At 39.3% G+C, this 144,179-nt stretch overlaps 5 protein-coding genes across 9 annotated transcripts; 2 read left to right on the plus strand and 3 right to left on the minus strand.

Annotated features, from left to right (window-relative positions):
• Nucleotides 1-573: 573 nt before the first annotated feature.
• nacc1b (nucleus accumbens associated 1, BEN and BTB (POZ) domain containing b) lies at nt 574-20,811 on the minus strand. The gene is made up of 8 exons (XM_047364662.1): nt 19,447-20,811; nt 9,507-9,657; nt 8,226-8,468; nt 7,249-7,467; nt 6,204-6,657; nt 3,965-4,262; nt 2,561-2,658; nt 574-2,457 (listed from the first exon to the last, which is right to left on the minus strand). Exons 2-8 carry the CDS (start codon nt 9,630-9,632, stop codon nt 2,150-2,152), a joined length of 1,746 nt encoding a protein of 581 aa, XP_047220618.1. The 5' UTR covers nt 9,633-9,657; nt 19,447-20,811; the 3' UTR covers nt 574-2,149.
• Nucleotides 20,812-35,692: 14,881 nt separating this feature from the next.
• On the plus strand, nt 35,693-51,212 carry trmt1 (tRNA methyltransferase 1). 3 transcript variants are annotated; one of them, XM_047365770.1, is made up of 16 exons: nt 35,693-35,875; nt 36,562-36,900; nt 37,103-37,292; nt 38,162-38,349; nt 38,621-38,736; nt 40,176-40,288; nt 42,069-42,217; nt 43,641-43,724; nt 44,288-44,357; nt 44,611-44,745; nt 44,860-44,945; nt 46,717-46,825; nt 46,937-47,013; nt 47,158-47,277; nt 49,728-49,842; nt 50,011-51,212. In XM_047365770.1, the coding sequence occupies exons 2-16, from the start codon at nt 36,587-36,589 to the stop codon at nt 50,083-50,085; spliced, it is 1,941 nt and encodes a 646-aa protein (XP_047221726.1). In that variant the 5' UTR covers nt 35,693-35,875; nt 36,562-36,586; the 3' UTR covers nt 50,086-51,212. The 3 variants fall into 3 exon arrangements, with proteins under 3 accessions (XP_047221726.1, XP_047221725.1, XP_047221727.1); XM_047365769.1 differs by having other exon boundaries at nt 36,577-36,900; XM_047365771.1 differs by having other exon boundaries at nt 36,660-36,900.
• Nucleotides 50,434-63,996, minus strand: man2b1 (mannosidase, alpha, class 2B, member 1). Its single transcript, XM_047365767.1, has 23 exons — nt 63,869-63,996; nt 63,506-63,608; nt 62,006-62,179; nt 61,733-61,926; nt 61,276-61,408; nt 61,046-61,191; nt 59,863-60,062; nt 59,634-59,754; nt 59,342-59,420; nt 57,515-57,624; nt 57,252-57,359; nt 56,947-57,063; nt 56,631-56,813; nt 56,379-56,476; nt 56,145-56,265; nt 55,817-55,935; nt 55,553-55,654; nt 55,374-55,461; nt 55,195-55,275; nt 54,155-54,379; nt 53,654-53,803; nt 53,350-53,452; nt 50,434-52,356 (listed from the first exon to the last, which is right to left on the minus strand). The coding sequence occupies exons 1-23, from the start codon at nt 63,974-63,976 to the stop codon at nt 52,253-52,255; spliced, it is 2,967 nt and encodes a 988-aa protein (XP_047221723.1). The 5' UTR covers nt 63,977-63,996; the 3' UTR covers nt 50,434-52,252.
• A 3,480-nt stretch (nt 63,997-67,476) lies between these two features.
• LOC124867898 (E3 ubiquitin/ISG15 ligase TRIM25-like) lies at nt 67,477-77,852 on the minus strand. Of its 2 annotated transcripts, none has more exons than XM_047364586.1 (9): nt 76,561-77,852; nt 75,294-75,389; nt 73,426-73,506; nt 71,973-72,125; nt 71,513-71,672; nt 71,279-71,317; nt 70,411-70,482; nt 70,225-70,302; nt 67,477-68,911 (listed from the first exon to the last, which is right to left on the minus strand). In XM_047364586.1, the coding sequence occupies exons 1-9, from the start codon at nt 77,140-77,142 to the stop codon at nt 68,358-68,360; spliced, it is 1,815 nt and encodes a 604-aa protein (XP_047220542.1). In that variant the 5' UTR covers nt 77,143-77,852; the 3' UTR covers nt 67,477-68,357. The 2 variants fall into 2 exon arrangements, with proteins under 2 accessions (XP_047220542.1, XP_047220541.1); XM_047364585.1 differs by having other exon boundaries at nt 71,964-72,125; nt 76,561-77,836.
• Nucleotides 77,853-82,883: 5,031 nt separating this feature from the next.
• On the plus strand, nt 82,884-105,581 carry mfng (MFNG O-fucosylpeptide 3-beta-N-acetylglucosaminyltransferase). Of its 2 annotated transcripts, XM_047366992.1 has the most exons (8): nt 82,884-83,605; nt 91,439-91,484; nt 93,187-93,289; nt 96,670-96,823; nt 101,120-101,205; nt 102,210-102,375; nt 102,459-102,544; nt 104,938-105,581. In XM_047366992.1, the coding sequence occupies exons 1-8, from the start codon at nt 83,222-83,224 to the stop codon at nt 104,996-104,998; spliced, it is 1,086 nt and encodes a 361-aa protein (XP_047222948.1). In that variant the 5' UTR covers nt 82,884-83,221; the 3' UTR covers nt 104,999-105,581. The 2 variants fall into 2 exon arrangements, with proteins under 2 accessions (XP_047222948.1, XP_047222949.1); XM_047366993.1 differs by lacking the exons at nt 82,884-83,605; nt 91,439-91,484 and adding an exon at nt 93,033-93,068 and having other exon boundaries at nt 93,162-93,289.
• The last annotated feature ends 38,598 nt before the right edge of the window (nt 105,582-144,179 follow it).

Raw genomic sequence — 144,179 nt, forward strand, 5'->3', positions numbered from 1 at the left:
AGACTGAGGTTATGGTTTTTGGAGGTACTGCGGGTCACTCCCCTATAAATCTAGGTTCCTTGACTTGAGTTGAAATGGATCCCGATCTCAAATTAGACAACCACATCAGGTCAGTTGTTAAAAGGAGTTTTTTATCATTTGAGGCAGATAGCCAAAATAAAATACTTTATTCCAAAAAGACATTTTGAGACAGTGATCCATGCCTTTATTACCACTCTGTTGGATTACTGTAATGCACTTTATCTGGGGGTTAGTGGATCCTCCATTGCCCAACTGCAAAGGGTCCAACATGCTGCAGCGAGGCTTTTAACTGGCACACGTAAATATGAGCACATTTCTCCCATCTTATCTTCATTTCACCAGCTGCCTGAACCTTTTAGGATCCATTTTAAAACACTTTTATTTGTTTTTAAATCTCTGAATGGCCTTGCCCCACTTTACCTGGTTGATCTGCTGCATCCCTATAATCCCTCCCGCTCCCTTAGATCAGCTGATCAACTGCTCCTGAGGGTCCCTAAGACCAGACTTAAACTAAAGGGAGATCGATCTTTTGCTGCAGCAGCTCCTAATCTTTGGAACGAGCTGCCCCATCCAACTCAGACAGTCCCCTTCACTGTCTGTTTTTAAAACGCGTCTTAAAACCTACTTGTTTTCTTTGGCTTTTGACACTGTGTAAGGTGTTGTGTTTTGTTTGAATTAGTTGTGTTTTTTGTTTGTATTATGAGCTATGTTGACTCTAGTTTCTGTACAGCACTTTGGTCTGCTGTGGTGCAAAAGTGCTTAATAAATAAAGTTGGATTGGATTGGATCATGGTGTGGGGGTGATTCTTTTCACAGGGACAGGACAGGAAAGCTTGGAAACTAAAGCCATTTTCTTTAGATTTAGAAAAATGTTGAAAGACATGTGTATCTTTTTCCTTTCATTTCACAATTATGCCCCTCCTTAGTCACATAAAACACTAATAAAATATCTGAAGTCTGTGGTTGTGATATGACAATGTGAAAAAGTTTAAGGGGTATATGTAATTTACAAAGCATGGCATGCATGCACACCAAAATGGCTTGGGAGCCCAACGGCTTGTTTACAGTATGTAAACATGCCTTTAAATGTTTTTTTAAAATCCGTGGTAAACGTAGATAAAAATCAAAAAATTGGATATTAGCGAAAACTTTTTTTTTTTTCTGGGGGGATTTTTAAAAATAAAAACATCCACCTTCTGCTTCAGATCTGTACAAAAACGTTGCTCGATTGTACTTATACCACACAAAATAACAGTGGATTATTCCCTGCAATGTCTTTGACTGTCATCTGTAACAAAATTCCTCTCCCTCAGGAGCCTTGGCAAAAATGTAAAAATCAACGTAAACATAGTTTTTCGGGGGGGGGGGTTTTAACATCTGACATGTCAACTCACACCAGCCGAAATAAATTGGCAGGTTTCAGAAAGCTGGGCCAGGAGATTGTAAACTATGCCAATATACAAATCAAAATTTACAACTTTCAACCTTTTCGACGCCGCACTCTGAGAATCTTGCATCTCGCTGTCCGGATGCAATAAAGCAAAACACTAAACAATCAAAGCAAAAAAGGGGCTCAGCGCAACCTTTCAGTCATCACTGCCTTACAACGCTGCAATTCGGATGCTTCGCCTCGCATACATTCAGTATAAAAACAACAGTGTTACCAGAGTTTGGGGGAGGAAATATCACTCTCTCCGTACAGGATTACCCTCACTGACAGCCCTCCCTGGGGAATGTCTGTGATTGATTGTGAAGGAAAAGGGCCTCAGTGATGATAAAAGCTCTTAAAATATAGAACTAAAATCTGAGAAAGGTTGCAGAGGAATGAAGAGGTGTGTAGGGGGAGTTTCACATTCTTTACTCTGCTACCTTTCTCCCCGTCTTTCTGTCCATCTCCACCAGATGAACAAGAAAGAACATTCTGAGCTGTGGAGAGAGACAAAAATATAGACAAGCAAAGGAAGGAAAGTACAAGAAACTGAACGAACCACGTGAGAAGGATCAGATTCCTAACCACATGGCAGCTGGGAGGGGTGTGACAACTGTCATCAAGACCACAGTGGCCAATGTTCTCGACTCGTTACCCCAGAGGAATGAGTCCGTCCAATCTACGTGTCCGATCACTCACTCAAAACAAAGAGCTGCCGTCTCCTCCTGCCCCCGGCATGGTCCCGCTTGACACTTCGCCGTTATTGGCAGCTGTTGCAACGGCTTCTAAGGAGGCGGGATCGAAGCCCTGCTCCACCCCCAGCGCGTCAGCTTCCATTTTCACGCTGTCAGCCAGGAAGGCCGAGTAGGCATCGCTATCGGCCATCAGCAGTTTGAGCTTGGGGATCCAGCTCTTTCGTACAACGCGTCGGGCGTTGGTGCACATGTCCGCTGCAATGGCGTTCATCTCGCTCTCCTTGAAGCTCGGTGCAAAGTTCTGGCAGTAGACTGGAGGAAAGCAGGAAAAAGGCTTCACTTCCAGTGCAAATGTTGTGCTTCACATAATAGCAGCTCCAAAACATCACTAAAAGATTATTTTGTCATGACTCACATTTAACAGCATGCAGCACTCGGTTGTCCAAAGGTTTCCGGCTGGGGTCATTGGTCGATGAGCGGATGCCGGTTCCACAGCTGTTAGCCAGTGTGCTCCTAAGCAGATTAGAAGAGCACAATACAGAAAATTCACGAACGTCTGAAACAAGTTGAAACAGATTGCTTACTAAGAAGATCCAAGTAACCCCTAACCCAGTTCGTTCGTTCCTTCTCTCTTTCTTTCTCTTTAGAACCTCCGCCCCCAGTCTCAAGTGTTTTTCAGCCTCTGCCAGGTTTTATTCCAAGATAACCCCGTATTTAACCCCATCCCATCAACTACAATGTATTTGCCCATGAAAAGCATCCCCCACAGCATGGTGCTGCCACTACTCTGTTTCGCTGTGGGGATGGTATTTTTAGCATGATAATCATTATTAGTTTTCCACCACACAGCGCTTTGCATATAGACCATAATGTTCTGTTTTTGTCACCTAACATGGCTTGTGACAAACTGAAACAGGACTTATGACTATCAATTTACGCAGACCGTAATATCTTGGTAGGTTTGCAGGGGTTGGATGGATTAAACAGTGCTCCATGTCATGTTCAAAGCTTGGGATATTGTTTTCTAACTTGAGGTGCTTTAAGCTTCTCAACAGATTTAACGCTGACCTGTCTGCTGTGGTCCTGGGTCTTCATGATGCTGTTTGTTCACTGATGATTACTAATAAACCTCTGAGACATTCACAGAACAGTTTTATTTATAGTGAGATTAAACTACACACAAGTTGACTATATTTACTATTAAAGTGACTTCTAAAAGCAGTTGTTTGCACTGGATTTTATTTAGCAATATCAAAATAGTGAGACTTAAAAATAAATCCATGCCACACTTTTCAGATTTTTATTTAGGAAAAGTAAATAAATAAAACCACTGACTTGTATCCTTTCACTTCAGAATTATGCACTACTTTCTGCCAATCCTAATAAAATACGCGGACGTTTGTGGCTGTAGCGTGACAAAAAATTCAGGCGTTAGGGATACTTATGCACAGCTCTGTAATGCTCCTAAAGCTGTGGATGTTTACAGAAACATTCTCATAGCTCTTCCCAGTCAAATTGCACCTTTCAATAAAGGGCAAAATGACGAGTAAATTTCCAAATACTTTGTTTTAACCTCAAAATAAATGTACCTTTTATCAGAAAAATAAATTAAAGAAAATACATCTTTCAAATCAGTTATCAAAACCTTTAATCTTTAAAGCTTTCCTCACTCTTTCTGCCATTTTGATGCTTCACTTGGTGCTTTTTATGCTACCCCTGACATGGTAAGCTTGATTTCATTTTTTCTTTTTTTCATCTAACAAAGTTGACAGCGATAAAGGCCTCGACAAGGCAGACAGGAATGACTGAAGGCACTGACCTGTCAAAGAACGCGGCCAGTAGCCGTCTGAGTAGTACTTTGTGGCGGGTGCCAGCACTGACGTGACAATTCATGAGCTGGGCGCGGGAGATGAAGACAAAGGTGCCGCTGACCAGCTCCAGCTTCTCTGCTGGGTCGCCTTCCTCGTACAGCTTTGGGTGGCAGCGGTTGCCGATCTGACTGATGAGCTCGGCGGGCAGCGATGCCAGGTCCGGCCGGGACCGTCCCCCTTTGCCTCCACGCCCGCCTCCAGAATCGGGCGCCAATTCTGGCAAAGCCTCCACCCGTTCTCCGACCACTGAAGACGGGGGAACATTTATTGTTGCCATCATTGGCATTTATCGCATAAGGGAATAGCCATGATTTGAAATGCAACTTAAATTCTGCAGGAGCGCAGATGTGAAAATATTTCTTCAAATGTTTCACCTTCAAAACAGTTCTATTTAACCTTTTTATTTCAAAATGGTTAAAATTGTGTAGAAAATATTTCAAATGGTACAAATAACTTTCATTGAACATTTCTTGCCAGCAGTAGTACAATAAAGGAAATATATATATTTCTCTTTTCCATTAGAATGGATTCTCTACCAATGAAAAGGAACTCTAAACCCAAAATATTTATTAAATTAAAATGAAATAAATTAAGACAGACTAACAGAATAAATAAATAAAAATAATTAAAAAAAACTATCAGACGAATAATAAATTATTACTTCTAAAACTTATAAAAAGAACAAAAAAATATGTCTCACCTTCAGTCTCCAATAACCTATCCCTTATTGAGTACAAATCATCCAACTACTGTATGCATTCTTTCTAGCTTTTCAAAAATGAGAATTTTCAATATTAAGTTAGAAAATGCATTCAGATCATCCAGAAACATCTGATATTAACTATTAGCAATCCCTAAAATTAAAGCAAGGATCTATCTAGTTTATTTGTTTTGAACACTTTGTTGCAGCTAACTACCTCCACTCCCGACACGTTTGCATAAACAAACATTAGACTGACACTTAGAAACACGCTCCAACAAAGAGTTGCGGAGATCGGAGCAGAAAACTTTATATTAGAGAGGCACTGACTAGGACTTTAAAGGAGATCTCCATTTTTCTGTATAGCTCTGATCTACTGATGAAAAGATGAGTCCAATATCTCTTTCAGAACTATAATACAAGAACAGCATGCCAAAGGTTTTTGTCTCTTCCTTCAAGAGAAGTCAATAATTGCCTATATTTGAAGCAGAGGTGGCATCAATTATTTCAAAACAAAGTCAGAATGATTTCTGCTAGCATCATACAAACAGCAGCGGTTACCGATCTGGCTGATGAGTTCGGCGGGCAGTGGTGACATGTCCGGTCCCAACCACCACTCATTTGCCTCCACGCCCGCCTCTAGAATCGGGGGCCAAGTCCAGATCCCTAACTAAGATTTTCAGAGAACTATATTATTAGCATATTTTCATGACAGAGAGCTTAAAAGCTCAAAACAGAGCAAATTTGTTTCATGTTTAGCCTTCTAAAACGCTCTTTTACAGCCTGAATGACCTGCATTGAATATACATTTGTGTTTGAATAGCTTTTGGCATCTTTGTACTTCCTCTGACTTCATAAACATCTTATTGATACTAAGGGTGTATTCACACCAGGAACGGTCTTTGTCTGCGTGCCCTGCCCCACAACATGCCGGTAGCAGCGTTGCTAAGCAACATACAGCTGATCAGGTATGATTTCAGCACAACGTAGACCTTTGCTACCGGCTACGGTGGCTTGTTAACTCCAAAGAGACGTTTTTTGTAGGTGGGTCATATCGGGGCCGGTTCGCATTCATACCATAAGCAAACTGCACCAGAGTCCGTTTGGAAGCAAACCAAGACCCCCTCAAAAAGTGGCTCTCGGTCCGGTTGTTTGGTCCGGATCAGGGTTCGCTTGAGTGTATTCACACCTGCACAAAAGGTCTGGACCAAGGGGGGAAGTGAACTCTGGTCGGTTTAATGTGGCCCAAAGTGTTAAACTGCCAACTTTTCTTCTGCTTCCTTCTGTAACAGGTTCCGCACAGAAGAGTGTTGTAGCTACTATGGACTACTTGAGCACAGATTTAGTACATTCACTGATTCAAAAAAAGTCTGTTGCTGCTCAGGGATGATCAAGCCTTAACTCGTGTCATTACAATTCTCCGTGCCTCTCTCCTTTATATTCACACAGAAACATTCCCACACTGATGAATCTATCTGCCGTCTCACCTGCTGCTCCAGCATTAAGCATGCTGTACATGGTGTACATGTTGCAGATCTGTCTGTACTGCTCTTCAGCGCTCTCATCGGCAATCTCGTCCTCCTCCTCGTCATCGTGGTAACTGATCGGCGAGTCGCTTGTGTACATGCTCAGCGTGCCTGGGCTCGTGCCTTCGGGGGTCCCGCCGTTGTTGTTGTTACTGTTGTGGTTACTGTTGAGTCCAGCTCCTCCCACTAAAGAGGCACCGCCCACCATCGCTGCACTAGCCGCCGGTCCACGTCCAGAGACATCCTGTGTTGCAGTGTTACAAGAGGAGGAAGAAGAGGAGGAGGAAGAGTAGCGTGCAGCCTTCCTCATTCCACCTCCCCCGCCTCCTCCAGACCCTCCTCCCCCGTCCCGGTTTGCCCCCTCCCACAGCCGCTTGGCCACAGGGGTGCAGACCACAGAGTAGGGTGAGCCCTCCTGCCGAGGAGGAAGGAGATGGAGCTGGTTAATTGTCATCACACTCCGATGCTTTAACAGCTCATCAAAAGCTGACAACTGCCAAGGAAACAGAACAAACAGTAACAGCACGCCGAAATTTGTTGTGTGGGGTATCAGGTAGTGAATGAAAGAGATTTAACGATTGATGTTATTAAGGTTTATTGTAGGATCTTCAAATAAAACAGGGCTTTAAATCTTCAACTGCACTCTTTAAGCTTTTTTCTAAATTATCTGTTTATACCAAAAAAATACTTCATAACCTGCTATTTAAGGTCTTTAATCTTTTTTTTCCTATATGATTTTCCATCTCAGTGAAAGCTGTTGCTTCCTCAGAACATTAACATTTAAACATTTCATTAGGAAGAGCTGAATGAAAAATAAAACAAAAATGAGAAGTGTGTTTTAAAAGTCTTATTATAGGAAACCTTTTGTAAATAAGTCACAGAAACAAGATTTCACCTTTCAAAGGCAAAATTTTATGCTGCAACATTAGATTGATGCAAAGTGTTTAGCATTATGTGTAGAGAATGCAACACGTTGCATGTTTTATGGTCTTCAGTCAGAGCGTACCTGCTGCTGAGGGGCATGCTGAGGTGTAGTGGCCGTCTGTTCCGTTTTTACCTTGGATACCAGGGGAAGCGGCGTCAGACAGCTAGCCGGCCTACCGACAGGAGCCGCAACAACGCCCAGTCCCACCCCTCCGACTGTCTGAGTGACTGGACTCTGGGGCTCAGAGGATGGGGTCTCCTCAGTGTGGAGACCCTGGGAGTCACAGCTTGGAGATGAAACCTGTGGGGGTTTAGAAGAGATGAATCGACAATTTTTGGAGAGATGGACAGAGAGCTGTAGGATGGATGGATGGATGGATGGACGGACGGATGGATGGATGGATAATTTCAATATATTTTTCCACACTTATCCAAACCTAGTCCAGACTTTTCGCAGACTTTTCTAGACTGTAAACATTTTTCAGACTGTACATCATTTTAAGATTAAATAGTCATATTAATTAATATTATAGTTCTTTAAGATAGAAATTGAACAGGAGGGGTCTCAGGATGGAACCTTGGGGAACCCTGCATGTGATTTTTGTCAGTTCTAATGTAAAGCTACCTATTGACACAAAGAAGTCCCTGTCCTTCAAGTAGGGCTCAAACCAGCCAAGTGCTGTACCAGAAAGACCAACCCAGTTCTGTAGTTTTGCATTATGCATTGAAGCATGATGCAAAGTTTGTCCCAGGAAGTTAGGAGACATGCTCTGATGAGAATAGGTTTTCCTTACCGATATGCAGATTTAGGCAGTGAGGTATTTTGAACCTAATTAGATCACTACTGCTGCAGTCGGTACATGTAGCAACACAATCATAATTGAAATATTTCTGAGTCCCAAGAGCATGCCAGCAAACACATATACCTGCATTATGTATTAATGTCGCAGTGGCATGAGGGTTGGTGACACAGAGTTTTCTTTGAGCGTGCTGAATAATACCCATTTACATAACTTTCTCATACATGACTCTTAGATCATTCCTTTACTCTGAGGTTACCTTGAGGAAAAACTCTGTGCCTTTCTCCATTATCTGTTGGATCTGGAGGAAGCCGGCGGTATACATGAGCAGAAACTGGTCTCCAACATTCATGCTGAGGCGTCCTGTGTAGCAGAAGGCCAGGATCTGCTGGAAGCTCTGCGGCTGCACAGCCGGAGGTAGCTCCACCACAGAGCTCTTCCCCCCGGCATTGAACAGATCCCGGAAGTAGGAGCTGCTGGCTGCCAAAACTGCACGATGAGCCTGAGGGGTAAACAGCCAGAGAGGGGAAGTCATCAAGGTTTAAACAACACAGGGATTCACCCTGAATATATAAACACCGGGACAAAAAAAATGTTGGATCCATCGCCATCTTCGATTATGACACATTGTATATAGGACTAATGGTGAGTATGTCATCTAACAATATGCACCTGCGCATCAATTAAGGCAATATCATTTCATGTTTAAAATGTATGTTTTTAAAACATACAATGCCTTGTAAAGCTATTAGCACCTCACTGAACTTTTTCACATTTTGCCACATTTAACACATTACATGGTGATTTTTTTTTTTTTTGTGATACACCAACGCAAGTGGTGGACAGGCAGGGTCAGGGTTAGGTTATGAAACAACACCCCATGCTTTGAACATCTCACAGAGAACATCTCTGGACGTGGAAAGCACTGCCAACCTACCAAAACATTACCATCAACCTAAGGACAAGCTAGGCAAGAAGAGCATTGATCATTGATAAATATTAGTTGTGCTTGCCAGAAATCTGGTAATTTTGCATGAGTGGAGTGTTGAAAGAAAGCTACTGTATATGAATACCCTGAAAGCACAATCACTACCTAAAACATGGTGGTGGTGGAATGCTTTTTCTCAGTAAAAACAGGGAATCTGGTCAGAATTGATAAGATGGGTTAAGCTAAATAGAGAATTTTGCTCATATTCACAGTGGTTTTTCTCATAAAACAAAGAAAGGTAATGAAGATGCAGGGATGAAAATGCCGACGATATATGGATGGAGAGAAACCTGCATATTTGATCTTCACAGCAATTATTAACGTTTTCATTTGATTTGGATTTATGGATCTTTTCACTTAAAATCCCATTAAAATATACAGAAAGGTTTGTGGCTATCATGGGACAAAAATGTGGAAAACTTTGAGAAGTATCAAGCTTTTTGAATGCTGAGCCAAATCTAATTGCAGATTTTTACCCTTTTGCCAGGCTATAAACACCACATATCAAATCCATATCATAGAATCCTGCATACTATTGTATTAGAATCTGACCTTAAAGGCGTGCCCCTTGACGACCACGGAGACATCACAATAGAGGCCCTGCAGCCGCTGTTCGTTCAGACACTCCAGGACGTTGTTGCCAAAGTTAGGGATCGCCATCTGCAGCGTCTGAGCCATAACGCTCTGCACCGGACCACAGGATCTGCAAATGTTACCACAGGAATAACAGCGTAAGGGACACATACAAACAAAAAGAGAAATATTTATGAGTAAATGGGAGGAGTAGGAAGTTAAAGGCATGTTGGGGATAGATTACTGAGGGGAGAGTTAGGAGTGGCTAAATGAGGAAGCATTCACAATATTGAGAAGATAAGGTGGCAAAAAAGACAAGGCAGTAAAACAAATTTTCAGGCATGAAAAGTACAGCAAAATAGGTCGCAAAGATGTGAAAAAGAAAGTGTGAAACAAAAAGAAGAGAGGAGGCAACTTCAGATAGAGGGTTGGTTAAGTGCGTCAAGATTAATGAATTAAAAATTTGGTAAACAGCTTTGATTCAAGTCTAACTTCTAAATAAAAGACAATTTGGGGCCAGCTGAGCCAGTTATATAAGCTTTTATCTTTATCCTAGCCCTGCGTCGTTACATGTAATTTACTTTATAAACTGTTTGGTGGTTTCTGCCCTGCTTTGACATTTATTTTGTCACTTCTTCTAAGTGAAGAACCAAAACTGCTTACATAACCTGTCTATTTCACTTCGCCACTAAACAAAGGGGTCTGCGATCAAAAAGGAGGAAACTGGAGATCTCACAACAAACAATCCCATCTAGCATTGAGATGGACTGTATTTTCTCCTTTTAAAAAGCACATACATACTGTAGCTCTCACGGCAACAGAAGTAAACAGCTGAGAACATAAAGGTGAGTCACAACGCCACCGAACAAATACATTATATGCAAGATTGTGGCCTCTGAGCAATGGATGCCGGCCACAGACACCGGCGATTATTTGGAACATAGCTTGTAGTGAGCCGACAATGATACATTCTGTCCGACCCTGCTACAAGCACAAACATCCCACTAATCTGTAACAATATTAATCTGATTAGCCTTTCTCCTCCACTGGGAGCAAAACTCACAAATAAAACCTAGCACCCTATACAGCAGGCTCCACGGTTGTATTCAGTTCTTCTTGTATTTGTGGCAAGTGGTCACGAAAAGGCATGTTAACTGAAATTCAGTTTTTAGAACCTAAAGAGAACCTTTAGGTTGTAAAAATCACATGTCTCCATTTCTCTTCTTTTTGGCTCCTTCCATGTTGCTGCAGGGTTTGTTTCAGTTTGCAAGGGAGATGGATGGGCTTCGATGATATATGAAGGATAGTAGAAGGCTTGTTGGCTCGGAGACAGAGGCAGGGGGACAGAAACCCTAGCCTAGCGTCTCAAATATACATGCAGCATGTACACCTGCAAGACAGAGTGTTGTGTTCTTGATTTTGACCATAGCAACATTTCTGAACCCAGCTGGATGTGGTAGCGGTGCGGGTAGCTAGCATTTTTCAGTCCTGATCACAAAACTTACAGGTCCTTCTCAAAATATTAGCATATTGTGATAAGGTTCATTATTTTCCATAATATCATGATGAAAATTTAACATTCATATATTTTAGATTCATTGCACATTAACTGAAATATTTCAGGTCTTTTATTGTCTTATTACGGATAATTTTGGCATACAGCTCATGAAAACCCAAAATTCCTATCTCACAAAATTAGCATATTTCATCCGACCAATAAAAGAAAAGTGTTTTTAATACAAAGACGTCGACCTTCAAATAATCATGTACAGTTATGCACTCAATACTTGGTCGGGAATCCTTTTGCAGAAATGACTGCTTCAATGCGGTGTGGCATGGAGGCACTGCTGAGGTCTTATGGAGGCCCAGGATGCTTCAATAGCGGTCTTTAGCTCATTCAGAATGTTGGGTCTTGAGTCTCTCAACGTTCTCTTCACTATATCCCACAGATTCTCTATGGGGTTCAGGTCAGGAGAGTTGGCAGGCCAATTGAGCACAGTGATACCATGGTCAGTAAACCATTTACCAGTGGTTTTGGCACTGTGAGCAGGTGCCAGGTCGTGCTGAAAAATGAAATCTTCATCTCCATAAAGCTTTTCAGCAGATGGAAGCATGAAGTGCTCCAAAATCTCTTGATAGCTAGCTGCATTGACCCTGCCCTTGATAAAACACAGTGGACCAACACCAGCAGCTGACACGGCACCCCAGACCATCACTGACTGTGGGTACTTGACACTGGACTTCTGGCATTTTGGCATTTCCTTCTCCCCAGTCTTCCTCCAGACTCTGGCACCTTGATTTCCGAATGACATGCAGAATTTGCTTTCATCCGAAAAAAGTACTTTGGACCACTGAGCAACAGTCCAGTACTGCTTCTCTGTAGCTCAGGTCAGGCGCTTCTGCCGCTGTTTCTGGTTCAAAAGTGGCTTGACCTGGGGAATGCGGCACCTGTAGCCCATTTCCTGCACACGCCTGTGCACGGTGGCTCTGGATGTTTCTACTCCAGACTCAGTCCACTGCTTCCGCAGGTCCCCCAAGGTCTGGAATCGGCCCTTCTCCACAATCTTCCTCAGGGTCCGGTCACCTCTTCTCGTTGTGCAGCGTTTTCTGCCACACTTTTTCCTTCCCGCTAACTTCCCACTGAGGTGCCTTGATACAGCACTCTGGGAACAGCCTATTCGTTCAGAAATTTCTTTCTGTGTCTTACCCTCTTGCTTGAAGGTGTCAATAGTGGCCTTCTGGACAGCAGTCAGGTCGGCAGTCTTACCCATGATTGGGGTTTTGAGTGATGAACCAGGTTGGGAGTTTTAAAGGCCTCAGGGATCTTTTGCAGGTGTTTGGAGTTAACTCGTTGATTCAGATGATTAGGTTCATAGCTCGTTTAGAGACCCTTTTAATGATATGCTAATTTTGTGAGATAGGAATTTTGGGTTTTCATGAGCTGTATGCCAAAATCATCCGTATTAAGACAATAAAAGACCTGAAATATTTCAGTTAGTGTGCAATGAATCTAAAATATATGAATGTTAAATTTTCATCATGACATTATGGAAAATAATGAACTTTATCACGATATGCTAATATTTTGAGAAGGACCTGTATATCCTGATGCATATCCAAGTTAAAAGCTGAAGAAGAGAAGGAAGTAGTGGAGACTGCCATCACAGATTAGCCAGTTTAACAGTTGGTTACCATGGAGACTAAACCCAGACTGGTGGACAGACATTCCTGACCAGTCTTGGTCCCCTAACTGCTTATGTGTCAAGAGATATTTAATCTCCTACACCTGAACCAATCAATCAATCAATAGATCAAACTTTATTTACTCAGCCCTTTTTATACAGCCGAGAATAACATAAAATGCTTTACAGAGGTTAAAATAGATGGAAGAAATAAAACCACTAGAGACAAACACATGAAAAAATTATCAAACCAGCAAACAGACAAGCAAAAAATTATAATACTAATAGAAGAACGAAGCAAAATTAACAGACAGAGAAATCAATCAATTATGCAAGATAAAGAACTGTGGAAGATACAGTATCTCTGCATGGATAACGCTTGGACAACTGAATCGCCTTCTTACAGATTTGTCGTGGTTTTGCTTTTTCGTCATGCTGAAATGTTTCAGATGACTAAACAAATCTGACTATCAGACAAAGGTCAACTGAGTAAATCTGAATGGTAGCCGAATGATGAATTAATTTATTACGGAAAAAAGGCTGTCCAAATCAACCCAACCCTTTGTAAAAAATATTATTTCCTCCTTTGTTAAATCACTAACTGTGATTCACCACATTTTTTGGTTTTAGTTCCACAAGCTATACCCAGCCCTGATTATTGTCCGACCTGCAGATTCAAGAAACCACTTAAATGCAACCCATCTGACATGAAGCCTAGTATTTGTTGCTCTACGTTACACATCAAACCATAGAATAATTTGTCACTTGTCACAGAATTACACTTTTTAAAAAATCTCATTAATTTGTTAAATAGTCAATGTGAACCATCCTGTAATGGGGTGGAATGATTCTACAACTATTTAAAGAAAAGGGAATTGGGTGCTCCGGTTTGGATTTATAGTGGATCAAAAAAGAACGCTGCAATAGCTGTGTTATGTTTAAAAAAAATACTGTAAACATAACTCAATCGATCTTCCTCCAGAAGACGTTTGGATACTCCATGTGAGTAGCTAAAATTCCTGCCAAGCTTAAAAGTGTCAATTTGGGAGCAAAGCGTTCTCTCTTGTTTGGCATGGATAAAGTTGGCAAACATACGGGTTTCTACAACGGCCCGGATCTTAACCCCGTTGAGATTTTATGTACTATGCTAAAAAAGAAGCTCCACGAATCCAAACAATTTAAATGAACTCTACCAATTTTGATAAGTGGTCAGGTTTAAAGCCTGAATTATCCAAAGATCGTGCTCATAGTCACAAAAGGTGTGGACATTCAACCAAACATCAGTGGGGGTATAACTCTGACTCTGTATAGAATAAAAATAAATCACTAACAGTAACTCTCATCCAACTGTAATTTTAAAAAATCAATAAAGTTGTTGTGTAATCACCCCACGTAATAAAACGTTATATTTTAAAGTCAAGAATTATTATGAGTCTGACAGAGGTGAGTGCGTAGAAACATTTCACAGGCACTGTATGTATACCTACTTAACAACAGTTATTTAAAATAATTAAAGTAATACACTTCAGATTTAATTTTTGGTATATTGCATGCTCAATGGTATATCTGTTTTATATAAATATGTTAATGAACAAACTGAAATACCTAAAGTATGCTACACCACATCTCAACCTGGCTCAACAAACTGGCAGTATACATCTACTGCACTGACATCCAGGTCTGACTGGATTTTGATACAGGATCACAGGAAAGCCAAAAGTAATGGCTCTTTCAGCAGCTACTGCTAAAATGTCACTTCTAAACGCAAAACAAGTTGGCAAAAATGTGGCGCAAAAAACACAAGACAGCAAATGCAGAAAATTTTCAAGATGCCCTGAAAACAAGAAAAAAATTAAATAAAAAATCTAAATAACACTGTATTCTGGACCGTGCAATTTTGTTTTCAGAAATGACAAACGCATAGAAATTTACTTGCATCAACTTTCCTGAAGGCGTTATGAAAACAGCTGAAGCTTAGAAGACATTTTAGAAGACAAGTTAGGCGTTGGAAGAAAACATAAACTTGTCAAAGCACAAAGGGATGCATAGAGCTATCATTTCGCAATAACACAGAGAGTAGAACGAGGCGGAGATTCAGATTCCTACACAGCCAAAATCCGCACGCCAGTATGCACCGCTCCAGTAAATGAAACTTTCGTTATCTAGTGGCTCACATTAAGCCTGAATAAATCTGAAAAATCCACGACAATGTCTCTGGTTGCAAATTCTTCCTCTCATCCAAACACAGAGGATCTCCTCTGACACTATATTAAGGCACATTTTCCCATATAAATACATAAAAGAATCACATAGAAAACCTCCTGGCTAGAATCGGGAAGGGTTTTCAATCCTTTAAAAGCTAACTCCTTCTAAACTCCTCCTTGGACACTAACACAAAACCAAGGCGGTTGTAATGGGAAGCTACCAGGTGTAAATGTGAGGCAGGATGCTGTAGCTTGCACACTCAGCAAACCTTCCCCAGATGAACAATAAACTCTGAAAAAAGATTAGACGAGAGTGGACCAACCAGCCATTATCTGCTGCTTTACGCCTACATAAGCACAGCACACAGAGTAGATGGTCATTAGCACATTAACAAATTAATTATCAGAAAATAATTTCTTTTAATCAATGAAATCATGAGGCACGGAACTCTGCAAGACATTAATTGTTTCGTCTTATAACCAGAAAGCAATTCCTTCATGTTTTCTTTTAATTTTAATATAATGCAAGATATTACATTATTGTGCTGAACTAATGGGGCACTCATGCATTGCACAAGAACAACTAAGATTACAGACTGTTCATCAAATTAGGAACAGTGAACTTACCGAGATGAGCATAATTAATAGTATCGTTTTCACCCCATTTATTTATCTAAAATAAGCTCAAAGCGACAAGGAGGTAGTAATTTTTTTGTGATCTGGTGTAATGCTTTGAAAATTTTAATTAATCTAAGGAATCTAATTACGCATTGTCAAAATAACTCCTCAATCCAAGTAGCTGAAAGTAATATTTTCTCTCAGTTCTGTTCTTATTAATTATATATATATTTGCTACATTCACCCTAGTGAGTAATTAATGTCTCACATATAGCATATCCTGTATATGAACCAACTGAACAGAAAGAATGAGAAACTAAAGAGTGTGTTTGTCTCCTGAACTTGTAAGGAAAGGAATTAGTTACTGGAAATCTTTGACGCCCTGACGGCTCTATGACATCTGCATTTCCCACGGCTTTCAGCAGACAGCTGAGCTGAAAAATGTCCTAGAGGAGCATCTCAGGGACCTACAGTAGATCTTTTCCAGTACCAGAACATTATTTACCCTGTTACAGATTTCCTCTTCTTTGCTATTTTGTCACACTTTCATATTTGAGATCATTAAACATATTTTAAATACGAGACAAAAATAACCTGTGAAATACTAATACAAAAAAAAAAAGTCATTGTCCCCTACACCTAATAACTGGGGAGTTGTTGCCCCATTGCGGCAAACAACTCCCTTCAAGACTTTACAATATCTGGTAAATCTTTAGGATTTTTTTGTTCGAGAGCAAAAATCATGCTAGCTGGCAAAGCTTCCAAGCCTTAAAGCAACAATGCGCCCCCAAACCATCACACTACAACCTTTATGTTTGACTGCTGGTATGATGTTCTTTTTCTGAAATGCTGCCAGTTTTACAGCCGACGTAACAGGACACACACCTTGCAAAAGGTTCCCCGTTTTTTTCTTCTCAGTCCATCGAATATTTTCCCAGAACTCGTAAAGATCATCAAGATGTTTTTGGCAAGCGTGAGACAGGCGTTTGTGATGCTTTTTGGTCAGCGATGGTTTTCACCTCCCATGGTGAAATGCGCGCTTGAAGTAACTTTTGCAGGCCAGCAACTGCTGCAAAGGATACCTTTTGTTCCTTGATCATAAAAGATAAGATGTTCCTTTTTTGATTCTCATGGGGAATATTCAGGTGTTACACCAGCTCAAATAGAAGTGAATTACAGATAAAGTAGTAAAATAGCATAAAGAAGACCTAGAACAGCTCTACAAGCATTCATAGGACAAAAATAGCTATATAATAGAGAGGATGCAACAATAAAGTAATAATTAAAACAAAAGGTATAAAACATACAACAAAGTTGTAGCTGCTGCAAAAGGCTGGCAACACCGCAGCCAGCAGCAGAATGAATCATACAACCATTTGAAAATTGCATTTTAAAATTACTCAGGTTATAAAATTTGTTTCATGATCTGAACCTTGTAAGTGAAACAAAAGCACTAAAACAAGAAATCTGTACGGGGGCAAATGTTTTCCACTGCACTGCTTGTGGAGTCATATAAAAAGTAGTTAACAGGCAGCAGTTAAGACAAAGCTAGTGCAATAAAAAATATTGTAAAAATCCTCTGAGTACTCAAAAAGTCCTTCAACAACACCAAACACCATAAAGTCAACAGTTTATAATGAATTCAAAATCCCAGTTTCATGGTATTTACACAAAGATGTAAAACACAATCTAACAGCCTTACTGTAAGACAGGTGCAGCTGTTATTCTTACTGCTGCTAAAACATTTATTTTTAAAGTAATAAGTTGATCTATCACTTTTATGTACTGTTATTTTTATTTTGATACACAGTATTGAGCACAATTACAGACTAAACACATGCTTAATATTACGCAATTTCCATTCTGCTTATTATAGAGTGATAAAAGTGTAACAAGTTAATATTACCTTGTTAAATAGTTGGGTTATTGGCCCTTGTAGCCAGCCAGCCTGCAGAAAGCTGCTGATCAGACATGCTGCTTGGAGCTTGCTAACCATAGTTTTAAAGGAGCATTACCTTTTTAGGAGAGCATGGTGTGGAAACTAAAGAGTGTCTGTATTTTTCACAACCAAATCTGCCTTTCTCGTATGCGAGGACAAGCTTTAGCAGCGTTTTTTCCACCAGCTGATCAAAGCATGCTGACCAAAAGTGTCAGGGTTTGTGTAGCGGAGGACCCCGGAATGCAGACGAGCAGGCAGCATGACGGTAAGTGAAATGATTTAATGAACAGAAACTTACTGAAGAAGACGGTGGCAAAAAACAAACATGGACAGGCTGGCAAGACAGGCTTGGCATGAGCGAAGGGCAGTACATGAATAGAGATAGTGATCCAAAATGTTTCCGCGAGGAATGAACAGAACAGATGTGTATATATAGAACAGGAACAAGGTGAAACAAGGAGACTGATTTGCTTAGTGCAGGTGAACCGAATAAAGTTAATTGAGAGACAGGAGAGAACACAACGTGACTGGAGCAAAACAGAAATTCAAGGATACAAACTAATAGAAACATAATTAGAAAAACATGAAACTAAAGCATAACCAGATCCAAAAACCTCACTTGACAAAACATGAACTAGAAGACAAAAACTAAAAGCATGACCAGGAAAATAATAAACAGAAGCATGATTCAAAATCTTAACTGTGAGAAACCTAAGAGGAAAAACCCGCAACCAAAAACCAAACAACCCCAAATCATAACAAAAAGTCCTCCGAAGTAAATTTTGTTGTAAAACAAAAAAAAAAACATAGAATGTTGACAATGCCTTTCATCTAAAACGTCCGCTTGGAAGGTGGACGGGGTTGATCATATTGGCATCTTTGTTTGTGCTAAAATTGGGGAGGATCTATGGAATACAAAAAATAATAATTTTCCATTTATTTGTCCTGAGCTAAATAAATACAAACACTACTATACCTTAAATAACCATAAATTATATATCCATAAACATTCAGGGCCTGGAGGCAAGTGATTTGCACAGCAAGAAAAAAAAATCTTTGCACAATCAGGCACCTTCTTATTGAAAGGAACCAGTAGGAATGATATGACTGAACAGTTGTACCTTAACTCCTTAAAACTTTGCATACGCCAGATGCCTAATAATAAAAATCAAACACATTTATGCCTCATATTAAGGATGCATTTTGTTCATTTTCAAGGATGCGTTTTGTTTTCATACCACATCCACACTGATTGACTGATTCCATTTCAACACACACAGAAGCACAGATGTCACCCTATGGATATCCTATACCCACAACCCTTTCTTCTAACAGGTCAGGGAGGTCACAACAACTTGCAAGAAACATAAAGGGGAGTTAATTCAAACCACTTGACCTTTGCCCTGCAGTTAACATGTGCCCCATTACATGCTCTGGCTTAATGCTAGACTGTGTGTGGCTGCTTCTCTGTCTGTGTGTGACTGTATGTGCTAAAAAAAGTGTTTTTTACAGTACTTTATGCAAACTAACCACATGCAGCTCCCATGTGCTGCGTGAGGTTATTAAAAGGGTATCTAGATCAATGCACTATTTCTATTGGTACTCAGTCATTACTCGACTTCTGATATCAGCATCAATCACTGCCAAATCAGTGGATTTACTACTTTTGAGAGGTTAAAGGTATCCTGTTAGCAAGTAGCAAGCTGGCTAAAGCTAAAGCTAACAGTGGTCAGAAGAAAGAGGCTGTCTCACACATAAAAGTAGCAAACATGCCGTTGATCACGTAAAATAAATTTCGCTTCCTTGTTTAAAGGCGTTTGTGGCTGCAAGTGCTCCATTAACCGACACTGGAGGACGGACTGGGGCAAGCAGCATGAAGTGGCTACAGTGTAGCCTCCCCCTGAGCACCCCCAGAGCTCAAACTTCAGAGACGACTTATCATTTATGCACATCAGTTATTCATCAATTAATCTTACATGAAAGTCTAGCAGAGTCTCGCCGGCAGACACCTCGAAGGCTGAGTCCCCCCACCAGCGGTAAGGGTGGGCAGTCGGGGCGGCCAGAAAACTGTCGGTGCCCCGCCGTGTGCCAGCCTCGATGCCCGGTAGGATTTAGGAGTGCTCGATTGGCCCGGGTCGGTGTGACACGGTTCAACGGGAGGAGGTGAGGGAAGCAGCGAAGAAAGGATTCAAATTTTAGCTTTTTTCCTCCTTTATTTGAAATGTCAGCCGCGGCTCCAACTTCATTCAAAGAATGCAGACAAATGTTTTCTTTTTTGCCGTCTGAAGACCCGGGGGACATTAGAAATCTTTCCCAAACCGTCGAGGGTCGGTGTTCTCCCCGCCTCTCTGTGCCAGCAACACCGTGCGAGGTCCTCCCCCTCCGGCCGTAGAGTGGTGCAGCTACCGGCCTGGTTCGGACTCGGAGACGAGCTAGTCCCGTCCAAGATGTCGCTTATGATGTCTCGCTTCAATTAAATTATTTATAATAAGCAATCTCGGCCAACCACAGAAGCGATACTGGGCAGGACTCCAGTTTCCAGTGTATTTTTTTGGGGGGGTTTTTCTCTCTTTTTTTCTTTTTTCTACCGGGGAGGAGTTTATAGCGGGTGATCTTGGCACTCCATCTTTAACCGACATCAACAGGTCATCCCAGGACACAAATGCGCTGCAACTGTGGGCGAGACAGAGGGATGGATCCGCGGCATGGCGAGAGAAGAGAACAGAGCAGAGAGGAGGGGAGGGGAGGGGAGAGGAATGTATAAGCGGGGCTGGCTGTTAAAAAAAAAAATCAAATCGTAGCCGGTTTAATCACTGCACACTGTGACTTGAGGCGATTGGCATCGGTTTGCAGCTTGAGGACCCAAAGAGACAGGGGTTGCTTCTGAGGAAGTTCAGGAATGCAGGAGAAAGATGAGCCGAGAAGTCATGAAGCCCCTCACCGGGGAGGGAAAGGAGACCAGTGATTTTACGACGGGTGGCTAAATGGGGACCAAAAAAAATAGTGGGGTGGCAAAAACCTTAAAAGAGTATCGGGAGTTTTATTTAGGGATGTACCCATCGGGTTAATTACAGCTGGGTAGAGGAGGGGGGCGACTTCTTAGTAAGGCTGGGTTTTTACTTCAAAATACAACCCCTATTCCAATTTAGTTGGGACATTGTGTAAAACGTAAATAGAAACACAATACAATGACTTGTAAGTCAGTTCAACCTAAGACAAAATATTTAATGTGTAAACTCATAAACTTTATTTGTTCTTGTTTTTTTGTTTTTTTTTTAATATTCGGACATTTTGAATTTGATGCTCGCAACACATTCCAAAAAAACTGGGACAGGGACAGCAAAGACTGAGAAAGTTGAGGGGTTGGATGTTCCACCTGTTGAGCAAGTTAACAGGTTAATTGGAAACATGTATATTTTGGAAACATGTATATATATATATATATATATATATATTTATATATTTATATACTCAATGGCCACTTTATTAGGTACACCTGTCCAAATGCTCGTTACAAGCAAGGCATGCAGAAGAGCATCTCTGAACGCACAACACGTCGAACCTTGAGGCGGATGGGCTACAGTAGCAGAAGACCACACCAGGTGCCACTCCTGTCAGCTAAGAACAGGAAGCTGAGGCTACAATTCGCACAGGCTCACCAAAATTGGACAATAGAAGATTGGAAAAACGTTGCCTGGTCTGACGAGTCTCGATTTCTGCAGCAACATGCGATGCGGATGGTAGGGTCAGAATTTGGCATCAACAACATGAAAGCATGGATCCATCCTGCCTTATATCAGCGGTTCAGGCTGGTGGTGGTGGTTTAATGGTGTGGGGAATATTTTCTTGGCAGACTTTGGACCCCTTAGTACCAATTAAGCATCGTGTCAACGCCACAGCCTACCTGAGTATTGTTGCTGACCATGTCCATCCCTTTATGACCACAGTGTACCCATCTTCTGATGGTTACTTCCAGCAGGATAACGTGCCATGTCATAATGCACGAATCATCTCAAACTGGTTTCTTGAACATGATAATGAGTTCACTGGACTCAAATGGCCTCCACAGTCACCAGATCTCAATCCAATAGAGCACCTTTGGGATGTGGTGGAACGGGAGATTCGCATCGTGGATGTGCAGCCGACAAATCTGCAGCATCTGTGTGATGCTATCATGTCAATATGGACCAAACTCTCTGAGGAATGTTTCCAGTACCTTGTTGAATCTATGCCACAAAGGATTAAGGCAGTTCTGAAGACAAAAGGGGGACCAACCCGGTACTAGCAAGGTGTACCTAATAAAGTGGCTGGTGAGTGTATATACAGGTCCTTCTCAAAATATTAGCATATTGTGATAAAGTTCATTATTTTCCATAATGTCATGATGAAAATGTAACATTCATATATTTTAGATTCATTGCACACTAACTGAAATATTTCAGGTCTTTTATTGTCTTAATACGGATGATTTTGGCATACAGCTCATGAAAACCCAAAGTTCCTATCTCACAAAATTAGCATATCATTAAAAGGGTCTCTAAACGAGCTATGAACCTAATCATCTGAATCAACGAGTTAACTCTAAACACCTGCAAAAGATTCCTGAGGCCTTTAAAACTCCCAGCCTGGTTCATCACTCAAAACCCCAATCATGGGTAAGACTGCCGACCTGACTGCTGTCCAGAAGGCCACTATTGACACCCTCAAGCAAGAGGGTAAGACACAGAAAGAAATTTCTGAACAAATAGGCTGTTCCCAGAGTGCTGTATCAAGGCACCTCAGTGGGAAGTCTGTGGGAAGGAAAAAGTGTGGCAGAAAACGCTGCACAACGAGAAGAGGTGACCGGACTCTGAGGAAGATTGTGGAGAAGGGCCGATTCCAGACCTTGGGGGACCTGCGGAAGCAGTGGACTGAGTCTGGAGTAGAAACATCCAGAGCCACCGTGCACAGGCGTGTGCAGGAAATGGGCTACAGGTGCCGCATTCCCCAGGTCAAGCCACTTTTGAACCAGAAACAGCGGCAGAAGCGCCTGACCTGAGCTACAGAGAAGCAGCACTGGACTGTTGCTCAGTGGTCCAAAGTACTTTTTTCGGATGAAAGCAAATTCTGCATGTCATTCGGAAATCAAGGTGCCAGAGTCTGGAGGAAGACTGGGGAGAAGGAAACGCCAAAATGCCAGAAGTCCAGTGTCAAGTACCCACAGTCAGTGATGGTCTGGGGTGCCGTGTCAGCTGCTGGTGTTGGTCCACTGTGTTTTATCAAGGGCAGGGTCAATGCAGCTAGCTATCAGGAGATTTTGGAGCACTTCATGCTTCCATCTGCTGAAAAGCTTTATGGAGATGAAGATTTCATTTTTCAGCATGACCTGGCACCTGCTCACAGTGCCAAAACCACTGGTAAATGGTTTACTGACCATGGTATCACTGTGCTCAATTGGCCTGCCAACTCTCCTGACCTGAACCCCATAGATAATCTGTGGGATATTGTGAAGAGAACATTGAGAGACTCAAGACCCAACACTCTGGATGAGCTAAAGGCCGCTATCGAAGCATCCTGGGCCTCCATATGATCCTCAGCAGTGCCACAGGCTGATTGCCTCCATGCCACGCCGCATTGAAGCAGTCATTTCTGCAAAAGGATTCCCGACCAAGTATTGAGTGCATAACTGTACATGATTATTTGAAGGTTGATGTTTTTTGTATTAAAAACACTTTTCTTTTATTGGTCGGATGAAATATGCTAATATTGTGAGATAGGAATTTTGGGTTTTCATGAGCTGTATGCCAAAATCATCCGTATTAAGCCAATAAAAGACCTGAAATATTTCAGTTAGTGTGCAATGAATCTAAAATATATGAATGTTAAATTTTCATCATGACATTATGGAAAATAATGAACTTTATCACAATATGCTAATATTTTGAGAAGGACCTGTATAGTGCCTTGCGAAAGTTGGACACAATTGTGAAGTGGAATGAAATTTATTGGACGTGTCAAACTTTTTTAACAGATAAAAAACTGAAAAGTGGGGCGTGCAATATTATTCGGCCCCTTTACTTTGAGTGCAGCAAACTCACTCCAGAAGTTCAGTGAGGATCTCTGAATGATCCAATGTTGTCCCAAATGACTGATGATGATATATAGAATCCACCTGTGTGTAATCAAGTCTCCGTATAAATGCACCTGCTCTGTGATAGTCTCAGGGTTCTGTTTAAAGCACAGAGAGCATCATGAAGACCAAGGAACACACCAGGCAGGTCCGAGATACTGTTGTGGAGAAGTTTAAAGTTCAAAGATATCCATAAAAAGTCTCATCTAGAGTTTGCCACAAGCCACCTGGGAGACACACCAAACATGTGGAAGAAGGTGCCTGGTCAGATGAAACCAAAATCGAACTGTTTGGCCACAATGCAAAACGATATGTTTGGCGTAAAAGCAACACAGCTCATCACCCTGAACACACCATCCCCACTGTCAAACATGGTGGTGGCAGCATCATGGTTTGGGCCTGCTTTTCGTCAGCAGGGACAGGGAAGATGGTCAAAATTGATGGGAAGATGGATGGAGCCAAATACAGGACCATTCTGGAAGAAAACCTGTTGGAGTCTGCAAGAAACCTGAGACTGGGACGGAGATTTATCTTCCAACAAGACAATGATCCAAAACATAAAGCCAAATCTACAATAGAATGGTTCACAAATAAACGTATTCAGGTGTTGGAATGGCCAAGTCAAAGTCCAGATCTGAATCCAATCGAGAATATGTGGAAAGAGCTGAAGACTGCTGTTCACGAACGCTCTCCATCCAACCTCACTGAGCTCCAGCTGTTTTGCAAGGAAGAATGAGCAAGAATTTCAGTCTCTCGATGTGCAAAACTGATAGACATACCCCAAGCGACTTGCAGCTGTAATTGCAGCAAAGGGTGGCGCTACAAAGTATTAACGCAAGGGGGCCGAATAATATTGCACGCCGCACTTTTCAGTTTTTTATTTGTTAAACAAGTTTGACACATCCAATAAATTTCATTCCACTTCACGATTGTGTCCCACTTGTTGTTGATTTTTCACAAAATTTTTTATATCTTTATGTTTGAAGCCTGAAATGTGGCAAGAAGTTGAAAAGTTCAAGGGGGCCGAATACTTTCACAAGGCACTGTATATGCAATATTTTATTTTATTTTATTTCATATAGGTTGAACAGTATTTGTAAATCACTGTATTCTGTTTTTTTTAATATATATTTTATGCAACATCCCAACTTCATTGAAATTGGGGTTATAACAAGTATGGGGCTATGAAACAATATACATTTCATGTCACGTGTAATTAAATATTTTCACTTGGTATTAAAAAAATATGTATAGTAGAAACTACGAGAATATCAATCTCCACTGCCATTCTGAACCTTGCCTACTTTACCCTACATCTGCTATCAGTAAAAAATGCTTTAATCGAACCTCCCTACTCAGAGTTGACAATGCTGAAGCACCAATTACATTCTACAAATAATAATAATTTCAAGTTTTGCTAATTAACATTGTCGACCCTTAGCTGTCGATGTCCTTTCATCGCTGATGTTGGTGTCTTATCTGAGGATTCTGATTCAGCCACTGACTGGACCAGTGTTTCACTTACTAAACCGCCAAATTAGAAGCCTTGAATCAGATGCTGACATCAGTGTCAGGTTCCACCTGAAATTGTTGTAAACATATTTTAGGACAATCTTATAGGAGTTTACCAGTGAATGTCTTCCATAACAAGTCCAAGGTGAACACGTCAGGCTAAAAAATCTTTTTTTTTTTTTACAAAGCACAGGAAGTCCTAAAAATGTATTTACTCAATATTAGGTCTACTGTTATTTGTATTTTATGTCAATAAACTGTCATAACAACCAAAATATCACATAGTTTGTAACTGGTATTTAGTGTGAGCTTGTTAGGTGTTAAAAGTGTGAACTGTAGTTCGATTTGATGTCAGTTAGTGTTAATTATTGTCATCTGCTGCTTTTACATTTAAAAAGTCAATCCATCAGATTCCTTACTCTCTATAAATGTCAACAGAAAGGAAAAATTAAAATGTATTTCTGTTTTAAGTTATTGGAAAAGATAGGAGAGTCAAGACCAAGATTCTTATCACTCAGAGTTCCAGCATATCTATTATCTTTACAAATGTATCTTGCAAAAATCTGCTCATCTATTAGTTTTTCTATTAATTCTATTAATAGAATAGATTCATTCTATTAATCTTTTAATTAGCTCGCAAATTAAAATAATGGACCATGCCTTTATTGCCAGTGAGGAATAGAGCTGCTGTTAATGCTGCTGAACTTTAAATTTATATCCATTAAAAAAGTCTGGATTCTCTTAAGACGTCTTTTTTTTTTCAAATGCCTATATACTAAACACCTGCTGATTTGGTACTTTAGATCATGCTTTGTTACCATGCAAGAAAATTTGGTGTCCATGTTTTAAAAACTCTAACTCTTCATTTTGAAAGATTGGAAGGTATCCAGAGTATAGGCAGTGGTTGAAGTAAGATGGAAAGAGAGAGGCAATCATCAGAGATGGTTGGAATAGGCCATGGACCATTTTCCTGGCAAAATTAGGCTTTTAAGGCAGAGGGTAAAAGTGAATGTAAAAAGTTGAAATGCCATGAAAGTTGTGAGCATGAATACACACTGAGATTTATTAATAAATCAAGTGTTCATTTTTGTTTTTTTCAATAAAAAAAAAAAAAAATCTCTAAACTATTCAGTTTAGAGATTAATGACTAGCAGAACTATAAGAACCTTTCAGATCATGGTTGCGTGTCTGTTTTTTGTTTTTTTTTTCACAACAGGATTATTGTCAATTGTTTACTTTGTTGTTTTTAATTATGAGTCAGCTTATCTTTAAATTGGATAATAAAGTCGTTGGTAGTAGATAAAGCAATAAAATGTCCTATACAAAACTTTTGTCCTCTTACACAGGTTTAAATATGAATCCAGCACAGCCATCTCTTGGTTTTTGCCAACCAGAGCAGTGTGCATGCTTGGAAATTCAGAGTAAACATAAACATGCAATAGGTCTATTGACTGAATAATTGTGATTGTAATTTTTGCCATAATTTGTAATTTCATAATTACATCTCATAATTTGTATGTGGTGTGATGTCAACCAGGCATTGATTTTATGGGATTTGGATTTCATTTGAGAGCAGTGCCAAGAAAGATGGCAGACATTTTTAGAAGGGCCCCTATAAAAGACAAAAAAAAAGCATATTAGCTAATATAAATAATTCCAACCTATTATTTATCCCATCCTATTTTAAAATCATCCATGAATGAAATGAAATTATATTTATTTATAATCATATTATATTATATTCTTAAGACTGCCATGCCAGGGAGTACAGCAATTGTTTAGAATGACTATTGACCCCCCCCCGGCCCCCCCTGGTGGCGCCACTGAAGGAGGGAGGCAGCGCGACAAAAGTATGAAGCCGGTGTGAAGTGGTTAAAGTTTGCTCTGTTCCCATGTGCCCATCCCCCAAAGTAGTCACCTCAACTTTACCACCCAGTTCAGAACAAAAAACCCACAATAGCCTAACCTTCACTTCAGCAGCACACCATACCTTCTTGTTCATCCAAATTCATGAGTACACCCCCCTACAAACACACGCACAGTGCTGGAGCGGGACAAGACCTATCCGTCCCGCACCGTCTGATGAGTCCGAACCAGCGGACGAGTTAACCCGAACCGTTTAACTTACCCCTCTGTTGGATTCTGCTGGAAATTGTTCCGAATAGAGGAGCTGCGCAGAAGAAGAAGCGGTAGTGTCTCCCTCCCTCCCTCGCCACAGACAGTCATTCACTCTGACTGTATGCTCTGAACCAGCAGCAGCACACCATTCATGCACACACACACACACACACACACATGTATGCATACAGGCGAGGATTGGAGCTCAGAACTATCGAGGAGGGGGGACACAGGAGGGATTTTTTACCCTCCCATCCCAGGGGTTGCAGACAGATCACAGAGCTACTGATCGGCCTGATAGATAGGCAGGTAGACGGACAGATAATGTTGCTGTCGCTACTGTTTTGCCAATAGAGCCATTGTAATGAACTGACATATGGCACCTATACTTCCAGCAATCAATGAGTTTTAATTGTCTTGGTGAGTTAACTGCGTTCTGGAAATGACAATGGAGATTATTGATTCACATCTGTAGTGTGTTTTGGTCAGATAAAAAAAAAAAATGTTGTTTATGTGATAATACACAGCAAATACACCAACAAATTATATTTTAAAATTTGAAAATTCAAATTCACCCCTTAAAAGTTTTATATATATATATATAAATTTGGCGGGAAGGTAAACAGTAGGCAAACTAGACAACAAACTACAGATGAATAAGTAATCCGATTACTTTTAAAGGATGACCTATAGGAGCCCAAAGGCGTCGCAGGAAGCAGGTAGACGTGCTGCCAGCGTCCCCAGCCGACCTGACCGTCTGAGCCCCACCCACCAGTCCATCCATTCAATCCGCACACTCACTGTCTTCTGGCGGTGGAAACGACGCCCTCCTGCGCTACCCAGCAAGGACAGTGAAGCCAGGGGCCGGAGGTTCGATCCCGCTGTCCTCTCAGTGTGTGATACAGAGCGTCTAGACTCCGGGCAGGTGAGCCCTCCAGGGCCTCTAGGCGCTGCGCACAGTGAATACTAAACAGGATGAGACTGCACTCAGAGCGGCACTGCGCTCCTCGCTCTCTCTCCCTGTCATGCCAAATACTATTAACTCTATAATTCTCCTGTGTCAGATGTATAGCGCCACGCTCTCTGGGCATCCATTGTCACAGCGCCCCCATCCAGATGTTCAGGTTTGTGTGCAAAGGCGTACAGTGAAGGCAGGTAATGCAAATTACTGAATGGAGAGGGGTGAGTCGTTTATTATGTCCTCAAATAAACATGTGGGATTCTCTTTGCCAGCGGAAAAAGGACTCCAACTCAGTGAAGGTGTTGCAAGAAGAATTGTAAATTTACAGTACATTATTAGGGGCAATATATACAATAGCACTCAGCATAATCATCTGTTCAAAAAACCGCATGTTAAAACACGTTGTTCAGATGTGTCACTTCTTTGTCAAAGTGTGGAAGAAGACTCAAACTGTTGCCTCTCAGGTGAAAGGAAGTGGGTTATGATTTTTCAGTGACAAGCCAGGAACCACAACCACATCGGACAAGCCAAACATCTTCTGGAGCAAGCTTTTAAAAGGTCAGATGAGACAAAGATCAAGTTGTTTTGCTACATTAACAGGAGACATGTTTTCAAGGTAAGGTTGCAACCCTAAGAGCACATTAAGAATTTTCAATCATGGTGGTGAGGGACTGTTTCTCTGTCAGGTGAGGGACGTAGTCATATATAATAAATTAGAATATTATTAAGTTCATTTATTTCACCAACTCAATTCACTAAGGAAAACACATCAAATAGACTATTTACACACAGACTGATTTTTCAAAGCATGTATTTCTGTTAATTATGATGATTTCTTGCTTGCAGCTAATGAAAACAAGACATTTAGGATTAGAATATTACATCAGACCATTAAAAGAAAAACATTTTAAATGCAGAAATGTGAGCCTAATGAAAAGTATGTTTAATGCCTGCTTAAAGGTTATTAATGTAGAAAGGTTTTTAATCTGACCTCATCGGAACGCCTATTCTAATTTGGTGAATACGACTGTATAGAGTGGACATAAGAAGTCTACAAACTCATTATCTTCTACATGGCACAAGCATCTGCATATGTCCAAACAAATTAGTATAGTTGAGAAAAAGAAGAATGTTCTCCTGAAGTGAACATCCAGATCTGGCTAAAATATTTAATATCATTGAGGAAGAAAGTGTTTTGGTTGGCTTAAACCACACTTCAACTTCAGTCTGCAATTCCAAAAAGTCAATAAAAAACAACATCAATAAAATATGTGCCACCATACCCACAGTGAAATGTGGTGGTAGCACCATCCTACTCCAGGGTCACTTTTCTTTAGATGGAAGTATACTTTTTGTAGAGATAGAAGAAATAATGAACAGTTCTAAATACTAGTTAGTTTTACAGAAAACCGTAATTTATCTGCTAGAAAGCTGAAGATGAAGAGAGATTTTACTTTCTGGATCAATGTGAGTCTAACCATATGTCGAAATCAACTGAAGAAAGGACAGCATCAGGGTTCAGAACTAAATCTGACAGAAAATCCATGGAGTCACTTGAAAAATCTGTGAACAACAAATTTCCTCACAAACTGATAAATAAAACAAGTCAAAGAGTCAGCTGCTGATACACTTTTGCGAAATAAGATATTTTCCCTTCAAACAGATTTGTTCATTTTTCTGTTGAATTTTAGCCTACAAGATCAGTGTGATCATTAACTGAGGAAAATCTTAAAACGGTCTGAAGTTTTACTTCAAAACAACCTGGAATGTAACAGTAATGTGTATTCAGTCAATTTCATTCCCTTATCTAAATGTTTTATTGATTTTAAAACATTTATCAGTGCAAGGGATTGAGTTGGAAACTTTTACAGTGTGTTTCAATCTATAACTGGAGTTCTTCCATCTTTTGGCTATCTTGCACTGAGCATCATGATGATAGCAAATGTAATACTATTTCGGGAAAATCAAACATGGGAATGCACAGTCAAGATCAATTTTAATTGTAAACATAAAAATTGTTGTAGAATTGAGTTGTTTGGTATCTAAGCAACAATTTCCAGACAAAGTGCAGATCATATCAACCATTTTCAATCACTACATTTATTTTACTTTATGCTCTGTCATATATTCAGATTGATTTGTCCTGTTCTAATGACACAGAAGAGAAATTACTACATTTGTGAATTTATTAATCGAAATAAAGATTAGCAAAACCATTTCCTGCAGGCTTAGTATGGCATTGGTCAGTGGGCACTATGAGAAAAGAGCATGAAATCTGGAGCCAAGGGGAAGCAAAATTACATTTTGTTCATGCTACTTGTACTGTCATGCTATAAAAAGTACATTTTTGCAAGGCAGTGGCCTTATCTTCTTTCTGCAGAGAGATTTTCAAGTTCTTACTTCCTAAATATGGGGAATAGTGTTTTTTCTATAGGCTATGTTAAGCTATGATTAAAACACACTGCTAACTGCAGGCATGGCGACAATAAATTATTATTCATGAAAGCCGACTGATGTGTTTTATGCATGTTTAAAGGAGGAAAAGTAGGCCAGATTCCTGCTGACTGATGAACCCTCTCACTCTATTTTTATACGTCATACAGCTTCACTGGGGCTCTACTGGAGGCCCCTGTATTTAAGATGTTTGGCAGATTGTTGTAATATTTAAGGAAACCAAACTCTCATGAAATTAAACATATCCAAAAAAGCTTTCCATTTGAAGGTTTAAAGGCTTCACTGAATATGTAACACAGATATTTAAAATCCAAATGTTCAAAACTATTTAATGTCTCAAACTTAATTTTCTCCTAGGAAATAATTCTATCTTTTCTTCTAACTTTTCTTTTAACGCTTGTTAGAGTTATAGTCTGTAGCTAATAGGTCTGGATCCATTTTGTTACAATCTGAAACTTTTTTGTTTATTAGGATTTTTTGTAAGACACTGTTGAGCAGTTTTATGGTTATACATGCAAACTGAACTAATAGCATAAAAGTACATGATTTTAATTCTCAACAACACCAACACAAAATAGCACAAAATTAGGAAATGGAAGAAAATGCTTTGTGGCATGGTGTGGAAACAATCATCTCATGTTGAACGTGACTAAAACAAAGGAGATGATTGTAGATTTTAAGAGAAACAGGAATAAGTCAAAAACTATTTCTATCATGGGAGAAGAAGTGGAGGTGGTGGAGGAGTATAAATACCTCGGTGTTCACCTGGACAACAGACTAGAGTGGAGATGCAACTGTGAAGCCATCTACAAGAAGGGACAGAGCAGACTGTACTTCTTGAGGAAGCTTAGGTCTTTTGGTGTTTGCAGCAAGATGCTGCATATCTTCTATAAGTCTGTTGTGGAAAGTGTGATCTCTTCTACCATCATCTGCTGGGGAAGCAGCATCAGAACCAGGGACTTAAAAAACTCAACAAGGTGATAAAAAAGGCTGGCTCTGTTCTGGGGACTCCTCTGGAACCTCTGGAGATCATTGTGGAAAGAAGGATTCTTCATAAAATGAAGAACATTATGGAGAACTCTGAGCATCCTCTTCATGAGACTGTCCTACAACAACAGAGTGTCTTCAGTCAGAGGATTCTTCAGATCTGCTGTAAGACGGAGCGCTACAGGAGATCCTTCCTGCCCACAGCCATCAGTATCTACAACGGCTCTTTGAGGAAACCTTCATAATATGAGCTATAACAACATTTAATTTCCCTTTGGGATTAATAAAGTATTTTTGAATATAATTGAATTGAAAAAGAAAGCATAGTTTTTGATTAGGAAATAGTAATAGAACCACTTTTTGCTCCAAACACAGCTTAAAATGTCTAGCAGCTTTGCACGTTTAGAGATCTTTTCCCATTGTTCCTTACAAATAGCTAAAGCTCAGTCAGACCGGATGGAGCGTGTAAACTGCAGTTTTTATGTCATACCACAGATTTACAATTGGATTTAGGTTTGGACCTTACTTGGCTCCTTCTAAGATACGAATATGCCTAGATCTAAGCTATTCCAAAGTAGGGATATCAAAGTAAATAGTAAAGTAAATATGGGCTGCATCCGAATGCATGCCACTCTTTGGATTTTTATTTGTTAAACATTTTGCAAACTATATATTATTTCCCTTCCACTTCACAATTGTGCAGCACTTTTCATTAGTCTGTCACATAAAGTCAGAATAATTACATTGAAGATTGCTGTTGCAGTGTGACAAAATGTAAACAATGTATGGGTGCACTTATGAAACATTCTTTATGATTCATCAGGAGGGTTGTGAATAGGTAAAATAGAATTCTTACCAGAAAATCATACTTCACTCTAGATTTTACATAGCATAAAACATTTTTTAATCAAGTTTTTTAATCAATTAAAACTAAAAGTTATTAATTGCTACAGTGGGATTTAACATCTTAAAATCAACTTTCTGCATGTAAGAATTAGATTTTAGTAACACTTATTCACACTATATGAAGAATGTGCAGTAGCTCAAAGTCTAACGCACATGCATGGGAAAAGCAACATTATTTGTTTTAGGGAGAATGATCCTTGACGGACATGCAGTGTGGGTGGGAAGAAGGCATTTCGGGATCTGTGTTAGGTTCTCTCTTGCTTCAAACACTTCACCATTGTCCCGCTCCAAAAGAAATGCTGATATGGTCCCTGCACACAGACACTGTTCAGAAGAAGGCCCAGCAGAGACTGTACTTTCTGCAGCAACTCAAGATGTACATCCTGTCACAATCACACCTAATCATCTTCTACACTGCCATAATTCAGTCTGTCCTCTTTACATTCATCACTTTGTGGATTGGCTCATCCACAAAATAGAACGGGTTCAAACTACAAAGAGAAATTAGGTCTGCGGAGAAAATATCAGGCCTGACCTTCCTTCTATCCAGGACATGTACAAATTAGGGTGAGGAAAAGGGCAGGTAATATCTCTGCAGAGCCCACACATCCTGGACACGAACTGTTTAGACTTTTACCTTCAGGTTGGCGCTACATGTGTGATTTCATTACTTTTCATAGATTTTCAGATTTCTCAGAAGGATTACCAGCAAAAGCCAAATATTATTAGTATTTGAAAATTTGACTACAGCTGTTTTTACACCAATGACCAGAGATGTTTAGATTTCTTAGAAGGATTGTATTACAACAATTTCATACCAGTGAAAGCCAAACATTATCAGTATTTAAAAAGTTTGGACCTACCGGTGATCCAGCTTCTCTACTTAGACTTCAATGAGTGCCCATGACTGTTACTATTTGAATGATGGGACCACAGCTGCCTCATACCAGCAACTTCAGGGATTAATATTATCATTTTTCCTCTAGCACAGGATGAATTCCTTACCACAGAGGACTAAATGAGCTAATTACCTCTATTAGAAAGATTGGAGTAGAACCAGCTCTTACCAGTAAATCCCCAAGGATTATTAATGTCATTTGATTTGTTTTTCTGTGTTTGATTTTGTATATCATTGTAATGTTTTTCCTCGTGTACAGTTCTTGGAGTGCCTTGTTGCTGAAAAGCGCTATATACAGGTCCTTCTCAAAATATTAGCATATTGTGATAAAGTTCATTATTTTCCATAATGTCATGATGAAAATGTAACATTCATATATTTTAGATTCATTGCACACTAACTGAAATATTTCAGGTCTTTTATTGTCTTAATACGGATGATTTTGGCATACAGCTCATGAAAACCCAAAATTCCTATCTCACAAAATTAGCATATCATTAAAAGGGTCTCTAAACGAGCTATGAACCTAATCATCTGAATCAACGAGTTAACTCTAAACAACTGCAAAAGATTCCTGAGGCCTTTAAAACTCCCAGCCTGGTTCATCACTCAAAACCCCAATCATGGGTAAGACTGCCGACCTGACTGCTGTCCAGAAGGCCACTATTGACACCCTCAAGCAAGAGGGTAAGACACAGAAAGAAATTTCTGAACAAATAGGCTGTTCCCAGAGTGCTGTATCAAGGCACCTCAGTGGGAAGACAGTGGGAAGGAAAAAGTGTGGCAGAAAACGCTGCACAACGAGAAGAGGTGACCGGACCCTGAGGAAGATTGTGGAGAAGGGCCAATTCCAGACCTTGGGGGACCTGCGGAAGCAGTGGACTGAGTCTGGAGTAGAAACATCCAGAGCCACCGTGCACAGGCGTGTGCAGGAAATGGGCTACAGGTGCCGCATTCCCCAGGTCAAGCCACTTTTGAACCAGAAACAGCGGCAGAAGCGCCTGACCTGAGCTACAGAGAAGCAGCACTGGACTGTTGCTCAGTGGTCCAAAGTACTTTTTTCGGATGAAAGCAAATTCTGCATGTCATTCGGAAATCAAGGTGCCAGAGTCTGGAGGAAGACTGGGGAGACGGAAATGCCAAAATGCCAGAAGTCCAGTGTCAAGTACCCACAGTCAGTGATGGTCTGGGGTGCCGTGTCAGCTGCTGGTGTTGGTCCACTGTGTTTTATCAAGGGCAGGGTCAATGCAGCTAGCTATCAGGAGATTTTGGAGCACTTCATGCTTCCATCTGCTGAAAAGCTTTATGGAGATGAAGATTTCATTTTTCAGCACGACCTGGCACCTGCTCACAGTGCCAAAACCACTGGTAAATGGTTTACTGACCATGGTATCACTGTGCTCAATTGGCCTGTCAACTCTCCTGACCTGAACCCCATAGATAATCTGTGGGATATTGTGAAGAGAACGTTGAGAGACTCAAGACCCAACATTCTGGATGAGCTAAAGGCCGCTATCGAAGCATCCTGGGCCTCCATAAGACCTCAGCAGTGCCACAGGCTGATTGCCTCCATGCCACGCCGCATTGAAGCAGTCATTTCTGCCAAACCAAGTATTGAGTGCATAACTGTACATGATTATTTGACGGTTGACGTTTTTTGTATTAAAAACACTTTTCTTTTATTGGTCGGATGAAATATGCTAATTTTGTGAGATAGGAATTTTGGGTTTTCATGAGCTGTATGCCAAAATCATCCGTATTAAGACAATAAAAGACCTGAAATATTTCAGTTAGTGTGCAATGAATCTAAAATATATGAATGTTAAATTTTCATCATGACATTATGGAAAATAATGAACTTTATCACAATATGCTAATATTTTGAGAAGGACCTGTAAATAAACTTGACTTGACTTACATAGTGCTATTTGCATTTTTTTTCCCCAGACACTCTCTCTGATGAACACTTCACAGTGCCCAGATTGATCCATAACGTGAATTTCTGTACCAATTCAACCTTGACTGTCTCTTTTGTAAAAACACCGTATATACATATTTACAAATAAAACATTTAATTTTTATTTCCCTTTTTTTATATTTATATTTTAAATGTCTTCATTGATAGAAAAGTGGAGCCGAAGTCAAATTCCTTGTTTGGCTGCACAAACTTGGCAAATAAAGCTAATTCTCACATTAAATACTTATTCAAATATTTTATTATAAGGTAAATTGACTTGCCATACCAAGGGGGAATCCGAACGCTTCAGACCGTCTCTTTCTGCCGCACAGGCTTCCGTACAGTCCCTCTAATCATGGCTGCTCCCATGTGCTGGGTTTGAGCAAACAGCTAAACAAGCAACGCAGCAGATACGCCGAGAGATCAGAATACCTTGGTATTGTGGGACAATTAGACCCTTAATAAACCGGAAAAGCAGAGTCCGAGTGGCGGAAGTGTCACAGGTAAAAAAAAGAAAAAAAAAAAAAAGTTAACCTTGCTTGTTTAGCCTGACGAGCATCATATATGTGGGATGGACAAACAGTAGTCCACTTGTTTTTACTTTAGGTCTAGTGCTTACAAAAAGCTGCTTTATCTAGGAAACACACATAGCGTCGTTTTTACAAACTAATTACTTTTAAAGTTAAAAAAAAATCCCAGCTGAATCTTAAAAAAGGTGATGTTTAAGAGAATATCTGGAAATGAATCCTGACTGACTTAAAGTTGGAAGGTAGAAAGTCATTATAAAGCAGCATTTTACAACTCATGACATTAAAAGAAAATCTGGTTAAATAATATGAACCCTAATCACAAAGTGAAAACTGTCTTTTGAGGTGTTTGCTGGAATTTCATTTAGCCTCATTTACAGGTTGACGTGGTCCACAATGTGCTAAAATAGCTGACAGCTGTAGCTGATGTTAGACTGACAGGTAAAACCTTTAGATGTTTAGAAGTATGTATAATCGTCCTTCCTCTTCACAATCATGCTCTAGTTTGTGTTGGTCTATCAAAGAAAACCTCAGTAAAATACTGGGAAGTTTGCGCTGTTAATGTGACGAAAGGTGTGTAAATCATTTTTGGTGCTCTGTGTGTAACAAAGTTGTTATAGAAACAGCCTGTATTTTATCAACGTGCTTTACGATCTGTGAAGTGTCTGTTTTTGCAGATTCCACCTTATGCTGGTGCGGACAGCCAGGCTTCTCCCTCTCATCATCTCCTGTCGGTTGCATCCTTCCCTCTCTTATTCAGTTCCCAGGAGGAGACGGAGTTCTATGGATCCCTATGTTACCAATATTGACCCCTCAGGCACACCAGCTGAATCTCCAGCGGCCGGGAGTAGTTCTGATGCAATGCATGGTGCGGAGGAATCATCTGCCGTGGACCTGTTACCCGGAGAGACTGTTGTCAAAGAGGGAAAGGCTACCATCTTGTTTCCTAACGCCAATGAAGTGTTTTACAACCCAGTCCAAGAGTTTAACAGGGATTTAACGTAAGGCAACTTCAGTATTAGTTGCAGACACATGTCCTTGAACACTCATCCACCATTTTTAATCAGAATCAGTGGAACAAAACACATGGAAAGTATTTAAAAAAAACATTGGGTGGAAACAAAGGGGTTCATGTTATTTAGCTCTGCTTATATCCTCTTATCAATATCTTCATGAAGAAGCAATCCCTCACTTCTTTTCCAGATGTGCTGTGATCACGGAGTTTGCTCGAGAACTGATGGGCCAACGTGGGGTGAAGGTGCTCGTCCCTGGAGAAAAAGAGAGGGTGGTGGTCTCCCTGTCGGAGGAGGCAAGTGATGCCGACAAACAGGTGGTGGAGAAAAACGGCGCAGAAGTGCCCGAAGATACTGCAAGAGTAGGGGAAAAATGTGAGGTATGTAAACAATTTTCACTGGGAAAAAAAATAAGGTGGATGTTTCTGAAGTTACTTTGTTTCAATCATGCATATTAAAAACATGGAATATTGACAGATGTTGAATTCATAATAGCTTCTTTAGTTGTGCTGGACCATTAAAAACTGAACTGGTGACCAGACTAAAGCTGTAAGTGCTTCTCAGTGTGAAGCGAAGCATAAAGTCTGTTACAGTGAGTGGTCTGATTTCCACTGGGAGGGGGCTTTCTGTGCTAAAAATACACACACACTGGTTCAAGCATAAAACGTCTTTAATAAGGGCTTTCATCAAGCTGTTTTTGTGTACCAGCCTCACTCTTTGGTGGCCCCAAGTGGCAAGTAGAGGTAATTGCACAGTTTTCAGAAAATGCTGTCCAGTACACTGAAGGTTGACTAACTGGCTCTTTGCTTCCTTGGAGAGAGCACTTTTTTTTTGTTTTTATGCAGTGACTGACAGCTTAAAATGGAAACTCATGCAAATGAAATAAAACTGAGGCGACTGCTTTTTTTGGCTTTAAAATAATGAAATCTTTCATCAGAAATCCACAATCTCACACTTAAACAACTCAGCCTTTTATCTGAGTACCTGTTGAAACACCCAGTGACATCACATTATCAGTTTACTTTAACCTTCCAAATTATATTGAAAAGAAATTACGTGCCAGTTGGCATGTAATTCTTTTGTTTGGACACAAACATCAGCCCGACAGTGTAGCTGGTTAGTAGAAAATCCCAGTTAATCATGTTTCTGGATTAAAATGACCAGTACAGACTATTTTTTTGCTATGATTATTTGGTTTTGTTTTTGACGCCCTGATGGGCTTTTGCTTGTCTCAAACCTTTGGCTTCAGAAAGGTCTTCGTGTCCTGGAGGGCCTCGCAGCCTCCGGTTTGCGCTCAGTGCGTTTTGCTCTCGAGGTGCCCGGCCTGCAGAGTGTCACAGCCAACGACTTCTCCTCCAAAGCGGCGGCGCTGATCGCACGGAACGCAGAGTGCAACAGAGTCAGCCACCTGCTGCAGGCCAGCTGCAGGGATGCCAGGTACCTGCCTAGTTATTTATTTAGTACTCTGATGCTGTTATTTTCCCGACTTCCTGAATTACTGTTTTACCTCTGTTGTTTCCATCTTCAGCTATCAATTTCTTGACCTCAACCATCTTTTCCAAATCTTGATTTTGAAATAATCTCCTTTTTTTGTTTTGTTTAAATCCACACCATTTTCATTCTTTCATTCTCTGCAAGGGACAAAGTTGTAAATATAGATTTTTGTCAGCATTTTTCATTTTTTTGTCTTTTTTTTTTGTTTACCCAGCATGCTAATGTACGAAATGCGAGGAAAGAAAGAGAGATATGATGTTATTGATCTGGATCCCTACGGAAGCCCTGCAGCTTTCCTGGATGCGGCAGTACAGGCTATCAGTGAAGGAGGTGAGTTGTTTAGACTGACCATCATCCTGCTTTAGTGTCATTGCGTGCATTAAATAGGAGTTTAAAGTGACTCACACCCGTAAATAAGGTGGATTAAATAAGGTAACTATTGGTCAATTTCCATAGGATCAAGCAACCCTGTCTATAGCATGATTATGGTCGAATGTCTAAAAGTATATCTGGATATTCTATTTCTACAGTATATGATGCAATAATAACATAAAGCAGATATTTTTATTTTTATATACACATCATATACATACCTCCTAAATTGACTACTAATATTTTTTTATGTTTGAAATTACATATAAATAAAGGCTGAATTCTGTTTCCAACACCTGTCTGGGTTGGATTAATAGCTAAACCTTTTTAGGCAGCAAATGTATTCATGCTATTGGTTCATAAATTGTCCTGGTGATACATTAGATTGTATAAATTTGCAAAAATGTTCCTAATTTCATTTCAATAACAATAATTTATTTTGCTACAAGGAAGCTGTTGTCAATGTTTTTGTTGCATTTGATTTCAGGTTCCTGTAAGCTTCTCTGTTTAAATAATGAGGATTTAAAACAAAGGTAACCTAAGACTGGAGCTGATTACCAGATGACGCTTCAGTTTTTCTGTCAAACATATTTTGTTGTTTTTATTTGGGGGTGTAAATTGTAACATTTTGGGTCTAAAATAAAACCTTTAAACTGAGCAAACATACACTTGTTATTGATTTTCTGCTACTGAGAAAAAAAGGTTTCTGTTTTGGTTCATCAAAACTACTCCCCGTATCTAAAGGACACTGGGGAATAATCTCAAATGAGCACATCACAGGATGTTTTGGTGAAATCATTTGATGATCAGTGGTTTAAAATCTATAAATTCTTATTATTGTAGCTTTTTCTGTAAGCAGCTGACGAAATTTTTCAGTCTTAGCTGCCCACTTTCAGAATTGTGCGAACCATTACATGTCAATGTTTAAACCAAATAAGCAGAGTTACATTATCTGATACAAAACCTTTTTATTTATGTTTTTACTCGCCTTACAGTTACCGTTTTTTTTTTTTCTTTTACCTTATTTTGTGTCCATTATGTTTTCTGTGATTTGGTTCTTCCTGACTCAAAAGGAAGCAGTTTTTGCAACAACAGCACTAAAGGTTTGAAAAGCTGGAAATGTCAGTGGAGAAGTTGTTTATTGCATCAGTCCTTAAATGTAAAGGAGATGATTTTTACCTGGACTGCTTGGTGGACATGAAAGTTATCCATCAGCTTTAAGCAAGCTTAGAGTATTTACATTCAGTTGTTTTTAATTTTTTTAGCTACTAAAAAAGCTTTGTGACAGTCAGATCTGAGGCAGGTCTAACAAGTAACAAATCCCTGTTAGATTTCACCCAGCTTTACTTGTTGTCTTGCTGACTGTCATCGTCTTTCCCCCCTTTCTCTCTTCTCAGGTCTGCTGTGCGTAACGTGCACAGACATGGCCGTGATGGCGGGAAACAGCGGAGAAACCTGCTACAGCAAATACGGTTCAGTCTCCATCAAAGCCAAATACTGTCATGAGATGGTGAGCGCTTGACGGATGCGTTCACTGAAATGTGAAAATGAACATGTGCTGCATGTGCAGACAAGTCGGAGTGTTCACATTCCCACTGTCTTAATCCTTGGTGAATAACTGCATCAGTGTATGTGCGAATCATTTACTGTAACGCTTTAAACGTTCTGCCTTTGTTCAGGGAGGTTATAGGGATTAACCCTCTAATCTAATGAGATTCTTCTATTCATCGTAGGTTTAAATTGTCCGGTGGTTTGAGTGTGTTCCTTGTTAAAAGTGGAGACAGTTGAAAGATCAGCAGGTTTTTTTTGTTACTCCTGACCATTTGAACCATTTACTTTTTTGTCTGTATAAATAGCTACTTTTATTGGACCAGATTTCAACTGGACAACAAACAGCTTGTCCACCCTTGCAGCATTTTTACAGATATAATTGACTCTCAATAATCTTTAGAGATGCACACAACTAGCTGAGCTTTGTCCAGCTCTTGGAAAACTAATAGAAATATACTTAACAAACAGTTTTACTCCCTTATTTCTCCAATCATTTTGTAAACTAAGCTTATTGAGGTTCTGCTGGAGTAAAGTAAGGGCCATTCCTAGTTGACTTTTTATAGACTAAAACATTCAGCGGTTTAGCTCGCATCGTGTTGTCGCTGTATTAAAAGGTTTAAAAGGTTCTGGATGTCAATTCTCTCTGGGCAGCCAGCTCTGTTTAATTGTGAACCTCATTATTGGGGTTAGAGATGCACCAATCAGGCTTTTCCTGACTGATACCAACTTCTGGAGATCTTTAGGGTATGATCTGTCGAGTCCAAAAAAATGATGGAATTACATGATTGCCCCTATTTATGCATGAAACCGTATGACCTTAATTTTCACCAGTTGTTTTGTTTTATTGAACTTAAAAAAAGAACAGTACACACTGTTTGCTGATATGTTTAAAAACTATAAATGGTGGGAGTGATTAATTTTGATACATTTAGTGCTTCAAAAAAATCTAGATTTTTTTATTGTTTGATCAGCTGATCGTCAATCAGAACCAGTCAGGAACAAATGAGCCACTTCCGATCTCCGGCTGATCGGTTGGTACATCTCTAACCTGGATGCATCAGTCTGACTATAAAACTCTGTAAGCATGAGTTTGGTCAGACTAAAATGTTTACATACATTTAAAAAGTTTAGCTTTGGTTCTAATTGGAGAGTCAAACATGCTGATGTACGGAAATGTATAGCAGTGGCTGCGGTTTACATTTATATGCTAGTGGCATATTTAGACGGGAAATCAGAACTTGATTCATCTGGAGGGAAATGCATTTAACAACAATTGATCGATTTAATAGATATAACACATTAGACCAAGTTCAGGAAGAGCATTATTTACTCATTTATTTCAGGGGTTAAGTTAACTAACATCTGACATTTAATAGGTAATATTAAAGCACAAGAAGTAGAAAAATACATGTAACTTCCTACGTTTTATTAGGAATATGGGTTTAGGTACATTTATGTTGGAAAAATCAAAATGCTCCTTTATTGAGATATTTATTTTAAATACCATAAGCTTAAGGTAAAGGTGTAAGTGTATTTCAGTTTTGTAGTAACTTTAAAGAACCAAACACTGTTAAGTAAAGAAAAAGTGAACATGTTCAGATTCAGTCCTTTTAAGAAAAAAAGCTTGGGAACCAATTGGATTTCTGCCGTCCAAGAATGATTGTGCACATTTCTCTTGTTGTTTGTACCCATGGTCATGATAAATTAAGGTTAAATGCATTTTGTTGCTTCCTCTGCAGGCTCTTCGTGTCATTCTCCACAGTTTGGACCAGCGGGCCGGAGTGTACCAACGATACATCCAGCCGATGCTGTCCATCAGCGCTGACTTTTACATTCGGGTCTTTGTAAGAGTCTTCACAGGACAGGCTACTGTGAAAAACTCCGCCAGGTACTTTCCGTCAGTCTCCCTCTTTCTCTCTCTCTCTCACACACACACACACACGCACGCACACGCACACACACACACACACACACACACACACATACACCCCATCTCTAAACAAAGGCTGGATACGCTGTATGATGAAAGATGAATGATCCTGAAACTGGGGCACGGCAGAAACCAAATCCGGAAGTAAAAGTTGGAAAGAAAAACATCCATGAACAAGAGAAAAATGAAACATATTACAGTTCCATAGTTATTATAACAGAACAGTGTTATCTTTAAACTTTTTATTTTCTTGAACTAAATTTTATCTTAATTTTAACAGACTTTATCTTGACTCTTAACTTAAGCTTAACAAGTTTGACCATATTTTTAGCTTATTTTAATTTTATTAAATTTATTTAATTGTATTCTAGCTTTTCAGTAAACCTGTGCTGTTGTGAAAAATCTGGAAAAACAAATGAGATTTTCTACTTTTCCAGGTCTGGATAAATACTGGGGGGGATTTGGAAAAATTGTTTGCGTCTCCAGACTTTATTCATTATTCTGTTTTCCAAAAGACAAAACTGGAATTTCTAATGGAAAAAAGAGGCTTCTTTCCTTGTTTTCTAATTTAGTTTACATCTCATCTTGATTCTATGCTTTAGGATGGAACCATGTATTCAGAAAATGAAACCAAAGGAAACATATTTTGGTAGAAAAACAACAATCAATGAAAAATGATTTTAATGGGTCATAGTTTTAGCAAGTAGACCTTTTTGAATTGGTCTTAGACTCTGTCTGTGTGTTATTTTAAAAGTATTAACAATTTACTCACCTTTAGCAGATCTAATAGTTAGTTTTGGTAGAGCTGATTTAACTCACCAACTAATAATAGTAAACCAGTGACTAAAACCCAACTAGGAGATTTGATTTTGTTTTTACTCAAGGCCAAAAATGTCTTGAGCCTGGAAAAATATGTTGTTTTGAAGTGAAAAAGGTGTGGGAACCCTTATCATTGGGTTATTTCTTATTTATTTAAATTACTGTGTAGGAGGAAATTTACTTATGTTGGATTTGTTAAAAAATGAAAAATTACCAAGGTAAATGACTATCAGATAAAAATCTTCAACAGAGTTGAAAGAGGAAATGGTGGAATAAAGAAAAATGATTAAATATAAAACACAGTAATAACAATATAGAAACATTATAGCATTTTTAAAAAGGCCTAGAAAATAAAATCAAGCCAGAACAGCTAAAAACTATTTGTTAACACTAACTGCAAGAAAGCAAGCTTATTAGCACCAGTATTAACAAATTAAGTAGTGCTGATGCATGTAAATATACAAAGCTACTATTACCTAAAGTTCATTTGACAAAAATGTACATAAAACTTAAAAATGTAAAAAATAGTGAAGATTGTTTTTCTTCTTTCCCTGTTTTGTAGCAAACAGGCTTTGGTGTACAATTGTGTTGGCTGCGGCTCCTTCCACATGCAGAGAATGGGCAGGAGAATAAGCAACGGAAAACAGTAAGGCTGCTCACAGTCCAGCCCTGTTGTAATGGTCTGATGAGCTGACTCCTCTGCTGACGTATTGGCTGAAGAGTCGAGGCCAGTAAAGACTTGGCAACAACAGAGAAATCTGTTCTCTCTCCCTGGGCTGCAAAAGCAAAATGAGTAGTCCTTGCAGCTTGTTTTTGATGCATATCCTGGGCAGAACCTTCTTTTTGTGTGGTGTCTGAGAAATGTGAAGTGGGTGTGTGGCAGTGGGAGTGACCCATGAAGACTTCCTGGGAGTTCTGCACTGCATGTGAAGTTTTTAATGTTCTTGCCAGCGAGAACTTTGTTGTTGTTCTCGCAGTCTTGATTAAAAGAACATATTTCTCTGTTCTTGCCAAGTACATATTGCCATTTAAATTTGAAAAATTGAGTCTCATCCATGTTTATTTGTGGTTGTTCTTCATCACTGATGTTCGATTTTCTAAATAATTTTAACAGTTTGACTGTTTTAGTCTTTCTGTCTCCTTGGCTTGTGTGTTGTAATCTAACTATAGTTGTTTATGTGTGTTAAAGTTTAACTTCTGTGGTTTCAGCATGAAGTATTCTGCTGCCACGGGACCCCCCGTTGGACCAGAGTGTGAGCACTGCGGACAGAGACACCAGGTGGCACAGAGACATCCACACGCAAACATTCAAACACAACATCAGATTTCCATAAGTATTAAAGGCCTTTTAGTCTTTCTGGCATCTTTATGGAGAACTAAAATCTTTTTGTGTTTACTAAGAATGAAAGCAGTCCTGGGTGTTTTAACATTTGATGTAGTTTGTTTGAACAACTCTGCTGGTTTGTGGTAATTGCTGTATAAACATGTGTTTTACTGCACATGGGCTGAAGTGTGTTGGTTCTGTCTTGTAGCTGGGTGGTCCGATCTGGGCTGAAGCAATCCACGACCGGGAGTTTGTTCAGAAAGTTTTAGCCGCCGTGTCCGGGAACCCTTCCAGATTTGGAACGTCCAAACGTGTTGAAGGCATGCTCAGCATGGTTACTGAGGTATCCACTCACCTGAGCTGTAGAAGTTGTCAGTTTGATATTATCAGTCACTAGGATCATGTAGGTGTGGTTAGTGTCATAGATGATGAATATTTGCTCCAATGTTTGTTTCAGGAGTTGGAAGACGTGCCTCTTTACTACACAGTGGACAATCTGAGCAGCACAATTCACTGTAATACTCCTTCCCTGCTCCAGTTTAGGTAGGCACCACCTTGCATCCTGACATACACGGTTCCTAGCTCATTACATTAACCTAGCAGTCAGCCTAACTTCATTACAAACACCAGCAAGAGAAATAAAAAAAATGTAATTGTGTTGCTACTTTGTAGCATTCTATTAAACCTCATTCACCAATGTTTTAACTTTTCTCACCACATGAACTGCTCTGGAGCTTGTTTTTAAGAAAGGCCATGCAGGATTAAGAGTCAGAAGACAAGGAGCCATCATCTTATGAAGGAGATGCTAAACAACCTGAAAAATTAAAAACAGATTCCAACATGTTGCACCCCCCCCCCATTAGTAAAACGGTGCTTATTTTATCATGTCGTCAATGAACTGAGGCGCACATCACCTTAAACGAGGCAAAGGTGAAGGTTTTCATATTAATGCAGCAAATTAGGATTATCTTAGGAAACAAATATGACTGAATTTGTCAGTGTAACAAATAGGTTTGTTAACAATGCTTAAAAGAAAATCTGCAATTGAACAGTGTTTAGGTATTTTCTGGGTAATTTTGAAATTCGAAATTAAAGTATGATAAATATTTGTCTCATTAAAATAAAAGTTCCAACTAGACCACTGCTGGTTAGTTTTTATATGAAATATGCACATCCATCCATATATTTATACATCGAACCATCATTCTATACGTGCATCAATTCATCCGTCTGTCCATCACTCCATCTATCCATGCATTCATCGGTACCTCCATCAGTCCTTTTAGGTCTCCCTGCATCAGTCCGTCTATCTGTTCAAAGAAGGTAAGGTAAGTTTATTTATATAGCGCTTTTCAGCAACGAGACACTCAAAGCGCTGTACATACAATTACAATACAATCACAAAGCAAATAAACAGATACAGACACAGAAAAACAAATCAAATGATAAAATCAAACAATAAAGGTCATTTAAAAAAGTAAAAGAAAATAAAGAGAATAGAATGATGGACAAGAAAATGAAAAGAAAATTGGACTGAAAACACAACTAATTATGCCTAGATGGCCCAGTCAAAGGCCACTCTAAACAATTATGTTTTTAATCTTGATTTAAAGCAACTTAGGGTTTCGGTGCTTTTACAGTTTTCTGGGAGTTTATTCCAGTTTAGTGGAGCATAAGAACTAAAAGCTGCTTCTCCATGTTTGGTTCTGGTTCTGCAGAGTAGATTTGACCCAGAAGACCTGAGAGGTCTGGGTGGTTGATACACTGACAACAAGTCTGTAATGTATTTTGGTGCTAAGCCATTCAGTGATTTATAGACTAACAGAAGTATTTTAAAGTCTATTCTCTGAGCTACAGGGAGCCAGTGTAGGGACTTTAGAACCGGGCTGATGTGCTCCACTTTCTTAGTTCTAGTGAGGACGCGGGCAGCAGCGTTCTGGATCAACTGCAGCTGTCTGATCGACTTTTTAGGCAGACCTGTGAAGACACCGTTGCAGTAATCAATTCTACTAAAGATGAACGCATGAATTAGTTTTTCAAGGTCCTGCTGAACCGTCATTTAACTCCTCCCAGTGACGCTTAAATATCACATTATTCTAGTTGATTCAGAAATTGTCATCATAAGAAAATTATTTAATATTGTAATTTCAGTAAGGCTAAATTCACTTAATATTTCAATATGTTTTTAGCAAATATCAAGAGCATAAATAGTGGTGGGGAGTTAAGCTGATCTACCTTTTATCTTCAAGCACATGAAAGTTGAATGCTCCAGCCCCACATCCATCTTGGACTGAATGAATTTGTCTCGCTGCAGGTCTGCTCTCCTTCATGCTGGTCACAGGGTCTCTCTTTCTCACGCTTGTAAAAACGCGGTTAAGACAGACGCTCCTCCTGGAGTCATCTGGGATCTCATGCGATGCTGGGTAAGTAGTTCGGAAAATAACTTTTTTTATTTCTAATACCTGTCCATGCTCAACAGAAATCTCTATAAAAGAATACATGATCATATATTTTTACGTCCTCATCTCTGGTAGGAGAAAATGAATCCTGTAAAGAAGGAGAAGTTATCTCAGACCAGTCCTGCGTTCAAGATCCTCTCCACTGAACCTAGGTGAGACAAGTCCCACCATTTTATTGTCATCAGAACATCCAAGTATTGGATGGGCACATGTTGGATTTTTCTTTGGAAAAACTGTTTTTATTCGGTTATTGTAAGATTACCTGATATACTGTATTTATGGCATGTGGGTTTTAGCCTAGAAGCCTGCTTCACTGTAAGAGAGGATGCGAACCCTCAGTCTCGTAAACGTCATTTGACCCGGTTCCAGGAGAATCCTCAGGCCTTCTGGGGGCCTAAAGCTCGGGCCAAAGCAGGGTAAATCACACAAGCTCTCACGCAAACCTATGCATCTCATCAGTTAGAATATCATCAAAAGTTGATTTATTTCTGTAATTCAATTAAAAAAGTTAAACTCTTTATTATGCAAGTGCACCTCTTTCTACCACACCGATTTCTTCCACTAAACTTTCTATGAATATGCTTGAATACAGCACTGTGTGAACAGCCATTTGTGGAGGGTGCCAGTGACTGATTGCTGTACAACTATCAAGTCAGCCATCTTCTCCAGGATGGTGTAGCCCATAACATTCGATTTCTGTATTAAAAATCATTTTTCTAATTTTTATTTAATATTCAAATTTTCTGAATAACTGAATTTTGGGTTTCGAAGCTATAAGTCAAAATCTTCAAAATTAACAGAAGCACTCGAAATATGTCAATGTGTGTAATGCAATCTACATAAAAAGTCAAAGATTTTGAATGAATTAATTACAAAAAAATACTTTTTAATGATATTCTAATGATTGAGATGTACCTTTCACCTGTCAGTGCATTAACACATTCATTGGGTTTCTTTCGTACATCCGGTTCTATCAGAAGATGCTTTCAGATCATTGTTCCACAATAAATCTACACTAAAAGTTTTATACGTAGCCTTAAAAGTAGACTGGGTGTCTGCCTCACAGACTGAAGCTGGGAATTGGTTCCACAGAAGAGAAGCCTGATAACTAAAATATCTCAGGTTTTAGAAACTCTAGGAACCACCAGTAAACCTTGACAGATCACTGTGTCTTTTCACATCATGCGTGTTGGTCCGCCAGGATCACGGGCCATGTGCATTTTCAGATTTAGCTGCTGGGATCGCAGGTCGTGAAACCAAACCACTGCAACTGCAGCATTCACTTAAGATATGTAGGGCATAGGAAATCTGCCAAAGGACTGAGCTCTGTCACATGCAAGCGAATGTTTCCAGTGCTGTCGGGACCTTTCAGTTGATTGCGAGGTATAAAGAACATGTGTAAGTCACGGAACAAAAGGATGATCTGAAAGTCATTATTTCTGCATTATTATGCAGAAATACAATCGGACTGATGGATGTCTGGACAGAGCCAATGAACTAAATTCAATTCAAATTCAAAAATACTTTATTAATTTCAAAGGGAAATTTAATATTGTTGTAGCTCATATTATGCAGGTTTACCTGAAAACTCACCCATCAGTTCTCAATGACTATAGACCTGTTGCCCTGACATCCCATATCATGAAGGTCCTAGAGAGACTCCTGTTGGCCCACCTGAGTAAGCAAACAGTAAACCATCAGGACCCCCTTCAGTTTGCTTATCGCTGTGGAGTTGAAGTTGGAGATGCCATCATACACCTGCTTCAACAAACCCACTGTCATCTGGACAAAGCCAGCAGCACTGAGGATCATGTTCTTTGATTTCTCCAGTGCATTTAAGACAATCCAACCTGATTTGCTTTGTCAGAAACTCCAGAAGACTCAGGTGGAGGCCTCAACAATCTCCTGGATCAAAGACTACCTGACAAACAGAACACAGTTTTTGAGACTGAAGGGTTGTGAGTCTAACCAGGTAGTCAGCAGCCCAGGAGCACCACAGGGGACTGTACTCTCACCATTCCTTTTCACTCTGTACACCTCAGACTTCCAGTACAAGACAGACTCTTGTCATCTGCAGAAATACTCAGATGATTCTGCAGTCGTGGGGTGGATCAGAGATGGACAAGAAGCTGAGTACAGGAAGGTGGTGGACAGCTTTGTGGCATGGTGTGGAAACAATCATCTATTCTTGAATGTAAATAAAACAAATGAGATGATTGTAGATTTTAAGAGAAACAGGAATAAGTCAAACAATATTTCCATCATGGGAGAAGAAGTGGAGGTGGTGGAGGAGTATAAATACCTCGGTGTTCACCTGGACAACAGACTGGAGTGGAGATGCAACTGTGAAGCCATCTACAAGAAGGGACAGAGCAGACTGTACTTCTTGAGGAAGCTTTGGTCCTTCTGTGTTTGCAGCAAGATGCTGCATATCTTCTATAAGTCTGTTGTGGAAAGTGTGATCTCTTCTACCATCATCTGCTGGGGAAGCAGCATCAGAGCCAGGGACTTAAAAAAGCTCAACAAGCTGATAAAAAAGGCTGGCTCTGTTCTGGGGACTCCTCTGGTACCTCTGGTAAAATGAAGAACATTATGGAGAACCATGAGAATCCTCTTCATGAGACTGTCCTACAACAACAGAGTGTCTTGGCTTCTTCAGGTCTGCTGTAGGACAGATCGCTACAGGAGATCCTTCCTGCCATCAGCATCTACAACGGTTCTTTGAAGTAACCTGCATAATATGATCTACAACATTTAATTTCCCTTTAGGATTAATAAAGTATATTTGAATTGAATTGATTTTCTCCCCACACCGATCTCCCCCTCCCTCTGAAACCTCCTGCTAACCTTTCACCCTCTCTCCCAGTGGTGGTATCATTACTGATCTTCAAGACAAGAGGAAGAAGTTCCAGAACAAAAGAAAGAACCAAATCACAGACTCTTCACAGTTAAAGAGCTTTCCCTGCAAGAAGTTCAAACAGGTCAGATCTATCATAGGAACTCTACTTTAAGAGTAGTCAGCTGCAGTGGCAGGTTTACCACTCAGTTCTGACAGTAGCCAAAGTCATTCAGCTGTAGCATTAAAGAAAGTACCTTATGGGTCGCATATACACCATTTGTTCTGATCCTTGTTTTGTTTTGTTCCTCAGGGAATGTGCACACATGGAGACAACTGCAGCTACTCTCACAATGCGGAGCAAAAACGTGATGAGAAAACTGAGTGATCTCCTAGTTATTTCTGTTTTAATTCTAAAGGAAATTTTTTTTTTAGCTTAAATGGCCTGGATGGAGTCAGGATACTCCAAGGTTCAATTCTTTGAACTCTAACTGAATGGAAAGAATCTCCTTAGTTTTACATCAGTAGTTTTTTTTTAAAAACATGTATTCCATCTAAATTAAGTCATTGCTTTAACTTTAAGTTACAAGAACTTGCTGCATATCTGTAAAGGTAACAGGTCTCAGAATTGTCACCGTTTAAGATAGAATTTGTGCAAGTATTAAACAGGTTCAGTAAACAGCTTTGGAAATATTTGATTTCACACTTGCACACAGAAAACAACCAAGGTGGGTCCTCAGCTTTTAATGAAAGCTTTATTTTTTATTGAGACTTCAGAGACAAACGTCTGAAGGGATTCGGATCATTTGAAACGGTCTCCACCAACAGCAGCATGTACATAAACTCAGATGTTAAAATATGGGAGGCACCAAGAATAACATCAGATGTAAATTACATTTTTTTTTTTATAAGAAGATGCTTGTTGAGCAGTAAAAAACATATACATACATGACTAGAGAAAAAAGTTATTTATTACACATGTTCAGGATAATTTGGCACCAGTTGGTGATATCCTGTACTTGCTTCTTTGATTTGTTTACAAATGCACATAAATTTCACAGTGCAGAAGATAAGGAATAGAGATTTGAATAGAGAATATCCCTCAGCTGCCCTGTTTGTAGTAAATGAAGGTGAAATAACAGGAATGTACAAAGTGTGTTCCAGCAGTGTTCTGAAATATTTTATTTTCCAAGTCTGAAGAATTCAGAGGAAAAAAAAATCTTTATTCTGTTACTTTAAATATGGATCTAATTAAACAAATTGTATTATTGCATGGATTTATGTGTAGATCATGTCCTCTATCAGGAAAAAACCAAATCATTGGTTTATTTGGTTTTTGACTGACAGAACCCACAGATAAATGCAGTCTTTCATTAAGGATAATTTCACCACGGTTTGGCCCTTGAAACTCAACTGCAGTTGAAACCTGACAGGATTCTTCAAGTGGTTCTGGTGTAGATGAAACACTGTGTGCATTTTGTTTATATTTGCAACCAAAATAAAATATGAAAAGTGGGCTTTGAATTGTCTGTTAATAGTGCATCATGATCCAGTGCAGACAGGTCAGTCATAAATGTGTCAATGGAGGGGATATAAGTCAGTATAAGTCAGTGTTGTCATTCCTACATTCATAGTGGAAGCAATGGTTCCATCGTGATTTCAACCAGTTTCAACGAAGATCAGTGGGCGTTTACAGCCATCTAGTTGTAATGATTCGCTGCTACCACAAGGTGGCGGTAACAGGAACATTCTACTGGTTCATGTAATTGATTGTAGACCGCAAGAACTGCTAGAATAGTAGGAATTGTTAAATTTTCTGTTGAAATGAATTTTCCACTGTTCCATGACAACCTCGATAAATATTATTTATGTTTTTAAATGTAGAATGGAAGTATTTACTGTTTACCAGCACATTTGTATTTGTGGTGAAGTAGCTTTTTGATCATATAAACGTTTTTTGTGGGGCCCTGGTTGTAAACTGTGAGATTTACAGCCAAAAACACTGATATTTTAATACCTTTTGACATAAAAATAAAATACTGTAATACATTTTAGAAGAAGGCTGCTCTAGAGGTTGTAGCCTGCCACTAATTCATCTCCATTCGAGTTGACCAGATGTGTTTCTTCCAAGCCAAATTTGTGTATTGGTGGCTGCAGCAGCTTCTGAAGATGTCATTAATCTGATGTGAATTTAAAGAAGGGACAGTGGAAAAACCTCTGGGAAAAGAGGCTAAAAGAGCTACTTAAATTATACGCCTCTGGACAAGTCCTGTACAACGGTGTGTGTCGCAGTTTGGCTGCTGTGGTAGCAACCATGAGAAGCAGCTCATCTATGAAAAACAATGTGATCAATAAGTGTGCTAATAATCTTCAATTTGTATTTTTCCTGTAAATGCCCGTCCCTAGAGGAAAAGTAAAAAAAAGACAGGTATAAATGCAACTTATTTTATAAGCTACATCCCTTTCCTGTAGATTTAGGTGATATTCAAGAAGCCCTCAGTTTGGGACAGACGGACATTTATCCGTAATTCTATCATTTTGATGCTCGTGATTGGTTATTTAAACGTGACCCTGAGTAAGAAAGTTCGGATCTCCATCGGCCTCAAGGTGATTTCCCACACAGAGAGATCCTCAAACGTCTTCGGCAAGGGCTTCTCTTCTGTGAAAACAGATGCAATTTTGTCAAAAAATAAATAAGTACATGATTGTTAGAGCATATAAATAAAGATACTGGAAGGTGTAAATAAAATATACTTTATTCTTTATTAGCATCAAACAAACCAGTCATAACAAATGGTCCCTCCCAAAACAAAAAAAACCACATGAACAAAACGAGTCTTAATAAAAACACCCTGCTGTGAAACACAAAGGAATTTATGGCTCATTATATTACAGTTTAATTAGTACCTGGAGGGAGTTGTTTTGCACAGTACATCTGACTGTAATGAGGCAGCATTTACCACCGCTGTAGAATTAAAATGTTATTAAAAGCAATTTCTGTGTTCATCCTGTTTGCCCTGAGCTGAACATGACTCTGCAGCTGCCAGATGATGCAAATCCCCAAACATTTGGCTGCGTAGTGATGGGGATTGTCAGCTGATCTCCATGTAAATGTTTGCCTCTGGATTCTGGGTGAAGTTGTTCTAAAGCACAAACTAAGCCCAGTCTTAGAAACAGTACAACAGAATTCACATACAGGACATAATCCCAAAAAGCAGGATTTCAGCATCTCTTAGGCATCATCCTATGTTTTCCTTTCTATTCTTCCCCAGAAAAATATAAAAACTCAATTAGTAAAAGATGAAAAATTTCAGCATGGTAAGTTTGTCCACATAATAGATCCATTATGACCAATTATTGCTAAGGAGGAAACAAATTTAACATTTCTGAACTTTGAAGTTTCAGAATTTAGGTTTAAAATTTGACATTTTAAGAATTTAAATTAAAAGCCAACACTAATTAAAAATAAGTTGACTAAAATGTGCTAGGTGTGCACAGATTAATTACAGTTGGAATATCTTTGTTTTCACTGATTATTTGAATTATGTAAACTTTAGAAATCTGTTATTTACATGTACATATATTCTCTTAGCTTAATTGTCATGTCTGCATATTTCCAGCTAAGTGGATGCCAGGTGTACGTGTCATGTACCTTTCTCGGGAGTCCAATCAAAACGCCTCATCTCATCTTTCCACTGATTGGCCGAAAGGTTCAGCTCAGAAACACCCAGAACATCCAGAGTGGAAAACATCTTCTGCATAAAACAAGCAGTGATAAAATTGTTTAAATGTAGATAAAAACTGTATATTTAATTTAAACAGTTAACTTATGCACATGAAAGAGACAAACAACTCCGTATTTTTAAAACTGAAAAGTTTTTAGAAGGTGAAATATTTCACCAACGCTTTAAAAATCAGTTATACAGAAGGTTTGTCATGATTTTTGAATATCTGACCTGAAGGTTGACTGTGACGGGTTGAGAGTTGACTTTGCTCTCCCAGCTCTGGAACTGATGCTCCAGCCTCAGCAGGACTGACTCCTTGTCCCATTGACTCAGTGTCAGGAGATGGACAGCAGGAGGAAGCGAAGCCTGAAGACCTGAAAACTAAAATTGAAAAAAACAAAAAAACAAAATCCAATTTACTTTAATTTTGTTCAGCTTGGTTCATTCACACCATCTATCTACATATCTAAGGTCGCTTATGAGCTGCTTTAGTTATTATTCTCATGTTGGGAGACTTATGTTACAACTTTGAAACGTAACAATAACATTGGCATTTAAGAATAACATGCCAATTAAACATTTTCTAACGAGGGGATTACACTTGAAAATACGCAACTAAAAGAGTTGTTGGTCAAAATGCAAGTAAGTATACTAAAGCCATACATAGCAATTAGTTTGTGGCAACAAAGAACAAAATAACCCGAACCAACATCTCCACCCAGCCCTGTTCACCTCCAGTCGAGCGTTCTGGTTTAGGTCTCCATCAGTAAATGACAGGAGTGGCTGTGACACGACCTCCTGGGCCAGGGGACGGTGTGCGTCTGCAGCGCTTGCAGGACGCTCGAGGGAGAGGAGGAGGCGACCGCGGACTACCAGTCCGTGTGGGAAGATTTCAGATTTCTCATCGAGAGCTTCACCAACACCTCTGTAGTCGTCATACAGCAGCCGGCGGTGGAGCTGGGGAGTAATATTTGTAGTCCCGTTAGACATATGGCATTTCTGTTAGTCCACTAAAACATGTGCGAGGATGAGAACTTCTATTTAATCACCGGTGCTCAATTAAATCCAAATGTCCCCACTGAGGGACAATAAAGGTTATTTCTATGTTTATTCTATTCAAGTATAGATAATATCACTAAAGATTGCAAAAAGAAAAAAACAAATTGTGTGCACAAACCAGTTTCAAACACATTTTATTTATCCACCACTATAACAGATGTGCTATATTTTCCAAGTCCAAGTTTTAAGCAAATTTTACGCAACAAAGCCCCAATAATGATGCTACACACTCTCATGCAATGCTGTGCAGATTCTCAGTTTGCACTGATGAAGATTTCCTCACCTCGGCATGCCAAATGCTTGAGATGGCTTCCAAAAGCAAGGCAGTCGGACCAATTTTCTGATTAATTTAGCTGATAACATCCGACTACCTGAGGAAACCGACTGTGTATAGAGCACTGTAGTCTAGGTCCTAGATGGTCCGGCCATTATTAATTGAGGTAAAAGAAAAAAAACTAGACAATTATCACAACAAAAACTTATTTAATCCATCATTTTGAAGTAGCCCCCTAAATTGTACATGTGCTTCTGTTATGTTTTAGACCCATGGAAGGGTCTAAAACATTAACCTTAATTCACCTACATATATGATAAGAAACACTGCAACAGCTTTTTCTCATCAGTTGTGGTTAAGGCTATGGCTTGTTTTAAACAATCATAACCTATTTAAACTTTTTAAAGAAATATACGTAATTGAGGCAACCACGCCTTACCATGATCTCCAGAGATCCATTGTATATGCTCCCTCCTCCTTGTGAGCGATCTGTCACTACTGTGAGTTGGTCCATGTCATCCTGAATACAGGCACACAGTAAACTACAGGTAGTATTGCGAGACATTGAATAAAACACACTGACAAACTCATTAGCAAAAGAAAAAGAGCATTTAAGACCTTTACAAAGGCACGAGAGTTGATGGGGTAGTAATTTCCAGCAATGGGCTCGGTCTGCTTCAGCTGCCAAGTAGGACGGAAGTCTTTCCTGTTAGAAAGAAAATCCAAATATCGAACTATTTTAGTTTTCTTCATTAAAAAAAAAAAAAAAAAGATATATTTTGAGCCTTTTATCTTACTTTCTCTGCAAGACCTCTCTGCCGTTGGAGTCGGTGTAGAAAAATTCAGAGGTTTTAATGCTGGTGTCCAGACGAGTGATCACTTCCTTCCCTTGTTTGTCACTAATGCATAGAAAGCAAATATGATGCATTTTAAAATTAAACAAATACATTCATAGACCACAAAAAAGATATAAAACAAGACATCTAAAACATCTACATGTTATACCTACTGATTATTTTCCTAACTCACAAAGATTTAGCATTTGGGAGATTGACACTCACTTTACCGGCACAGGACCGACCGTCCACTCCAGCTCCACAGCTTTGCTATCAGAATAAAGACGGACCACCTGAGACACCCATGGAGCAAACCACTGCCGCACCTCCTGCACCACTGAGTTCTGGGGGTACAACATTACAAAATTACAAGTATGCTGTTTTAGTGGTTTTATAACTTAAAAGTGTCTGTAAAAACGTTATAATCTTACATTAAGGAAATCTGATCTGCACTTTGTCAAAGTTAAAGGCTAAGGTCGTGAGTTTAAATATAACAAAGGTTTAAATCAGACTAAAAGTAAACACACAGTAACCAGGATGCTGCTCACTCTACCTGAAAGCTCTCCACTTTGGCCTTACTGTTGACCATTAAAGGTGTGGAGGAGTTCGGTCTGAAGATGTAGGCTCCAGAGGTCTGCTGACTCTCATAGTTGTTGCCGTCACTGGCATTGTACCTAAAATATCCAATATACACACATGCACACAATATTAATCATTTGAAGGCATAAGGTTAAAAAAAGATTTGCTTAAATATCTTCTGTGTTTCTGTTTTGTGAGAAACACCAACCAGTAGAAATTCTGCGTAAGCTTTATGGTCTGTTTGGTTTCCAGGTTGGTCAAACCGGTCATGAGGCCAGTGTCAGGGTCAAAGGTCACTTGCAGGAACTGAAGCCCATGCACACATCATTTAAGAAAAAAAAAAATCACTATTTAGTTATGCTCATTTCTAAGAGTGATGCATTCAGAATAGTTTTTATTTCTAAAAGACATAACTATCATTTTGTCCATACAAATATCTATGATGATTATGTCTAAAGACCTTATTCTGGATGACTGTAGGGGCCCCGTGTGGAAGTAAAGATGACGATGGTTGGTCCTTAAGCAGGGACACAGAATATGTGCTGTAGCCCAGAGGAGGAGCTTGAACCTGGAACACCAGTTCATTGCTAGCAAAGCCCCGATTCCTCCTCACTTCCTGAGTGGCTCTGGAAACTGGAAGCACCTTTAAAACACAAGACAGAAAGAAGCAGTCGTGAGGTTACACATTTATATTTTGCTCAAAATCATCAATCTTTATTCATCACCCTTCTAGCAAAGAGTTAGGAACTAATAAATGAGCAACTTCATATACAAACCTGACAGTCCACATATTTGCCCTGAGTGTCAGTTATGCTGTACGCTGTTCCATTGACCGGCAGCCTGACCGGCCAAGTGACAGTCCGCCCCAAAGGGTTGTACACGCTGACAGAGAACTAAAGGAGAGCGGTAGGACACAGAAACAGAGCTTATATTAACATAACCACTGCAGCGCTCGAGTTCAAATGTTATATTAACACAGACCAGAACACTTATTAGGGATAAGACATGATTTTAGAGGTGCCATTATTAAGTCCAGGTTTAAGTTAAATCCTATTTTGAGTGTTTGTGTCTCTATGTTCACCTTTTTGCTGGACTCAGTAAGAGGACACATGCTGACGTTGAGGTTATCACAGTAGATTCTTTCAGCAGAGGAGCCGGTGAGAGAAGCCAAACTGTTACTGACCAAAACCTGACAAAACATGTTGCATCAGGCAAACACTTCTTTGAGGGAAAGATTACATCATAATCAGCATGAAGAACGCATGTTTTCCCTCAGACTTCAATATTAATAGCAGCAAGGTTTTATACGGGAGTAAAGCAAGTAACATAATCGCTTCTGAATACCTGGCAGTGTTGCCAGCCTTTGGCTAGCCTCTTGGCATAGTCATTTGCAACGTGTTGTTTCTCTGTTCCTGACACTGCATCATGGTGCTGAGCCACAGCCATTGCTTTTCCTGCAAACCAATGCACAAATAAACATCTGTCAGACAGTGGTCTGGAAACATTAACAAGAAAATTATTATTATTTTTTTTAAATGTGCCTAATATTCCTGCACCACTTTCCTCATTTAAGTCGCTGCTTGAACTAGACACTGCAGGAGCTCAGGTATTAAATATATCAATGTAGGGCTACAACTAATTATTTTGCTAATCCATAAATCCATCGACTGTTTTGTTAATTAATAAGCAGATAGCAAATGGGCTTAGTAGGAATTTTTTTTTTTTACAGAAGTTGAACCAGGTGAAGCTAAAACTATGCAACTTCAGGAGTTCTTGACAGAGCATATATATATATATATATAAAAAAAAAGGTTTTTCATCTTAAATGCAAAATGAATATATATTTTGTAAAATGTTTGCCTAATTATTGCTCCAAGTGGATTGTCCTTCAGCAAATGGCATGTTTTATAGTCTGGATACTCCAGTTAACGATTATTAAATTAGTTGACAATTATTTCAATAATTGATTAATCACAATTAATCCGGCTGTTTTATGCATAAAATGTCTCATGTTGTTGCGCTTACAAGAGGAAAGCCTGATGAACCGCTGTATTGTCTAAAGTGAAACCAATCATCCTGTTTATTAGTAAACAGGTACAATTTAGAAACTCCAAGTCTATAAATAGCTAGCCTATAAAGACTGAAGGTCATAAAAGGTAATAAAATGATGGGAGAACATTTGAGTAAGGGAGCTACAGCTAAATATTTTATGCTGTTAGGGCATTACGAATCTGTAACATAAATATAGAACAAACAGGGATGCTGTTGGGTGAATGATTTAACTATGAATAGAAAAAATGCTTCAACTTGTACAATTCTAGCTTCTCACTTCTAGATATTTGTGGCTCCGATTTCTGTAGATTTTAGTTTAGTTTTTTGGGTTACTTCAGCAAACAGAACATAATGAACTTTTAGATCAGGGTTCTGCAACCTTTACACTCCAAAGAGGTATTTCTGCCAAAAGTGCAGCCAAATAAAGCTTGTTTAGAGCCACGAATGTTACATGATCTATAGGGGGAAAAAAAAGACCACTTCTAATTTTTGATAAATATCTACTATAGGAAATTTGTTGTCATTTTTTAAAGAACCACCGTTTTAGTTCTATTTTTAGGTTTTAAAATAAAGAAAAACATTTTGCAAAAAAAAGAGGATGGATACATTTTCTTCTATGGGATTGTTGATATTTGTGGAAAAAACATAAACAAAAACACAGTTTCCAAACTACTGAAAACAAAATTAGATCTAAAAAAATATTAATGGTACTTTCAGTGTTGCTCTGTTGTGGAAATTCAATGCAATTATTCCATGAAAACAAAACTGAAAAACTGCTAAAACCTGCAGTTGTTATCATATATATATTTAAAAACATTAGTTGATTTTCTGTAGTTTTTAAGCCAAAATTATTTACAGCCATTGTTATGGCTCTGAAGAGCCACTTGCAGCTCCAAAGCTGCAGATTGCAGTTACCTGTTTTAGACATTTGCTGCTGATTCTTGTTTTATAATTTGGACAATATAAAAAAGTAAAATAAAAAGAGGTTCTGGAAAGCCTATAGAGTGACTAACGCAGACATTGGAAAGACTTCTTGTTGTAGGAGATATGTAATAAGATGGCTCAAACACGGTGAGCTTCCGACAAACAAACTAAATATCTTTATTCCAAAAAACTCACTCAAAGTCTCGCTGTCACCCAGTCCAAAAATACCTTTCCTGGAAACTGGACCACCCAGAACCTCCAGCTGATTACAAGACTGTTAAAAATAAAAAAATAGACAAATAAAGAGAAATGCACCCAGCTATAAATCTGAATAAGTACCAAGTTTATAAAAAAAGTTTACACATACAAGAATTTAAACACTTCATAAATAATAGCTAACTTATAGTCTTTTCTCAACTTTCTTACATGTTAGATGGAAAAAGGATCAAGGTCTTGCATCTTTGTGAAGTAAATGAACCTAAGTAACCTGCAGGTTGCTGTTGCTGATCCTTTCGTAACGTTTCAGCGCTGGTCGGCTTGTGAAGTATCCTGTCCAGAAGTTATGAGCATTGTCCGCGTAGGGAAAGAAATCATCCGTCTTCAAAGACCTTGATGAAGAAGAAAAATGGGATTGATATAGCTGTTTATATTTCTTGTTATTAGGCTAAAGGCTTCACATTCTTGCTCCAACAAACACATTTCTGAGACAACTTTACCAAGTGAGGTTTACTCGGTGCAGCTCCTGCAAGTAGCAGGATGGAGTAGAATAGAGCACATTGACGTTGCTCCCATTGGTCTGTTGGGCGTTGACGTAGCGGATCAGCTTGTCTAGGTTCTTGTACCACAGATTGGCGTTCTCGTATTGAAAGTCTGAGCCCATGGTCATAATGATGTGATTGGTCTTATACACTAGAGCCTTAGAGAAAAAAAAAGAAACAATGCTTCATTCAAATAATGAGAACATAAATATAGAAAAAAATTGTCTGTTGATGCATATTCTAGATCTGCAATCTAGCCTCTCTACAGTGGCTCCAAGCAGCTTTAGCAAATAATTTTATTGAACTGAAAGGGCTTTGATATAGAATGGAAATGAAAACTTTCATGCAATGACAAGAATGTTTTTTTTGTCTTTAGGCTAGAAACCAATTAGCCTTTTTAGATTATTTTGGTCATGTTTAAGAAAATGTGGTCATTTTTTTGTAAAAGGTTTGATGTTTTTCTTTGTTTTGAATTTTCAAAAAATTATAAAGCCTTTCTAGTCTAGTCAAAACGTTTATATAGTAAGTATTTATAAAACTTGATTTAGTAGAGTAGAAGTTAGGAAAAATATGGCTTTTTACATAGTAAAGTCTGCTCACCCCTGTTCTACACATCACAAGGATTGTAACGGAGGCACGTTACTGCCATCTAGTGATCAGAGTGTGAACGACATTTAGCTACGATTTTACAGTCAGTCATTTTCTATCCCGCTTCTTCCATAATGGGTCGTTGGGAAGCTGGTGCCTATCTCCAGCAGTCTATGGGCGGGAGGCGGGGTACACTCTGGACAGGACGCCAGTCCATCGCAGGGCACGATTTTACAGCACTGAGCATTATTTATACTATACAATAAACCATGGATTGCACAGTAACTTACATTTTAATTCAATGTCAATGCTCCATTTATCAGTATTAAAAAACACCTATATATCTGAGACTGGAATAGTAAAATAGTAATAGTAAAATAAATAGTAATTGTTTATTTACTATTATGTCCAATTATGGCAAATTATATTTATATTCAAAGTAAAACTTAATTTAGTATCTGCTAAATTTAGTAAAATTTTTATCTAACTGTTAATTCATTCAGACAATAAGCAGGTAACTGGCACCTTGAAGGTTTTACGATTGTCGACAAACCTGACTCTTGGCGGCGTGAAGGAAGCGCCAGACAACATCATCCACGTTATAATCTTCAAGATCAGGGTCGTCTCTGATTGGTGCGTCACTGCAGAGCTGGTCCCAGCAGAATCCCTCAGGAGGGTTGTATCCATTGGGAAGAATTCCTGAATGCAAATAAAGGGCATTTTCATATTCTGCTACAGCAGGTTTCTTAGGTTATGAAGTACAACAGGGGTATTTTTTTTTACCAGTGAAGAGGTCAGCCATCGGTGGTGTGAGACTGTCAGAGGCTCTCCAGAGAAGTTCCTGCTCCTTCACCTTCATTCTGCGATTCCGGTCCTGGTAGTCCAGGCGACCAAAGAAGAAGCCATCATATCCCATCTGGAACGCGACGGACACAAACACATTAGAACTTTGACTGCATCTCACTAGAAAACTATGTTCCAGGAAAGTAATTTCCAAGTTCCAGGAAAGTAATCTCTAAGTTTCGAGAAAGTAACCCCTTAAGTTCTGTGAAAGTAAACTCTAAGCCACAGAAGAGTAACCTCCACGTTCCAGTAGGGTATCCCCTAAGTTCCAGGAAAGAAAATTGTAAGTGAAAGTATGGGCTGTAATAAGTAAGGCTACAAAACATTTCACAGCCACTTATTCACCAACTATTGTCTAAAACTGCATTCTATAACAGTTTTGTTTAGCTTAAGCTACCTGTGCAAAAATAGAGGCGTGTTCACGAGCATGACCAAAGGGGTCAATGTGCCAGGCGACGCGGGGGCGACCACAGATCCCGAAGGTCTCATTAAGAAACCTCAGCCCGATGGTCATCTGGTCAATGACAGCACTGTAGTGCGTGGTGGCCTCGTCGCTCATACACCAGCCACCGTTCACAAACTCCAGCCGTCCTGGAAGAGAAAGCCTTCAGTCAGGATGAGCTTAAAATCTCCCAGTGTTAACGCACATGCTCAGCACTGGTTCCTGTACCTTCGTTGACCAGTTGTTTGACCATCTGCTGCATGCTGGAGCTCTGCTGCTTCCACCAGCGGTAGAAGAAGCCCGTCTCAACATAGATGAACCGCCTGTCTGGATTCTTTAACAGCTGATCCACCACCGAGTCCAGAATGTACTGAACGCCAGCGTGTTGGATGTCGTTACGATCTACACACAGATGCAAAAAAGTCAGATAATTTAGTGCTGTAAGGGTCATGATCTGAAGGAGCATTTAGACTCAGCAGTAGAAAAGCTGCATCACTGAGAGCAAACATCTTGATTTGTGCTGATTTGTCGATTGGTCACCATATTCGTATAAGATATAACTTAAGCTCTAATGTCAAATGACCTGAATAATCCACTGGGGGCAATCTAGTGAGAGTATATGACACAAAAGTGATGATACATGCAAGCTTGTCATGCAACTGTAATAAAACTATAACATTTTTTGGTGTAGTAAAAAGTGTTGACAGAGAACAGGGGACAGAATGGTCCTGAAACACCAACATTTTTGCATTCTGTGTTAAAAGAAAACTGGGATTTATGTCAAAATATACAACTGACTACAGGTTGTTTTAGTTGTTAATAAATTCAGCCTTAGATATTTCAGTTTGTGCATGTGTAAGTAGTAACTTGGTCCCAATCTTGCTCCAGATAACTTGGTCATTAAAAAAAAGAAAAAAAAAAGAAACTGCAATATTTTTTTACCAGATTGGTACTAAATTAAAAAAAAAAATTAGATGGTAGTCAGTATATGAGAATAATAAGATTTTAATTCCCTGTTCTATAAAATGTTGCTTCGTTTCGCATAAAAACTGTGTATTCGATCATTTCACTACTGTAAAGATTACACCAAAGCTTGCATTGCTCTCCCAATGAAAGTGTCAGTTTCACCTGTTTGTAGTTTGTCATAAATATCTGCAAACTTAAATTCTGAACAGGACTGCAGCAATAACAACAAAGTTTTAACGAATTGTCTGCACTAAGCTTTAGGTTTAGAACCATTTTAACTGGACTGTGATGAAGGCAACTCAAAAATGATTATTAAAAAAAAAAAAAAACCCAAACAAAAGCAACATTTAGGTCATATTTATAAAACGATAGCACAGGTAAGTCCTGTGTACAGCACAATATAACTAAAAAGATTTTGTTTTTAACCACACTGACAGAGTTCTACCTTAAATTTACTCTGTTTCACTCAGGGGGATTCTATTTTACAGATCTTACTGAATGCAGTCAGTCCCGCACTGAAAAAAAGCCTTAAAATGGACACAAATTAGTGTTTTTTTTTTGTCACACCCAGTCAGTTTTTGGCAGACCATCACCTTTTTTTATTTTTTATTTTTAATGGTTATTGTATTATTAATTCATTTCAGACATTCCACCAAAAGTGACTGGAAACATTTCAGGTAAAGACATGAAAAGAAGATCTTTAACTAAGTGATCAGATTGGTGAGACGTTGCATGAGTTGTTGTTTGTGATTTGAGACCGACCTCCATAGAAGTACTGGTCCACGGTCTTCAACCAGCCCACGTCGTCGTGTGTGTGAGGGACCAGGTGGACATTCAGCATGGTGGACTTGGTGGCATGACATGACTAGACACATAAAAAAACACCTTATCAACACAAACGCTTTCAACAACCGGAAGTACCAGCACACTGTTGTGCTGTTAAACACGAATAAAACCTGTTCTAGATGTCGACCATCCAAACTAACTTCCGTACACAAACTGAAAGCTCACAAAAAAAAAAAAAAAAAAAAAAAAGTCTTGAGTGAAAGTGAAAATAGCTCCGGCAGCTGAAACACGAAACAACTCTTCAAACTGTAAAAACATACTAAACCCGGAGTGAGTAACCTGGTATCCGCAGGTGGTGTCTCTTTTCTCCTGGCCAACAGGAAAACTTAAAACCCCGCTGCAGACTAACAGCAAAACGGCCGTTGGGAGCCGGAGGTGGACCGCCATGTTGAAAAACTAACGCGAAATCATATGACATATGTTTATATGAGACTTGGTCATGTGACGAAATTCCACATGGGAAGCCTTAGAGTGCTGGGTAAGTTTAACCCCCAGTCAAGACTGTCAGGCGAAACCTTCAGTTCTAGATAATATACAGGGCTGGAAAAGGTATATTTTTATTTTTTTTTTATTATATGTTAAAAATACCCTAGTAGATTGCGAGGTGGATTTTTATTAATATTGATAATAATAATACACATAAATACTTTTATTTATTTTATTTTGCCTACTTTCCTAGACAAAAAGTAAATTGTGTAAGGGTCGCCATCATGCTACACCATTTCATGACATTTGTACAGATTTGTCAAAAAAAGAAAGAAAAAAAAAGCTATTTAGTTTTGTGAAGTGATGCACCATTATGATCGTCATTATAAGAGGTTTATTTATATATATATTCCACATAAAGAGTATGCATTTATTTGCTTCAGTAGACTGCTTTAAAACAAAATTTCATTCAAGTTAATTTCAAAACAGCCTCACCAAAATAAGTAAATTACAGCATTTTGAGCAGCTTTTTTACTGCAGCTGTTCAAGGAAGGAATACAAAAATGCATAACTAGCAGCAATGTCACATGTTCTGTTGCTTTAGTCTGTCTTTGTGCCTCCGTAGGCATTTTGCCAGGCGCCTGACAAGGATTCTTGGATAACAAAACCAAACACAGAGTATCTCCGGTGGAATTCCCGTTTTTGATAAAATGCTGAGCCTTAAGGTCTAGTTGATTATTTGTCACCTGATGTTGTAAGGGTCATCTGCCTTTAAATGTAGTCAAAGCCTATCAGAGAAATCTTGAAGGGCTACCTCCAATGTCTCTTAAAAACTCAACTGGATCTGCTCCTTTTATAAATTTTGGATTCACAGTTAGACGTTTTTTCTCTTTGGATGAACGTGCAGCAGCATCAGAAGCTATGACGCAGAAATCTGAACAAACTGATAAAGAACAGTGTCTCTGCACTGATTGGGACAGAGACAATGGTCTTCATCCCTAAAGCCGATAGCTGAAAGAAGAATTTTGTACAAGTCGCTCAACACCATAGACAGAAATACACACACCGCACAAAGAACCGATGAACCAACAGTGTATGTCTAGTGATGTTTGGACCTCTTCAGCTCTGTAATTAGACTGAAGGTCATTTTAGTTTTAGAAGGATTAAAAATATCAAACTGATAATTTTCTACTTAAATAACAACCACATTTTCATTTTAGTGATTCTTTTTGTAGCTATTTTCTAAATCCTTTAGATAAAAATCCATGCGTCTTTCTTACTTCTCTTTTATTTTTCCATTGGGCCAATAATACACTAAATTCAATTTCCATATTAAGAGAAGGTATAATGTTGACAAGTTGGGCAAGTACAATTTGTTCCCATCATAAAGGTTGACACCACTGTAATGTACATGCTGGAAAATGCTTCATTTAAAAAAAAAAAAAAATTCGCACACGTTTGTTTTTATGGGTTAAAGAGTAACAGGAACACAACTCCCATATGGTGAAGCAGGTCAGACAAGATCACACTGTTGAGTGTAACAAAAAAATTTATTTCAGATGTTGGATTTAATGCTTAAAATCTACAGTCAAAATCATATTTTAATAAATTGTAAAAAAGAACATCCTTAAAGAAAGAGACAAATTAACTGTACAGTCCATACTTCGCAGAATTAAAACAGTAGAATTAGATGTGCTGATATGGTATTATTCCTAGAAATGCCTTCAAAAATAGTTAATTGTATATCATTTGTTGTCTTTGAATTTAATAAAAAAAATTACTAAAATACAACGGCTAAGGAAAGATGGAAGGTGTCTCCCATGTTGCCTTATTTTCTTATGTAAAAGATAAATAAATGAATTAAACTTGACTGAGTTAATTTCCTGTATTGGTGGGACAGGATCGGATTGGATGTTAATATGATTTCATCTAGTTGAATTAGGAGGTATGCAGTGCATGCAAAGGCAGAACAGGTAATCAGATGGCTCTGATTTGCACTTACCTTAAGCATTATCACCCAGTTTTGTCAGAAACTTTAGTGTTGTGCATACTCAAGCCAGCAGGCACTTAGATTCTGGCATCATCAGTAAAGTTTTCTGATTGTCTTTGATCATTCTGCAACAAAACAGCCTTCCTGATGTGAATCCAATCTGTTAAGATAATGTGCTTCAGTCACTGAAAAATGACAAACTCATATACTGCATTATAAAGATTAATTACACAGGCCAATATTTCCAGCATTTAATTGTGGTAATTTTGATGATTATGGGTTACAGCTAATAAAAAGCTGGAATTCAATTTCTCAGAAAGATCTGCAGCAATGCTGAGGTGTTAACGAAGCTGACGCTGCTTTAATAGCTCGTCTGCATTGTTGGGTCTGGTGTCTCCCATCCTCCTTTTCACAATACTTTTGACAGTTTGGGGCTGTGCCAATACCTGCAGGAAAATGAAATCAGTTTCTCCATAGATCTTTTCAGCAGGGAGCTCGAAAATATCTTGGTAGACAACTGTGCTGACTTTGGCTCCCCAAATCATGGCTGATTCTAGAAACATTGAACCTCAAGCACCTTGGATTCAGAGTCTGAAATGCAAATTTACTCTCAACGGAAAAAAATACTGAACTACAGAGCAACAGTTCATTTCTTTTTCTCTATTAGCTCAGGTTAGACACTTACGGCATCTCCAGTTCAAGAGTGGCTTAACATACTCACACGTTTATGTATGGTGGCTCGTCAACTTTAACTCCAGCTGCAATCCACACCTTGTGAATCTTCCACAAATATTGAAGGAACTCATAGTCACAATCCTGTCCAGGTTGTGGTTAACATTGTTGCTTGTGCACCTTTTTCCACAGGTCTCTGTGAACAGCTAGTATCTTTACCAGTAGCGTTTTGTAGATTACCTTCCTTGTGGGGTTAGTCAGTGTAAGTCAGCAGTCCTCCCTATGATTGTCTAGGCAATAACATGAATATGTATTAACAATCCTTTTTTATTGATATTATATAATAAAATAATGTTCTATAAAAAATGATTTTGTGTTTTCATTAGCTGTAAGCCATAATTAAAACTATTAGAAAGAAACCCCTCTGAAATAAATCACTCTGTGAGTAATGAATTCATATAAAACACGAGTTTCCCTTTTCAAATGTCATTTTGGAAGAAATGAATGTTTCAATGATATTCTGGTTTGATGAAATGCACCTTTGTTTTTTTAAACCACACAGTTAATATGAAGCAGGTCCTAAGTAGCTAAATTGTTTGGTTGAGTAAAGATATTTGAAGCTGAAGGAAAACGGCAAACCTGCATTATTCATCAATATCTTTATATATTAAAGAAAGATCTTTTCATTTGCTTTATGATATTTTACTTGAAAAAAGTGCAAAGATAGGAAAGAAACGTGCCTCTGGTTCTGAACTCAAACAGGAGCCAGTGTAATTAAATCCCAAATAAAACCACTTTGTTTTATACAAACAACTTAATATTTTATTTGAGGTATTGTATTGCTGATAAGCATTTACAGATTGGAGATTCTCACATTTTCATACCTTCATCATGCTGAATGGACGTCTTTAATTATATTCTAAATAAGAACAGCACTACCAGACTGTCAGAACATATTTTTAGGGTCCACATAAATAAAGATCTGACACAGTGTTCATGTTTTCCACACCAATCCGTCTCCATTATTTAAAGTTAAATTGCACACTGCAGAAAATAAAACCGGTTTATTACGTTCTTTGGTCGATGAGTTGTTTTTCATTCAGTTTCTCTTCCTCTTTGGTAAACTAGGGTGGTCCAGGGTGTCTATTCTTTTCTTTTCATCACTTCTGCTTTACATGCTGTGAAGATAATGCGACATGTCACTGCCGTCACTAACTAAGGTTTAAAATACAATTTTAGCCCCTTTTTTTGTCATTTAATTTAGAAATTCTACCTCCCGATATTTTAATTTGTGTTTTTGGGTTGTTCTCAGAACCTCATCTAATTCCTAAAATTGGCCAACAGCAGTTTCAAATATTTGGCAGCATTGTGTATTAAAAATATAGTTTATTTGATCTCTCCATTAATAATTTAGTTATTGGTAGAAACACTCAAGTGTTTGTCTGTATTAAGCTCTGGGCAGTGCAGTTTGACATTGATTGACATTGATCCAAGAGATTTTTTCTCAAAAAAAAAAACAAACAAATGAATATCAAATCAGATATGCAAGAAACTGCATAAAAAATATTTTCAATCCAATTAAAAAAATGTGTTTTGGATTGTCTTTGGTATATTTTTTAGTGTTTCCATCACTACAGCATTTTTCGGCAGCAGATCATTTAAACTGCTACATAATGACCTTTAGGTCCTACTTGCATTAGCTCCCTCGTAGGGACAGATGCGCAAAGTGGAGTCCAGATCCAAACGGAAAGCCGGGTACAACGGCTGACAGAATTGGCTGTGAAAAGTGTGTAGGAGCACCACCGTGTCGGACACACTGTAGAAAGACAAGGCCCCTTTCTGTCGCTCCAGGAGCACCCCGATCCTTGGGCAGGGCGGGGCAGCCACTGTGGTCTTGCGGTTGTCGTGCCATGCAGAGTAACCTGTATGTGTACACCTCAGTCGCCAGGAGTTCTCGTTGCGCCCAAGCAGGCAGGGCTTTCCGCCGCCTTTGCGTCCGATTGACAACGTCGTGATGGCAATGTCGACCCATCCACTGCCCCTCCACTCCACCTCCCAGTAGCTGGCAGCACCGAACTGACCCTCCCTGCACAGGACCTGCGCCACTGAATCAAACCGATGTGGGTGAGGCGGGTGCGGCTGTGTGTCCTCGCCACAGTGGGCCCCCTGAGGGTCCTCAAGGAGGAGCAGGGTGGGGTGGGCTGTGTTAGAGTCCAAGGACAGACGACATGAATCTGAGGACAGCAGAAAGGAATGTTAGAAACAGTTGAAAAGCCGTAAGTAGGATCTTTACAGTAATTTTGCATTTTTTGTAAGAAGGCATTCAAAAATCCTCAATTAAACATTCATATTGGAAACGATGGAAAATGGTCAGGGTTTATTGGCTTGGGCAAGGAGCTATTCAGCACATTCTGTAAGCTGATGAATTTTCCTTTTAACAGAGAAAACTTTAGGCATTGTGAAAGGGGTTTTATGTGACAGACCAACACAAAGTCACACATAATTGTGAAGTACAAGAAATAAAAAGCCACAATACTTTCAAAATCTTTTTCAAATAGAAGTCTGAAACATGTGGCGTCCATCTGCATTCAGGCCCTTTTACCCTCATACCCCAAAATAAATTCAGTGCAACCAATTCGCCTTTAGGGACAGGGAAGCAGGTTAGAGCTGAGCACAAAATGGATGAAAAACCTGTTAGAGGCTGCAGGACTTGAGAGGCGAGGTTCGCCTTCCAGCAGGACAATGACCCTAAACATACAGTCAGAGCTGTAAAAGAAGGGTTTAGATTAAAGCACATTCATGGGTTAGAATGGCTCTGTCAAAGTCCAGACCTAAATCTGTGAATGTTTACAGACACTCTCCATCCAATCTGGCTGAGCTTGACCTAAGACAAACAGGCCAAAAAATGTCAGCCTCTAGATGTGCAAACTTTTTAGGTTATTTCCTCCCACTGTATTATTATGGTATACCTGTCACTGGTCCAGATGTGAAAAGCTGTCCAGTATTTAAAAGACGTTTTGACACTGATGGGACAAATTGCATGCCCAACCTTAATCCTCCTCCACATGTATTATTAATGCCTAACAAGGTGCCAGAAGAGTGACATCTTGTCAACTGGAACAGGTAGAAGCACTGGTCTTAATAATAAACCAGAATGTCATAAATACATCATGATTGTCATTTATTATTGAAGGCAGTCTAGACAGGGCTCTCTGATTTCCCAGCAAGATTCTCATTATGTGGTAAATAAAAGTATGGAGAGAACAAACAGAGAGCGATGAAATAGAAAGATGGTAAATGAAAGCTTGAGGAGAGAGAGAGAGAGAGAGAGAGAGAGAGAGAGAGAAGGTTTCAGTTTAATTTCCTGGTGATGATTTTCCTGTGTGGACTACGCATGTTGTCCCTGTGCTTGCATCAATTTTCCTCTCAAATTGCAGTGAGTATGAGTGTGAGCATGCACGTTTATCTGACTCTTAACCCTGTGATGGACCAGCAACTTTTCTCGTGAAACACTTTTGAGAAAAGCTTATTCAAATAAAGTTCTTACATCTGAGTAAAGCCGCCCTCATCCTCTGATCAGGTGGTTGCAGGCACAATATGGACAGAGGAAATGAAACTGGAACAGCTGTAAAGTTTAATGTAAAAAAAGAGAAATTAATGTAATCAAAATGTTTGTAAAGGATGTTTTATTTCAGAAAGAAATATCCAACATACTCTATAATCTTCCACATACCCCTACTGTTTTGTTGCTCCACGGATTGGGATTGCTGAGGTTTGCAGTTCCCCACCCGGTAATCCTGGCCACCTTCCCCACCAAACAAAGATGACAGCATTTATTTAGAAAAAAATAAATCAACCAACTTCACATCAAAACATGTCCTGGTTTTAAATGGTGGAGGACGGAAAGGCAAACTTTAGTTTAGGAGATGCTGTAATGTGGTTTTAGAACGTGGAGTTAAAGCAGAGTAGAAATAAAGCTGTTTACAGGCACTAAATGCAAGTAGAAAATGACAAAATGGTAATGCATAGGTATGAAATGGAAGTAGTGAGCAAGCCATTTTTTCAACTTTTTTGGCACAAGAAAGTGCGCTTCCTGAACTGAATTCAAAAGTCATTTCTTTTTTTAGCAGCTAAAATGCAGTGTGTAAAATTAACAGCTCAATAAATGATGTAAAAGATTTGAAATCCCTTCACATTCATGTTTTATGTCAATTCTTAACCTTTTGACAGGAATTGTCAGGAGGTTAATTCAATTTCTGTTGAAGTTTAACAGGTATAATACATCTGAGGCATGATGAAATATAATGATGGAATATAATGACTAACTAATTATCTAGTTAGTATGAAAAAATGTAAAAAAATTAATTTAATAATTTTAAATAAAATGGGAATTTTTAAAGAACTAGATTAAACTCCAGATTAAGAGATTTGGAAACGAGCCAGAGAGGGACATGTCAGACAACGCCCTGTTCTCTTTAACATTATTAATTAACTGTCGCAGCGTTAAATGTCACGTAAAAACCTCAGACATGACTCTCCCACAGAGGCAGGACACAGTGGGGTGTGTGGGTGCATCTGAAGATCTTGTTACTTAAGCTTACCGTTTACAAGCTCACCACCGAAGACATAGTTCTCATTACCTGGAAGAAAAACAACGTGTTAAACAGAGGGAATGTGCCCGCAGTGCAGGGGAAGCACATAAATCTATATGCAGTTAAAGGCAAGTGGTTTTTTGATGGGAACTTGAAGTTAACACGAGGAGCATTTATGACTAACATTTTCACGTTTCACTATATCTGCTGTCCGCTCTCTTAACTGCAGGTCACCTTGCGTACCTGCACGGCTGATCTTGTCGACCCCCTCTGTGCAGGTGTCCTCAATGCTGCTGCGGAGGTGGCTCAGTGCTTTTCTAGCATCACTGAAGGCCTCTGTGGGCAGGCTGAAGGCTCTGGAGAGCGGATCAGCGGTGAGAGGGCTGCAGAGCAGTGGGGCTGCCTGAACCAATAGTAATGACAGAGAGGAGAAAATTACACTGGAGCTCCAACCTGCCCTCCCTTTCTTTCCAGTTGCTCTCTTCATTTCCTAGCAAAAAGAGTTACATGATGCTGGTGTCATCTCTGTTTCCAGAAACACTCTCCTCGGAAGTTGTTTCTGGAATAAACCCACCAACCGTGTTCCAGATCATTTACTTCAACAAATCCAAGCAGCAGTAGCTCAGGCTTTTTCTGCCTTTTTGGAGGCTTCGTTTTTTAAAATAGTTTTACATTGATGATTTCTCCCTCTTACCCTCGTCACCTGTGACAGTTGGACATTGTCTTCGGTTTGCAGTAGCTGGCTGATCTCCTCGTCTCTCTTCCTCAGCTCCTCCAGGTCCTTCTCCAGAATCTCGATGTCTCGTTCCATTCTCCCAACCGCTGCTCGCCCTTTTGCCTCCAACAACACTCGAACCTAAAATACATAAACAGACAATCTACCAGGTGTGCCAAGAAGTGATATGCAGTGTGTTGCAAAAATATAATTGTATTTAGCACAGGTTTTATTCCAGGATGGGCCTCTATTTAGCTTCATCCATCCCTTCATCAATTGGACTTCTGCTGCAGAAAAGCACCCACAGCATGATGCGGCCACCATAGTGTTTCACTGTGAGAAGAATGTTTTCTAGTTTTGGTACCATTTGATGGAAAAACCGTATGAATTTGTTCTTTCAACAAAACCTTTGTTGGTACCATTTTGTTCAATCCAATGATAGACTGAACAGCGGCCTGTAACGGGTTGGGATATCTTGGATGCTGTTTATAATCTAACCCTGCGTTAGGGTCATATTCTCCAAGGCATTTCCCTGGTCTCCCTGGTACTGTTTGTCCACTAATGTTCTCCAGAGCCATTGATTGCAGTGAACCTTCTGTAGCAAAATTAGATTAGAGCAATAGGGGTTGAATACAAATACATGCCACACTTAACAGATTTTTCTTGTCATTTACCCGTCTCTTTATAGTGACGTGCTCCTTTGTGTTGGTCCATCACATAAAATCCAAATAAAATACATTGTAGTTTGTGGCTGTAATATAACAATATAGAGAAAAGTACAAAATGAATGAATACGAAGTCTCATCATTACTGTGCAATTTATGCATTTGCTGCATTAACTGTTTTGAATTAAGGCTTTAGTGTAAAAGGACGCTTTCTGACATGCTGCAACACACATAATGTTATTTTAAAAATATTAACATTACAACTGCAGTTCCTGCAGACTCTCACAGATTCCCTTCATATTGTTATTTTGCGGGTTTTTTTGCCGTCACTGATACATTCATTCAAAGTTTTCTTTAAAAGATAATAAAACTCTGACATTTCAAAAGCTCTTATTGTAAGAGTGGCCCATTCAATGCATACATGCACGGAACAATAACTACAGCAAAGCATCAAAGTAAACTACCAAACACTTAAAGGATAAAAAAGGAATCAGAGTTCTTATGAACAGCAGCAGCACTGCTCATTCAAAACATTTACTGACATAAATTCCTGGCTTAAATTCATTTAAATAGACCAGCATTTCTTTCCTAAGCCTTAATCTAAACTTAAAGAGTTACATTTGTACTTGGAGGTTCACCATGCCTGCTACCAAAGTCTCTGGAGGTATGCTGAGGTAAGCTTTGAAGGCTTTGGAGGTATGCTGCCATCATTACCAGTTCTAGTGCTGCATACATCTGCAGAACAAACCCAGGAACCTTTAACTCCTGCTTCTTACCTCATTTTTAGTTTTCTCCAGGCGCTGTGCAATCTCATCAAACAGAGCTTCACTCTCCTCCAGAACTGCCGAGGATAATACCTAAAATTAAAAACACAGTGAAGCTTTCACCATCTGTATAAAAAAAGGAGGCTTTTAAAAACTAATTTTATTGACTGAACTCCAATACGAGTCTTTATTCTAGTCTTTGATCTGCAGCTCCTGAAGCTTCAACCTACACAGCTGTATTGTAATAGGAGGCAAATAAATGATAAAATAATGATTCACTGTGAATTTAAACCAAAAATGAGAGAACCCTTCATCCTAATCGGCCCTGAACTTTTATCAGGAGGTCCAATACTGAAAAATCTGAATGTATTTTTTCTCTTCATGAAATGCATCAACGTTGTAAACTCCAACTTCATTCATCATCAAACAGTTTGTTCTTTAATTTTGAGTGTAACAGCAGTCAGATAAAGTTTAAGGTCATATGCCTTCATGTTTTGTTGGGTTGAAATTCACCACCACTGCTCTGAAAAAGATCCGAGCCCTTACCGATTTCTTTTATTTTGCTTTTAGTGTCATGGTTAAATGTTACAGATAGTCATCATCATGATAACCACAGTAAAACCAATGCAGTTGGCTTTGTAATGCTTCCCAGACTAAATAAATGTGTTTCTCATCTGTCTGTGACTTTCTTTACATTGGGTCATTTTGTATAACTTTTAGCCTACTTCATGTTGTTAAAGAGGCTCTTAAAAATTTTTCTAGTAAAGTAATTTTTTGATTTTAGGGTTCTGGCAGTAATCAGGCCTGTGCATGTGTGTGAAATTTAATCAAATAATTAATAATCGATTATTTAAATAATCATCAACTAATTTAGGAATTGAATAATTGCTTTCTGGAGTTAACAAAAACATGCCATTTGCAGAAAGAACAACCCACTGAGAGCAGCAATTAAGCCAAAACTGTACAAAAAATATGTAAATTTTGTATTTAAGATGAAAAACCTTGTTTATCTGTAAATATGCTATATCTAGAACTCCTCAAGTGGCGTAGCTCTGGCTTCACCTGGTTCAAATTCTGTAAAAAAATCTCCTATTAAGCACCTTTTGCTCTCTGATTATTAATCGAAAAAACTGTCAACAGATTAATCGATTAGAAAAATAATAGTTAGTTGCGGCCCGAATCTTACTGTGACTTCAATTGACAAAGATCATAGGGGGTTAGACTCTCCTCTGTATTTTTGTTTAAAATCAACCACAGAACAGCATAAAAAAATGAAGGCCAATAGTTATAACTAATTTGCTTTTTCTAATGATAATCATAGCCCAGTTTTGACTATAAACGTCTGTCAGATGTCCTTTATTTCTCTTTGGCAAACCCTTTATCCAAATTTTAACTTAGTACTTTTCTGTTTATTCATCTTCTTCAACCAGACTTGATGTACAGCACTTTAAACTGAACTGCAACAATTTAAGATGGTGTACTTAATAGAAAAACATTTAGAACTTTCATGATAAATCTTGCATATTGTGTTGAAGTAACACATTACTTTGCTGACTCTTGGTCAGGTCACAGAAAACCTACGTTTCCACGAACCATTCCCCGTTTAAGAGAAAACCGGAAGTGTTGGTTGACAGGTCATTTATTCCAGGTTAATTCCAGTCAGGCAGGGTGATTTCTCAGAGCTATTAATTAGACAGATGATGCCTCAGGCTCAAACCAACACATTTTGAACTTTTGGGACTTCGGCTTGACATAAATATTTAGGTAATTGGAAACTCTTTGTCACTGATGCAAAGCAGCTTATAAAAACCCGAAGAATAGGGTCAGCATGTATGTCTCTCTCTCTCTCTGTGTGTGTCTGTGTGTGATGTGTTTTTTACATTGAGGGACTCCAAGTTCTGTTGAAGGTCTTCCAGGTCTCTCTCTCCGGACCGTACCCTTCCCTGAACCATCCTCTGCGACTCCTGGAGCTGGAGCTGAAAGATTGAAGGACAAACTAACTGGTTGCTGATAGTAACAAGACAGTTACAGTCCGTGACATTACTTTAAGTATCATAACGACTGAGAACCAAAAGGCATTTGAAATCAGTGATTCAGTTTTTGCAAAGGTCATCAGCTTAACCAACCCTGGCCTGTCGTTGCAATAAATCTATAATGCATTTCACATTAATTGCACAGAACTAGACTGAAGGAATGTGATCTCATTCATCCACAGTTTCAAATAAGCTATACTGTTGTTGCTTTTTCAATTATAGCAATGCAACTTCTGGCAAGGACTAAATCACCACATTAATTCCCAGTTAAAATATCTAAAAATACACATACTCAGGTGCACATGTTTAGCATTTTGATGTTCAGCCTTGACTGTTGAAGTGAGAGTGAAGGAGATTGTGAGTCTGCTTTAAATAGGTCTCTGTAGTGTGTAAATTAGTCTGCAAGTGGAGGACTTTCAATGCAACAGTCAACATGCCCACAGATAATAGTTTTGTTCATGATATTAGGACATAAAGGGATTATTGTTTAAAAATCTGGGGATTTATTTATTATATTTAGTTTAATCATTGAGAATCTCTGTTTTTTTTATACCAGGTAACATACAGAGCCAGCTGTCATATAGGGGTGCAAGGACCAGAATGATGCATTTAAGTACCAGTCATAAACTACACAATCCACATTAAATTGGCTAAACTGATTAATTTCTCATTTCTATTGGCAAACTTATTTGCATTCTTGTTCGAGAGCTCCTAAATACAACCATTATTATTTCACTGTAGAAGATCTTTAATAAATGGAGAAAGCTGACCTAAAACATCAGATTGTTTCATACTGACAACCTAAAATGATCAAGGATGGGGCATTTAAGTACCAGGCAATAATCTTGTTATCAGAAAACAATGAGTTCGTAATATTTTGGTATCGTTTGAATATTATTTCAGTGCTCCTTCAAATGAGAACATTTGTTTTGACATAAAACGCCTTTAAATGGCTCTAAAAAAAATAAAATAAGGGGATTTTTTTGTGCTTAAAAACATAAACTTACAGACTGTTATGCTGTTATAACAATACTGATCGGACCTATGTTTTAAGTTCCACCCTTACAAAACTTTCTTTAGGCGCCCCTGTTTCTCAGTACATCTAACTGGGTACCTGTCTCCTGGCCTTTAGCGTGTCCACCCTGCGCTCTTCCTCGCACAGCAGGCAGTCTCCGCTCCACTCGGCTTCCGGGTCGGAGCCGCTCCCCGCGGGCTCCAGACCGGAGCGATGCTGGGCGCAAAGCTTCTCCGCCAGCCTCTCCACCGCGTCCACCAGCTTGTGCCGCCGCAGAGGGCCGACCTCGCGGTGCGGCAGGACGTGGAGGTCGCAGAAGGACGCCAGGCAAACCAGGCACGACTTGCCCGCCCTCAGCCTGCTCTCTGCCGGGCAGAAGTCACACGCAACCTCGCCGGCTTCTCCCAAGTAGAGTTCCGGGTCCTGGACCAACTCGCTCATTTTGAATTTATCGACGACCTCGGCGAGCACCGTGTTTCTCCGGAGCACCGGTCGAGGACTGAAGATGTCCCGGCACTGCGGGCAGCTGAACTGGCCGGACTCAGCCTGGTCCCAGTAGTTGCTGATGCAGACCATGCAGTAGGTGTGTCCGCAAGGGATGGACACCGGGTCTCTGAGGATGTCCAGGCAGACAGAACACCTAAACTGGTTCTCTGTCACTGAGATGTTAGCTTGAGCCATTTCGGCGGAGAGATCTCCTCCGTTGTCGATCGGTCGATCCTGTTGCTCTTAAGAGAAACATTTCCTGACTCCAAAGAGTTGTTGTGATCGAGAGGTCGGGAACAGCCCTATGCTGTGTGCCCTCAGTACAGTCTTACAGGCATGCATGCACTCAAACGGATCACTCAGCACGAATAAGTCATCACCACTGGCTACTTTTTCTGAGCGAAGAAGTAGGAGTTTTATTGTGATCTTACAGAAAATAGAAGGATTGAAATAATAGTGATAAATCTGATTAAATTAAAACGTTAGCAGTAAATAGTTATTAACACAACATCTTTATACTGTTTAATTTGTATTGTATTGCACCGACTACGCCAAAACAAATTCCTTGTATGTCCAAAAACGTACTTGGCAATAAAGCTTTTCTGATTCTGATTCTGATAATAGCACATTAAATAAAGATAATAATTAAATATTTTGTTTCTCACAGGCTAATACGTTCAATTTTGCTGTCGACACAAGTTCTTGCAATATTGCTTAATTGAATATTAAAGGGTAGAAAGAGAAAACATTTAAAAAGTTTATGACGCCATCTACTGACCATCTGAGGCACAAATTACCTTAGATATGTACGCCACAGTAGTTTTGAGCCATTTTTTTATGTAAAAAATATGAAATATCACGAGATATTAAATAAAATTCATATTGTTTATATAATTTTTCCTTTAAGTTTTAAATGCGTACAATAAGGACATTTGAATGTGAGCCAACGGCACGGTTCAGAACCACATGCATGAACATGTGCATGAAGGTCATGCTATTTTGGGAATATATTGATGTATTTAAACTGTTCCTTTTGGGATGATGTATCATTTAAAACAAATAACTAATACATTTTAAAAACACTATTTTTTGAACATCTTTAAATTTACTGTGAAATACCTCTGATCCACACTGGTTTAAAATTGTGCATACAGGCACAAATATTGGCTGCATGGTGGCACAGTTGCTAGCACTGTTGCCTTGCAGCAAGAAGGTCCTGGGATCAATTCCCGCCCGGGGGTCTTTCTGCATGGAGTTTGCATGTTCTCCCCATGCATGTGTGGGTTCTCACCGGGTACTCTGGCTTCCTCCCACAGTCCAAAGACATGCCTGTTAGGTTAATTGGTAACTCTAAATTGCCCTTAGGTGTGTGAATGAGTGTGTGCATGGTTGTTTGTGTTGCCCTGCAATGGACTGGTGACCTGTCCAGGGTGTACCCTGCCTCTTGCCCATAGACTGCCCATAGGCACCAGCTCCCCTGTGACCCACTATGGAATAAGCAGTAGAAAATGACTGACTGGCACAAATATCTACATGGACCTCTATTAATATTTGGTGTTCTAGCAAGTTGAAGAGAACACACCCTTTTTTGTAGCCATCAGCGAGCCTTTTCCCTCATTCTGGCTGAATATATGACCCCCCATCTTATCAGAAATGGTAGATGATCATGTAAATTAGTTGGCTTCTTGGCTCTGACCAAGTTTCTAAGTATGGTCTATATATACTATAATGCTAAAAGGATTTGTCTGTACACTTTTACAAGTACATTAACTTTGATGACATCCTATTCTTAATCTATACGGTCCAATTTGTTGATGGACCCACTGTTGCCAGCAATAGCAACTTTAACTATTCTGTAAACATATTTCACAAGGTTTAGGAATGTGTTCATAGTTGGATAAGAATTGCAGCCTCTGCTCTAATTTCTCCTGGAGGTGTTCAAAAAGGTTGTGCAGCATCTGTGCAGCAGACCAGTCAAGTTTATGCACCTGCAGCCATGGAAGTGATTCTAATACCAGAATTCATTGATTTGGTTGTGTGACCCAATACTTTTGGTTAATATAGTGTATTTTTTAATATGGTTTATGTCTGGGCCATTGCAGATTCACAATGTTAACCCCCTTTTTCTTTTCAACCAGTTTTTCTGTTTTGGATTTTTGCACTGTTGGAACACCCAAGTGTCTTAATTGCCATCCTTCGATGTAAGACAATTAGTTAAAATTATCAAGAAGAGTTGGAGATCCACCACGACTTTAGCCTGCATTGAACTGGAAGCTACTGGTACACCAGTGTCAGTGTCACTATACATAAAGGAAGCCAACCAAGAAAGAAGGCCCTACTTCAAAATTGACACCTTCAAGCCTGGCAAAACTTTAAAGCTACACACATGGACAAATCAGTTTCTTTGGGAGAAAAGATTTATTGTTGGCTTGGGCTATTTGTCCGCGATGACAAGAACTATGTTGGAATGAGTCAACACGAGACTTTTTAACCTACAAACACAGTATAAACTATGAAGCATGGTGGTGATAGTATCATGCTGAGGGTTTGTTTTTCTGGCGCTAGTAGATAATACAAAGTGGATGGAACAAAAAAGAGGGAGGACTGTCTCCAACAGGACAATAATTTCAAACACACATTAAAACTAATTTGTAATGGATAAAGCAGACTAGCATTAGATACCTAGAATAGCCTCAAGCTCAATTCTATTAAAAATCTACAGAATAGAGTTAAAATTCATGTCTATTGAAGGAAAGCAATCAATTTAAATGAACCGACCAAAAGAGGGGTCAAGTTGTTGATGGCTACAAAAAGTGCACCGTTTCTCTGTAACTCTGGGGATGAATTAGGAAAATTTTAAAAATAAATATGGGTAAATTCACAATAAATCAAAACCAATTCTCCCAATGTATGCAGTTGTATGTTACATTATCAGATCATCCCCAAAAAATAACAGTGCAAATAAATCACTGAAAGGACACAAAATTAATCTGACATTCATGCAGTACAATCTCCTGTCTGGAACCTAATGTGGACGTATGGTAGGGTGTCCAAAATGAGGCCTGCGGGCCATTTAAAGTCCTCAGAATGATTTTGTGTGGTCCGTGACCAAGGTTCAATAATGGCATAAAGGTAGAATACTAGCTGAGGTAATTGATGCAGCTGAACACTTTTTATAAAATGTTAGGCTGGGATTTTCATTGACAAAATGAACTCTTGTTAAAATTACACATGTCTGGCACAACACAAATATTTTATCTTTATGAAGCACGCTTCTGGCTTATATTTTAATTTAATAGTAAACAGGATGACAAACCTCCAATGACTTGAACTTAAAAGCAGACTTGTGTGCACTCATTAATTTAAACATCAGTAGAAACAACAATTGATTACAAAGAAACTCACGTCCCATTCTTGACTAAAGATGTTTTGAAAATGTTATGCCTTTCTTTTAACAATGCAAATGTTTTAATCATCAATGATTTACAAATTCCTTTATACTATGCTGCAAATAGTTTAAGAGCTTGTGATTTCTTTAGTAATTTCTTTCACGCTGTTGTGTATTAGACATTTTTATGTACACAACTGCTCAACGGCCATTTTGCCACTGCAGTACTTCAGTTAGATGCTTGGTTTTTAGGGTTTAATTTCACATTGGGACATATTATGACATCAGCACTAAAGAAAGATATGTCTTTGTAAGTTCTGTTGGATTGAGGCTCTTTATAAGGGCATATTAGTTGGAAGTTAATACTACATCATGTAAAAGCTAAGACTGGTTTTCCAGCAGCAGGTAACCAGCTCTAATTTTGTGGCTGAAATTATCCTCAGATTAACTGTTTAGACTTATTTTCCAGTTCCACTGTTTCTCAGTTTCATTCCTTCATCTTAAGACCCTGGCAGTGTGTATCTCCAGTCCCATATGTTGCTCTCAGTCCTGTCTCTGTCTGAACTGGAGCTTAAATCAGGTACAAAGACAAAGCCTTGAAAAGGGTTCTGGTCCCTCGACTCCACTGGCTCTTTGTTCAAAGTGAGGCCGTGTTGTGCTTGCTGCTTTAGAAAGAGGACTTTTTAGCTAGGCCGTAAGGTGATGCTGGGTCTTTCTTGGCCCAGGGTGTTCCCCGGGCGTCTCTGGTATACCTGGGGGAATGAGAGGGGTGAAGAAGAGAGGGGTTGTCCTTGCTTGTTTGGGGAGTGTTGGAGAGGGGGACGGGCAGCCTGTCTGTGAAGGAGGAGGAGATCAAGAAAGGAGGCGGGGATGGAGGGATTGATGTAAGGTGAGAATGCTGAGAAAGGACAAATAAACAAAGGTGGCGATGAGGGTCTGAGGTGAATTAATTGTATCAAGCTCTTTCACTTTTTGGCAGCAGTCTCTGGAGACACCAGCACTGGGAACAGTATACAGTTGATGGAGCATTGCATTCCACTAGTTTAGAAAGAACCAAAGTGAGCCATTTCATTCCTTTACAAATATAATTTGCTTAGAGACTAAATTTTATGAATGCAGTCATGAATACAGGACAGCTTTACCCTGTTAGTTAGCATGAAAGACTTTTCCATCTGTATGATGTTAATATACTTTTGTTTTGAACCACAGACATTGAATATCACAGAAATATCTAGGTGTTGTTGCAGCATATTCATAATATATTCAAAGCAATCAGCACATTTGCAGTGAAGTTGTTGGATCTCCAGATTTTGGTAATGCAACAGGGTTTTTCCTTTTAGTATTTTTAATTCTAAACAACTGTATCATAAATCTGACACGTAAATCTGTAATTTATTTGATAAATCAATAGTTTGTAACTGTGATATAAAAGGAACGGGATAAATGGTTTCGCCTCTTTCATTACATTTGTTTTGCCCCATGGTTTGTGACAAACAGCAAATAGTACTTCTTATGGATTTTCTTCAGCAGTGGCTTTCTTTTTTCCACTCTTTCAAAATTGGCATATTCATAAGCTCATAAAGAAGACTGGTGCTGTTCTGAGAATGCTCTGGAACCTCTGGAGATGATTGTGCAAAGAAGAGCATTATGGAAAACCCTGAGCATGTTCTTCATGACATGAAACAACAATGTTTTCAGTCAGAGGCTTCTTCAGTTTTGCTGTAATGCTGGCCGCTACAAGAGATCCTTCCTGCCCACAGCCATTAACATCTATATCTATCAAGAAACTCGTATAGTATGAGTCATAGCAATATTTAATGTCCCCTTTGGATTAATAAAGTGTTTTTGAATTGAATTTCATTGAATTCATAAAGGCTATGAAATTGTGTCAAGATTTTACCTTATCCATGCTGTTTGTTGTCTAAACAAATGTCTGAGGCCTAAATTGAACAGCAGTATTTATACTCAGATTAAATTAAATGTAGGTTCAGTCATTAGGAAAATATTTATTTGCAAAACATTTTTAAAAACATATATCATTTTTTTGCCCATCACAGTTATGCACTGCTTTGTCTGTCACAAAAAATAACGATGAAATACATTAAAGTTTGCAGTGGTAATATGACTAAATGTGAAAAAGTTCAAGGAGTATGAATACTTTTGCATGACACTGTACTTTGACAGTTTCTAAAGTTAAATCTTGAAATGGAGTCCAGGAATCTGTATTAAAACTGAGCAAAAAACATAACTGATTTGCTAATCACGTTATTAAAAACTTCTATGTTATATATTTTCTTATAGATTTCATCAAACACAGTGGAGGGAAGGATAGCAAAGAAATTGCTGTTTGTCACAACAGACTTTGCAGATATGCAGAATAAGCTCAAGGACTATTTTTATTGTTATTGTTTGAATTATTGTCTATTATTTTTCAGATAATAATTAACCTACCAGGCTATTCTCAGCCCCTTAAACCGGAAGTTTTTAGTAGTTTATTTTGAAAGCTCAGCAAGGAAATCCCCTCTCAGGTTCTTCCATCAAACGTGACGCTAAAGTGAGAGGCGGTTTAATGACCGGAGCTCTGACTCTGAAGTCAGATAAATTCATGGTAGGGGCTTTTAAATTTTCAAATGGATTCTCATGAATCCTTTGTATTTATAGCAGACTAAAATCCAAAAAACAAATGACCAGGATTATGAAATCGCTCTGATAGTCATGAGAGTTGTGAGCTTAAAAGGAACCATGACGGTAAAGGAGGAAGACGAAACACTGATGAAGGAACCGCTACAAATGTAGTCTCAACTGATCAAAAACATTTGGGTGATAATGAGAACAACGGAGATATAAACTTTAATTACTGTCAGGACCATTTTTTTTGTGTGCGCCATGCGTAAAAGATGGATACGTCGGAGTCTGCTTGTCCTGATTTTCACATTCTTCATAATTGTCTTTGTGGATTTTCAATTAAGCACCAGCAGCTTTCCCAAATTAAACGCGGCTCACCGCCCGTTACCCAGTGGGCTCCGTGGCTCCATCCTGCATGTTTCCTCCGCGGCGAAAGACGCACAGAGCTCGGTTCACAGCATTAACAAAATAGAATCCCAACCTAATGAAAATAATGGAGAAGAGTCGGTGTTTGCGGGAGCCCATGCCACTCTGCCCCAACTCAGACTGGATGACATTTACATAGCTGTAAAAACCACCGGGAGGTTCCACAAGACGCGTCTTGAACTTCTTTTGGACACATGGATCTCAAGAACCAAAGCGCATGTAAGTGTCTGTATCACTTTTCCGATTTCTAACTCAACACCGCAACTCCCCCTCACTTAAAAGCCCAAGCTTTTAGAAGACTTACTTGTTAATAAAATGGCAACAAAGTCAATTTGAACGCCTGTCATCCTTTCAAATCTGTCACCCCTTTTCAAATCAACAAACTTACATGAAAAGTTGTACATCTATTTAACCGTAACCTGTTTTTTTTTTTAATCCTTAGCATTATGAGATCAAACATGGACTGAAAGTAGTTAGACATGATAGGTGTATTAAATGTGCATTGAAAGGATTAGCCAACTGGCCCCATAGGCCATGTCTAATGATTTGAACTGGAAGTTTGCTTTGCAGCACCTTCAGCATTTCTTGTCACCCCTGGTAAAGATGTGGAAAAAACATTAAATAGATACTATATGCACAATAACATATTTATTTTGGTGTTACAGCCCTTTATTAAATATTATACATTATTTTAAGTTAATAGCATTCTTTTTAAGGGTGCAAAACTGTGACAACTTTGCCACAAAAGTAACACATTGCGACTTTACTAGGATTACTCTTTTCCTCTCTCTATATATGCATCCTTTTGTTGAGATTTAGTGAACCGTATCCCTGCATTTCAAAACAGTTAATCTGTTTATCTCATAGTGCAACATCATTAACATCATTTGCCCACCTTGGCTCTAAATGAGAAACGTTTATGCTTGGGGTCGATCCATGTCATTTGAGTTGAGTTGAGTTGGTCCAGTAATCCTCATAATTAGACTCATTTTAACAAAATACAGTTAAGAAAAAAATAAATAATCATGACTGCTGTATTGACACATTATTCCTTTTCTGCAAAAATTTAAAAGAGGTCACAAAGCATCCTTCCTTTCATTTCCTGTTTTATGTTCTTTAGAGCGAAACGACAGAGGACGGAGGCTTAAAGAAAAGTCATAATCATGAGTGAAAGAGGAAGATCTTTAAAAACAGCAACATCCTCTTTTTTTAAAAAAAACAGCAAAACACATTTTTTAAAAATCCTTGCTTTTTCTTTCCTCCCCAAAAGTTACTATTTTTCAAAATGGTTTACATTTTCAACCAGGCCAAATGCCGTCACTGGAAAACACACAAGATGCACAACTACACAAGCAAAAGTGTGCACAAAGACACAGGAAGTTTTGCAGGCAGGTTGTCTCGGCTGAGGGGAAGCAGCCACCGTGTAGTGACTGTTAACAATACTGAAACGGAAGCAGTTCACAGAACAGGAAGTAGAAACGCAGATTGGAGAACAGAATGAACCTCATCATACTTAACACCCCTTTAAAAGCACATACAGTGCCTTGCCAAAGTATTCGGCCCCCTTGAACTTTTCAACTTCTTGCCACATTTCAGGCTTCAAACATAAGGATATAAAATTCAAATTTTTTGTGAAGAATCAACAATAAGTGGGACACAATTGTGAAATGGAATGAAATTTATTGGATGTGTCAAACTTGTTTAACAAATAAAAAACTGAAAAGTGGGGCGTGCAATATTATTCGGCCCCCTTGCGTTAATACTTTGTAGCGCCACTTTTTGCTGCAATTACAGCTGTAAGTCTCTTGGGGTATGTCTCTATCAGTTTTGCACATCGAGAGACTGAAATTCTTGCCCATTCTTCCTTGTAAAACAGCTGGAGCTCAGTGAGGTCGGATGGAGAGCGTTCGTGAACAGCAGTCTTCAGCTCTTTCCACAGATTCTCAATTGGATTCAGGTCTGGACTTTGACTTGGCCATTCCAACACCTGGATACGTTTATTTGTGAACCATTCCATTGTAGATTTGGCTATATGTTTTGGATCATTGTCTTGTTGGAAGATAAATCTCCGTCCCAGTCTCAGGTCTCTTGCAGACTCCAACAGGTTTTCTTCCAGAATGGTCCTGTATTTGGCCCCATCCATCTTCCCATCAATTTTGACCATCTTCCCTGTCCCTGCTGACGAAAAGCAGGCCCAAACCATGATGCTGCCACCACCATGTTTGACAGTGGGGATGGTGTGTTCAGGGTGATGAGCTGTGTTGCTTTTACGCCAAACATATCGTTTTGCATTGTGGCCAAACAGATCGATTTTGGTTTCATCTGACCAGAGCACCTTCTTCCACATGTTTGGTGTGTCTCCCAGGTGGCTTGTGGTAAACTTTAAACGAGACTTTTTATGGATATCTTTGAGAAATGGCTTTCTTTTTGCCACTCTTCCATAAAGGCCAGATTTGTGCAGTGTACGACTGATTGTTGTCCTATGGACAGACTCTCCCACCTCAGCTGTAGATCTCTGCAGTTCATCCAGAGTGATCATAGGCTTCTTGGCTGCATCTCTGATCAGTTTTCTCCTTGTTTGAGATGAAAGTTTAGAGGGACGGCCGGGTCTTGGTAGATTTGCAGTAGTCTGATACTCCTTCCATTTCATTATGATTGCGTGCACAGTGCTCCTTAGGATGTTTAAAGCTTGGGAAATCTTTTTGTATCCAAATCCGGCTATAAACCTGTCCACAACAGTATCTCGGACCTGCCTGGTGTGTTCCTTGGTCTTCATGATGCTCTCTGTGCTTTAAACAGAACCCTGAGACTATCACAGAGCAGGTGCATTTATACGGAGACTTGATTACACACAGGTGGATTCTATTTATCATCATCAGTCATTTGGGACAACATTGGATCATTCAGAGATCCTCACTGAACGTCTGGAGTGAGTTTGCTGCACTGAAAGTAAAGGGGCCGAATAATATTGCACGCCCCACTTTTCAGTTTTTTATTTGTTAAAAACGTTTGACACATCCAATAAATTTCAATCCACTTCACGATTGTGTCCCACTTGTTGTTGATTCTTCACAAAAAATTAGAATTTTATATCTTTGTGTTTGAAGCCTGAAATGTGACAAAAGGTTGAAAAGTTCAAGGGGGCAGAAATTGTATATAACACATCAGACATGTTCTGCCCAGATAATGTTCCAACAACAAAGTTGCCAGAACTCCCAAGCCAGGGTTGCAACAACAGAATGATGTAATTTGTTTCGCGCAGCCCTGGAAGAGAGAAATAAATGTCTCTGTTCTTGTGGAGCATGTTTGGGCCTTCGTTGCCAGTTAGAGTGAACTCTTGTTGGCAGTTGCAGCTGCCATGGGTGGCACAACCATGTATCAGGATAATGTGACAATCACTTTTTCAACTAGGGCATATTACATCATGAGCATGGATGTCGCCTGGATTTCTGGCTTTAAAGAAAGGATTTAAACATACTTTTTCCAGGGTGGGATGATTATTTATTATAGAATGTTTACACACAAGAATTGGGTGGAGAGAAGTTGGAAACTATTAAGGATTTTCTTTAAGCTACAGGGTCATAGTTATGTACATACAGGCTCAAATATACACATACAACCCCAGTAAAATGTCTTGAGGCAAGTTACAGCCAAAAATATGGTTTCTGTAGCCATCAAAATCTGATTACTTTTTGGTGAAGTTTAAATTAATTAATCGGTGTACTTTGCCACGGCACGACTGTAAAGCTTCGGCCACATTTTTTCATTGTGTTGGGGTTGATGTTGGGGCCATCCAGGAAGCTTAGTGTTAGTAAGGTTCTATCTATATCTGTGTTAGAATCTATTTTAATTAGCTTTTGAGATCATTATCTTGATGAAACCACCAATTGCGTCCAGGCTTGAACAGTGGTTGGTCATACAGAGCAAAATGAAATAATTTGGTGATTGTTCTCCATCTTCTTATTCTAGCCACTATGTGTAAGGCATCAATACCACTGCCAGTGAAACAGCACTGCAGCATGGTGCTACCACTACCATGCTCGACAGTTGGTACTGTGTTCTTTGGTTTGAAACTCCCACTTAGACTCCTCTGAACTACCTCTTATGATTGCAGCCAAATGGCTCATCTTTGCTCCAGAAGGCATTTGACTTGTCCATACAAATAGTTGCACATTTTAGTCAAGCTTGACGGCATTAACTTCAGATGGGGACTTCTTTCTAGCTCAGTGTTGTCACAGTCGATGTTAAGTTTGCTTCAGTGGTGTTTGAGCTATGGTGGTTTCTGTGTTGTTATTGAAAATCTCCACAAATTATCTTCTCTCCGAGAGTAACAGTGTGTGCATCATTGTTTTTACAAGGCGCTGTGGGCCAACATTTTGCCGTGAGCCCATACCTAATTTTTCTATATTAGTTTTAGAAAACCCTACAAAAATATCAGTTTTTTTCCCAAGGGGATCTAATGATGGTAGGAATTGTTGTGGGGTTGTCAGTCATGATGAAGATTTGTCTTATTAGTTCTCTTCTTTGCTCAGCTTAACTGACCAAGGATTGACAGGGGATGGAATCAGCCCTCTAAACCGAACGAGAAAAAGAAGAATCTACATACTGCAATAAATGACAATGCTTGGAGCAAGAGACAGGATTAAAATGAAAGTTGCTTTCACTTTTCACAGTTAATAGTTTAGTCGATAGCAGAATTTGTATCTTATACTTAATGCAGCAAGAAATCGTAATTAACATACAAGCACATGGACACATTAAGTACTGGTCTGGTGTCATGTGGATATTTTATTAAGTCTATAAAGGTTTGCACATGAACATACATATATTATTACTTTTCTGTAATTTCACAACAAAAAAAACCAAAACTTTTTCCTTTGTCTGTCAGTTGTCCAGTCAGTAGGAATGTTCAAGCCCCTGTTGTATGCACAGTGTAGGTAAATGTGACACCAGGAGTGGCTGAAGTTGGTGTCCAGATCACATTTGTGACTCAGCTAAATTAAAGGACAATTTCATTGTTTTAGGGAGATTGAATTCCATTTAAGCATTTTTTTAAACAAATCTGTTTAGACTGGTCAGACCTCAGCTACATTATACTATACTGAACACTGCGTTTTATTTGAAGTAAAATTGTAAATGTATAAAACCTCCCTACTATTTCTAAACGCACACAAAAAAAGAGTATTTTTAATAAGACCAGGGTGATAAGTTCTATATAACAGCTGGTTAACCCTGGAGTGAGTTATTTTACAGTAATGTTTTCTGCATATTCTGCAATTCAAAGTAAGATTAATTCACTAGTTTTTATCATATGTGTTTATCTACTCAACTAATGATCAAGCATAACAAAAAAGATCTAGTAAAATAAGTTTGCAACCTCAAATAAAGTTAATGCATGTGTACTAACATGCATATTGCATCTTGTTGTATTTGAAATAGCATTATCTAAAGCTAGATGGAAGCATTTAAATTGATACATATGGGTGACAAAAAAGTTTTTTTATTTTCTTTTTATCACCATCAGAATATTTTCATATCACAAACACATTTTATGATTTTGGGTTATTATAAACCATATAACGTTTCGTAATTTGGAATTATACATCTCTCAAGTAAAATAATACACCATTAGACTTTTTTCCTCTTTTTCCAACATATATCATTGTCAAATATTGCCAGTTTCTTTAGCTAAATGTATTCAATCTATTTTACCTTTAATTATAGGTTTGTCATCATGTTGATTAAATCCTAATCAGTGCGCTGGAAACTTTGTAAATTTGATAAATTTGATAAATCAGCAGATTCAATTCAAAACAAAATAATTTTTGTTTTAGGGGAACACACATTTCATTTATTCACTAAATTTTGCAGTTGTAATTTTGACGATATACACCAGTCAAAAGTTTTAGACACGCTTTCTCATTTCATGGTTTTCTTTATGTTTATGACTATTTTCATTGTACGTAGATTTTCACCGAAGGCATCAAAACTGTGAATGAACACATATGGAATTATGTAGCAAACAAAAAATTGTGAAACAATTTCAAATATGTTTTATATTTTAAATTCCTTAAAGCAGCCGCCCTTTGCTGTGATGACTGAAATATTAACCTTTGGCCATCTCTTTGTGAACCTCGGGGAAGTTCTTCAAGACTCTTTTCGAAAACTATTTCAGGTGACCTCCTCATGAAGCTCATGGAGAGAATGCTAAGGGTGCAAAGCAGTCATCAAAGAAGAATCTAAAATATAAGAAGTATCTAAAATATAAAAAAATTTTCACAGTTATTTCACCCTTTTTGTATATATAAATATGTAATATTATCACACCTATAGATTAAATAGTCAGTCAGTCATTTTCTACCACTTATTCCATAGTGGGTCACAGGGGAGCTTGTGCCTATCTCCAGCAGTCTATGGGCGAGAGGCAGGGTACACCCTGGACAGGTTGCCAGTCCATCGCAGGGCAACACACAAACAACCACATTCATTCATACACCTAAGGGCAATTTAGAGTTACCAATTAACCTAACAGGCATGTCTTTGGACTGTGGGAGGAAACCGGAGTACCCGGTGAGAACCCACACATGCACAGGGAGAACATGCAAACTCCATGCAGAAAGACCCCCGGGTGGGAATTGATCCCAGGACCTTTTTGCTGCAAGGCAACAGTGCTACCAACTGCACCACCGTGCAGCCACTTAAAAATAATTGTTTTATCCTAAATCTTTTGTCAAGCTTGCTAAACATTAGAGAAAGTCTTCATCAACATATATGGAATGCAATTTTCAAGGTTCTTCTATTTGAGCCAATACATTAGTTACCGTTTGTTTTTATGTTATCTAACAGGTGATTTGTCTTAGTCTGAGGTTATTTATTGCCTCACTGGCAGAGACAAACGCACTGAACGCACTAAACAATTCAGCTTGACGAACTGTGCAAATAAAGTCATTTCCTCAAACCCTTGGAGCAAACCTCATCAGTTTCTGAGACCTGCAGACCTTAAAGATTCAGCTCTTCACTTTCACGCTGGATCAGTTTTGAGTTATGGAAAAAAAAAAAGCACAACAATGTTTGTTGAATGTTTTAAGCGTTTAGGAAATATGTTAAATCAAGACAGCGGTGTTTTTCTCGAAGTAGTTGTTGAACAAACATAACATTATTGTCATTATGTTTCTCAATTTGTTTTATTATTAAACAATTTCTTTGTTTTTCTGCTAAAAATATATTTAAGTATACAAAACAAAACCATATTATCTATAAAAAAGAAAACAAACAAAGAAATATAAAGAAAATTAGTTTTTATCCTACTTATACATATGCAACATAACGTGCTAAATGTATAATGTATGAATATGCTCTAAGATATATATTAACAGTCAGGTTTTCAACTTTTGAATCCTACCTTTTTACAGGAAGATGTTCTTTTACTCTGTCAGAACACAACAGAGCTACTATTTCATCCTGATTTGGTTGTTTTTTTTACCTCTGGTTTTTCGGGAGGCCTATAAGGAAGTTATGTTCATACATAAGTGTACGACGACTGCATACTATTATGAACTACAAAGACAATGGCATTTATTATTACATAGATTACTTTGAGAATTAAATCCGCTTGATTTGGAATTTCTTGTTTTTAGGGAAATTTTGTCCCACCAGATGTCACTATTGCACTACTGTTTTATTTTGTTAACGTGTTTGTCTGATTGAGTGGAAATAAGAGAAATAGGTAGGAATCTCAATGTGTGATTTAAGTTTTATTATCTGGTAAATATGAGACTGATTCAGCCAAGTAACGCTCCTTGGAGCGGCTTCTGACTGTGTGTGTTTCCGTATGCTATGTGTTGTCATGCTGTTCATTGTTCAAGCTGATGTTAGGGAATAGTATTAATATTTCACTGTATAGACTTCACGTGAAAGTACATCATTTCTCTGAGCATTATAATTTAAATAATTGTGCCCTAATTGGAACATGTTTTAGATGAAAATAAAGAATAACTACTAATCAAACCTGTATGAATAAGTACACTAATATCTCTTTGTTTTTCTGCTTAGACATTCATTTTCACAGACAAAGAGGATGAAGAATTAAGTTCAAAAGGTAAGTAGATATTACACAGTTTTATGAAGTACACTTTGATAAACATCTATAGGGCCTTCTTAAAGTACTCATATACCTTGACAACTTGATAGATTTTGTCATTTTACAACCAGACCAACACAAAGTAGTGCATGATTTTTGAAGTGGAAGGAAAAAACATGGTTTCAACATCTTTTTGCAAATAAAAATCCAAAAAGACTGTGAACAGGGATTTTCAAGCCATGCTACAGATTTTTAATTGAATTTAGATCTGGACTTTGACTGGGCCATTTTAACACATGAATATGCTTTGATCTAAACCATTCCAATTTATCTCTAGGTGTATGTTTATAGTTGTTGTGAACAGAAGGTAAACCTCTGCCCAGGGCCCAGGTTCAAGTATTTCACTGCCTCCAAGAGATTTTCTTCTAAGATTGTCATGTATTCAACTCCATCCATCTTCCTATTCACTTTAACCAGCTTCTTTGTACCTACTAAAGAAAAGCATATCCACAGCATGATGGCTGCATGTTAGACAGTGGGGGAGGCATTGTCAGGGTGGAGTGAAGTGTTTTCCTTTTAACCACAAATAGCATTCTCACATTTGTGCATATATTTACTAATTAGTTGACTTCTGAAGACAATTGTTTGCTAAAGACAATTGGTTTTATTCATGTTTTCCATTGTATTTTCATTCCACTTCACTTTTATGCATTATTTTGAGTTGGTCGATCAAACAAATTCCCAATAAAATCCATAAAGGTTTGTGGTTGTAAGTTACAGCTCAAGAGGTATGAATACTTTTGTAGGGCATTGTATATACAGTATTTCTCTAGACGCTCTTGGACACAACTAACATATCTGCTAAATATTGTCTTGTCTGCCTTCTATGAATCTTTTGGGCACAAAACATTCTTAAAGCAACAGAATGAGCATTTACTTTTTTCAGCATGACAGGCGCACAAAGGCACGTCAGTCTGAATTTGAAGGACATTCACCTGCATGTACACAATGTGCCCCTAAACCCTACAACCTTGCAATCCACTCTTGCACATTTGCTACATGCGATGATGCAGAGGCAGATTTACTGCTTGACATCCGCTGTAATGCTTGAAACAGGCTCCTCATCTCTAGCCAGCTTCTCATTTCTAGTCTATTTCGCCAGCTGATATGACAGCTAATGGATGGTCAATTTAAACACAAAGTGCCAGGCCAGACCTCATCACCCTAAATCAGTGACTGACTGCGAGTAAATGGAAGCAGATCACTGCCGCTGGGGCCTAAAAATCATGTGGAGAGGTTTTAAGCAGAAAACTTAATTTAGAATCACACTTGTCTAATGTTTTTGTGCCAATATATATATTTTTTTGTTTATTAACCAATTTTCTTATTCTTTGTTTAAGTAATTACATGATTTTTATGTTTATCTTTCTATTATTTTCTCAGTCATCCTTTCACTTCCTTTAATTTATTATGGTACTTTTATGCCCTGTCGTCACGGAGACAAGCTTAGGTAGTTCCGTAAAGGTATTCTGTCATTTAGGTGTTGCGTCCTCACGGATCTGGGGTTTTAGGAGACCAAAAATGATGATTTTTGAAATCGGGGTAACAATGGAACAAACAGATTTTTCTAAGTGAAAAACAGAATCAGGAAGTTGTTCTGTCTTTCATACCTTCCTTCTCCCGTCCTTCTTTCAGCCTGCCTCTTTCGCCCTCTGTCCAGGTTATAACATGGAGGTAACTGGGTGCCAGACGGATCACAGTCAGCAGGCTCTGTCCTGCAAGATGTCTGCCGAGTATGACGGCTTCATGGCCTCAGACAAGAGGTGAGACCTAATACAATTCACGGATCAAACAGCTTACAGTTGAATTAAAGATGGGATTAACAACTGAAGATTCAGTGATCACTACAGGGAAATCAAAATATCCCAGAAGAAGAAATAAATCAAGAAGTAATTAAAATAAATAATTAATTAAAATAGGTTTAATAATGTAAGACGAGTCGTTTTTTTTTGTTTCACCTTTGAACTCTCACGTGGAAGCCATTTTTCTCAGTGTTTTCCTTTTTCTCATTGTGAAATTAATGAACACCAACCTTAACTGAGGCAAGTGAGGCGTTTTTTACATATTGCTTTAGGTTGTTGTGACCTCCTGGATGAGTTATTGATGCTGTCTGGGAGTAATTTAGGTGGGCTGTCATTGTTTGATGTTTTCTGTATTTGTGGAAAATGGCTCCTACTATGATCTGCTGGAGTCTCAAAACCTTAGAAATAGCTTTGCAACCCTTTTTAGGCTAATAGATGTTAATTACTTTCTTGTCATCAGTTAAATGTCTTTATATTGAGTTATGATCTGTTGCTTTTTTAGCTTTTCTTAGCCATTTTCATATTGTCATACAGGTCTTATTTAAGTGACTTCTTGATTCTGCAGGTCTGGCAGTAATCATGCCTGGGTGTGGCAAGTGAAATTGAACTAAAAGACGTGATTCATTATGGTAGTGGGGCAATTATATTTTCTCATAGAGCAAGGTTGGTTTGGATAGTTTTTTTTCCTTAATAAAAACAAAAGACATCTGTAAAGGGGCAAATATTTTACCACGTATTAAAACGTAGCTCCTATATTATCCTATCGTAATTTATAACATGTGCACTTTTTATATGCTTCAGGAGCCTCGTTTTTCATTTTGTATACACAGAACAGCTCATATTATAATATTTTAAGTATATTAAATATATATTTAAAATATATATTTTAAAATCTTCAGTAACACTCCAGTATTTGCTTTTATTACCAGCCTAAATTTGCATTAGATAGCACACATACAGATAAAGGCGCCTCAACAGTATATTGGAAAAATGAAATATTTGTTTTATTTGTGGAAAATACTTTATAATTCAACAGCTTGTGCTTGGTTTGTGACTAAGGCCCTGACAACTGTCTCATTATAACGATGGCAGAGGAAATTAAAGAGTTTTTTTCCAGTTTGGTTATAACACAAACTCAGTAAACATCCCTAGTTTCACTGAAGTCCCGCAGAAGTGGAGACTAAAGCTGTTTGGTTTGGAATGTGGCCCTTGTCAACATTAGTATGGCAGTGGGAAAAAAAGTCATGATTTTAATTTGGAACCAGCAGATTTATTACTTGGACTCTGATGTTGTGGATTTTTAGTTTGAATTGAGCCTCTGCCATTACGTTCAATTATTGGAATGGGAGAAGTGTATCAAGCTGCTTGATTGCTGAGTTTAATATGGTGAAAAAATATACTTGGATGACAGAGGGAAACCCAGAATAAAAATAGCTTTATAGTGAGAATTGCTCTGTAAAAATGTTATGTTCTTCCAGAGCTTTTATGAGGGTCCAGACCCATTTAACAACACTTGAAGGCAGAGAATTGTTACAACCTCTACTTGTACAACTGTATGTCATTAAATTAAAACAAGTTTTCCAACATTTTGTTGTCAGGCCTCCCCACGTTTTATTAAAGATATAACATGGAGAAGAAATAGCCCTCTAGTTTTCTAGAAGAAAGTTACGTTCTGCTGAAAAGTTGCAACATTTTTAAAGAATGAATGATAACATTTTCCAGCTGGTATTATCATTAGAGAAGATGAGAGCTAAAGTTTGAATCAAATGAAGAAGTGTGCTCTTTGAGCTAGGTTATTCAGAAAATATATTTTAAAGTCTAAATATAGTGTCGTTTGGATGGTTGCATTCACTCATCATCAATGTCATATTTCTTTTAGGGTTTTAATGATTTGTTTGAAATGTTTTTTTGAATGTGATCCAATAAAAAAAACCTTCAATGAATTTGAGGTTTTTTTTTTTATTGTCCCAGTCACCCAGTCCTTGTTCACTGGGTGAACAAGGACTGGGTGATTTTATTGGAAATTTCACACATACAACCCTAATAATATTTGGATAAGTGTCCTTTAGCTTGTAACATATTTCTGGTTGGATATTTGATCACTCTTCTTGGCAGAATTGGTCAGGCTCATTCACCTAAGATGGTTTCCTGCTAAGGACTCAATTTCGAGGCATAGTCCATACATTTTTAACAATATTGAAAATGTTTTTTATTCTGTTTTATTCATTCCCAAACCAGTTTTTATTTGTGTTTGGTATCGTTGTCCTGTTGGAACACCCAACTGTATCAAAGTTTTTTCATCCTCTCCTAAACTGTTATCTCCAATTAAAACGAAAGCTGATTAGGATGTCAAGGAACAACCAAGGAGCCTGTTATTCATAAACTAGGTGATGTTGGGACACCAGTGTTACTGTCATGGTGGTGATCACATCATGTTAAAGGTCTAGTTATAGGTCAACTAGCAGCTGGTTTTAACAATCAACTAGCAGTTAATTGTTTATTATTGATTGCTACATCAAACAAAGTGGGTAGAATTAACAAAAAGGAGGAATACCTTTAAGTTCTTCCAACTTCACCATAAATAAACAGCTAGATGGTTAAAAGTTGGACTCAGCAAATCTCAAACCTACTTCAATGTATGGACTAGGCTAAGATAAGATAAGTGTTTTAATTTGCATATACAAGAACGTTCTTGAAAAACTGCATGGTTTGTGTGCAAATTGTTAGGGGATATTAAATCAAATATTACTGGGGGGATCATGTACATGTTTGAGCCTGTATGTATAATATTGACCCTGTTTGGTTTAACTGTTGGAAACTTGTGTACCCAATTATTGTTCTTCTAAATTATGTAGCTATTTTGGTCAAAATTACCCTCAATAGGGTTTGGCATGAGTTTGCTGTTTGCTAATATAACACAGTAGTATGCTGAGAACTTCACATAGTCCTCTGAAGTAATCACAGAGGAATAATTGGGGCTATATCTGCACACAGATCAGAGCTCTTGCTTGTGTTTGTTCTGTTTTTTTCCTCAAGATGAATAAGAGACAAGAAAATTACTCAATAAGAATACTCTCATATTCTTATTGAGAATAAGAAAGCAATGTTTTTTTTTTTTTTACAGCACAAGGATTTTTCTAACATACAAATTTATAGTTCTTTAGTGTTCACACAATATCAGATGCCTAGAATTAGTTTAAACCACAAATACACTGCAGCAAGAAAAGAAATACTTAGAGAGTACAGGAGGAATGAGCAAACATAGTGGAAAAGTACTTTTGAAGTCTTTAATATGCCTGGCTGGAACCATCCAAACTGCTATTTTTTTTTTCTCCTTCCAGGTGGTTTTGTCATGTAGACGACGATAACTACGTGAACCCAGGGGGTCTCCTCTCTTTGCTCTCAACCTTCCCCCAGGAAGGTGACATCTATGTGGGCAAGCCGAGTCTGGACAAACCCATCACTGCTCATAAACTACTGGACGGAAATAAAACGGTATACATACATAGTGATTACCTAATTTATTGTTCTCTGGGCTTTTTTTATTCTCTGAGCTTCAGCCCTAAAACTTGATGACCTTATCAATGTAGCAGTAAAAATGAGAAGTAAGAAAGGCAGATTAGAAATATAGCTTTTATTTAAATAAACAAGTAAATGCTCATCTCGTAGAAGGGAAATATGTGCCCAAATAAAACAAACAAACAAATAAAAACTTGAAGGTTAGTAGGATACATAAATTGTTGGTTAGAAAGTATAAATAGTTAAACAAATATAAAGGTCTTTTTAAATTCAGCCATGTCATACAATTTCTTTAAATTAAAAAACTGATTCACACAATCTGCCCAAAAAATAGTAAATAGTAAATAGTCGAAATTTTAAAAAGTAATGTTAAAATTACAGGTTCTTTTCCAATACCCATGTTCTCTTTTTCTCTTCAGCAGCCTGTTGCTTTAACCTCTATCTGATTTCCATGTTTGGTTTTGTGCCTAAATACAGTGCCCCCGATATTTATAACATACATTAAATATTGAGAAGCTCAGCTGCTGGCTGACAGTGAAAAGGTAAGTATTGAATGTGTCTTTGTGACATCAGCTCACCTGGGGTGCATTTGTGAGTGATTAGTGTCTGATTTGAAAGTACACACAAGGAACCCTGCACACAAACAATGAGGTCTCTTTGAATACACAACAGGTGTTGGGTATGGTGATAGTAATGAGCATAGATCTATTCACATCTGTGTGTGTGAAAGTTCACCACAAGCTAACAGAATTATTGCCTACATTGTGTTTAAGTGCATCATGATTTCAGTAAGCTCTCTGCACTTTTCAGTCTCTTATTCATATCTTGAAATTGCACTCTTCATCTCTTTGGTGTCATGTTCTCTGCTCTGATTGCATCCATTTATATTGAAAACAAATCTTTATTAGTCTTTGCTTCCTGTAACTCTTCTGCTCCCTCTCTTTCCTTCCTTCAATCCTTCCTTCCTTAGTTTTCATTCTCTGGATGAGAAAATAAAGACAAATGTCAGGCTCCTCCATATCCTTCTCTCTCTCTTTTTTTGCATGTTGCTGTACGTCTTTTTTTGGATTTCCTGGCTCTATTAAGAAGCAGCCGGGGGATGAAAGAAGGAATAGGGAAAAGAAAGTATAGCAAAATAAAGAAAGATAGAAAATTAAACAAATTACCACATAGGCTATGAAGAGGGAGTAAGGGAATGGTGTAAACAATTTAAAACTCAATTAAAGTAATTAATAGAAAGTATTGCATTTCTGGAAATATACAGTGCCCACAATAGTACTCATATTCCTTGAACTGCAAGGTACAGTCAGAAACTTCAGTGTATTTTAGCGGTATTTATTATGATGGACCAACACAGAATTCTGCATAACTTTGAACTGGAAGGAAAAGGATACATGGATTGTTTAAATTTCTATATAAATACAAATCTGCTGTTTGGTGTGCATTTCTATTTAATCTATGTTTAGATCAATTTATTTCCATCAACTCTGGCCAACTTCCTGGTCCCATTTATAGAAATGCATAATGCCGGCACCACAATCATTTGATGTTGGGAATGATGTTTTCAGGGTCATGTACTTTGTTAGTAAATAAGTAAACCTTATTTATATAGTACCTTTCATAGGTCAAAACACCCAAAGTTGCTTTACAATAAATAAAAGCATAAAACATAGAAGATAAAAAACATAAAAGAAAAGGTAAAGGCAGCATACACGTAACATCATACAGCATAAAAGACTAGTTAAAAGCCAGTCTTAGAAAAGTCTTCAACTGCTTTTTAAAAGAATCATCAAAATCAAGACAGCGCAAAGATGAAGGCAACACAGTCCAGAATCTTGGGGTCTTGGAATGTTAAAATGTGTACAACAAACCATTAAAAGCCTTTTACTGGGAGATCTCAGGCTGGGAAAAGAGGTGGAGGGCTCCAGAAAGTCAGAGATATAGGCAGGGGCATGACCACACAGGCCTCTAAAAGTAAAGCCTGAACATTTTTTATTTTACTTAAAAGGGACCGGTAGCCATTGTAAAGAGATTAAAACTTTGCTGTCTCTTTCGTATGTTGGTTAATAGCCTTGCAGCAACATTCTATACTGACTGAAGATGGTCAAGTTTAAACACATAAAAAGGCCATTACAACAGCCAAAATGGGATGAAATAAAAGCACGAATAATCGCCTCTTTCAGCTTTTGACACCAGAGTTCTCGAAGCTTAAAAGTGTTAGTTTTCTGCCACATATAACTATAGATATTTATATGCTATAGGTCATAAAGTATGGTTTTGGTCTCACCAGAGCACCTTTTTCCACTTGCTGTGTCCCCTACATGGCTTTTAGCAAAATGCAAATGTTGTGACTTTCTTTCAATAATTGCTATGGGCAGCATGACAGAGTCTCCCTGCTGGTTCTCTGAAGCTCCCCTAGGCATACCATGGTAATCTCTGATTATTGCTCAGCTTGCCTGGCCTATCTGTTTAGGTGGACGGCCATGCGTTGGTAGGTTAGCCATACTTTTTCAGTTTCCAGGTGATAAATTAAACTGTATTCCTTAAGATGTTCAATGCTTGGGATATTGACTTATAATCTAATTTTGCTTCAAATTTCTCCAAAACTGTATTCCTGACATCTGTGTTCTGTATGTTTTACTGTATGCTTTCCTGTATTTTCACTAATGTTCTCTAACAGACATCTAGGGCCTTCACAGATCAACTGTATTTATTCTAGATTAAACTATATACATGTGGACTGTTTTTACTAATTATGAGATTTCTGAAGACAACTGGTTGCACTACATTTTATTTAGGAATATCAGAGTAAAGGAAGTCAAATAAAAATGCATGCCACAGGTTAAAAAATTTGGTTGAAAAGTATATAGATGTTAAGATTCTGATGAAAGATGCAAATGTAGTTCTGTAGAACAGTAATTATGAGCATTCCTCAGAGAAACACGAGAGAGACTAAACATGTCTTACTGATAACACTTACTTTCAGCTGTACCGTGGAAAATCATACCACATAGTGCCAATGGGCTCTGGAAGAGTTTCATAGTGTTTCTTTCTGATGCAACTTTTTACAGTTCCACAGAAATGCATGACTTATCATATCTAAGTACTTAGGTCACTGTTAAAACTGCACAATGCTGAAAAAAAGATTATATTTCAACTGCAACAATATTCTGTTAGTTTACGCTAATGTAAAGGTGTTTGAAAGTGAATCCTGTAGTTTTATGACTGAGGTGAAAAATGAGTTTAGGATTTACTGCGTTGACAATAAATTTTCTTCATTTTATTCATGAAATGAATGTTAAAATAAGTCAGACTTCATCAAACAGACTAATGGCCTCAATAGAGATTTATGATTAATTTGTCATTAAGACATTTTAAATGCAATAAACTTAAAATACAGGTTAAAATTATTGTGTTCATATTTTTATCATCTTCTCCCAGTTGTCAGATTAAAAAAAAGATGTTTAAGATGTCAAGGAACAACCAAGGAGCTAGAAAGAAAAGAAAGAAATGTATTTATAATTCAATTGGCTACTTAGATGATGTTGAAAAAGATAGTAAATCAGAAGTAGAACTAAATTCAACATTGTTGTTAACATGTTCAAAGCCATGGGTAAAGATCAAACACAAAGAGAATATATCTATCCACAAATCTGTCTGTCTTTAAAACCTCTAAGGATACAGCAAGTAAAATTAGAATAAAAATATGGCCCAACAAATCAGAACAAAAGGGAAAACAAAAAAAAAAATATAAAAGGAACTTAAAGGAGATAAATCTCAGTCTGCTTTGTGTTAAACTCTGCCAATAAGAAACACTTTATACAGGAATAAATAAAAGTACATAATCTGCTTAAGGAAATAGGATAGAAAAAGCGTATATAGAGACGTGTCATTCATAGTAAGCTGGTCCTAAAAGACCAAGCAAATAAAAGCAATGGCAAATTCTGTCATGCATGGCATGCTTTTTTTCTTATATTTCCTAAACCTGTAATTTTCCATTTTCAGGTGTGGTATGTATGAGAAAACAGAATCTGACCATATTGGTAACATATATGTAATTATCACTGAGGATACAGGGGATATACGTATGTGTCACATATTAGATTTCTGTGTTGGTTAATCTAAGATTAAGCTTCCTTATCATTTTCCTTCATGTTTTCTGATTTAGCTGTCAGACATTTATTTTGAAACCCATATAAGATAAAAAGGATAAGAGCATATTTTCTATGTTTTTATTAAGTTAATTATATCATCATGTGTGTTGTCTGTCAGATGAATGTGCAGTTCTGGTTTGCCACAGGAGGCGCAGGTTTCTGTCTTAGTCGTAGGCTGGCTGAAAAGATGTCTCCATGGGCCAGGTATGTATGAATATAAAAGCTTGTGTGTATATTTATACTAAACTGTCATGAATAACCCTGTAAGTGTAAACCTAAGCAGCAAAAGTTGCTGCTCATGCCGATATTTGTATTGAAGGCAGGTTAAAACACGTCATCTATCAATAAATAAATAATTGCTGTCTATTAATATGGCTTAGACCAGTGGTTCAACAAACAAATCAGCTTCCATTTGAGTATACAAGCATTCACTAGTAATTTAATTGAACAGGGGTATGATGAAAACACAAATGCAATCAACTACTATTATATTGATTTTATCAGTTTGTACGTCTTTGTTCTTTTTATCTCATATCATGAATGTACTTTTACAACCATTATTTCTATCATTTTCTTTGGTCTCGTAAGAGGACCTTGGGGACCAATGATTGTTAATCTGGGAACCCTAATAGCCTGACCCAAACATTTCACAACCGCTGGCTTAGGCAGTTACTTTTTTCTAAAAAAAGAATTGCATTTTTCCCTTTATTGTCAAAAGAAATAATCTACTCAATATTTAAGAAATATACAGAAATAACAAACTGGCTTTTATCAAAGCATGCAACAAATATGACTGTCATGCTTTTCTGCAAACAGGGGTGAACAAACTGGAAAGAAACTGTTATTTTTAGCTGTGTTAATCTGCAGCATGATTTTATTAAAAAAGGAAAAAAAGAAAAACCAAATTACAAGGCAATCCAAGGTAAATCTCTGCCCTCTGCAAGGCTGTATTTATGCTTCACTCAAAGAGCTGAGACTAATGGCTGCCCAGGGCTACATGGTGGGGAATCAGTCCAAAAATATAAAGTTCTTTGGAAAAAGGTCAGCACTAAAATACAAGTAATGAATAGTTAATGGACCACAAAATGCAAATTCACCTATAATGCTCTACTAGTATAAAAGCTGAGCTCTTTTAAAAGTTTTTTGGGAGAAAGTTTTTACCTAAACAAATTATTAAAAGTTAATATCTTTCTAAAAAAATCTTTCAGTGGCTCAAACTTTGAGCGAACATCAGCCAAAATCCGTCTCCCAGACGACTGCACAGTGGGCTTTATTGTGGAGAAGATGCTGGGCATCCCTATGGTCCACTGTCCCTTTTTCCACTCCCATTTAGAAAACCTGCTTCTAATAAGTCAAATAAGCCTCCCACAACAGGTATACCTACACACATTCTGTTAAATACTGATTCAGGTGCACCTTCTCTTACTGTTATGCATATTTGCATGTGTTCAATGTAGGTAACACTGAGCTATGGGATGTTTGAGAACAAGATGAACAGCATAGAGGTAAAGGGGAGCTTTTCTAAGGAGGAGGACCCCTCCAGGTTAGTCTCCTTCCATTCATTTGTAAATGAGAAGATATGAGCAATGTCCTATTGTCTAAATTAATGTATTTAGTGTCTTTGAATTCTCCTGAAGCCTCAGGCAACAGCTGTGTGATGTCTTGAGTGGTGCACACTGCAGACTCACATTGTGTGAGAGAAATTCAGGCTGTTTCTGTGAACTGTTGAACTTCCTACCGCTTATGTATGCCAGTTTATAAAATTTTCATGTTGTTACAAAAGGTTATGGTGCTTTTACAAAAATATATCAGCTAGAAATGCATTTGAACTTTTCTTGATATTTGGCAGGTGTAAAAAATCCTTCAACTTATTTGAAGTCTCTAAAGGTTTAAAGCCAAAATGTGGGGATTTGGGTGAAAAATAAAGTGTATAGTCCCATTTTACTCACACCAATGAGAATCAGTTAAACACATGAAATATGTTGGCCAATTGCCTGCTGCCTTAGAGAAAAAAGTAGCATTTACAATTCATTGCGGGTAGAGGAAAGACAAACTTGTCTTGTCTCCTACCAGGTAACTAAACACCAAAATACTTCCATATGACTCAGTGCATAACAGATTTTTCTTCCAACACCAAACTTATCTTGTACTAAAAGTGTTTTACATGTTTGTTATCCAAGAAGTAAAATTATTAATTACAAAGAAATGTGTCATTTATTGGTATGCACAATTGGGCACTCACAGAAAAATACTTCAAATATAAACAGGTAGGTACTGTTGCAGAAGATGATTTTCTTCTTCTTCTTATTTGATCAATTTCAGCATTGTAAGGATCTGCACACTTTAACCTGAAGAACAATACATGTGAGAACACAAGTTGTTCGATTTTAGTTTCTCTGTTTTAGGTTAGGTCAGCTTAGCTAGATTTAAAGTTTGTCATTTCATAACAATAATTAAGGTTTGTCAAATTTTAACTCTGTTTCACACTGTTACCATTTTCACTATTATGTCAAAGATCACTGCCGAATGATTCTCTTAATGTGGCTTTTTACCTTGTACGGTTCTGACAAATGTGTGTCAGAGCAAGAATAAACGCCATACCCAAGGGCCTATTCCAGTTTTAATTGTCGTGCTTTTCTGAAGTAGTAAATATTTTCTTCTATTTAGAAAACTCAAACTGTGTAGGAACTTATACAGTCAATTGCAATAATATTCATAACCCTCGAACATTTTTACATTTTGTAACATTACAACAGCAAACTGTGTATTTGTGACAGACCAACACAAAGTAGTTTTGTAGTAGTAATTGTGCAGTGAAAGGAAATAAGTTTATGGGTTTTAAGCATTGCTTTAAAATAAAAGACGACGAACGAACGAACGAAAACGGTAGCGCCACAGAGTCAGTTTTACGTAAACCCACCTTTAAGTGCAATTAGACATGCGAGTCTTTTGGGGCATGCCTTTACCAGATTTTGCACTAAAAATGGATTTTTTTTCTCATTATTTGTTGCAAAATAGCTCAAACAGATTGAATGGAGCGGGTATGTTAAAAATATAATAAAGTCTTGCCATATATCCTCTGGCTATATATTTGGGATCACTTTCCTGCTTAAAAGGTAAACCTCCATTCCAGTCTCAATTCATTTGCAGCCTCTGACCTCCAGGATTGCCCTTTATTCACTCCATCCGCTTTCCTATTAACTCTGGTGATCTTACCTGTAGCTGCTAAAGCAACACATCCCCACAGCATGATCCTGCCACCACTCTTTTTCACAGTGGTGATGGTGTGTCTTCTTCCACACATGGAGTTTTGACGAAAATTCAGAATGAAAGACTCGCCTTCACCACCTCCACCTTCCAGTGACTCTTCGGTGCGTCTCCCGGCCTTCCAATCAGCATCCTGTCTGTCTGATTCTCCATCCAATCACCTTCCGACGCCTTGCTTTTAAAGGAGCTTCTACCGTGTTCATCTTCGCTTGTCAGCTGAGCTCATTCCTCCTCCACCCCACCTCCACCATCTTCCTTCACATCTACTCCTGGCTTCCTCGCTCCCTGGCCGCCAATCCACCACCAGTGTCGGATCAGGGGGAAGACATATTTAAATCTAAGCCTTACAAATGATCATCTTAGCTCATGTCATTCTCAGCATTCATGTCTTCCTCCCAGGTCCGAGCGCCAAAGAAATAACTATGTAATTTCACATCATTAAAACTTTTCTAATTGCCATCCCTCTCTTTGTGAGTCTTTTCAGACTGAAATAGCTTTTCTGTGGCTAGGCTAAACAGTTTTGGTCTCATTGTAGCTGGATTTTCTGAGGTTTTCTTTTTACTGTCCAAATTAAAGAAGCTTGAGTTGTATGTCAAGTTATAAGTATCTCTGTGTACTAATGGATCCAAACTTGCTGGAGTTAATATGACTTTACTCTGTCTTCTGCAGGTTTAGGACCGTCCACTGTATTCTGTATCCTTCTACCAGCTGGTGTCCTCCATTCACTTGAGCGGAAGCTTGTATCTTGCTGGATAAAAAGGAAAAAAATCCCCTGGATATTTTTTCTGTGCAAAAAAAAACAAAACAGATTTGTTTTCATAGAACAGTCATAGACATTGAATAGCACTGGAACTGGAACCGGGGTGGAAGCAATAATTCAGTGTGATGAAACTGTGTTCTCCAACAACTCTCCAGTTGTGTTTTGTCTCATGAATACATCGAATATCTGTATAAAGCACCCTAAAGACATTTCCTGTATTATATACTACTGTTTTTAAATAATTCTGCTAAAACAATGACTTTTTGCGTCATCTCATCTGAATGATTTTGTTAGTTTGGCATATTCTTTTAAATTTTAAGAGTTGAGTACTTAATAAAGAGAACAATGATGTGTTTATTTAGCGAAGATTTTTATGATTTGTGGCAGACATTGTTTTGTCATCCTTGCATTTTATGAACAATGTTTTAACTCAAGTGAATTGCCCTTTTTTTTAAATATTTTTAAAAGTGAATTCTGATTATGACTGTAAAGAAGGTTCATAAATCACTGCAGATTGTTATAAAATAATTAGAGCTTTTAGGGACTGAACTGACATGGTCTTCTGTGTGTTTACTGTTCTGAAGGAGATAGTGTCCTTGCACCTACAGCATGAAGTCTGTATACAATGAACTGCCTTGACTCACGTCTCCCTCAGTCAAAGCTCTCATCCTCGCTTTTATTTTCTCACTTCCTCCATTCTTCCCTCCACCCTTCCATCTGTCTCGTTTCCTGCCACCTCCTCCTTTCTGCAGCACTGTTTACGACGTGTTATCCACATTGTTGAATGCCTTGAGGTGGAATATGCCTGATAGTAAAACATTCTTCCACTCATCCTGGTTCATTTTCACCACATCGACAACAAAACACTGAAAGTATGATGATGAGAGCAAAAGACAGTCCTGGTATCCTGCTGAGAAAAAAAAGCAGCTCGCATCTGCAGGAAAATCTCATCAAGCTGGACAGGTCAGGTTCAGAATACCAACGCCACAATGATATGCACACGATCAGGCGTCAGTGTAGGAATAAACGGCAGGGGCTATGTGAAGAGTACCTGGAGAGAGTGATGACACTCCACTGCTGCTTGCCTGCCTGAACGTAGTTTGCTTTGGTGTGAATGGAGATGTGATGAATACAAATACACTGTCGAACGTGTCCATGCCTGACCTTGCCTGCAGAAGATGGGAAGTAGTTTTTTTTATCATAAATGCTTGTGTGACTCTAAGAGATCATAATGAAAGTATTGAGACCAATTTGAAGGGACTAGACAAAAAGTGAACTTAGAGTTGTGGTAAAATGTTGAATCAGTATATGGCAAATTTGTACAAAGTGATTTGTTTTTGTTTGTTTAATTCTGTGTTTTAGATTTTTTCAATGTAAAATAAGATGATAAGGATGTTCCAGAGAAGATTTCAAAAGGTATGCTTGCTCACACACACAAAAAAAAAAAAATAATAATGTGGATGGTTGACATAATTAAAGGGGAAATATATAAGCTCTCAGGACAACCTGCATATCTTGCAGATGATTTTTTTGGGGTGCAATTCAGATTTGAACAGATGATCTGATGTGGTGACTTGTTTGAGAAAGATTTAATTAATACATTTTTCAATTTTTCTTCCTTTTGTACTTGCCCACACATTCAGATTAAGTAGTTTAATTACACAGTTTAATTTTTTCATATGTTTTAAGTTTGTGTGAAATATTAAAACAAATGATTATATTAATATTAAGACAGAGGATGCCAAATAGTGAGGTGGATATAATTTATGTCAGACTCTACTCATTTTTCTCAGTAGGCAAACAAGGGGCCTGGAGCAGTGACAAAGTTAACTTATACATCAGGCCTGCCTTGACTGCGTGCATTTAAATCAGTTATAATGTATCCTTACATGATGCCAATGATTTGATTTGGGTTTATCAGAGAATAATTGTAAAAAACTAAAATTAACAAAGACAAGGACCCATGTGAAGAATTTACACTTTGTATTTCACACATTGACTAAAACTACAATAAACTAGGAGGATTGCTTATTAAATAACTAAAACGGAAATTGTAACTTAAATGGACTTCTAAATGAGACTTGGTTCTTAACTGATCTTATTTCGCCAATTTACTTCTGGAAGTGAATTACATTTCAAGTCTGCTTTATAATGTGAGAAAATTCAGGTATTTAGCATTTTACTTTGGAAAATTCCTTTTGGGTTTATGTTTTATAATGGATATAAGCTGAATAATTAAATAGTAATCATACAAACATAAGACATTTTTGCTCTCAGTTCTCCTTTTTAGTCTACTAATAAGTGGAGACGTACCAGATGAAAGCAAATTAAAAGCAGAAAATGCAATCCACCATTACATTTGATGACTAAAAGAAACTTTCACATGCATCGTGCCTGTAAATATTTTATTTTTTTATAAGCAGTCTTGACTTGACCAAGAGGGGGATCGTTTTGTGTCCTCCTGCCCAATGTTTGACTGATTTATGGCCCCTGCTGTCCATAAACAGGACTAACTGTGGTAGCAGAGGACCAGGTCAATTGGAGGCAGAGTGTTACAGCTGTCAGAGGAGTGGTGCCTCATCTCCTCTGTCCATCACATTTAATCGATGGGGCCCTTCAAAGGACTGCAAGGAAGAAATGATGCCTGGGAAGAATAAAATGATTGAGGAGGCAATGGGGACACTGACAGGTTGGTATATTTTTCCCCTAACAAAGACACAAACCTAACATTTTTCCCCTAACAAGACACAAACCTAACATTGTTTTAAAAGATTCAGTGAATAAAACTGATTGAGTCATATTAAAACAGCACTCAATTAAATATTTATTTTGTGTTAGGTTTGTACGTTTGTGAAATAAGGTTGGTTAATTTACTGATTCCTTTGGTCTGCTGCTTTTGATGCTGTAGACCACATTGTCTTTCTGTCACTGCTTGAACAGTATGTGTGCATTAATTGTGATGCTCTGCAGCTGTGTTTGTGCTGTTTATCTGCCAGGAGTCCCTCAGTCCACATGAATGAATATTCACCTACATGTGAGTTCCACAGGGCCCCATTTTAAGCCATGTAAGCTTTTTTAAGGTATGCTACCTTTTTAATTTATTCCCTTCCAAGGTTTTGAAAGTCATCCATGCTTTTTTGCAATTAAAAAGTATTACATACTCTGCAGGATTTAAGAGATTTGTTCTCTTAAAAGGAATAATGTCATTAATTTTTTGCAGCCCAGGTTCAGGAGTTCTTGCAACTTGCGTTTGACCTTATCTAGCAGAACGTTTGTCTTGTGTAGTGTCATAAATATGAAGTTGGCATGGTTAATGTGGAAAAGCAGAAGTGTGATTTCCAGTTATCTGCTCGTGTAGACTTCCCAAGGGTTCTGCTGCTTAGTTTCTCATAAAGTTATAATGCCCTGGCCAGTGCAAACTTTGTTCTTATCTTACCAACCCAAGCAATAGAAAAAATTTCTTAGGTCCTGTCAAATATATACATGCCTTTAGTATACTATCATTCTTTGTATGAGGACATCTTTTAATCCCTTCATCATCCCAACCAGTGCACAAAGCTGCTGCATAATGTCCTAAAGGAACTACAAAATGGAAACAGGTCGACTTCCTTCTGCTGGTTTTTTATCCATTACAAGATTGATTTTAAGATTTAATTGTGGGTTTTTAAGGTTCTCAATGTTCTGGCCCCATCTTATCTGTAGGATTTTTACAACATCAAGTTTAATCTAGAACACTGAAGTCAAACATCAATTTGCTTTTAGACGCTCCAAGATCTAAACTAGAAGGTGCGATCTTGCTTTGGCAGTTCCCATTTTGTGGAATGGCTTGCCTTCCCATAAAATAACTGTCATTGTTATGTTATTTTACAGCTCTGATGCAGGTAACAACAACACACACGTTAAACAGTTAGAATGGTGTATTAAGAAACACAAGAGGAGGACTTCAGGATTTCTGCACCGGATCAGGGCGAACACTGAAGGGAGAAGGTGAGTCTCAACAGGAGGTCAGTTATTGTTGAATGTGGAAAATGATGAAGGATTGGATGTGTCGCTTACTGTTTGTGGATGAAGGTGGAAGTCCGGGGAAAGTAAGTAACTCTGACAGGTTTGAGGCATCTGAGAGGCTTGTGCTGGCTGAGCATCTGTTTGTCTTTCTCCAGCATGAGACTGATTGGAGCGCCACAGCAGGCTGAGGGTGGACAGGCAGGTGAGCGATGAGTTGCTGAGCCACAGTGTAGCTAACATAATAAAAAGCTAACAGAAAAGGTAATATTAAGGTGTTTTAAGGTGACAGTCAGACATGTAAGTAGATTTCTGAGAATTTGGCTAAACTGTTGTTAGTCATTGGGCAATAAAAGGGAACATTCATTTTTCCCATGATTTGTACTCAGTCACTGAATTAATAGATGAAATTCAATATATTTTGATCCTCCATAGCAGTAGCAGAGCACTCAAGATCACTACTGAACAATGCATAGGTGACAGTCTGTCCAACACAGAGCAAAAAACCTGTCAAAGTGTTCTGCTTTCAAGATGAGATTGGACATGTCCTTACCTTTCTGCACAGGCATTAGCACTGGGTTTCTTTTAGGTTCTTGAATTGTTGCAATTTTTACCAGGTGCTAAACAGCAACAATGTTACACATGCAACCAGCATAATCTTTTTTTAAAGTCCAAATTGAATGCAAAGAATGTAAATCCTTTGGCCTAAACATCTGGAGGGTTTTAGATGTTTAGAACCTGTTCTTTTCTGAACTTTATGTCTTTCACACTGTCTAGAAATCTGGTGTAAAATATTTTTAGACACTGTAAAACCCGGGTGTCAGTTATGCTTTTATTGGAAATATATGATTTATTAAAGTGCTTCTTCTGCTCCTCTATTGTCTGAAAGTCTCTTTATCTGTGTGATTTATTTATGTCCATGTTCTTTCAGTATCTTGACTTTTTCATGGTCAGTGTCACTCTTTTCATTTTCATTTCCCCCATTATGTTTTCTTTTATTCAATTCCATCTTTTTACCTGCTTTAGCTGTTTGATCACTCACCATCTTGCTGTCTCTTTCTTCATGCCCATGGTATTAAAATGAAGCTGCAGCAGAACTCACTTCCAGCTCTTCCACTCTGAGGCTCTGTGTGATTAACAATAATAATAATAATAACAATAACATTTACTGTGACAGACCTCTGCATGTTAATATGTTAGTTAAATTATATTTAAATTAATCATTTAATTAATAAAATACCCCTACTAAATCACATAATTGTTCATTGTTTTTAATTGTAGTTTGTCAGATTTAGGAGAACATGTCTTAGCCAAGATTGAAAAATGTAACTAAAACGGCACAGAAATTAAAACCTTGAAAAACTTGAAAGTCGTCAGCTAAATAAGCTTGTATAGTAACCGGCAGTAGGCATCCTCTGCATTCAATGCTTATGCTTATGGTTTCGATAACTACGATACCATTTAAAAGACTGTTTTGAGGAAAACTTTACTCACAGCTACCTAGACAACTTGTTTTACTTGGTGCATATGCAATACTTGGAACAGATGGTCACATCATGAATTCAATGAAAAACAAAATAGAAAAAAAACTGCTTGTTTTTCAAAGCTAAAGCCAGACTTACAATGTGCAAACATTTAATAAACACAGTGTAAGCAAACTGTTCCAAATAAGGATACACCGAAACTTTGAACTATAACACAGAGGAAAATTCAAATAAGTGCAGTACCAACCAAACTGTCTTCCAAAAACTACAAAAAACATTTGAAAGTGCATAAGTGGAAAATATGCTTGGTTACTGGCACTAAGTTTTTAATCTGCATAAAGCTTACTTTCAGAATAAAAAATCCAATCAAATACAAATAGGATAAATAAAGGAGCTTAGGCCAGGCTGCATTGTGTCTGTACACCCTGGACAGATCATCAACCTATCAGGGACTACACAGAGACATACAAACTCACACCAATAACTAAGGGAAGTTTTGAATGGCAGATTATCTGAAAACATGGACTGAAATGCCCATGTTTGACAGTTTTTAGAATAAATAAATCACTTGTCTGAAAATATTAAATTGGCTAAAAGATCTCAAAAAGCAACACATGAAGCCTTGGTGTAAAGAAATTCAATGACAGATAAGAAAACCAAATAAAACAGAGCTGTTTTAAGGCTTTTGGATTCTAGCAAAACAACGTGAGAACAATTTTCCAGAAATGTAGAAAACATGTAATATTGGTGAATCTTCTTACCAATGGCGGTTCTTACCAAAATTAATCCAAGAGCACATCAACAAATCATCCAGGAAGACACACAAGAACTCAGAACAACATGTTAAGAACTGCATACCACCCTTGCCTCAGTTAAGCTCAGTGTTCATTAATTAACAATAGGACAGAGGCATCCATGGGAGAGTACCACAGTGAAAACCAGCGCTGACCAAAACGAACATATTCAGCTATCAGCCTGTGAAATTGAGCTCAAGCACACTGTGACTTTTCTACGTGCAAAAAGTAACCAAACCACCTGAAAAAGTAACAAGTTAAACTCCTCAACTGATTGAGACCATAGTAAACATTCAGGTTATTTTTGTCAGATAATAACATTTGTTTAATGGTCCACAACATTTAAGTTTGGGAAAAACTGTATTTGACATAAACTGTATTCATGTTGGGCTGCACGGTGGCAGCATTGTTGCCTTGCAGCAAGAAGGTCCTGGGTTCAACTCCTGGCCGGGGGTCTTTTTGCATGGAGTTTGCATGTTCTCCGCATGCATGGGATTTGTCACACGTGGGTTCTTTCTGGGTACTCCGGCTTCCTCCCACTGTCCAAAAACATGACTGTTAGGTTAATTGGTTTCTCTAAATTGCCCTTAGGCGTGAATGAGTGTGTGCATGGTTGTTTGTCCAGTATGTCTCTGTGTTGCCGCGCGATGGACTAGCGACCTGCTAGGGTGTACCCTGCCTCCTGCCCATAGACTGCTGAAGATAGGCACCAACGTCCCTGCGACCCACTATGGAAGAAGCGGTAGAAAATGACTGACTGTATTTAAATAGTCTGGGTTTTCTGTTATTTGTGCTGCAGACACTTCTTACTGTTCTCAAAGAACATTGTTTAATTTATTCCATCTAGAAACAAGGAATGGATATTTCAAAACCACAATGACATCTTTAAAGATGACTGAAATTATTTTTTAATTCAACATGAACTGCTGCTGTTTGTACACTAAGGAGAATGTAAACAGGTTGAAAGGCCAGATTGAATATTTTCTAAAATCATAAAAACCTTTAATATTTTTGCAGAGGCTGCTTGTATTGTTTTCTTCAGCGATTTTCTTCCGCTGTGTACTATTTTCGTCCTGTCTGTTCTGGTTCCCATCTTTTCTAAGGCTTCGTTGCTGGGAATGAAATATTATAGATATATGTTATAATATGTAATATAAAATAATGTAATTACATGTACTAAAATATGTTTAAGTACATATTTTGCTTTTGTATTGTTCAGATGTCTCCTTGTTTATATGATTTATTTATTATCTGTTCTCAGTGTGTTTAATGCTTTCTTCATTGTCCCTTTTTACACCTCTCATTTCCCCCTGAAAACAGTTTTCTCCACTTCCATCTTCTGCTATCTGCACCAGCTCTTTTGTTACTCGCCACCTTGCTGCCTCCTTTTATTCATATCTTTGTTGTACCAGAGAAACTGCGGGAATGTTTTCTTTGTAGCAGTTTTACCCAGGGACTATACTTGAGTGCTTTCTTTGAATGTTTTTGAATAAGAGTAATAATAAAACTCTGCATTTATCTCATGTCCGTGAGATGGTTTCTCAGTTCACAATCTGCTTACGAGTGCTTGTGAGTATCTGAACATCATCTGCCTCACCTAGAGTATAGTGATACAACAAATCAATCCATACTTTGTTTAGAATAGGTACATCAATTTGCAAAAATATTCATACCCATCTAACTTTACACATTTTACCACATTACCATCTCAAACTTTAACAAGTTTTTATTGTGATTCTTTTGTGACAGACTAACACACTGCAGCACATAATTGTGAAGTGGGAGTGTGTGATGCATAGTTTTCACTTTATTTACCAACGAATATCTGAAAATCTGAAAAGGCTCAGTTGTATTAAGCCCCCTTTACAGTGATACCCCTAAATAAAATCCAATGCTGCCAATTGCTTTAGAAGGCACTTAATTAGTAAACAGATTCCACGTGTGTGTAAAAAAATCCAGCTGTTTTGTGAAGACTTCAGAGGTTTGTTAGAGAACATCAGTGACCCAACAGTATAATGAAGGCCAAGGAAAACAGTAGACAGGTCAGGGAGAATGATATGGAAGTTTACAGCAGAGTTAGCTTATAAAGCAATATCCCATGCTTTAAAAATCTCAAGGTGGACTATTCAATCCATCATCTACTAGTGAAAAGGGTATAGTACAACTGTTGGCCCACCAAGTCAAACTGACAGGCTGGGCAAGGAGCAGAGGTGGGTAGTAACTAGTTACATTTACTCAGTTACAGTTACCTGAGTATGTTATTGATAAAACATTATTAATTGTAGGACTACTTGTACTGGACCATACTTTTTACTTGTGCTTGAGTGATATTATTTGGAAGTAACGCTACTCTTACTGAAATACAATTTCTGATCATTCTACCCACCTCTAGGTACTCCACTAAATAAGAACAAATACACTATATAGCCAAAATTATTTGTCTGTCTGATTTTACATGTACATGAACTTTGATGACATAAGGTCCAGTTTGTTGATGGACCCACCGTTGCCAGCAATAGCAACACAAACGATTCTGTAAACATCTTCCACAAGGTTTAGGAACGTGTTCATAGTTAGATGAGAAAACCAGAATTGCAGCCTCTGCTCTAATTAATCCCAAATGTGTTCAAGTAGGTTGAGGTCAGGACTCTATGCAGACCAGTCATGTTTCTCCACACCAGACTTTAAAGCAGCCATGGAATTGATTCTAACACCAGAATTCATTGATTTGGTTTTTTAACCCAATACCTCTGGCAATGTAGTGTATATTTCAACCACAAATACACCAGTAACATACAAACACTTACAGTTTATGTTAAAGGGGGATGTCTTGTTTTTAGGCATGCTTTATTTGTTCTAATATTGTTTTCTATCTGTTGAGCCCGGTGTGCCATTGGAGGTCAAGTGAAGTTACAAGTAACAGTATAAATGTTTAGTTGAAGTATTGTTACCATATTCATAACCCACTGCCAATATTGTTTTCAAAAGCTTTATGTTGTGAACAAAATTAGATTTGAAAATGTGTGTTTCTTCTGGGTCTGTGTAGTCTTTGTTCATTCTTTTTTTTATTTTTGGAAGTGAAATCAAATTCTGGAAAGAGTGTCAGTTTGGTTTTCTGACTTGTATGAATCATCAGAATATCCAACTAGAAGAATTAAAGAATGAAACCATTTCAGACAAGCTTTTATTCTTTATCTACAAATACAGGTTGTCCCTGCACTTTGTTCATGTCATGAATAGGTTGTGTGACAGTATTTATTATATCTGGCACAGTTGAAATGGGCCCACCAACCACACAGGTCAAACTATAACTGAAATGATAAAGTGACAAATACAGAATAATCAATACTCAAAAATATAGAAATGTAGTATAACTAGAGGCAAAAAAAATAGTCCTGTCATGTTTGAGTTTTGGAGGTAGGACCCAAATACAGAGTAGAGTGGTAATGAAAAACGGTTTAATGAAAAAATAAACGTACAAATGGCCTGGCACAGGAACTCAGGCAGGAGAAAAACATAAACAGGTTGGAAGCAGCCGCATGAAATTCCAGGCAACAGACATGGAAGGAATCACGACTGGACCAGGGCAAAGACACAGGGTAAGATAATAATGGGGTATTAACGGAAGGAACCAGTGAGGAACAATGAAAACCAAAGAGCTTATAAACTGAGGGAAGTGATGTGAGAACCAAAAAACAAAAATAACACAGTGTTCAGGTGGAGGTTCAGACCACAGTGGCCGTCGACAACTGAGAAGGAGTCTTGGAGGCCTGCGACGAAGAGGCAGGTGCAGTGCTCTGGGACATGGCTGTTGGGTGTGCTACAGTGCTCTGGAACATGGAGGGTGGTGGAGGCGGTTGAGCCGGAGGCTGTGATGGAGGTAAACACTGGAAAATCTCCACCCATGATTCATAATAGTGTTCATATGCCTCCTCCAACACTTCCTTCAAGCCAAGAGGAGGAAGATGGAGAACATATGGTCGCAGCTAGAGAAAATGGCATGCTGCTGCCAAACGATTTAGAATCAGAATCAGCTTTATTGCCAAGTTCTTACATACAAACAAATAATTTGCCTCCGGTACACTTTGCTCTATTGTTCTGTTTTTGCATTACAGAATATACAAATTTACAATGTACAATATACACATATACAATAAAAAAGGTGCATTTGCAACATCTGTATGCTGTTGTTCTGTACTGAATGTTCATCAGAGAAACAGCCTGGGGGAAGAAACTGTCTCTGTGGCGGCTGGTTTTAGCGAACAGTGCTCTGTAGCGGCAGCCTGAAGGTAAAACTCTAAAAAGTTTATGTGCAGGGTGTGTGGGGTCGGCAGGAATTTTGGCAGCTCTTTTCTTGACCCTAGACTTGTATAAGTCCTGGATGGAAGGAAGGTCAGCTCTGATTATTCTCTCTGCATTCCTGATTATTCGTTGCAGTCTGGACCTGTCCTGTTTTGTGGATGAGCCAAACCACACTGAGATGGATGAAGACAGGACAGACTGAATGATGGCAGTGTAGAAGGTGACCAACAGCTCCTGTGGAAGGTTGAACTTCTTGAGTTGCCTCAGGAAGTACAGTCTCTGCTGGACCTTCTTTCGATGTCTATGTGTGAAGACCATCTCAGGTCCTCAGAGATGGTGGTTCCTAAGAACCTGAAGTGGTCCACGGCCGATACAGTGTTGTTGAGGATGGTGAGGGGGGTGTATGGGGTGGTGTTCTCCGAAAGTCCACCACCATTTCCACAGTCTTGAGTGGATTCAGTTCAAGGTAGTTCTGACCGCACCAGTGTACCAGCCGATCCACCTGCTGTCTGTATGCAGACTCATCACCGTCCTGGATCAGTCCAATGACAGTGGTGTCGTCTGCAAACTTAAGGAGTTTCACGGACGAGTCATTTGTGTACAGGGAGAAGAGGAGTGGGGATAGAACACACCCCTGCGGGGCACCAGTACTTATTGATCTGGATCAGGAGAAGATGCTCCCCAGTCTCACCTGCTGCTGTCGGTCTGTCTGTCAGGAAGCTGTTGATCCACTGACAGGTGGAGGCTGGGACGTTGAGCTGGGTGAGCTTCTGGTGGAGGATGTCTGGTATGATGGTGTTGAAGGCCGAGCTGAAGTCTACAAACAGGATCCTGGCGTACGTCCCTGGACGGTCGAGGTGTTGCAGAATGAAGTGTAGACCTAAGTTAACAGCATCATCTGCCGACCTGTTTGCTCGGTAAGCAAATTGCAGGGGTTCCAGCCTGTGATGTCTTTCAGGTGCTTCAACACCAGCCGCTCAAAGGATTTCATGATCACAGACGTCAGGGCTACAGGCCTGTAGTCATTTAATCCTACGATGGTGGGTTTCTTGGGAACCGGGATGATGGTGGATCGTTTGAGGTAGGAGGGGACCTCACATTTCTCCAGTGACTTGTTGAAGATCCTTGTGAAGATTGGAGCGAGTTGATGTGCGCAGGCTTTCAGGCATGATGGGGAGACGTTATCAGGTCCTCCAGCTTTCTTTGTTTTCATGCGCTGGAAGAGCCTGTTTACCTCTTCCTCGGAGATCTTTAGTGCAGGCAGAGGATCTGATGGTGGGGGGTTGGTTGCTTTATGGGATGTAGAGGGGATGATTTGAGGTGTGAATGGCTTCTTGTCATGTCTGCAGTAGAAGCTATTCAGATGGTTGGCCAGGAGACGACTCTGTTCAGGATGGGTGGAGGGGCTCTTGTAGGCAGTCAGGTTTCTCAGACCAGTCCATACAGCTGAAATGTCACCAGTAGAAAGGCTGTTTCTTAAGCTTCTCACTGTAGCTTCTCTTGGCTGCTTTCATCTCCTTTGTTAGTCTGTTCCTGGCCTGCCTGTACCGCGCCCAATCTCCACTGCTGTGAGATTCTTCCTTTTCCCTGCACAGATTCCTGAGGTGTGGAGTAAACCATGGCTTATTGTTCCCAAAGGTGCAGAAGGTCTTGGTCTGCACACACATGTCCTCACAGAAACTGATGTATGATGTCACCACATCAGTTAGTTGGTTTAGGCCAGTGGCTGAGGTTTCAAAAACAGTCCAGTCTGTGCATTCAAAGCAGGCCTGTAGCATCTGCTTTGATTCCTCAGTCCACTTCTTAACAGTGTGAACCTTGGGTTTGGAAGCTCTTAGTCTCTGTCTGTAGGTTGGGATGAGGTGGATTAGATAATGATCCGAAAAACCCAGAGCAGCCCTGGTAACAGCATGATATGAGTCCTTTAAAGCTGTGTAACAATGGTCCAGTGTGTTTTTGTCTCTGGTGGGACACTTAATATGCTGGTTCCATGGTTTATTCAGCCAGGCAACCACAGCACAATAATTTTTTACTAAATAAAAATGTTCTGCATAAGTCTCCACAGACAAAAACTCTGCTGGGTCCAAATAACTGGTTCCTTCTTTCATGTTCGAGTTTTCGAGGTAGGACCCAAATGCAGAGTAGAGTGGTAATGAAAAAAGGTTGAATGAAAAAATAAACTTCCAAACGACCAGGCACAGGAACTCAGGCAGGTGAAAAACTGGCTGAGAAAAGTGAATAAACTCAAACACAACAGATCGTGACAAGTCTGCATAACAGTTTGTCATAATTCACGAGGTTGACGCTAAATAATGGGTGTAATTTGTGGTTTACATAACATATTTCAGACATCAAATTAAAGTCATTTACAAAAATGCTACAACTCACTGTCATGTAAACTTAAAATAAGAATTAATATAAAAATATAAGGAAAAGAAGACATAAAATAAATTAAATAAGACTTACCGTAACCTTCAAAGAAACAAACTTGCAAAGGTAGGACGTCTCGATAAGGGAACTTTCAGGTAAGCGTCCTGTGACGTATTATCGGTGTGGATATGCACTTTGCTACAACGTAGGTGGCAATGGCTGCACTTGAACACTGCATTGATTACAGAACTTGTGTGAAATTCTGTTCCCCTGAAACAATCTGTACCCCCTCTATCTGTATATTGACTCCAGGAGGCGCTGTTGCTTCACATGGGGTGTGTGCTTGTGTCTGCAGATTCTCCTCAACAGAATTTTGCACAAGTTCTGTAATCAGTGAAGAGTTCTAGTGCAGTCATTGCTAATATCTGGCTCTGCCAAAATGTGAACTAACAAAATATAAAACATATCTTTCTTTTAACAATTGAAATTAGAAAACCATAGCCCATTTTAGTTTTGAAATTGTTGTTTTTCTAATTAAATTTTAAAACAAAAGCTTAAAAAATGGCTCATTATTTGTTTTTTTTTTTGTATTATTTTGAAATGAAATTGATTTCACTTCCAAAAATACAATAATGAATTAACACAAAAGTACACCGACCCTTCTGCCTCAATGTGTTAATATGTACTGGTAACTTTTTTATAACAGAACTTCATATTTTTGTATGTCTGATAACATTGCTTTCTCAAATTAAATAAGATGTTATGATCAAACAGTAAATCTGTACTTACTGTACTAACCTTTTTTTTACCAAACACTTTTTTTACTCTTACTTGAGCAATTGTTTGGATGAATACTTTTGACTTGAAGTAGTTGGTTACAGCATCATGCTGTGGTGATGTTTTTTAAGCAAGCAAAAAACCTGGTCAGAGTTTATGGGTAAGGGATTCAGCATTATTCAGATGCTCCATCTGAATTTGATTTATTGCAGTCAAAAGAAAATCAGAAGCTGGAAAAGGCTTGGAACTGGGATGGAAGTTCGACTTCCAGCAGGACAACAACCTTAAACATACAGCCAGAGATACAATGGAAAGGTTTCAATCAAAACACATTCATGGATCAGAATGGCCCAGCCAAAGTCCAGATCTAAATCCAGTGGAGTATTTGTTGCAATGACTGACACTCTCCATCCCGAATGAGTTTGAGCTATTTTGCAAAAATGAATGGGCAAACATTTAAGTCTCTAGATGAGCAAAGCTAGTAAAGTCATAAAAGAGACATTGAAGACCTACAACTGTAATTGTAGAGGAAGCTGCTTCTGCATAGTATTAACTCAGAGGATTAACTTATGCATCCTTTCTTTCCACTTCACGGCTATGTGCTATTTCGGGTCGGTCGACCACATAAAATTCTATTAAAATGCAAAGTTGGGGTTGTAACATACAATAAATACATCTGCTGTGAGGTTACATTTTTGGCTGGTATGACATAGCATAAGTTGAAGAAAACCATACAATGTATCATTAAATCAATAATCCCAAAAGCCATAATTTCATTTAATTGATTGCAAATCTCATTTGTTTGTAGAGTGGAAAGTGGAAGTAGAAAAAAGTCAGTTTTTTATTGGTACTGACTTTTACTTAAGCATTTATTGGTAGAACTGTTCAAAAGCTTATAATAATCTCTCCATGTCACCATCTCTTACTACCTTGACGTTTTCTTTCACTTCTTCCTAATAACTTCCCTTTAAATTGACAGTAAGATTCAAAACAAAGATAAATAATCCTGCACAAACACAGTCACACACACACAAAAAAGGGAAACAAAATGGAAAAATAGGTCTGGCTTTAAGAAAGTAAGCCAGAGCTCAGTTCCACAAACATTCTGAATTATAGATAGGTAGGAAATGAAAACTTTAACGGCAAAAAAATAGCCACAACAGGAAGCAAAAGCAACAGCCCAGAGTGCAACTGAATCCAAAGCAGGGACATCAGTAATTGTTTTTTCAAACAATTTATTTCTGCATGATAAAACATAAGGATTCTGCTTCGAGGATAATTTGATAAAAAAACGTTTTAGCATGACTAAATCTTATGAAACTGGAAATAAAAGAGTAAAAAAATACCTATATATATTGAGAGAGCTGAAACCCGATCTTTACACCTCAGTGCCAGACACTGTTTTACTTTAGGTCAGTTACCAAAACTACCCGAATAATTTCTATTCACTAAATGTCAGATCAATGGCAGAGACAATTTTAAGACATTTTTTTTCTTCAAATTCAGAATTTTTACACAAATTTCCTTTATATGTGGCAGAATACCCCTTTGAACTACATGACCTGAGTCAAGTATTTTGGTTTGCTGGAATTTTTGTCCCTTTCCTTCTGACAGAACCGGTGCAGCTTAGTCAGGTTTGTAGGCCGCCTGGTTTGCATGCACCTTTTAAGCCACTTTGTAACTAATTCAATTTCAGTTTCATCAGACGACAGGACATGTCTCCAAAAATTAAGTTCTTTTGCTTGCTCATTCCTGTAGTAGTTATAATTACACATATTTGTTTTATCAGCTGATGGTGGCATCTTACATCTGGAAATTGTGGCACAGGAAGAAGAAGACTTTTGGAGGTTCGCAATTATTTAAAATATTCTGATATCTTGGTTGAATTCTGTTTTTACATGACACACAATAAAACAGTGTGTTTGGGCAGTGGCTTAAATTACAGCCACAGGTGTGCATCCATTTAATTTAAGCTAACTTTTTGAAAGCTTAAAAAAATCAGGACATCCTCACCTGAGCTTTCCCATATTGTTTAAAGGCATGGCAATCTGAATGTACAGGTCCTTCTCAAAAAATTAGCATATTGTGATAAAGTTCATTATTTTCCATAATGTCATGATGAAAATTTAACATTCATATATTTTAGATTCATTGCACACTAACTGAAATATTTCAGGTCTTTTATTGTCTTAATACGGATGATTTTGGCATACAGCTCATGAAAACCCAAAATTCCTATCTCACAAAATTAGCATATTATTAAAAGGGTCTCTAAACGAGCTATGAACCTAATCATCTGAATCAACGAGTTAACTCTAAACACCTGCAAAAGATTCCTGAGGCCTTTAAAACTCCCAGCCTGGTTCATCACTCAAAACCCCAATCATGGGTAAGACTGCCGACCTGACTGCTGTCCAGAAGGCCACTATTGACACCCTCAAGCAAGAGGGCAAGACACAGAAAGACATTTCTGAACGAATAGGCTGTTCTCAGAGTGCTGTATCAAGGCACCTCAGTGGGAAGTCTGTGGGAAGGAAAAAGTGTGGCAGAAAACGCTGCACAACGAGAAGAGGTGACCGGACCCTGAGGAAGATTGTGGAGAAGGGCCGATTCCAGGCCTTGGGGGACCTGCGGAAGCAGTGGACTGAGTGTGGAGTAGAAACATCCAGAGCCACCGTGCACAGGCGTGTGCAGGAAATGGGCTACAGGTGCCGCATTCCCCAGACCTGGGCTACAGAGAAGCAGCACTGGACTGTTGCTCAGTGGTCCAAAGTACTTTTTTCGGATGAAAGCAAATTCTGCACGTCATTCGGAAATCAAGGTACCAGAGTCTGGAGGAAGACTGGGGAGAAGGAAATGCCATAATGCCAGAAGTCCAGTGTCAAGTACCCACAGTCAGTGATGGTCTGGGGTGCCGTGTCAGCTGCTGGTGTTGGTCCACTGTGTTTTATTAAGGGCAGGGTCAATGCAGCTAGCTATCAGGAGATTTTGGAGCACTTCATGCTTCCATCTGCTGAAAAGCTTTATGGAGATGAAGATTTCATTTTTCAGCACGACCTGGCACCTGCTCACAGTGCCAAAACCACTGGTAAATGGTTTACTGACCATGGTATCACTGTGCTCAATTGGCCTGCCAACTCTCCTGACCTGAACCCCATAGAGAATCTGTGGGATATGTGAAGAGAACATTGAGAGACTCAAGACCCAACACTCTGGATGAGCTAAAGGCCGCTATCGAAGCATCCTGGGCCTCCATAAGACCTCAGCAGTGCCACAGGCTGATTGCCTCCATGCCGCGCCGCATTGAAGCAGTCATTTCTGCAAAAGGATTCCTGACCAAGTATTGAGTGCATAACTGTACATGATTATTTGAAGGTTGACGTTTTTTGTATTAAAAACACTTTTCTTTTATTGGTCGGATGAAATATGCTAATTTTGTGAGATAGGAATTTTGGGTTTTCATGAGCTGTATGCCAAAATCATCCGTATTAAGACAATAAAAGACCTGAAATATTTCAGTTAGTGTGCAATGAATCTAAAATATATGAATGTTAAATTTTCATCATGACATTATGGAAAATAATGAACTTTATCACAATATGCTAATTTTGTGAGAAGGACCTGTATGTAAAATTGTGACTTTGAAGAAGGCAATAAAATAAAACTCTACAAGAATTATTACTGTCATTCATCTGGCATGAAGCGAATAGAAATGATTTTGTTAATCCTAACTGACCTAAAACAGCAAATGTTTCACCTAATTCAACATCAAATAGTGTTATCATGTGTGCTTTTATACAGCCTTGGTAACCTTGGAACCATGTTTCATGAATCTACAGTCCTGTATCCTGCTTGGAAGACGTTTTTGGCAAGTTTATTTCTTTGAATTGTGACACAACTTCTGAAATATCTTTTTACATCCGGAAAAAAAAAAATCTTTGTGGCTCTGTTAAGAGCTATGTCACATCAGTGGGATGTGGAGCAACAGTTTGTTGCCATGACACTTTGCTTTGACCTGCAAATAGAGCATAGCAGAATGTTTGGAACCTAAAATGAAATATTCTCTGATTATGAGTAAGACCTGTTAGAAAGTTGAAAAGAGAGATGCTGAATAAGGTGATGCTGAAGGCAGGGGAAAGGGTTTCTATTGGGGAATGGAGATAAGTCCTATAAACAGATGGTGGAGGGTGCTGGGAGAATTCTCCTCTGATCATGAAAGACCCACGAAGCACAAATCTCCAGCTGTGAAGCGTACTGACAGCAGCCACCAAAAGGCAGCAGCCTGCCAACAAACACCCACTAATTAATAGAGAAAAGAAAGCCTGATTCAGAGGCATGGTGAATGTAAATGGGAGCACACGTGGCCTCGTTCTGGTGGGTGAAGGATGTCCAAATACTGTTGTCTACATTATCGAATGGTCACGGTGAGTTCGTTCATGATTGGTGGATTGGACAGATTTAGAGTCTGATCACCAGTGACAGGTGGGAAATAGAGGGAGTGGATTTCTAGAGATTTCTTATGCTGCTTTGGTAGAAAAAAGGGGCAGGAAAGGGTGAGACAACGAGGTGCAGTGACAGAAACAGCCATGCAGAAAAATGGAAAAATTACACCGGAGAAGGACCTGTAATGGAGAAAAAGAATGAAGACAGCAGTAAATGGGTAGGTAGGAAAATGGCAAAGAATGTAAAAAAGAGAAGAGCAAAACTGAGAAGAACAGGAGATCTAAATTAAACAAGATAGACAATGGAACATTAGCAAAATGCATCTACAATGCAGGGGTTTCCAAATTTGCACAGATATGTCCGTGCACTTCTTGTTAACAATATCTCAATTGATAATTTTTCCTTGAAATTACTTGTAATATGTCATGTTGCCCTGCCCTGTTATTTCAGTAAAAACAATTGAAAAAAAAAAAAACCAGATGGCTTTTCTGTGTGTGTTAATATTCTATTTGCCCTCTCCCCACCCCATTTACCACTGAGAGGCTGCCAAGTATACAACGAGCAAGCCAATTTTAGATTTAATTTCATCTTAAATTAATCCAGGAGCAAGGGAGTTTCATACAAAAAACAGACTCTGTTGGATTTCCAAGGATTAGCCTCTCTGCTCTGCCAACTTCTATATGTGACTGATGCTTGACTGGGAGCTGTTATATTGTATTGCTGTTTTCAGTTTTTTCTTTCTGTATTGTATGGCACAAACTTTATTGTTGAGTCTCAAAGGGATACTTGAGATCAACATCTTGCCCTCAATTGTTTTATATATTTATGAGGGCAAAATACCAGTCATTTATTCTGCTTTCATTAGAACAAACAAATCTCTAAAGAAGGACTTTGTGAATGTGAAATTTAATAGATTTGTAAATGAAAACATTTAATTTCAGCTCCCTAGTTGAAAACTCCAGAACAGTATTAAGCTCGAGTGCCTGTTATTCTGTATAAGCCCTGGGCAAGCCCCTTTTTCTGCTGCCCCCCCAACCAGTCAAAAACCCGAAAATCATCTTAATTTGGGTTTAATTTAGATAATTTAATTGCAGTTCTGCACATATGCAGAACTGTCCTCGTCCTCATGCCAAAACAGCAATTGAAAACTTGTTTAACATTCAACTGAGAGAAAAGTTATATTTAAATAATGGCCAAAAACATGCTGAAGAAAGACATTATCATTTATTTATAGGCCACACCTATAATGCCTTTTTTTTTTGCTTGGTCTGTCGGTTTAGATAGACAACCATGCCTTGTTAGGTCTGCAGGTGTGCCATACTCCTTCCATTTGCAGATGATGAGTTGAACATCACCTCTCTTACAAACTTCTGAGGCCTCTAAGATTAAATAACACAAAGATAGACTTAATTTACAAACTGAATGATCTTTGAAGGCAATTGCTTGCAGGTGGTTGTTTTTAGGTGCATAAGATTAAAAGCGATTAAAACAATGCCCACCACACTTAACATTTTTACTTGTAAAAATGTATTTTTGGAGTTAATTGGAGAAAATGAATTAACTATGAGGAATGTGAATATTTTTGCAAAGCCCTGTATTACTCCCTTGGGATTGTCACCAATCAAATTTGAAATTGAATGGACAGTTTTTATGGAAGAAAGCCTGGCTGGTCATACGAGTTATTAAGTACTGCTCTAAAGGTTATCACATTTATTACGGAAGTCAGTGCTGTCAGGGTCTGAACTGCTGATCATGTCAGTAATCAGTTTCTTCACTAGGTGTCGCAGGAGTCCTGGAATTTGGAGACTGACAGGTGCAGCCTATCTGGTCATCAGCCACGGTGCTATAAGAAGCAGGACTGCCAGCACTTCAGCGGCTAACTGTTTTGCCCCCTGTGGCATTACACGCAGCTCTCCCCGAATCTTGTGTTTTTAAGTGTTTGTCAAAGCTAAACTCCTTAGTAACTCTACTCCTTCCACACAGGTATTGCTCTATGCATCGTTTCCTTGGTTTCGAAGAATCTTTGGAAAGTCCCACGGACCGTGAACCTCATCGGACATCTTACCCTGGCTGGCAGCCTGACCGGTTCAGAGTACCGTTTCAGTTGCGAACCTTGTCCACCCTCCTTGAAGGATTATCTCCCTGGCTCCTGTCGGCACCTCACTCTGGATTAGGACTCAGTCCCGACGCGTTCTCTCCCTGGCCGATACCGACGCCCCATCAGTAAACATATATGCAAACTGCGTTTTGTTTCCATTATCTATTACTTACCCTTGTTCCTCCCCATCACAGTTCAGCCTGGCTTCCTTGTCACCAGACCCTCATTCCAGTCTTTAAATAAAATAACTAAAACGTTCTTGGTTTCTGAGTGTTCTCTGCATGTGGGTCATGTCGGCAGTCAGAACTATGACAGAATAGTCAGCCCAGCCGGACCCAGCAGAGGCACTCCGTATGGCAGTTTCTGATCACAGTCGGCAGATAGATTCCCATGGTGCAACCCTCCAGTCGCTTCTCGAGCAACAGCAGCGGGATAGTCAGCAAATACAGGGGATGGACAATGAAACTGAAACATCTGTCATTTTAGTGTGGGAGGTTTCATGGCTAAATTGGACCAGCCTGGTAGCCAGTCTTCATTGATTGCACATTGCACCAGTAAGAGCAGAGTGTGAAGGTTCAATTAGCAGGGTAAGAGCACAGTTTTGCTCAAAATATTGAAATGCACACAACATTATGGGTGACATACCAGAGTTCAAAAGAGGACAAATTGTTGGTGCACATCTTGCAGGTGCATATGTGACCAAGACAGCAAGTCTTTGTGATGTATCAAGAGCCACGGTATCCAGGGTAATGTCAGCATACCACCAAGAAGGACGAACCACATGCAACAGGATTAACTGTGGACGCAAGAAGAAGCTGTCTGAAAGGGATGTTCGGGTGCTAACCCGGATTGTATCCAAAAACATAAAACCACGGCTGCCCAAATCACGGCAGAATGAAATGTGCACCTCAACTCTCCTGTTTCCACCAGAACTGTCCGTCGGGAGCTCCACAGGGTCAATATACACGGCCGGGCTGCTATAGCCAAACCTTCGGTTACTCATGCCAATGCCAAACGTCAGTTTAAATGGTGCAAGGAGTGCAAATCTTGGGCTGTGGACAATGTGAAACATGTATTGTTCTCTGATGAGTCCACCTTTAATATTTTCCCCACATCCGAGAAAGTTACGGTGTGGAGAAGCCCTAAAGAAGCGTACCACCCAGGCTGTTGCATGCCCAGAGTGAAGCATTGGGGTGGATCAGTGATGGGCTGCCATATCATGGCATTCCCTTGGCCCAATACTTGTGCTAGATGGGCGCGTCACTGCCAAGGACTACCGAACCATTCTTGAGGACCATGTCCATCCAATGGTTCAAACATTGTATCCTGAAGGCGGTGCCGTGTATCAGGATGACAATGCACCAATACACACGGCAAGACTGGTGAAAGATTGGTTTGATGAACATGAAAGTGAAGTTGATCATCTGCCATGGCCTGCACAGTCACCAGATCTAAATATTATTGAGGCACTTTGGGGTGTTTTGGAGGAGCGAGTCAGGAAACGTTTTCCTCCACCAGTATCACATAGTTACCTGGCCACTATCCTGCAAGAAGAATGGCTTAAAATCCCTCTGACCACTGTGCAGGACTTGTATATGTCATTCCCAAGATGAATAGATGCTGTGTTGGCCGCAAAAGGAGGCCCTACACCATACTAATAAATTATTGTGGTCTAAAACCAGCTGTTTCAGTTTCATTGTTCAACCCCTGTAGATCAGATGGCTATTATGTTACGGCGTGTTCTGAACCCTACATCCTCCACCGCCACCGGAGGCACTGCCCAGACATCGGCCGCCCAACCTCTTCCTCGGGTGTGTGATGTCACTTCCCCTAACCCAGAACATTTTTCTTGTGAGCTAGGAAATTGTGGTGGCTTTCTTTAACAGTGTGCTTTGGTGTTTAACCGATCACCTCATGCTTTCCCTCATGACAATAGGATTTTGTTTATTTTAGGGCTTTTGACTGGTAGAGCACTCCGTTGGGCGGAGTCATGTTTCACCAACCCCACGCGTTTTGACTGCACGTTTGATCAATTTGTCAGAGTTTAAGCCGTTTTTTGAGGTGGCAGTGGATCAGACTGCTGTTGCTTACCAATTATGGACCATGAAACAACGTAACCGGCCCCTGGCTGACTTCACCATAGATTTTCGTACTGCACCAGCCACTTCAGCCATTAATTTTCCTAATCCTGAACCCATGCAGTTGGGTAGAGCGCGCCTGTCTCCTGACAAGCGGCAACACCGCCTTGAGGCTCACCAGTGTTTTTACTGTGGCTCTTCCGCTCACCTAGTATCAGTTTGTCCCGCTCGTCCAAAAGAGAGAGCAGGAGCGGCCGGCCGTGACTTAAATCTTAAGGCCCCTAGATTTACTTTACCTGCCATGATGATATTAAATCAGAACTCTGTGCCTTTAATGGCCCTGTTAGACTCAGGATGTGAGCTGAACCTGGTAGATCAGACCTTAGTGACCCAGCTTAACTTAGAGTTAGAGCAGCTGCCCAACATGCATGGTCTTGGCTCTGGACAGACAGGCATTGCACAGCATCACCCACTGCACCAGACCTTTAGAATTAGTGTTATCAGGGAACCATAGAGAGCTCATCTCCCTACATGTTTTTCCGGTTTCACAGAGCGATTTGGTTCTGGGTTTCCCCTGGTTATGGGACCACAACCCCCACTTAAACTGGGTTGAACTCAGGGTAGACACCTGGTCTGACCATTGCCTGTTGACCTGTTTAAGGTCAGCTGTTACCCCTAGAACTCATCCTGGGGAGGCCGAAGCGATCGAACCAGCAGATTTAGCCAGGGTTCCCCCCAAATACCATGACCTTCTACTGGTTTTTAGTAAGGCCCGTGCATTATCATTGCCCAGCCACCGCCCCTACGACTGTGCTATCGAGCTTCTGCCCGGGGTTCCATTACCCACCAGCCACTTATTTAAGATCTCTCAGCCCAAATGTCTAGTTATGGAGAAATACTTAGCTGACTCCTTAGCTGCTGGCATCATCCGCCCCTCGTCTTCTCCCCTTGGAGCAGGATTCTTCTTTGTGTGTAAAAAGGACAGTAGTCTCTGGCCATGTATAGACTATAGAGGACTAAATGCCATTACATTTAAAAACAAATATCCATTACCCTTACTCTCTTCAGCCTTTGAACCGGTACAGGACGCCACCATTTTCACCAAATTAGATCTCAGAAACACCTATCATTTCAGCCTTTCAGCTTATGCAATGCTCCAGCGGTTTTCCAAGCCCTGGTGAATGACGTTTTGAGAGACTATTTAAACACCTTTGTTTTTGTTTATTTAGATGACATTTTAATTTACTCCAGGAACCTGACTGATCATCGCCGACATGTCCCCCTGGTTCTTCAACGCCTCCTGGAGAACCAACTTTTCATGAAGGCTGAGAAGTGTGAATTCCACAGTTCATCCATCAGCTTCTTGGGCCTTATTCTCGAAGGTGGACAGGTTCGCGCTGATCTGAAGAAGATGAAGGCTGTTTTGGACTGGCCTTAACCCAATTCCAGAAAACAACTACAGCGGTTTCTTGGATTCTGGAACTTCTACACACGATTCATACGGAACTACAGCCAGGTGGCCAGACCTCTAACCGCTCTAACCTCGTCTGGACCACTGAAGCCGACACAGCCTTCTCCAGACTCAAGAGTCAATTCTCCCAGGCCCCCGTGCTCATCCACCCGGACCCCAGCAAGCAGTTCATCTTGGAGGTGGATGCTTCAGACACAGGAGCAGGGGCTGTACTCTCCCAGCGCTCGGACCTGGACGGGAGACTCCACCCCTGTGCCTTTTTCTCCCGTTGCCTGTCTCCAGCTGAGCAGAACTATGACGTGGGCGACAGGGAGTTACAGGCCATCAAGCTGGTGTTGGAGGAATGGCGTCACTGGCTGGAGGGGGCTGAACATCCCATACTGGCATGGACAGACCACAAAAACTTATCTTACATTCAGTCTGCCAAACGCCTTAATCCACGTCAGTCACGTTGGTCGTTGTTTTTCTCTCGTTTTAATTTATCCATTTCTTTTAGGCTCGGAACTAAGAACACCAAGCCTGACGCCCTCTCACGTCAGTTTGGCCATGACGATTCAGAGAAAGAAACCTTTAGAATTAGTGTTACCAGGGAATATCTGGTTCCTATTTTACCTCCCTTTTGTACTGTCGGTGCATTAACCTGGGAGATAGAGGAGATCGTGCGGCGAGCCTTACCTAATGACCCAGGGCCCGGTAAAGGACCAGCAGGCCACCTCTACGTTCCTGTTGCCGTACGACCTCGTCTGATTGGATGGCACCACTCAGCCAGATTTGCTACCCATCCCCGGGCCAGCCGAACTATAGCCTTGATCTCCAGGAGGTACTGGTGGCCCACCCTGTACCGAGACGTGAGGGACTACATTGCTGCTTGTGTGCCCTGCGCCAGGAATAAGAGCTCAAACCAACCTCTTGCTGGTCTCTTACAGCCAATCACTACACCTTCACAACCTTGGTCCCACATTGCCATAGACTTTGTGACAGGTCTGCCATGTTCCGGTGGAATGACCACTATGCTCACAGTTATTGATCGCTTCTCGAAGGCCTTCCACCTCATCCCACTAAAGAAACTGCCTTCTGCTCTTCAGATGGCAAAACTGCTGATTAGGCACGTGTTTCGCCTACATGGCGTCCCTCAACAAATCTTGTCTGACCGAGGCCCCCAGTTCACCACCCGGGTTTGGAAGGAGCTCTGTGCCACCCTTGGGGCTAAAGTATCGCTGAACTCCAGTTATCATCCTCAGTCTAATGGTCAGGTGGAGAGTTTGAACCACGAACTGGAGTCGGCCTTAAGGTGCATCACGTCATCAGACCCCACCGAGTGTAGCACCTTCCTACCCTGGGTGGAGTATTCCCACAACTCTCACATCTCGGCTGCTATGGGCTGTGCCCCTTTTGAGGCTTCCCTGAGGTACCAGCCGCCCTTGCTTCCAGCCAACAATGAAGAAGTTACTGTGCCTTCAGTCCAGCACCACATCCGCAGATGCAAACGTATGTGGTCCTCCACCACCAGGGCACTCCAGAGATCTGCCGCCGTCAATAAGCACTATGCTGACCGGCGACGGATGCCGGCCCCCGCTTACCGCCCGGGTCAGAAGGTTTGGCTCTCCACATGTGATGTCCCACTCAGGTCCATGTCTAAGAAACTTTCTCCCAGGTTTATAGGTCCTTACGTCATCCAGTCTGTTATCACTCCTTCCACTGTTCGTCTCTGCCTTCCATCCGGTCTCTGTATACACCCTGTTTTTCATGTTTCTCTTATTAAGCCTGTCCATGCCAGTACGTTCTGCCCTCCGGCCACCCCGCATATTCGGTCCATTGGATCCTGGCCTCTCGTTGACGGGGCCGTAGGTGGCAGTACCTCGTCGACTGGGAGGGGTACGGTCCGGAGGAGCGCTCTTGGGTGCCCTGTTCTTTTATATTGGATGACTATGACTATTTTGTTTAGATGTACATTGCAAAAGTTAAAATTAATTATAAAATTTAAAAATTCTAAGAGCCTGATTTAATTTTAAATTTAGTCTTGATCAGCAGCTATTATTGTTTAAATACAAATGAGGTAATTTTTTTAGGTCTCCCGACACTTGAGCCTTATTGTATATCAGAAAGTAAAATGTGTATTAAAACCTTCAGAGTCATTGGTCCACCAGGGCAGACCTACTGCAACTCGAGGTGTCCTTTTTAATTGGGGCAGTCTCAGATCAGATGTGAGCATGTGGGTCGGGATGGTATCACGGCTTCTGGAGTCACTGACACAACAATGTATGACAAGAGTCATAATAAATTCCCAAACCCTTTGCTTCCATCTTCTGTCTCATGGTTTGCATATATTTGATTAAATCTTAAGGTCATATAACATTTTTGCTTACTAGAATGCTATTCATATAAGATTAATTTACAATGGAAAGAAACATTCAGGAACAGCAGAAGGAATGTGAAAGATAAAATTTTTCTTGTAAATTTTCATGATTATGTTTACCAAAAACCTTCATCTATACACTGTTATTTGCTTTTGGTTCTTATGTCTTTAAAAGCTCTGGGAATTAGCTGTATTTTCAGGTCAGACTGTCTTGAACCGCCACCTTAACGTGGTGGAGGGGTTTGAGTGCTCAAATGATCCTAGAGGCTATGTTGTCTGGGGCCTAAATGCCCCTGGTAGGGTCTCCCATGGCAAACAGGTTCTAGGTGATGGGTCAGACAAAGAGTGGTTCAAGAATCCCTCATGAAGAACAAAATATTGAGGCACGTGACGTCGCCTGGTTCGGCGGAGCCGGGGTCCCACCCTGGAGCCAGGCCTGCGGTCGGGACTCGTCGGAGAGCGCCTGGTGGCCGGGTTGCTCCTCACGGGACCCGGCCGGGCCAAGCCTGAACGAGAGACGTGAGGCCATCCCCCAGTGGGCCCACCACCTGCAGGGGGAACCATGAGGGACCGGTGCAAAGAGGATTGGGTGGCGGATGAAGGTGGCGGACGAAGGTGGAGACCTCAGCGGCCCGATCCCCGGATGCTTAGGCTGGCTCTAGGGACGTGGAATGTCACCTCGCTGGGGGGGAAGGAGCCTGAGTTTGTGCGGGAGGTCGAGAGATATTGACTAGAAATAGTCGGGCTCGCCTCTACGCACAGCGTGGGCTCTGGAACCCATCTCCTTGAGAGGGGTTGGACTCTCTTCTACTCTGGAGTGGCCCACGGGGAGAGGTGGCGGGCTGGTGTGGGTTTGCTTGTTGCCCCCCAGCTCAGCCATCTCGTGTTGGGGTTTACCCCAGTGGATGAGAGGGTCGCATCCCTGTGCCTTTGGGTTGGGGAGAGGTCTCTGACTATCATTTCAGCCTACAGGCTGAGTGGTAGTTCAGAATACCCGGCCTTCTTGGCGTCCCTGTTGGGGGTGCTGGATAGTGCCCCTCCCGGGGACTCCATTATTCTGCTGGGGGACTTCAACGCCCACGTGGGGAACGACAGTGACACCTGGAGAGGCGTGATCGGGAGGAATGGCCACCCGATCTGAATCCGAGTGGTGTCTTGTTATTGGACTTCTGTGCTAGTCACGGATTGTCCATAACGAACACCATGTTCAAACATAAGGGTGTCCATCAGTGCACTTGGCACCAGGACATCCTAGGCAGGAGGTCGATGATCTACTTTGTTGTCGTATCATCAGACCTTCGGCCGCATGTCTTGGACACTCGGGTGAAGAGAGGGGCTGAGCTGTCCACTGATCACCACCTGGTGGTGAGTTGGATCCGCTGGAGGAGGAGAAAGCTGGACAGACTTGGCAGGCCCAAGCGCATAGTGAGGGTCTGCTGGGAACGCCTGGCGGAGCCCTCGGCCAGGGATGTATTCAACTCCCACCTCCGGGAGAGCTTCGACCAGATCCCGGGGGATGTTGGAGACATAGAGTCCAAGTGGACCATGTTCTCCGCATCTATTGTCGATGCTGCCGCCCATAGCTGCGGCCGTAAGGTCTGCGGTGCCTGTCGCGGCAGCAATCCCAGAATCCGGTGGTGGACACCGGCAGTAAGGGATGCTGTCAAGCTGAAGAAGGAGTCCTATCGGCTGTGGTTGGCTTGTGGGACTCCTGAGGCGGCTGACGGGTACCCTGAGGCCAAGCGTGCTGTGGCCCGGGCAGTGGCAGTGGCAAATACGTGGGCCTGGGAGGAGTTCGGTGAGGCCATGGAGAAGGACTACCGGTTGGCCTCGAAGCGATTCTGGCAAACCGTCCGGTGCCTCAGGAGGGGGAAGCAGTGTTTCGCCAACACTGTTTATAGTGGGGGCGGGAGACTGCTGACCTCGACCGAGGACATTATCGGGCGGTGGAAGGAGCACTTCGAGGATCTCCTCATTCCTGCCATCACGCATTCCGTGGTGGAAACAGAGGCTGGGGACTCGGGGTTGGACTCTTTCATCACCCAGGCTGAGGTCACCGAGGTGGTTAAAAAGCTCTGCGGTGGCAAGGCTTCGGGGGTGGATGAGATCCGCCCTGTGTACCTCAAGTCTCTGGATGTTGTAGGGCTGTCATGGTTGACACGCCTCTTCAACATTGCGTGGCGGTCGGGGACAGTGCCTCTGGACTGGCAGACTGGGGTGGTGGTCCCCCTTCATAAGAAGGGGGACCGGAGGGTGTGTTCCAACTACAGGGGGATCACACTCCTCAGCCTCCCTGGTAAGGCCTACGCCAGGGTATTGGAGAGGAGAGTCCGACCAATAGTCGAACCTCGGCTTCAGGAGGAGCAGTGTGGTTTTCGTCCCGGCCGTGGAACACTGGACCAGCTCTATACCCTGTACAGGGTGCTCTAGGGTTCATGGGAGTTTGCCCAACCGGTTCACATGTGTTTTGTGGACCTGGAGAAGGCATTCGACTGTGCCCCTCGTGATGCCCTGTGGGGGGTGCTCCAGGAATATGGAATCGGGGGCCCTTTATTAGAGGCCATCCAGTCCCTGGCTGGAGGGGGTCTGGTTTGGGGACCAGTGGATTTCGTCTCTTCTTTTTGCGGATGACGTGGTCCTGCTGGCCCCCTCTAGCCAAGACCTACAGCATGCGCTGTGGCGGTTCGCAGCCGAGTGTGAAGCGGCTGGGATGAGGATCAGCTTGTCCTCTTCAGGTTGGAGGGGAGTTCCTGCCTCAAGTGGAAGAGTTTAAGTATCTCGGGGTCTTGTTCACGAGTGAGGGAAGAATGGAATGGGAGATCGACAGACGGATCGGTGCGGCTGCCACAGTAATGGGGGCGCTGTGCCGGTCCGTTGTGGTGAAGAGAGAGCTGAGCCGAAAAGCAAAGCTCTCAATTTACCGGTCGGTCTACGTTCCTACCCTCACCTATGGCCATGAACTTTGGGTCATGACCGAAAGAACGAGATCCCGGATACAAGCGGCTGAGATGAGCTTCCTCCGTAGGGTGGCCGGGCACTCCCTTAGAGATAGGGTGAGGAGCTCGGCCATCCGGGTGGGGCTCGGAGTAGAGCCGCTGCTCCTCCACATCGAGAGGAGCCAGTTGAGGTGGCTCGGGCATCTATACCGGATGCCTCCTGGACACCTTCCTTGGGAGGTGTTCCAAGCACGTCCCACCGGGAGGAGGCCCAGGGGACGGCCCAGGACACGTTGGAGGGACTATGTCTCTCGGCTGGCCTGGGAACGCCTTGGGCTCTCCCTGGAGGAACTGGAGCAGGTGTCTGGAGAGAGTGACGTCTGGGCGTCTCTGCTGAGTCTGCTGCCCCCGCGACCCGGTCCCGGATAAGCGGAAGACGACGAGTACGAGTACGAGTACTGTCGACTACTCCACACATGTTCATTGTAATACACAAATTGTCACCCTGCAGCTGTTCAAATTATGAAATATATTAAATGCCGTGTGTTTGAACAAATTTGTATAGAACTTCAACTCAAAAAAAGAGATCATAGGAAAGCAATAACAAAAATCTAACCACTAAGTTGTTGTCAGCGCAAATATCGAAAGGTGAAAAACTCCTACAGCAATTACTGATGGCCAAAAGCAAAATGGACAGAGAGACCATGGTCTGGAGGTAGTTTTCTCTTGGTGAATGATGTGCGTGGTTTTAAACTGCTTTGAGGTTAATTTAAAATAAAATGGGATAATTGGGATTTTTTTGGGAAAAACTCTCTCCCTTTAGTTTGAGGTCTGTGGACTCAGTTCTTAAAAAGCAACTAAACTTTAAAAAGATTGTACAATTGCTTTTTATTAATCATATTGATGTCCTGATGTTTAATGTTTTTTTGTTTTCTTCCTTACAGCACTTTGTGATTTATGTCTTGAAAGGCACTAACTGGGGACTGTTGACTTTTTATCGTATTTTACATTGAAATTTTGCCCTGCGATAGACTGGCGACCTGTCCAGGGTGTATCCTGCCTCCCGCGTACTGGAGATAGTCACCAGCTTCCCCACGACCCACTATGAAAGAAGCGGTAGAAAATGACTGACTGAAATTGAAATTTTAATGTAAAAATATTTTTTGATATTTTCCTGCATTTTCTTAATATACAGGTCCTTCTCAAAATATTAGCATATTGTGATGAAGTTCATTATTTTCCATTAATGTCATGATGAAAATTTAACATTCATATATTTTAGATTCATTGCACACTAACTGAAATATTTCAGGTCTTTTATTGTCTTAATACGGATAATTTTGGCATACAGCTCATAAAAACCCAAAATTCCTATCTCACAAAATTAGCATATTTCATCTGACCAATAAAAGAAAAGTGTTTTTAATACAAAAAACGTCAACCTTCAAATAATCATGTACAGTTATGCACTCAATACTTGGTCGGGAATCCTTTGGCAGAAATTACTGCTTCAATGCGGCGTGGCATGGAGGCAATCAGCCTGTGGCACTGCTGAGGTCTTATGGAGGCCCAGGATGCTTTGATAGCGGCCTTTAGCTCATCCAGAGTGTTGGGTCTTGAGTCTCTCAACGTTCTCTTCACAATATCCCACAGATACTCTATGGGGTTCAGGTCAGGAGAGTTGGCAGGCCAATTGAGCACAGTGATACCATGGTCAGTAAACCATTTACCAGTGGTTTTGGCACTGTGAGCAGGTGCCAGGTCTTGCTGAAAAATGAAATCTTCATCTCCATAAAGCTTTTCAGCAGATGGAAGCATGAAGTGCTCCAAAATCTCCTGATAGCTAGCTGCATTGACCCTGCCCTTGATAAAACACAGTGGACCAACACCAGCAGCTGACACGGCACCCCAGACCATCACTGACTGTGGGTACTTGACACTGGACGTCTGGCATTTTGGCATTTCCTTCTCCCCAGTCTTCCTCCAGACTCTGGCACCTTGATTTCTGAATGACATGCAGAATTTGCTTTCATCCGAAAAAAGTACTTTGGACCACTGAGCAACAGTCCAGTGCTGCTTCTCTGTAGCCCAGGTCTGGGGAATGCGGCACCTGTAGCCCATTTCCTGCACACACCTGTGCACGGTGGCTCTGGATGTTTCTACTCCACACTCAGTCCATTGCTTCCGCAGGTCCCCCAAGGTCTGGAATCGGCCCTTCTCCACAATCTTCCTCAGGGTCTGGTCACCTCTTCTCGTTGTGCACCGTTTTCTGCCACACTTTTTCCTTCCCACAGACTTCCCACTGAGGTGCCTTGATACAGCACTCTGGGAACAGCCTATTCGTACAGAAATTTCTTTCTGTGTCTTACCCTCTTGCTTGAGGGTGTCAATAGTGGCTTTCTGGACAGCAGTCAGGTCGGCAGTCTTACCCATGATTGGGGTTTTGAGTGATGAACCAGGCTGGGAGTTTTAAAGGCCTCAGGAATCTTTTGCCGGTGTTTAGAGTTAACTCGTTGATTCAGATGATTAGGTTCATAGCTCGTTTAGAGACCCTTTTAATGATATGCTATTTTTGTGAGATAGGAATTTTGGGTTTTCATGAGCTGTATGCCAAAATCATCCGTATTAAGACAATAAAAGACCTGAAATATTTCAGTTAGTGTGCAATGAATCTAAAATATATGAATGTTAAATTTTCATCATGACATTATGGAAAATAATGAACTTTATCACAATATGCTAATATTTTGAGAAGGACCTGTATTCCCTACCTTCCATCCCTGCTAATCTCTCTTGACATTGCTTTCCATTTCCCTGCAGGCACATGCATGGTCCTTCCAGACCCACAGATACTACCATCATCCTGGAACATCCCAGCCAAGTGTCGGTTATGCTGTGCAACATGCTTACTTCCCCCTTGCTGAGATGACAATGCATCTGGGCCTGATGACAACATGAAAATAATACTTGACAGTTATTACACAATCAGTATTTGGAGCAGCTTTTGTAGAATTAAAAATCTTTAAATCTTACAACATGATATTCTTATGCAGAAATGATCATTCATGGTTTATTCTAAGAAAATTTTAGAGTGGTTTAAAGTATACCTTGTAAATTGTGAAAGAAAAGTGGTGTCGTATCTGTCAAGAGGTCATTGTTTCCAAAATTAATACAGGCATACCCCAAGGCTCAGTTCTTGGCCCACTTTCTATTAGTTTTTTTTTTTTTGGTTAAAAATAAATCATTTGCCATATCTATGTTCTGGTGCAGGCTTCCAGATGTGTACTGGAGCTCAAGCACTTGTAAAGGTAGGTTAGGGGATTTAGGTGGCTTATTTAAACACGCACGAGTTGAAAGTTGGAATAAAACATGACTGCCCTGATTATTTTCTCTGCCTACATTTGTCCCCTGGCTGTACAAAACAGAAACCATTTATTTGAGCTACAGCTCAACAGTAAAATTACAAAAGAATGTAGATGACATATTCCTGGCTTTTAACTCAGGGGGTGCTTTGATGTTTGCAATTTGTTTTCTTTGTTGATGATAACTTTTTATTTTCCCTTATATTTTTGGTTTGGTCATTTTACATTGTACTTCTTCTATGTTTTATTATAGTCTGTATTACTAATATAATATAATATAATATAATATAATATGAAAAGACTCACAAGGAAAAGGGATGGCAATTAGAAAAGTTTTAATGATGTATGATTACATTATTTCGTTGGTGCTCAGACCTGGCAGGAAGACATGAATGCTGAGAATGACATGAGCTTAAGATGAACATTTATGAGGTTTAGATTCAGAGATGTCTTCCTCCTGATCCGACACTGGTGGTGGATTGGCGGCCAGGGAGCGAGGAAGCTGGGAGGAGGTGGGAAGGAAGATGATAGAGGTGGGGTGGAGGAGAGATGAGCTCAGCTGACAAGTGAGGATGAACACAGCTGAAGGTCCTTTAAAAGCGAGGCATCGGAAGGTGATTGGATGGAGAGTCAGGCGGACAGGATGCTGATTGGAAGGCAGGGAGATGCACAGAAGAGTCATTGGAAGGTGGAGGCGGTGAAGGTAAGTCTTTCATTCAGAATTTTCGTCAAAACTCCATTATAATATATAATATAATATAATATAATATAATATAATATGTTCAGAACTTCAATATGCTCTTCGTTCCATGGTTGCTCACAAATAACAGTGTCATTATGTAGGCATGTTGTGACATTCCTCACATCTGGCTTTTATGCAATAAAAAAAGGATGATTAACATAAGAGCAAAAAGAGTTTAGTGAAGGTGTATTGTCTTTACATTTCTTTGTGTTTATTTACATTTAGATGTGCATAGTTTAAGGTAAAGTTGAGTTGAGTGGGATTTGTTCTTTCTAGAAAAAACAAAAACAAAACCCACACATTTTCTCCAACTGAACACAGCCTGAGGCAACACTCAAAGGTGAGACGATATCTAAGTTTTTATGGTACTGTTCTCATTGAAAAATGTGTTGTTTCTACAAACTGATGTTTAGAAGCAGGACCAGTGCAGTTTGGGAGCTTTATATTTTTTAGTTAGCACTGCAATTCTGAACAGTATATAATACTGTTTGATTATAATTGCACATGGATTTGGAGTTCAGAGTTCAGATAAATCAGTAAATGAATTATTTCAAAAACAGGACAGATTTTGTGAACATAAGCTAAAGCAGCAAAGCAAATACTAGTTGATTTTTTTTCACTTAGGTTTGAATCAGGTACTAACTCTGACATCCCTCCATTTTGTCCAATCGAGCTTCGCTGTTGTAGTACCTTTTAAAAGCACCATGCCATTTCTTACTGTGTTGAGGGCATTTTTATGAGGTTCTCATTCATTTCTGTTGAGCTGCTTTACATTAAGAACCTGCTGGAGTCCATTTGAGGCACCATTTCATGCATTTCTGCGAGTATCAACATGAGGGCAATGGGACTTTTTTCTTCATTGTATGAGGCACTTAAATATTCTGATTCATCTCACACAATGAACACAGCTTTTTAAAGCTTTCACATGACTGAAGCAGCATTAGTCAGGTTTAGAGCTAAAGCTTCTAAGCCTTCCCGGACAAAAATTATTAAACCTTTATGAATGGACAAGCACTGCTCATTTAGAGATGTATTTCTTTATAGTTAAATACTACAATTACCTTAATTTATTTTAAAGAAAAGCATTTCATGGCAATTCATCAACAATAAAAATGAATACAATATCATACTTAAAAATGATCTCATTCAACACTCGGGCTGCTATTGCATCCATGTGCCAAAGACAATTTCAGTCATTGTTTATAAAAAAGACAATCCATGGCTAACTAAAATTAATCGATAATTAGACAAATCCTATTCTATCATTTCCCCTGCCCCTACTGGGCTTGCGTTCATATACATATATATTTTTTATGCCTTTTTTTTATTGGGTTGTTGGAGAAGGATGAAGTGTTGAGGCAATTCTGCCTATCAAACAGAGATGTTTCAGGGCGTGGTTGGTAAAAATTGTCGTAATTATTAAATTCATAAAGATTTATAACACACAGAGTGATATATGTGAAGTGTACGTTCTGGTTTATGATGGCATCTTAAGCAAACTCTCTTTCTCAGAAAATTTCAATATTACATAAGACCAAATGTTAAAAGGGCTACACATCCACCAGGAAGACTGGTGACTTGACAGTTGAGTAGCAGTTAGTCACTGACAACTTTCACAAGGAGGGTAAGCCACAAAAAGTCACTGCTAAAGAAGTTGTTTACTGTATGCTGAATCCATGTATGTAATTGGAAAGTTGAGATGAAAAAAAAATCGTGTGGTATAAAAACATGTACAAAAAACAGGGATAATCACAGCCATAAGGTGATTGTGAAAAAAGCACAATAGTTTGGGTTGATTTACAAGGCATGATTTGTAACTTTTGTAATTCAAGAGCAACCACATGCACATATATCCAGGAGATGGACTACAGCTGTTAAAAGCATTGAGTTAAGCCAGAGGCTAAGGAAAAAAATGAACAGAACAGTTGTTCGGTGGTCTAAACAATTATTTTCAGATGAAAGGAAATTTCACATTTCATTTGGAAATTAAGGTTCCAAAGTCTGGAGGAAGAATGAAGAGGCACAGAAAGTCAGCACAGTTTTCTAAATTTTAGAGCATGTGATGCTTCCCTGAGCTTCAAAGCTTTGTGGAGATGCTGATTTCATTTTCAGCAGTACTTGGTACCTGCCCACACTGCCAACAGTACCAGTACTTGGATTAATATCCACAAATTTAATGTGTTTGATAGGCCAGCAATGTCACCAGAACCAATCCCTATAGAGAACCTTTTGTCAAAGGAAGATGGGAGACACCAAAACCAAAAAAGCATACAATCTAAAGGCCATTGTCAATGCAAACTGGTGTTCCATTAAACCTCAGCTGAACCACAGACTTATCATTACTATATCACACCCCAAATTAGGTATGGAGTGCATACCTTGTAAAGTACATAGGTATGTTTTCAGGAGACTGACATTGCTACATTAAAAATCCTTTTTTGATTGGTCTTATATTATATTCAAAATATAGGATGCTGAATTTTTTGGGTTTACATTAACTGTAAGCCATAATCATTAAAATGAACAGAAACTTGTAATTACTTGCTTGTAATTTGTTTTATGGATGAGTTTCACATTTTGAATTGAATTAATGAAATTCCTTTTCAATTCTATACTGTTTCACTAAGATGCAATTATTCAGTGTTACATTTGGTGACATAGTCAATCTTTTTTTTTTTTTTCTTAAAGATTTGTTAAGCGGCACTAGTGGCCTTTATTATTGTAATTTTCTTGAAAGCAGGCAGACAAGAAATAGCGTGAAGAGAGTGGGAAGACATGCAGCGCAGGTTGCCAAGGCCAGGTCTTGAAACAGGGGACTCTCTATACGGTCGCTTACTCTACTTCTGCACCAGCACCGTGCCTACATTGTCAATCTTTAAAAAAAAATTGTCATAGTAATATTGAAAACAGAATTGCCACATTGTTCTGTATCTTATTGGATTAAACGCATTTTTTCAAGTTGAGAGAATCACCACACGATACAAAGCCCAACAGAGTCAACTCAAGTCAGTCATGTCAAGTTTATTTATATAGCGCTTTTCAGCAACAAGGCACTCAAGGCGCTGTACATAAGGAAAAACATTACAATGATATAGAAAATCAAACAACAGAGGTAATAAAAAAAATAAAAAATAAAATAAAGATAATAGAATGATGGATAAGAAAATGAAAGGAAAACTGGACTGAAAACGTAACTAATAATGTTTGGATGGCACAGTCAAAGGCCACTCTACACAAATCTTGATTTAAAGCAACTTAGGGTTTCGGTGCTTTTACAGTTTTCTGGGAGTTTATTCCAGTTTAGGGGAGCATAAGAACTAAAAGCTGCTTCTCCATGTTTGGTTCTGGTTCTGGTACTGCAGAGTAGATTTGAGCCAGAAGACCTGAGAGGTCTGGGTGGTTGATACACTGACAACAAGTCTGTAATGTATTTTGGTGCTAAGCCATTCAGTGATTTATAGACTAACAGAAGTATTTTAAAGTCTATTCTCTGAGCTACAGGGAGCCAGTGTAGGGACTTTTGAACCGGGGTGATGTACTCCACTTTCTTAGTTCTAGTGAGGATGCGGGCAGCAGCGTTCTGGATCAACTGCAGCTGTCTGATCGACTTTTTAGGCAGACCTGTGAAGACACCGTTGCAGTAATCAATTCTACTAAAGATGAATGCATGAATTAGTTTTTCAACCTGCTAACAGAGCGACCTGCTAACAGAGATGTTTTGGGTGAAGAATTTATTATCTGAAAAGGTAAAGAGCTGTGGAATTCTGTCGTTAATATTTCACCTTTTGACCCTATTTAAATTCTTTTTTTCATTGAAATTTTGTACAAAATCCCTCTGAAGTCCCCCTTAATATTGTTTCTTTTATGCTCTGAAAATTATTCAAATAAAATAAGAAAATCATGCCAAAAATGTAAATATTTCTCTACACAGTTTTAGCAATTTTGTATATGTCTGAAAGAAAACAGAGTAAGAGGATGAAAGAAACTTATTTAACCCAGACAACACCATACAACCTTATTTTGATGAAAAGTTAGCGTTTGGTCCCTCAGAGTAATATGTTTAAAGGGAAAGTTGTAAACTTGACTTTTTGACATAGAGAGTACAGTACACACATATACAACGATTTGTTTAATGTTTCATCATTGTCAGATGTGCTGGATTAGCACTGTGAGGGGATGTTTTAAAAACTAAACTGTTATTATTTCTTCATTGGTGGCTAAATCGTAAATAGCATATGTTTCTGAATACCCAGTCTAATCTAGAAAAGTTTTTGAACAAAGCAATGATAAAATGAGAGCATCATTTTTCAACTTCATTAGGGGACTGATAAGTTACAAATTTCATTAAAAATGTTGTTTAGGTTCATCAGTGATGTTCCACAGACAGCAACTAATACAGTAGAGGTCTTGGTGGAAGATTGCCAACAAGTGAAAGTAAGGAGCCGCCTTTCAATGTGGCTCCCATGTGAAATTCCTTCTGTGTGTGTCTAAACAGGAAAGGTTTAGACTGTAATGTTGGTCTACTGGAAGAAAGAGTTCAAAACTCCAAGGAGGAAAACAGAAGAATAAAAAACAGATAAACACACAAATATGCGGCTGGTTGGTGTCCATGTGTGAAGTAGCCAGTGGTCTCCTTGCTGTCAGCCCATTTTTCATCAGGAGAGAACGGGAAGACAGACACAACCAGGGACTAAGATCAGCTGTCCACTAATGTCTGGGCGAGAGACACAAAGAGAGGCGGAGATCACGAAGTAGGGAATCTGCCTGCCTGTCTGCCGCTCGTCTTGCCTCACTGCTGTTACCATGACAACAGGCTGAACCCAGAAGAGTGGCGCTTGAGATTCCCCTCGTATTCCTCTTTCTGTCTTCCTCCTTTTCTTCAGATGTCTTTTCCCTTGACCCACCCTCTATTTACACACCACCCTTCATCCCTGCTGGGATCTCTTAAATTCCTCCTGGTCTCGACATTCCTTCTTCTTTTGTCCACCAATGTTCTCCGTTTGACACTTTATTTCTGTTTATTTATTTTTTATTCATACATACACATACACTGTATAGTAAATCTCTCATGTCATTTGGCTGGTGAAATTTTCTGTTCCCTTTTTAGATCGTCTAGTTAGTTTCACCACCCAACAAAAACAACTCTGAATCCCAATTTCCCAATTAAAAGGTGTTGATACAATTAGCAGTCCCAGTATTATCAAATGATGTTATTCTAGATGTACTTTGTCTTTGCAAACATGCAAAACATGAAAATCATGTCAAACTGAATTTTGTTCATTGGCTGCACTATTCTTTTACATAGTTGGGACTTAAAAAAAAAAAAGCATTCAAAATTTTTAACCTTTACAGGTTCTCTAAAATGAGGCAAATTAGCCTACATTTAATAAACATTTCTGAGATTAGCATTTTTCTTTTCAATGTAGCTATAATAGACTATAGCTACATAAGTTGAATGATTTTGTGGAAATGCATCTGATAATATTTAATCTAGTTGATTTTAGTTTATTTACATCCTGCCATTTCACAGCAAAGACAAACAGGTTCAATTTATATACCAAAACATAAAATAAAATAAATCCTGTTATGTAGACGGATTTAAATTCAAGATCCTGCATCCAAATGTAATCCTAGAAAGAAGTCAATTTGGTCAAGTCAAGTCAAGTTTATTTATATAGCACTTTTTAGCAACAAGGCATTCAAGGCGCTGTACATAAGGAAAAACATCACAATGATACAGAAAATCAAACAGAGGTAATTTGAAAACAATGAAGAGAATAGAATGATGGATAAGAAAATGAAAGGAAAATTGGACTGAAAACTTTAATAATGTTTAGATAACATTAAAAGCCACTCTAAACAAATACGTTTTTAATCTTGATTTAAAGCAACTTAGGGTTTCGGCGCTTTTGCAGTTTTCTGGGAGTTTATTCCAG

This window comes from Girardinichthys multiradiatus, chromosome 5 (assembly GCF_021462225.1).
Source record: "Girardinichthys multiradiatus isolate DD_20200921_A chromosome 5, DD_fGirMul_XY1, whole genome shotgun sequence".
NCBI lineage: Eukaryota > Metazoa > Chordata > Actinopteri > Cyprinodontiformes > Goodeidae > Girardinichthys > Girardinichthys multiradiatus.

Excerpts from the sequence above, each read along its gene's own strand:
- nacc1b (XM_047364662.1), bottom strand. The coding sequence starts at position 9,632 with ATGGCTCAGACGCTGCAGATGGCGATCCCTAACTTTGGCAACAACGTC. Across the intron at positions 4,263-6,203 it reads GCTTAATGCTGGAGCAGCAG|TGGTCGGAGAACGGGTGGAG; the intron begins GTGAGACGGCAG and ends CCCCGTCTTCAG. Across the intron at positions 2,458-2,560 it reads AGTGCTGCATGCTGTTAAAT|TCTACTGCCAGAACTTTGCA; the intron begins GTGAGTCATGAC and ends GCTTTCCTCCAG.
- trmt1 (XM_047365770.1), top strand. The coding sequence starts at position 36,587 with ATGCTGGTGCGGACAGCCAGGCTTCTCCCTCTCATCATCTCCTGTCGG. Across the intron at positions 38,737-40,175 it reads ACAGGCTATCAGTGAAGGAG|GTCTGCTGTGCGTAACGTGC; the intron begins GTGAGTTGTTTA and ends CTCTCTTCTCAG. Across the intron at positions 44,358-44,610 it reads ACTGCGGACAGAGACACCAG|CTGGGTGGTCCGATCTGGGC; the intron begins GTGGCACAGAGA and ends TCTGTCTTGTAG.
- man2b1 (XM_047365767.1), bottom strand. The coding sequence starts at position 63,976 with ATGGCGGTCCACCTCCGGCTCCCAACGGCCGTTTTGCTGTTAGTCTGC. Across the intron at positions 62,180-63,505 it reads GGACCAGTACTTCTATGGAG|ATCGTAACGACATCCAACAC; the intron begins GTCGGTCTCAAA and ends ATCTGTGTGTAG. Across the intron at positions 53,453-53,653 it reads CCGTCACAGTCAACCTTCAG|AAGATGTTTTCCACTCTGGA; the intron begins GTCAGATATTCA and ends TGTTTTATGCAG.
- LOC124867898 (XM_047364585.1), bottom strand. The coding sequence starts at position 77,142 with ATGGCTCAAGCTAACATCTCAGTGACAGAGAACCAGTTTAGGTGTTCT. Across the intron at positions 72,126-73,425 it reads TGGAGAAAACTAAAAATGAG|GTTCGAGTGTTGTTGGAGGC; the intron begins GTAAGAAGCAGG and ends TATGTATTTTAG. Across the intron at positions 71,318-71,512 it reads CGACAAGATCAGCCGTGCAG|GTAATGAGAACTATGTCTTC; the intron begins GTACGCAAGGTG and ends TTTTTCTTCCAG.
- mfng (XM_047366992.1), top strand. The coding sequence starts at position 83,222 with ATGCGTAAAAGATGGATACGTCGGAGTCTGCTTGTCCTGATTTTCACA. Across the intron at positions 96,824-101,119 it reads TACTGGACGGAAATAAAACG|ATGAATGTGCAGTTCTGGTT; the intron begins GTATACATACAT and ends GTTGTCTGTCAG. Across the intron at positions 102,545-104,937 it reads AAGGAGGAGGACCCCTCCAG|GTTTAGGACCGTCCACTGTA; the intron begins GTTAGTCTCCTT and ends TGTCTTCTGCAG.